At 45.8% G+C, this 144,179-nt stretch overlaps 1 protein-coding gene across 1 annotated transcript; it reads right to left on the reverse strand.

The window, feature by feature from the left end:
• Window positions 1-26,841: 26,841 nt before the first annotated feature.
• On the reverse strand, window positions 26,842-101,733 carry PREB (prolactin regulatory element binding). The gene is made up of 9 exons (XM_085613259.1): window positions 100,459-101,733; window positions 76,167-76,368; window positions 61,363-61,583; window positions 55,756-55,836; window positions 47,424-47,548; window positions 39,968-40,141; window positions 38,123-38,195; window positions 36,504-36,663; window positions 26,842-28,751 (listed from the first exon to the last, which is right to left on the reverse strand). Exons 1-9 carry the CDS (start codon window positions 100,591-100,593, stop codon window positions 28,657-28,659), a joined length of 1,266 nt encoding a protein of 421 aa, XP_085469385.1. The 5' UTR covers window positions 100,594-101,733; the 3' UTR covers window positions 26,842-28,656.
• Between the last annotated feature and the right edge of the window lie 42,446 nt (window positions 101,734-144,179).

A 144,179-nucleotide genomic window follows, 5' to 3' on the forward strand; every position in this document is an offset into this window, starting at 1 on the left:
GTACACGAGGCGATTGAAAAATATTTTGCTATCAATACGGGTTCTGTAGACTCTTGGGCAGTCCTGTGGGAAGGTTTTAAGGCACACATTAGGGAGGTATGCATAGCTAAACACGCCGGGGTTCTAAAGGGTCTCCGCTCCACATTATCTCGACTGGAGCGAGACTTACAGGACATAGATATTGACACAACTAGCAGCCCTACCGCAGACTCGACAAAACGCAGACTGGCCCTCATCGCTGAATTCAAAGACACTGTGGACCGGGAAATACTGTTCCTAGGCAAATACTCCACCGCACAGAAGTACGGTGAAGGAGAAAGACCAGGCCGAGCTCTGGCACAGTTGCTCCGCCCGCCATATAATAAAGCCTACATCGGGGGCGTGGCCAACCACCGAACATGACGGCAGCAACCTGAGAGAGCTCCGTATGACACCCCGACACTGATATTGGCAGATATAGGATCCCCAGCACTCCAAGAACGGCGCTTCAAGGACCGGAAGACCTGAGGGCTATTGTGGCCAAAGATTGGGCGGATCAAGAACTGCTTTCACCCTTGTAGAGCGGGCGGTGTCTGTGACCGGGCTGCCACCATCAGGAAAGTCGCAACGTGCTGCGGCAGAGGAACTGAGACCCAGCGTACAGCGGCAGAGCAGAGTGGCCGTGCAGAGCGTGACCGCCATTAACCCCCCCCTTCTATTGGGACAGCTACCGAGGCGGGAGGAGAACGGTAATCGATGAGACTGGACATTTGCGGACCTGCACCAGACCGGGACTGGGCCCAAAATGGCGGCAAAGCGGTAAGACTCTGATAACACTAGCTGCTGCCGACGAAAGGGAAAAGGAACACAACTGAGATCTGGCGGTCCCCTGTCGTGACTGTTGGATTGCTGGAAGAGTGTGAAGACAAGACTCACAGGGATGGGCTGGTCTGACAACTACCAGAGGGTGGACTACCCTGGGAGTTTGATGTGTGGAGAGCACAGGGCGGAACCGGGAAGGTGCATTGTTGTGCAGGGACCCCAGTGATTGCTGAAGGTGGGCTACACAAAGAGACTTGAGAAGTGTGCCGGATCCAGGACGCCAAGTGGGGAGAGTGTATGGTAACATGCTGGGAATGTTTAAGATAACGATCCGTATATCATGATCTGAACCAATAAGCGCGAGTAAAACCCACAGAGACGGCTGAAGGACAACGAGGGCGGACCAGCGGGATCTACATCCACAGGTATACACCAGCGACTACCTGGGTGTTGCTGTCCAAGGCTGTTCGTCCGCTTCTGTTTACGCGACAGGGGCACATAGTGGTGAAGTGAGGAGCCGGTCTGGGCGAAGCTGTGGCTTGGGTCCTGGCGGTGAATGGTGTGCCTGGGTCGGTTACCGAGGAAGGTGAAAGCAAAATACACCTATGTGAGAAGGGGACGGACCGCCAGCGATTGTGAAACGCTTTGCAGTGACGGAAGCGTGCTGAGCCCAATATTATAACACCGATTAACACGAGATACTACCTGGTGTCACTACTGTGGGTTAGCCACCACTATACTGCAGGTGGTGCTGGACAGTAAGAGCGGAGCCGTACACTGCTTCTAACCCCTCGGAGGATATGGGACATCCGAGGACCAAATAGTCGGAACCCCCACCCCCAGATGGCCCCTCGGGAACAGTACCGGACACACAGATGGGTGACCCAGACACGGATGTGGTCCCGCCCACAAAACCCACTAGCACTGAAGGAAAGCTAGATTTAATATTACGTGAAATACGTGAATCCAGGACAGTTATGGAAACACAAATAAACACGCTGACAACCAGTTTTAATCTGCTGAAAGCCGACCACACAAAATTGGCAGACAAAGTGAAAAATAATAGGCTGGCACTGGATGACCTCATACCTCAACAAATGGCACATTCATCTCAAATAGAACTACAGCGCCAACTGAGAGGACTACAGGACAGAGTGAATGACACAGAGGGACGCTCCAGGCGCAATAACGTGCGCATTTTGGGAATGCCAGAAAAAAGCGAAGGGGCCCACCCCACCAAATTTGTCGAGAGGTGGCTTTGGGAAAAGGGGGCTACAATGGGACCCACAGACCATTTTAGTGTTGAACGCGCTCATAGAGTGCCGCCTAGGCCTCCCCTCCCGAAAGCACCTCCTAGACCGCGAGGATAGCGAGGATTCTGAATTACAAAGACGGAGACACGATTTTGAGTCTGGCAAGGGAGAAGGCTCCGATAACATTTGAAAACAAAACTATTTCTCTTTACCCAGATTTTACATTGGCAGTACAAAGAGCGAGGGCTACTTTCCAAGACATTAAGAAGAAACTTCGACTGCACCAATTGAAATATGCCTTATTGTTACCGGCTCGCCTCAAGGTTCTCCATTATCAAAAGGCCCTGTTCTTCGGTAGCCCGGAAGAAGCTGCGGACTGGCTGTAAATTACTTTGTCGCCGCCGGGTTTGCAGCGCTCCTCCAAGTCTCACCACAGACAGCAACCGAAGTCACAGCGGATGAGGAGAGACAGACAAGATAAAAGAAAACAAATTGACACTGGCAAAGGAGGACAACCGTCGCAAGAACAGATAACGGACAGCCTAACAGCAGCGATCTTCACTGCGGTAGCACTGGCGGCACATGATGCACGATCAACGGCGAACACTGTGAACTCTCCAGAGGATGTGGATGCACACTCTGACTCTGAGTCTAGCATGACACTGTTCCCCCTCGTCACTCCGCAAATGGTTAATGACTATTTGGGATGATAAAAGTGGTTACCTCCTGCTGTGGAAGTGCGATGTCAGATGAGTATATAGTTTTGTATACGAACTCTAATACATATGCTATTTATGTGTTTATTTGTGTACTGGGATTGTGCTGGTTAATTTGAGATGTATATAATACTGCTACATATTTGAAAAATAGGGTGTTAACAGGGGTTATGGGGTCCTTGACCTAGTGTGCCACGTAAAAGGAGCTATGTTTCGTGTGGTGGCTGCTACCCCTGTGGAAACTGCACTTAGTTATGGAAACTATGGAACTGTTATTGAGTTTGTTTTACTGGTTTGGTTCTCTTTTGTTGTTTGGGGGAACCTAGTATTGGGGTGTTTAATGGGGTTTACTGGCTCGGCTATGTGGATTGCGAGGAATACACAGTGTATGAGGGGAACTATATGATGATCAGTTTGTATCTGGAAACCTGATGACACAACCTAATAGATATACATATACATCCTGGAATGTACGAGGTATGGGGTCCATACATAAACGACATAGAATCCTGGCTCAATTAAATCGTAGAAAAACGCAGATTGTCTTTTTACAAGAAACACACCTAATGCAGGCGGAACCTCCTAAGCTACTTAGGAAATGGGGGGGAGAGCTGTTTTCTACTTCTTATTCAGCGTTCGCCAGGGGGGCAGCGGTATGGATCAGGAATGGCATTCCCTTCAAGCTGTTAGAACAAAGGACAGATGTGAATGGGCGATATGTGCTGTTACATGGCCTGTTGGATGGAGAACAAATCGTACTAGGAAGTATTTTAATTATGCTCCGAACACGGACCAGGACAAATTGTTTGCCATTCTCAGTACGGCGTTTGTCGGGTGGGAAGGGAAGGGTACCCCTGGATACTGGGAGGTGATTTTAATTCAGTGCTGGACCGGGAACTGGACAGATCACACCCTTCCTTGCAAGGGGCGGGATGCAGGAAACAAACAGATGTACTTCAGGCAAGGGCGAGAGGATGGGGAGTGAGAGATATCTGGAGGGAGAAACATCCCACAGACAGGGAATACTCCTTCTTCTCCGCACCACACAACTTACAGACACGTATAGATAGGATATTCTGCTCACAGCGACTATTGGGTACTGTTATGGAAACTACACACTTGGGCAAAACCTATTCAGACCATAACCCAGTAGAGGGCATATTACATTGGGGAAAGATCCCAATACCAATCCCATCATGGAGACTAAATCCAGCACTGCTGGAAGACTCCGTGTTCCACAATGCTCTTTCTACGGTCATAACCCAATATTTTACTGAGAACATAGCAAGCACTCAGATTGAATGGGATGCATTTAAAACGGTGATACGGGGAGTGGCGATCAGCACAAAAGTAGGGGTACGTGCGGCACTCCTTGACAAACTCACGGACGTGGAGAATAGGATGGGCAGGCTGGAAAAGGATGCGGTTACAAATAACACAAGCAAGTCAGAATTGCAAGATCTATATATAACGCACACAGAACTCCTGGAAGACCTTCGAGTCCTAGACTATAGGTTATATATATGTAGAGAATACACAGAAACAACATGTGAATGCAGATAGGACAGGCCCCCTGCTGGCTAAGATTATTAAAGATGCACCCCTGTGTCGCCCATTCTTGAAATAGATGCCCCTGGAGGCGAGGTGAAGAACACTCAGCTGGAAATTAACGCTGCTTTTCGGCAGTACTATGAACAATTGTATATGTCCCCGGACAGGGTAGAGGACAGAGTATATGAGGAGTTTTTCGAGGGATTGCTGGTCCCCACGCTAAGTGACGAACAGGCAGAAGAATTAAAGGGACCAATCACGCATATGGAGATAAGAACAGCGATAAATACTCTACCTCGTAATAAATCGCCAGGCAATGATGGATTTCGTATAGAATTTTATGCAATGAACTCTGAGTTGTAGATTCCCCACGGTGCAGGTGACGGTGATCTTGTTGAAACCAGGTAGAGACAGCAGAGACATGGCAAGTTATAGACCCCTATCGCTCCTTAATTCGGATTACAAATCCTAAGTAAGATATTAGCAAATAGATTACTGCAATATTCTCCTAGTTTGATTCACACTGACCAGTGTGGATTTGTACCAAACAGGAGTATGGCGCTCAACATTCGGAGGCTTCACATGGTGATGTCAGAGGTGCCTACGGATGCTGATCCGCGAGGCTGCATCTCTCTGGCTTTGCGGCAAGCGTTTGATTCGCTACACTGGGAGTACATGCTGAATGCACTACCTAGCTTTGGTATTCTGCCAGATTATATAAAATGGGTGAAATTGTTATACACATTGGCAAGGACTCGCACAGGACCTCATATTTCAAGCCAATATCAAGTAGAGAGGGGTACTAGATAGGGTTGCCCGCTCTCGCCCTTATTGTTTATTCTAGCGCTAGAACCTCTTCTGCAAAATCTACGTACAACGGCAGGCCATAGGGGAACATGTACAAATGGGGAGATACATGTAGTTTCGGCATATGCAGATGATATTATTTTATTTATTAACAATCTGGACGAGGTCTATGACCCTCTGCCCAAGCTTTTTTCGATGTTCCAAAAAATTTCCGGACTTGCGATAAATGGGAACAAATCATACGCCTACTTTTTTAATGACGTAGCCAGGACTGAACCAATTCAATTTGGTCAATGGGAATTCCAGACCGCGCCAGTTACCTTTAAATATTTAGACATTCAAATTTGCAGAGACGTGGAGATATTTTAGATGGTAATTTAACACGCTCTATAACATCACTCCAGAAGCAGATAAAGTTTTGGACTTCCCTGCCGCTATCGGTGGCTGGATGAATAGCTATAGCTAAAATGGTGATGTTACCGAGACTGTTTTGTTAATCTGCCCATTCTGATATCACTATCTACATTTAAATTGTTGGACACCCTACTAGTTGTATTAATATGGGGCTCAGGACGTAGGCGTATAGGGCTAGCTAAACTACAATTAGCCACAAAGCAAGGGGGAATGGGAGTCCCTGACATGAGAGCTTATTGCTATGCAGGCCAGCTGCAGTGGTTGGCATATTGGATAAAAGGCCGTAACTTGAGGGAAATATCCATGACCACACAAGCATGGGAAAGTGGAGAATTGCATGCACTACTGCTACCAGGCAGTAAAGTTTCGCCGACAGCGTCCCCACTTCTACGCACAGCCTTAAGTTATTGGAAGGGGGCTACGCGCTATACCAAAATTTCTGCGCCTTACGCCCCGAATATACCCCTACTGGGACTTCCACTTTAATCGGGCGGGTGACACTCAGACATATAGGGTTATGGACAGAGATGGGAGTTTCCACGATAGGCGATCTCTTCACCGATGGCACATTAATGTGCCATGATAACTTTGTGCGGAAAATGAGGGTAACAGATAGGTTGTTTCTGCTACATGCACACATTTCCCGCTATATCAAAAGAGTGTGGGCCCCTAGAGGGGATGAGCCACAGACTCATGCACTGACAAATATGCAATACTTGATGGGTGATGGGGGTCATTTGACAAAATGGCTGTATCAGGGTATCCGCACACATACGTCCGTGTCACTACAAGTGACTCGCAATAGATGGGACGTGGATATCGGCTGCACACTCACGGATAAAGAATGGGGGTTACGATTAGAACAGACATGTAAGATCTCTAGAAACCCAAAGTTTAAATTTATCCAGCTCATGATAATGCACTGTGCGTATTTAACCCCACACAAACTCAGCAAAATGTTTCCAGAGGCATCAGGAGATTGTTCCCGCTGCTGTTCTCCAAATGCGGGCTTATTGCACATGTCATGGGACTGCCCAAGACTACTGCATTATTGGTCGACTGTGCAGGAACTAGTGAATATCAGGTCACTGGACTGTTGCATATTAGGGCTAGGTCCCAAAGGGAAGAAGGTAACTCCCACGCGCAGGTTTGTGAACCTTGCAATGACATTGGCAAAAAGAAATATAACCATGAGATGGAAAGCAACCAGACCACCTAAAGTGTTAGACTGGTACAACGAGGTAGTGCGATGGGGGAGGGCGGAAGGAGCGGATCTGCATAGAGAAGAGCAGAAAGGGATGCGAAGGATACCAATATCACTTGACTGGAATGCAATACTGGAGGAATTTGTGGATAAGACCTACAAGAATAGTACTGGAATTTATAGATCGGGATTGTAAATAATGTCAAGTGGTGTGGTCAGCATACGAAGTATGTATACAGTGAATTGTATATGTGATGTTAATACTCTGCAACTGATCTACATAATATGTATAGCTGAATTCACACGTATAATATATTACTGTCATGCATACAAATGTTAGTTTGAGCGAGAAATGGGGGGTTGGGTGAATGAGTGGGATTTGTCGATTGTCTTGTTCATATATGACAAAAACGGTCAAGATACACCTTGTAGACCAAGATGATTGTGTTTTTTGTAAAACAAATTCAATAAAAATAAGTTTGAAAAAAATAATAGAGCCTACATCACCGAGCTGACCTCTTCCACTGGTCAGATGCTTACATCCACATCCCAGATCCGAGACGAATTTCTTGATTATTACACCTCATTATACACCTCGAGGCTTGGACATGACCCCATAGCGTAAGTAGCTTACCTCTCCAAAATCGCTTTGGTGTACTTAGAGAAACACATGCAGGATTTCCTCGCTGAACCAATCTCCATTGATGACGTCAATAACGCTATTGAAGCCCTTCGTGGGTCCTCGGCCCCAGGCCTGGACGGCTTCACTGGGAATTTTTACACAGCGTTCAAAGACCTGGGCCCCCCTGCTAATCGAGGTATATGCCGAAGCCCTTGAGAGGCAAGTCCTATCCCCCACCTTCTGCGAGGCTGTCATCATCCTCCTCCTCAAAACGGGCAGGGATCCGGCCTTATGTGGATCTTACCACCCCCTGTCCTTATTCAACATACACTATAAAATTCTGCCCAAAATCCTCGCAATGAGCTTATCTAATATAATGTATATAATACTGCTACATATTTGAAAAATAGGGTGTTAACAGGGGTTATGGGGTCCTTGACCTAGTGTGCCACGTAAAAGGAGCTATGTTTCGTGTGGTGGCTGCTCCCCCTGTGGAAACTGCACTTAGTTATGGAAACTATGGAACTGTTATTGAGTTTGTTTTACTGGTTTGGTTCTCTTTTATTGTTTGGGGGAACCTAGTATTGGGGTGTTTAATGGGGTTTACTGGCTCGGCTATGTGGATTGCGAGGAATACACAGTGTATGAGGGGAACTATATGATGATCAGTTTGTATCTGGAAACCTGATGACACAACCTAATAGATATACATATACATCCTGGAATGTACGAGGTATGGGGTCCATACATAAACGACATAGAATCCTGGCTCAATTAAATCGTAGAAAAACGCAGATTGTCTTTTTACAAGAAACACACCTAATGCAGGCGGAACCTCCTAAGCTACTTAGGAAATGGGGGGGAGAGCTGTTTTCTACTTCTTATTCAGCGTTCGCCAGGGGGGCAGCGGTATGGATCAGGAATGGCATTCCCTTCAAGTTGTTAGAACAAAGGACAGATGTGAATGGGCGATATGTGCTGTTACATGGCCTGTTGGATGGAGAACAAATCGTACTAGGAAGTATTTTATTTATGCTCCGAACACGGACCAGGACAAATTTTTTGCCATTCTCAGTACGGCGTTTGTCGGGTGGGAAGGGAAGGGTACCCCTGGATACTGGGAGGTGATTTTAATTCAGTGCTGGACCGGGAACTGGACAGATCACACCCTTCCTTGCAAGGGGCGGGATGCAGGAAACAAACAGATGTACTTCAGGCAAGGGCGAGAGGATGGGGAGTGAGAGATATCTGGAGGGAGAAACATCCCACAGACAGGGAATACTCCTTCTTCTCCGCACCACACAACTTACAGACACGTATAGATAGGATATTCTGCTCACAGCGACTATTGGGTACTGTTATGGAAACTACACACTTGGGCAAAACCTATTCAGACCATAACCCAGTAGAGGGCATATTACATTGGGGAAAGATCCCAATACCAATCCCATCATGGAGACTAAATCCAGCACTGCTGGAAGACTCCGTGTTCCACAATGCTCTTTCTACGGTCATAACCCAATATTTTACTGAGAACACAGCAAGCACTCAGATTGAATGGGATGCATTTAAAACGGTGATACGGGGAGTGGCGATCAGCACAAAAGTGGGGGTACGTGCGGCACTCCTTGACAAACTCACGGACGTGGAGAATAGGATGGGCAGGCTGGAAAAGGATGCGGTTACAAATAACACAAGCAAGTCAGAATTGCAAGATCTATATATAACGCACACAGAACTCCTGGAAGACCTTCGAGTCCTAGACTATAGGTTATATATATATGTAGAGAATACACAGAAACAACATGTGAATGCAGATAGGACAGGCCCCCTGCTGGCTAAGATTATTAAAGATGCACCCCTGTGTCGCCCATTCTTGAAATAGATGCCCCTGGAGGCGAGGTGAAGAACACTCAGCTGGAAATTAACGCTGCTTTTCGGCAGTACTATGAACAATTGTATATGTCCCCGGACAGGGTAGAGGACAGAGTATATGAGGAGTTTTTCGAGGGATTGCTGGTCCCCACGCTAAGTGACGAACAGGCAGAAGAATTAAAGGGACCAATCACGCATATGGAGATAAGAACAGCGATAAATACTCTACCTCGTAATAAATCGCCAGGCAATGATGGATTACGTATAGAATTTTATGCAATGAACTCTGAGTTGTAGATTCCCCACGGTGCAGGCGACGGTGATCTTGTTGAAACCAGGTAGAGACAGCAGAGACATGGCAAGTTATAGACCCCTATCGCTCCTTAATTCGGATTACAAATCCTAAGTAAGATATTAGCAAATAGATTACTGCAATATTCTCCTAGTTTGATTCACACTGACCAGTGTGGATTTGTACCAAACAGGAGTATGGCGCTCAACATTCGGAGGCTTCACATGGTGATGTCAGAGGTGCCTACGGATGCTGATCCGCGAGGCTGCATCTCTCTGGCTTTGCGGCAAGCGTTTGATTCGCTACACTGGGAGTACATGCTGAATGCACTACCTAGCTTTGGTATTCTGCCAGATTATATAAAATGGGTGAAATTGTTATACACATTGGCAAGGACTCGCACAGGACCTCATATTTCAAGCCAATATCAAGTAGAGAGGGGTACTAGATAGGGTTGCCCGCTCTCGCCCTTATTGTTTATTCTAGCGCTAGAACCTCTTCTGCAAAATCTACGTACAACGGCAGGCCATAGGGGAACATGTACAAATGGGGAGATACATGTAGTTTCGGCATATGCAGATGATATTATTTTATTTATTAACAATCTGGACGAGGTCTATGACCCTCTGCCCGAGCTTTTTTCGATGTTCCAAAAAATTTCCGGACTTGCGATAAATGGGAACAAATCATACGCCTACTTTTTTAATGACGTAGCCAGGACTGAACCAATTCAATTTGGTCAATGGGAATTCCAGACCGCGCCAGTTACCTTTAAATATTTAGACATTCAAATTTGCAGAGACGTGGAGATATTTTAGATGGTAATTTAACACGCTCTATAACATCACTCCAGAAGCAGATAAAGTTTTGGACTTCCCTGCCGCTATCGGTGGCTGGATGAATAGCTATAGCTAAAATGGTGATGTTACCGAGACTGTTTTGTTAATCTGCCCATTCTGATATCACTATCTACATTTAAATTGTTGGACACCCTACTAGTTGTATTAATATGGGGCTCAGGACGTAGGCGTATAGGGCTAGCTAAACTACAATTAGCCACAAAGCAAGGGGGAATGGGAGTCCCTGACATGAGAGCTTATTGCTATGCAGGCCAGCTGCAGTGGTTGGCATATTGGATAAAAGGCCGTAACTTGAGGGAAATATCCATGACCACACAAGCATGGGAAAGTGGAGAATTGCATGCACTACTGCTACCAGGCAGTAAAGTTTCGCCGACAGCGTCCCCACTTCTACGCACAGCCTTAAGTTATTGGAAGGGGGCTACACGCTATACCAAAATTTCTGCGCCTTACGCCCCGAATATACCCCTACTGGGACTTCCACTTTAATCGGGCGGGTGACACTCAGACATATAGGGTTATGGACAGAGATGGGAGTTTCCACGATAGGCGATCTCTTCACCGATGGCACATTAATGTGCCATGATAACTTTGTGCGGAAAATGAGGGTAACAGATAGGTTGTTTCTGCTACATGCACACATTTCCCGCTATATCAAAACAGTGTGGGCCCCTAGAGGGGATGAGCCACAGACTCATGCACTGACAAATATGCAATACTTGATGGGTGATGGGGGTCATTTGACAAAATGGCTGTATCAGGGTATCCGCACACATACGTCCGTGTCACTACAAGTGACTCGCAATAGATGGGACGTGGATATCGGCCGCACACTCACGGATAAAGAATGGGGGTTACGATTAGAACAGACATGTAAGATCTCTAGAAACCCAAAGTTTAAATTTATCCAGCTCATGATAATGCACTGTGCGTATTTAACCCCACACAAACTCAGCAAAATGTTTCCAGAGGCATCAGGAGATTGTTCCCGCTGCTGTTCTCCAAATGCGGGCTTATTGCACATGTCATGGGACTGCCCAAGACTACTGCATTATTGGTCGACTGTGCAGGAACTAGTGAATATCAGGTCACTGGACTGTTGCATATTAGGGCTAGGTCCCAAAGGGAAGAAGGTAACTCCCACGCGCAGGTTTGTGAACCTTGCAATGACATTGGCAAAAAGAAATATAACCATGAGATGGAAAGCAACCAGACCACCTAAAGTGTTAGACTGGTACAACGAGGTAGTGCGATGGGGGAGGGCGGAAGGAGCGGATCTGCATAGAGAAGAGCAGAAAGGGATGCGAAGGATACCAATATCACTTGACTGGAATGCAATACTGGAGGAATTTGTGGATAAGACCTACAAGAATAGTACTGGAATTTATAGATCGGGATTGTAAATAATGTCAAGTGGTGTGGTCAGCATACGAAGTATGTATACAGTGAATTGTATATGTGATGTTAATACTCTGCAACTGATCTACATAATATGTATAGCTGAATTCACACGTATAATATATTACTGTCATGCATACAAATGTTAGTTTGAGCCAGAAATGGGGGGTTGGGTGAATGAGTGGGATTTGTCGATTGTCTTGTTCATATATGACAAAAACGGTCAAGATACACCTTGTAGACCAAGATGATTGTGTTTTTTGTAAAACAAATTCAATAAAAATAAGTTTGAAAAAAATAATAGAGCCTACATCACCGAGCTGACCTCTTCCACTGGTCAGATGCTTACATCCACATCCCAGATCCGAGACGAATTTCTTGATTATTACACCTCATTATACACCTCGAGGCTTGGACATGACCCCATAGCGTAAGTAGCTTACCTCTCCAAAATCGCTTTGGTGTACTTAGAGAAACACATGCAGGATTTCCTCGCTGAACCAATCTCCATTGATGACGTCAATAACGCTATTGAAGCCCTTCGTGGGTCCTCGGCCCCAGGCCTGGACGGCTTCACTGGGAATTTTTACACAGCGTTCAAAGACCTGGGCCCCCCTGCTAATCGAGGTATATGCCGAAGCCCTTGAGAGGCAAGTCCTATCCCCCACCTTCTGCGAGGCTGTCATCATCCTCCTCCTCAAAACGGGCAGGGATCCGGCCTTATGTGGATCTTACCACCCCCTGTCCTTATTCAACATACACTTTAAAATTCTGCCCAAAATCCTCGCAATGAGCTTATCACTCTTGATGGAATTCTTTATTTTCCCAGCCCAATCTGGCTTTTTCCCTCAACGTTTCACCTCCCTGAATCTTAGAACGCTGTTCTCGGTGCTTCACAGGATCAATCCTGAGGTCCCAGCAGCAGCCATTTTATTAGACACGGAGAAAGCGTTCGATTCTCCTTAAGTGTCCCTTTTTTGTGTCAATCATGCGTCGAATGGGGATGACAATGGGATTAATTGCCACCACAGAATTACTGTAGAGGCGCCCCACAGCGAGACACCGCCTCAACGGCACCCTCTCCCAGCCCTTTTCTCTATCCCACGGTACTCGTCAAGGCTGCCCCGTCCCCACTGTTGTTTAAACTTGCAATGGACCCTCTAATCCGACACTTCCAGGAGAAGCATTTGCAAAGGGGCCTTCAATTCAACACCGGCCCCTTATTGGTTTCCCTATATGCAGCTGACACTATACTTTATGTTGGGGAACCGAGCATTAACTTGGATCCCCTTATCAGGGAAATAACTTGGTTCGGACAGCACTCTGGCTTGGGCATCAACTGGCACAAATCAGTCATTTTCCCTTTCACCCCTAGCACATTGCGATGGGACTGTGAGTTTCCCCTCTAGTGGTGCGTGGACTCCGTTAAATATCTGGGCATCCATATACATCTTGACACAACGCACATTATCCGTCTAAATTATGGTCAAGCGATCAACGCCCTGGAGGCACAGGTGGAGCGCTGGTTGCGCTTGCCACTCTCGATCGCCGTCAGGGTGGCTCTCATCAAGATGCTTGTGCTCCGTAAATTTTTATACCTCTTCCACAACATCCCCATTCCCCTCCCTAATAGTTTCTTTATTACGTTACGCTCGCGTCTCATAAAGCTTGTCTGGGGAGGCAAGCGGCCCCGGGTGCACTGGCAGAGTATGGTCATTCCGTATGGGAGAGGGGGGCTCGCGTTGCCTGACCTTCAGTTGTATTATTTAGTGGCCCAATGAAGTTATTCTTTCGCCTGGTACCACCCTGACACCATGATCCCATATCTTCGCCCTGAGGCAGATCTGGTGCTGCCTGACACGCTCTCAGCAGTATTACCCATGGGCCTGCCCAGAGACCCCAATGACATACAAATGGTTTCCACCACCAGTTGGGCATGGGAGAAACTGAAACGGATCACCGGTACATCTACACTCTATTCCTTGACACCACCGCTTCCCAATGCCCGCTGGCTTCCGATCACGGGAGAGAGGTTGGTACAGCGTACCTTGGCGAAATTTTCCATTACCAAAATGGGCGACTTATACCCCGATGGACATGCCTTTCGTGTCATGGACGAAGGCTGCTTCCATGATGCCGCCTTCATGGATCGCTTTGTTTTGGGGCGAGTCCGATCGGCGCTACGGGCATCCCTGCCTGGTATTCCCATTGAACTAGATTTGTTACCCCCTTTGTTCATAATCATTGACAGCCCAGGAGAGATGCATCTCATATCCAAGCTGTACAAGACCTGTTCCGAGATTATTCCAGTACAGGATGACAACATTCGAAGAGACTGGGAAGCTGACTGTTACGTGGGAGGTCTCTTTGAATAGTTAGCATAAGCTGCTACATTTTAAGCTCTTGCGCAGAATGTACATCACCCTGGCCAGATCTCATAGACTTGACCCCTCCAGACCGCATAACTGCCGCAAGTGCAACGCCCCATATGTTGACTTCGCCCACCTTTCTTGGACGTGTTCCAAACTATAACCTTTCTGGGAGGTGGTGCACAAAACACTGGGAGATATGATTGAGCTGACCCTCATCAACACTCCGGAAATTGCATTATTGGGCTATGTAGCAAACTTTCCCGAGCGCACACGTAGATTCGCTGCCCTTAGTTTGCTGCTCCCTAAAAGGGAAATTGCTCTACATTGGGGTCGGAAAACAGCTCCCACATTGCAGGGATGGCTTCTAAGCCTAGCCTTTTGCAACACCAATAGCGAACTCTACTCCACCACATTGCCTCGATCCTCCCGGCCCAAAGACATTTGGGGGCCATTCAGGGCCTACACGCAGGCTAACCGCCCGACTGCTGACTCTCAAATAACACAGGGCATTGTTCCGACTGGTGTGGGATAGTTGATTTGCACAGCACACTCACTTGTTTCACTTCAGCCTCCAGGGGTTCACTCGAGACTTCTTCACATATAGACATGTATGTGTATGCACGGGATCAGTGGACGGGAGGGATAGACTGCGGGCAGAGGGGGATAACTTCTGCGTGATGCTTGCCTGCTAGCTGTACCGCACCGCAATGCTTTGACGATGTTGCTAGTCTATCAAAGCCTTGATGGTCTGGCCTTTGGAACCTTGCACCTTTGTATTACTATGCCAATGTAACGAAGACAGTGAGCACTCATGTTTGTATATCAGAACTATAATAAAACAGTAAATAAAGTAAAAATACAAAAAAAAAAAATCTGGATGTGTAAGCATCTAAATGTGCAGGGTGCCCAGAGGGTGTCCGGTAGACAAGCAGCAGGTTGGGGGTGTTGCGATTTACCAGGAATACGCACGTCTTTGCACAGTTAACCGAAGGCCTGAGTTAGATCCAAACTGCTCGAGGTGCTACAATGCATGGACAATGTCCTCCTCTCCATTCTGTAGGCACATTAGCAAATTGTCTGCGTAAAGGGATACAACATGTTCCCTCCAATCGACCATGATTCCCATGCCTATGCCCACTGCCAGGAACCATTTCCCCAGAGGTTTAATCGTGAAGGTGAAAAGAAGGGGTGACAGTGGGAACACCTGCCTCGTGCCCCAAAATACGTTTGTACCGTTAAGTGATCGTATGCCGTTTTGACCGTTTCTGTGAGGGTTGCATGCAGCAGCCACACCCACTTAATCCACCTCTCTTCTATCCCCATATGGAGCATGGCCCCCTCCAGAAAATCCCACAAACAGTATCAAAGGCCTTCTCAAGGTCCACCGACATGACCACAGCACTCGGATTGGCTATTGCCTCGGGCTGTAGATGATATTGTATAGCCAGAGGAGGTTGAGAGACGTACTGCTCGTTAGGATGAGCCCGTTTTGGTCAGTATGTATCAGCTCTTGCATGAAGGGCAATAGCCGTGAGGATAGCATTTTGCTAAGGATCTTAAAATCTGTGTACGGATAAGGGTCGGAAGGCAGAGGTAGTACTCCCAGGGAGCCAGACAAACCACTACCTCTCTGGTGGAGTCTGGGAGCCGCCTGACGCGAGTACCTTGGCATACAGCTTCTACAATCTCAAGAGCCAGCACTCCGGCATATGTCGCATTAAACTCAATTGGCAGACCGTAGGGGCCCGGCGACTCGTAGCCATGGTTGTAATGCAGGTTTTATTTCCTAGACCGTGATCGGGCCCCCCAGGTCCTCCATCCTCACCCACCCTTGGGAAGGAATTGAAGCGCCAGCCGATCTTGAATGCTGTCATGGTCTAAAGTAGATCTGAGTCAATTGGTCGATATAGGTAGATGTAATAATCCTGGAACGCTGAATTAATGTCTTTGGGAGAGTAGAGAGTTGAGCTTCCCAGGGTTAGCAATCTGGTGATGGAGTGCCCCTGCCCTCCGGGTGAATGAGCCAGGCTAGAAGTATCCCTGGCATCCCCTCCTCCTCATGTACCCGATTAATATACTCCTTATAATTATGGCATCGAAGATGCTCAATGGCTACATTATATTGCTCCCTGACTTCCAGTAGCCTTGGGAGAGCATCCGAGTATGCACCTAAGCAATTGTCTAGCCGATGGAGAATGGTATCAAGCCACATGAGCTCTTGTTCAAGCTCACAGCGGATCCCCACTGGCTCAGGCAGTGGCCCCTAACCACTACCTTGAAGGCCTCCCATTCTACAAGGCAATTCGAGACCGTTCCTTGGTTCGTAGCAAATTATTGCACTAGTTCATGTAGTGTGTCCAGGAAGTGGGGGTCAGCCAGGGTCCTTGAGTGGAGCCGCCACATTGGGATCACGGGATGGTCATCAATCAAACGTCAAGAGGAGTGGGTTATGATCTGAGAGTGCAGCCGAGATACGCTGTATGGCTGACATAAAGGCACAGCCCCCTGAAGCATATGTAGCGCTCCAACCTGGTGTGGACCAAGTACATGCTAGAATAGTATGAATGGTCTCTGTACGAGCCACTTTGTGTGTGCCAGACATCCTCGAGGTCCCTGTGTGACATCCAGTCTCTCATGCCATCTGCAGCCCTGTGGGCAATTGAGGGCTCCTAAGTGTTGTCCAGTATGCAGTAAAAGTCACCACTAAGTAGCAGGGCCCCCTCAGCCATGTGGCCTATCTGGGTCGAGAGTGAGCTCAGGAATGGAGTGTGGCCTCGATTGGGTGCATCGTGCTACCCAACCCCATTTGTCCGTCACATAGTCGACCCTCCACCAGGATGTACTGACCCTCCTTATCTATCTTGGCCGTCATGGTTTCGAAGGGGACTCCAGCCCTTACACATATTAGCATAGTGAGAACATGCCTTCGCCAATGGCACTGTAAGCGCTCTGCCTGTACTCATGAGATGGGTCTCCTGAAGCTTAGCGATGTGTATTTTATGTTGTTTGGCTGCTGCCCTAACCCAAGAATATTCCACATCATTAATTTAAATTCATGGTGTGTGGAGGCCATAGTAGGCATCATAATGTGAACTGCACAGCACCAGCCCCGAAACACCTAGCAGGTGAACTCTTCAACTCTGAGACAGTAAAGCAGAAAACCATTTGACCGCCATATGGCCGCCCAAACTTTTAATGTTCATAATTGCAACTAGCACTGATCATCACCATTCTAGCTCCTAGTGAATGGCGTGGGGGGTGGGGGTGGGGGGAGGGTCAGGGACAGGTCAAGCAAACAATCCACAACGGCCTTTGTGAGTACCTCGCCACGCCAGGAAGCAGCAGGGATGAATTGTCTAGGTGGCGGGCCTTTGCAACACAGGAAATGCAAATCTATGCCGACCACGGCTGGGTCCTCCATAGTTATGTCAATGGAGGCTAATAGGCATTATATAAGGTGATCTGCAGCTTGAGGGTCACCTCCGGGAAGCAATGGTTCTCGGGCTCCAGCGCTTCTGAGTCAAAGCCTCCAGGCAGCATCCGAAAGCAGAGCTGTCCTCAGCATCAGATGGTTTGGCAATTTTGATCACCGCTGTTGCCAGGAGGGCCATCACTCTGTTCCTGCCTGATTGCTATCTTGTTGATTTTAAAAGTGTCTTTTGCAAGGAGGCCTCGCGACAGCGGCGCTGGTGCTCACACTGACTCCCCCTGGCCTGTGGCACTCTGCCCCGGCACTTCGCTTGATACACATCCAGCCAGGACCAGCCTTCGTCTGGGTCTTGGCAAAACTAGGTGTTGCCGTCTAAAAGGATCTTTAGCTTAGCATGGAAAAGGAGGGAATTCAAGAGTTCTTCTTCTCGTAGTGCCCCTTTGATCTCCAGAAAGGAAGCTTGCTTGGCCTGAATGGCTGCGGTAAAATCAGGAAACAGGGACACTGGGCCATTTTCCACCCTAAATGGGCCTCATTCCGGGGCATGGTGAAGTAGGGTGTCTCTGTCCTTGTAGAATAGTAGATTTGCAACTAGTAGGGGGTGGGCTCCCGGGGCCAGGCCAGTACAGTGTGCGCCCTCTTCAAGAGAGAAGAAGAGTGTAAGCAGGGATGTGGCCACATATGAGGGCATCCTAGTACGTCACTATGTCCGTGCCCTCAGGAAGGCCTACTATGTGCACATTGTTGCACCGGTTACGCCCCTCAATGTCCTCCACCCTGTGTTCAAGTTTGCGCAGTCATTCAGTCAAGTCTGAATTGAAGTTGCGCTTTCATTGACTGATGTGCTGGCTGCAAATCGAATATGGCCCCCTCCGATTCCTTAACCCTATTGACTAACTGTGATGGTAAGCGCGCAGCAAGTCAAGATCAGCTGACACCGCCCCAATCTCCCGCTGGAGGGTGGTCTATGAGTCTTCAATGGCTTATAGGATTTTGTCATGGGTAAATCGGAGGGGCAGCGGGTCCAGGGCTATCGTTTAGGGTCCTTGTTGTGGCTCATTCACCCTGTATGGCACCCCCTGTGTTCTGGCCTTTAGCCTGTCCATCTCCAATCCCAGGTGCACAGATTCAGCCAACGTCAAGAGTCCTCCAGGTCCCCAACTGGTGACACAGCTCTATCTGCGTCTGCCTGCAGAGTCACAGAGCCCGCCCGGCGGTCTCTCTGGGCATAAGGGTGTCCGGGACTAGACCGCAGAGTGCATCAGTTTAGCGAACCCCCGCCACCGTGTGCGCTGCTCACCTGTGTTGGCAGTCAATCTGCTGCATGCCCCAGGGGCAGTTCTCTGGTGCGTTCCGCCCAGGCCTTATCTGTCACAAACGCATTGTGTGCTGCTGGGAATCCACTGCAGGTGTAGAGGGCAGCCCTGGGGCCATGGTAAGCCTGAAGCTGCGCAGTGCAGTAGGGACACTTCACACCAAAGCTATGCTGCTCGGCAAGTGATCACATGCAATCACCGCCCGTTTATTTATCCCCTTGGACCAAACCCAGTCATGAGGCGTGTGTAATGATACAAAGTAGGGGAGATGCTGGGTGGCTCTCTACATCCCTCCCATCTTTTAGTCAAAGCATATATATATATATACATATATAGATTATAACCAATAAATTCACACAGACTTGCAAACAAAAGTATCTTAGCTTCTGGCTGGGCGTCGGGTTTGGGCGCAGTTGATATCGCTGACTTCTCTGAGCCACACTCTGCACTTGTCCGCTAGCACGCTCTTCTTCCAATGTATTTCCGGACTGTGTTGTCTGACTCTTCCGCACTTGACTGCCAGGCCCAACACCTCCAGACGTCTCTCCAGTTGCCCGTTGAGGTGTGAGCGGCGCACTGGCTCCGTCGGCCGCATCAGGTGGGTATTCCTCATCTTCCAGGTTGCTTTCTGCCCACCTCGGGACGCTTGCAGGTGCGGTGTTTGGGGAAACTTCCTCGAACCAAGCCACATTCCTCACAACCGTATTTCAGCCTCACCTGGCATTTATCATGGTTCTGTCCACCTACACCACTGTCCATACTTCTGGTTCGTAGGGTGTACATAACTTACACCCTGGGTGGCGGTCTTTGATCACTACTTGCAATCAGACTTATAGACAAGGAATCCTCGCGTTACGACCTTGGGAAGCCTTCTCATTCGTTGTTCACCGCTTCTGCTGTACTTTTTCCACGTCTAGACTTGAGGGCACCCACTCTGAGTCCTCAGGAATGACGTCCCTGGGCGGTGGTCAGAATAGGAGGGTTGCCAGGGCACACCCCATAATGGAGTAAGGGGTCTGCCGGGAGGCCAAGAGGAGCTGGTGAAAGCATACATAGGCGGCTTGGTTCAGGTGTACTCTGATTCAGAGAGCTCTATTCAGTGTCCTCATGAATCTTTCCACCTCCCTGTTTGCCTGTGGCCATTGGGGTGTGATCCTCCGGTAATGAATGGCCTTTTGTGTCAGAAAGTCCTGAAACTCTTGCCCTTGGAAGGTGGGGGGGGGGGCAATTGTCAGACTTTACTTGTTCCGGCATACCAAAGATCGCGAAGGTCTTCTCCATCGCGGGTCGTATATGGACAAATGCGGTGGAGGGTATGAGTTCCATCACTGGAAACTTGGAGAATGAGTCTATTATCACCAAGGTGTTCCATCCATTGGGAAAACTCCCGAAGTCGACGCTGAGCTTTTCCCACGGAGTGAGGTACGGAGCTTCCATCAGCACGGCCGCTGGAGCCGGGTTCCTTCCGGTAATGGTGCATGGGGGGCAGCGCCGGAGTTCTCCACAAGCTCATCCATGCCTGGGAACCACACTTTTGCTCGGAGCCTCGCCTTGGTCTTGGCAGCCCCTTGGTGGCCTTAATGGGCAAGCGTGACCATCCAACTCTGGAGGCTCTTGGGGATGACCATCCTTTTTCTGCGCAGCACCAAACTGGACCCACTCTTGTTCGGATCGTGCCCTCCAGAGATGGTGGTGTGTGTGGTCTGCTCATCCGCCAATATCAGCTTGGATCCTTCCAGGAATTTGTGCCATTGTCCTTTCTCCAGGGTTACTTTCACCTTCTGTAGCGTCCGTGGCTTCCTTTATGTCTTCCTGGGTGACGGCCACCGGCCAGGCGTGATATTCCACCATGTTCATGAAACATTCAGTGCGTTCTTCATCTAGGGCCTGTTCTCTCGGGGTGCTTGTTGACTGGTGGTGCGATAGAAAATCAGCTGAGTTGTTGACACTGTGCCCGTAGACCAACTGAAACGAGTAGGCATGGAGCTGTATTGCCCACCATTCTATTATTGGGGGGCCAGGCGAGATGATCCACTGAACAGCGACAGTAGTGGCTTGTGATCCGTCACCACCATGAACTGGTGACCGCAGCAGTAGAGATGGAAGTGATGGAAGGTCCATCTGATGGCTAGCATCTCGCGTTCTATTTTGGCGTGTCTTGTTCCTGTCTGAAACAGTGCCCGGCTCGCTCAGGCCAATAGGACGTTCTCCCCTCAAGCATCCTCCTGCAGGAGGATGGCTCCCAGCCCCACCAGACTGACGTTCACAACCAGCTCAGTTTTCTTCAGTGGGTGGAAGTAGGCCATCGTGGTCTGATCCAGCAGTACTTTCTTGATGTCCTGAAACGCGACCTCTTCCTTAGGACCACACGACCAAGGTACGCTCATCTTCGTGCGTAGGCGCATTGGATCAGACAGCGTGGCCTAGCTCGGTATGTATCTTCCGCAGTACATTACCATGCCGGGGAAACTGCTCACTGTGGTCAGGTTTTGCAGCACACGGGCACTCTGGAAGGCTTCTGCTCTCCTGGGGTCAACTTGGAGACCCTCGCGGGAGAATATGTATCCAAAGAAGTCAATAGAATTCTGAATGAGCACTTTTTCCAGTGTAGGGTGAGGCGCTGTAGCGTGGCGCGCAGTTGCTCATGGTGTTCCTCCAGACTCTGGGAATATATGAGAATGTCATCACTCAGGTTTATGACGCCCACCAGCCCTGAGAGTCTCTCTGATAGAATTCTGAAACACCTCCACTGCTGATGAGATGCCAAAACTGAGTCTGGTGTATCGCTGAAGTACCACATGCGTGGAAAAAGTCGTGATGTATCAACTTTCAGGCACCAGCTCTAGCTGGTGGTATCCAGAGTTCAGATCAAGCTTGGAGAACCACTGTGCCCCGTTTAGATCTGCCACAATGTCGTCCATAGTGGGGGGTCACGTCTTTCCGTCCGGACGGCCTGGTTGGGAAGCCTCCGTCTACACAGAGCAGGATGGCTCCAGGATGCTTGGCTATCGGCGCGATGACCAGGGGCAAAACCCATGGGGTAGGGCCTGACACCTTCTCGATTATCCCTTGGCGTTCCAGGTCCTGCAACTCCTTCTCAACCAGGGAGCAGAGGTGGAACGGGACACGCCTATGCCTGAGTACAGTGGGCTTTATGGTCTTGTCGATTTGTAGAGTTACCTTGTGGTCCTTCAGTTTCCCCAGCCCTTGGAATAGTCGAGGGAACTAGCGGAGTAGGTTTTCAGCATCTGAGTCGTGTATTTGCTTTGTGAAGAATACAAGCTCCAAGTATTTGGCGGTCTGGCAACTGAGCAGCGTGCCTTTGTGGCCTTCTGTTATGTGAAACTTGGCCCTGACGATGTAGTCGGTACAGGCGACATCAACTTCCATCATGCCCAACAGCAGTAGGGGCTCCGTACCCCCGTAGGTGAAAATTCTGACCGAGCTGGGGGTGAGGTGAGGACGGGGATCCAACCTTTCGTAGTTACTCAAATCCATTACGTTTACTGATGCCCCGGTGCCCATTGTATCTTGAATCGGGTCAATGACGCGCACTGTGCCCACAGGTGGGGGAACGCCTCTTGCGACCAGAGCGTCCAGTGAAAGAGATCACAAAGGTATTGTCCTCATCATCTTCGAAGTGTGCTGCGGCCCCTTGGGTGGGGAATGTCCATGGGTTGACAGGGTCTTCGAGTGGCAAATGGCGGAGGGTCTTGGCATGCCCCCTGTCCTGCCTCCTCTCGGCCGCCCTCTTCAGCCACGGCAAACACTGGTGTAGTGGTTGATCTTGCCGCACCTGGAGCATGTTTGCCCTCTCACCGGGCAGTGGTCTGCTGGCTCGTGGTGGTAATCGCAGTATCTGCATTTTTCAGGGCGTTTCCCCCCCGGGAGCTCTGTGGTTAAACTGGGCCTGGGTACCGTTGTATGGCATCTACTGTTGCCTCTTTAATGAAGTTGGCATTGTGGCCAGTGATGTGTTTGTGAACGTGTGAGGATCAAAATTTCAGACAACGACATCCCTGGTTATTGGAGTATTTGGCATCAGAGCGTGAGGGACTTACATCCCTGAATGATCTGTGCTCGGATCTCATCATGTTGGTCAATGTTCACTCACATGCGCGTGCGCAAGCTTCCGCAGCCTGGCCTAGAACACGTCTACTGACTCTGCGTCTGTCTGTTTGGTTTGGCGCAGCTTGAAACGCTCATAGTCGGGATTCATCTGCAGGTAGAAGTGTCTATTCAGGCATCGTAGTCACCATCTTCACCAGTGTTGGGTAATGTCGCGAAGAGTTCGTATAGCTCATCGTCCCCAAAATGCATCAGTAGCAATAGTTTCACAGCCCCATCAGTTTCTCGCGTGCCACGAAAGTAGTGATTGAGGCAGCCTAGCCATAGTTTCCATTGAGGTGCAGCTGTTGCGGGGCCAGCTAGCTGGTTGAAAGGTGGCAGCGGGTGGACAGAGGAATGCGTGTATGGCACGGGTGGTACTTGGGCCATTGCTGGTGGTTGACGAGGTGGTGGGTCCTCCATGAATGTTGAGGCTCTGGCAGCTGGTTTGCATCAGATGGTGTGCAGTGAGGTGCACACTATGCTGAAATGCAGAGCTTGCTACGTTGGGTATGTGGAACAGCAGTGTCTTTTCCCTGTGTCCCTTCTTCCTTCCACTACCCTTTTCACCCCCTGGAGCAAGATCCCAAATTTGAAGGGCCACAGGCAGAGGAGGCATGCCAAACAGTCCCACCACGAACTGTTTCTCTGTCTTCTTTTTTTGAAAAGCTCTGTTCCCGGAGTCAGTGTGATCTTCTTTGAACCTGTGCTGACCCTCACAGGAACTCCGTAGGAGAGCCTCAAGTACCTCTTGCCTCACCTTCACCAGGAGGCGAGGAAGCATGCACACAGCCTTTCCAGGCAGCGCTGTAGGCAGGGGATGGTGCAGCCATTGAGGGAGAGCCACGCCCCCTGTGAAGCAGCGTTTCCAAAGGCCACAGGCAGCCGGCAAGCACTGCGGGTCAGCTCTGAGAGTGCCTCTTCGTAACCGTTGGCAACATCTGGTGGAGCCGCTGGGAGGGCAGACGATGTCGCCAGCAGCTATCGACGCAGGAAAGAGGCAGCACGGCGGGTTGGCAGCAAGGAGTCAACACTCACTCGTCGCCCGTGTAGCGGGCAGCCCTGGGGCCAAGGTAGGCCTGAAGCAGCAAAGCGCAGCCAGGACACTTCACACCACTGCTATGCTGCTCAGCAAGTGATCATGTATGATCACTGCCCGTTTACTTACCCCCTTGGTCCGAGCCCAGTCACAAGGGGTGTGTAATGATACAAATGACGGGAGAGGCCGGGTGGATCTCTACAGCAGGGAAAGAAAGCCTTCTCCGCCGGTGTGCTAAATCTCTGTGCCAAACTATGTGCTCCGGTAAGGATATGCAAAGTGTTTGGTGGACTCGTTTCAAGCGTCCAGCTCGCAGGCTCACATCGAAGGTGCCACACAGCTCCCTGGAGGTTGAGAAGGGCTGCGTTGAGGGGCGGGAGGGTGGCCACACTTTTCTCTTTGTGGTCCCTGTGCCAAGCAGTGAGGGGCCTCAAGTAACCTCAGGGAACATGGGGAGGCACCGGGCCGCAGGCGTCTCCTCTGGCCTCCTGCCAGTGATCGCCAGGTGAAATCCCTTACCAGACCCTCAGCAGCAGCAATCATTGCAGGGGGAGTTTTCAACAGCCTGCGTGTCCCTACCACCTGTGTCGCACCAGACAACTGCGGGTCTTCGGGGGGGGGGGGGGGGGGTCTTCCCACCGTCGGTCCCCTCTCCGATGCTTGTTCCTCCATAACATCTTGGGTCGGTGGCCCAGGTGTAGAGGCTCGGTAGGTCCGTATGTTTTCCAGGCACCCTCCGTCGTCCTCCAGGCTCACGAGGGTCATCGCCACTCCAAGGGGACCTCCACTTTCACGAGGGCCCCCACCTGTAAGCCCAGCAACGGCAAATCCGGCGGCCCCGTGCCAAGCGATGTGTGCCGCGGCCCTCCGAAGCACGCTCGTCCATCAACCGGTTTCCAGCCACTCGAGGACGAGTCGCCCCTCACTCTCCTTCCCAAGGGCAGTTGACTTTCCCCAGGGGCCTCGTTAGTGGCAATGGTCCCCAGCAGTGTGCATCAGAAGCAGGATTGTTACGAGCGGGCGCAGAGCTCTAGGATCAGGCTTATTATCACAACTTGAACATTTTTATTTGAAGGGTTGTTGCGGCTCTAGTGGAGTCTGAATTGAGAAAAACTGAAGAAGAAAAAAACTCCATTAGCTGGAAATTATGGATGGACACTGCTTAGTCTCTAAATATCACAGACGTTATGTTAATTTACCAATCACCCCGGGAGGTGCTAAGCAAGCATAAGAAAAAGAACAAAAGAACAGTAAGTTAAAACAGCACCGTCAAACAGTTTTCTGAATTTTCTATGTTCAGTGCACACTCTGATGTGATATGACAGTTTATTCCAGTAATAGGGCCCCAGATATCAAAAGACCCCTCCCCTCCTGCTCCCCCAGCTCTTGACCTTCTAATATGCAGGACTCTGAGCAGAGCTGTCTACCTAGATTTCAGGAGCCTGACTGGACAGTAGTCCTTAAGCTTCTATTTTAGGCAATTGCGGCCTCTCCCCATCAACACATTGTGAGTAAGGCAGCAGGTTTTGAAGGTTATTCTTTATGTATTGCTGCAGTGCTTCAATGAAGGTGTTCAACTCTACTGCATCACTTGTCAAGACATAATAAAATGTATGAATGTAATCTACAGGTATCACTATGGAGAACTGTCTCAGAGTGACAGCATGACAATATGCCCCACGGTCTGGTGATTTGTATTAGCCAGTGTGTACCCCCCCTCTCCCCCATGTGTTAAACTCAATCTCCTTGATATTCAATCATGTTTCATAGTGTGTAATCTTCTTGGAGAACGTTCTCTCCTGGGAGTCTGAGGATGTCTCGGGATGCCAGCGCCCCAGGGTGCTTTGTGTTCAGATCCAAAATATCCTATATGTAGGAACCCTGGAACTGCACTTCTTATAACTGCTTTCCTTGGAGTCAGAGACTTCAACTGAAGCAATACAATATCCAGTACTCTTTTCTCTTTCTGGAAGTGAAAGCCACCAGGGAGGGCTCTGAAGGAAGATCTGTAATGCGAGCGATTGGAATCTTATTCTTAGGTGGACAGAATTCCTCTAAATAGTGTGACTACAATGATGGTCTTGTCAATATTGAATGCCTCGTTAATAAAGGAGGCCTCAAAGATCAAGACATTTTCGACAATGACTGAGAAGTCTTATTCGAGGATTTGCTGGCTTTCAATTGGAACACGGTTCAAAACGTTGAGTAACTTATTGACAGGAGCACTGATGTTTTTGGCACTGTGCCTAGATCTGGTTCCACCCTGTGGTGGCTTTAGAAGGAATAGAGAAGGTGAAGGGTGAAGAAGCACCTTCCCCTGCCAAGTCCAGAATGCCACAACTCTGCTTCAGCAATCTCCTTCAATTTTCTGGCATCTTCAACTCTCCTCAGTGGTTTTGCCTTTCAATCCTTTTAGGCATATTTTGACCGAAATTACATTTCTGTGCAGAGTCTGGGAGACAGATCATACAAACTGTATGGTGGTTTACAGCTACCACAAGAGGAATATTTCACAAACAGAAAGACATACCTGTGAGAATCTACATCAACTGTGTGGAGAAAAAGAAAACATTTCCAAACAGAAAATACTATCACTTCTCTACTAAAATCATGATTGCAGGTGCCAGGTGCCAATTGATCATTTCTCAGTAACAATTTTGAGTTAGTTCCTCAACTTTGTGTTGAGGTATGATTAAAAAACAGAAAACACATGTAAGAGAATCCACACTTTACAGAGATACGCATTACAGTAAATACCTAATAAGCTGTAATTACACTTTGCAGTTATATTTGAATGTTTATTGTAAACATGTAACATAGCAGTAAATGTTGATATCTTTCCCATTGGGAAATTCACCATGATGTCATCACTATCTCAGTGTCAGTGAGACTTTCAAAATACTGTTGATTCCTGCTTAGTCCTAAAAACTCCAGCAAGACGGCCTCAACAGCATAGTTTCAAAGCACCAGATTACAGTTACGGCTATTCTCAACTAGGGAAATGCTGCAAGATGATAACATATCTGTAGAGAATACACTTTGCAATACAAAGTATTTTAACCTTCAAATATATGAAGGCTCCAGAGGAGAACAGATGGAAAATCTCTCTCCCAGGAAAACATCTGGGATGGGACAGGTCTGTTTTAACTTATTAAGGCTCTAAAGAGGCACCAAAAACTCAATTTTAAGACAATATTGTAAGACTCTATATTAATGCTTCTTGATACCTTGACTTTTAAATCAGTGATTTGCATATTAGTTAATGATAAAACGATTTTGAAATGTTCAATACTTGGTTCCCACATTGACTGCAGACCTTTAAAAATTGTAGGTGAGACAGGGAAGAAAACCCAGTAAGAGAACGGCAATTGGACAAACAAGCTACAATATGTAGAGATGTATTTCAAAAAGCAGGAAATGGCAGTGTGACACTAGGAAGCATAGTTTTAAACAGCTTCCAATTTCCATGAATTTGGAGCGAACTCTATTTGATTTGTGAGGGCAGACATATTCCATGGCAGTGTGAGGCTTATTCTTGGTAAGGAGGCATGTTTCTCAAAACATGTAAGAAAGGATACCCGAGGATGTAGAAATGTAGTTGTACATATAGAGCAAAAGTGACAAACATATCAGTGAGACTTGGCTCCATAAGCAACAAGAAACAAATGTTAAAGGAATATTCGGTACAAATTCACAGAGCAAAAGTAGAAATTTCACTGCATAGCCTGTAAAATGAAATCTCAAGTAAATGTTGGGTTGTGTCACTAGAAAACAAGCTTTCATAAGTCTCTCTCAAGCTTTTTATGCAAATGCACAATTTTAAACTATTGATCAAATATCTAAAATTAATTACTGAAATTATTTGCTGAAAAGATTACTTAAAAACTTGTATGATGTAAAATCTATATATAACTTGTCTTGTCAAGTACAGCTGAAGCAATGCCCGACATCCTGGGTGGAGCTACTTCCTCCTGGGGGGTGGGGGGGGTAAATAGTGTTAAATCCTCTGATAGTGGTGGCAAGGTCTTCAACAGCATCAAGACCACTGACTGCTTTACACTCTTTTTTGAGGAGAAAGTTGGCCGATCAGAGATGCATGAATACTGCACGGAATGGTGAGGTGTATTGATACAGGAGATGATGATTACTTTGGGCAATAGAAATATCAGTTGTCCCCGTGCCCGTTCCATTTCAAACATCAGGTTGGGATAAGTCCTTCACCAGTTGGTGTCTGGCTCCTTCTCAGTCCGGGTTTCACAATTATTTTTGAATGTCACTCCTCTAGATGGCAATACGCAACAAAAACTTGCTGTGTCAATGAGGAATGTAAGATACAGTGAAGAAATTCCTGATAACAAGCAGTAACTCAACTGATCCAGCAGCAAAGCGAACATGAGCTCAGGTCTGGCTAAACAACATCATTTCTATGTGAGGTCACCAGAACTTTCATTGCAACACGTTTCTGCTCCACTGCTCACAAACGTCTCTCCGTTTTGTCTCTATACCTTAATTGCTATGGTCGGTTAGACTTCGGAGAAAGTACTGCCAATTCTGGGTGCAAAGCAAGCGATGCAGAACTCTTCCTGAAGGCTCCTCTAACTATAGAAACCCGGGGAATAAGTACTGCAGTAGAAGAATAATGAAGATCACCAGCAGGGCACACAGCACCAAAACCAACCAGAGGGGAAACATTCCTAGAAAGAAAGAAAGAAAATGATTTTGAGGTGTAGCACATTCAGGTCTGAAAGGTTTTTCCCAAGATGCAGACAATCATTCTTTTACATATTTAAATCAATCATATTATCATTATACATTCAAACACATTGACAAAACCATCAACCTCTCATGGAGCATTCTTTTCTATTCCTGCCTGGGGAGAAAAAAGGGTGGGGTCAAGAACAGAGAAGGATCACAAAGCTACATTTTGCAGAAGGGCGTTTAGCTAGCCCATATCACACCACCAAAAAAATCACATCTGTTCTAACCTGAGAATTGGCTGCTGTGGCCTAGTATGAGAAAGAATAGGTCAATCAAGACCTGTTGTGGCATTATACTCAGCAGACAAGTCACTAACACACAGAAGAGAAGTGAAAAGTGAACCGTCCCTTCAGACAGCAACCACTCATCTCAGGACTGCAGTCTATGTATAGCCAAGCTGGTGAGGAGATATCTCTGCCCCACCATCTTTCTCCACCTAATGGAACGTGCTGCATTCGCCTTCAATTATTTTGAATATAGGGCTGAAGAATCTAGGGAATGTGAATTTATGAAAATTACAATACTCCAGTAGATAAGAAAATAAAGTGGATAAGGTTACCTGCCAGAAACTATAGTAATGCAATCTTTCATAGATTCACATGTGTGAATTATGCCCTTTAAGGCTAGGGATACTTTGAACAATTTAAACAATAGTGTTAACATGAACTTGTGCTTTTTAAAAACTTTATGTTTCTATGTCATAAACAGTACACACAATCAACAGTATGCGGTCTCTACCCATAAGTTTATCTTTGCCTTCATATCATTTAGCAATCACAGAACTATGAGAAGCCCATCTAACCTGTTAAGATATGAACTGCTGGAGCAGGAGGTGTTTCAAGGCCACCAGCCTTCAGATTTTCAATGCATCAGTAAGTATTCTCAAGGACCTAGAGATGGGAATTGGTGGAGGGCTTACATACAACTCTATTAAACGATACCATCGCTGGAGAAACGAGGTGTTCCATTAAAGAGCCTCATTTCCATGTCTTCAAGCAATAGTGAGGTCAAACTTAACTGTATCCCAGAAGTACCAATGGAGTTTCATTTAAATTAACCTGTTATTTTTTTTACTTTCTTCCTGGTGCCAAAGACAAATACCTCTGCATTCACTGGACATCAAGCGTGATTAACATTTTATCGACCAAAACAATATCTTTGAATGAGAGACTAGCTGTGGCTTCTGGACACTACAATAAAGATCACACTGTCTCTAAGTAGGACAAGGCAGGATGAATAGCTACGTACATTAATCTTAACTATTTCTAAGGAGGCAAAGAATAATCACATATATGGATTCAGGAGGGATTTAGGGCTTGGGTGGGACATTACACCGCAGCCCTGCAGTTTGCAGTTTCAGCAACATTTATTTATAGATTTTTAATAGCAAGTAAGCCTGCGGTCCTTTTTAATAATGAGGCAGCTTGTGTGGCCAGACTACTACAAGATACCAGACACCAGGTTTTCGCTTTCCTAGAAGTACATATTATTTAATACTAAGAAACAGGTGCTACTTATCGCACTAGGCCAAAACGGGAAAAACGTCCTGGTGGCCCCACTTTAAGTTTCGGCCCGAGGCCTCGTACTAACATCTGAATAGGTTGAGGAGGAAAATGGCTACATAAGAGTGATGACAACAGTGCTATTCACAGTACTGCTAGTCCTGGCTATTCGTTAAGCAGTTACATGAAGGAGTCACTACTAGAAAATAAAATTCTACTTTATTTTAACTACAGATTTCCCTCAACCACCCAATTGACATGATCAGAAGTAGTAGATGTATTTTGCAAGTAAGGAACTGTATATCTACTTTGTATATCTACTTTAGGTAGGAGTGAGAAATCATAAGTTTCAATAGCACACCACAGGTGGCTTTGCCACTGGTGAAAGTGAACGGAGAAGTATGTAGATAAGCCAGTGAGAGAACTGAGATTAATGTTTGGCTGCCTCCTATATCACGTAATGACTGACAGCTGAACACATATCCATCTTAACCGGAGATGTGACAGTCTCAAGAGCTAAATGCATAATGTGCATAACTACTTTCAGCTAAGCAGTCAGGTGTAGCAGTTTTGAATCATGATCAAGGCCTAGTCTTGATTCTTCGTTAATGAGTACACTTTGGCTTGATTACGGACGGTCAAAGAAGACCTGTGCGCCAACACTGTAGAGCTCAGGCACAGCATTTCATATTATCTGGCGGCTTGTCCAGCCCACCTGTAAAGAGGAAAAATGGTGGAAAGGTATAGTGATAAATACTTAACCACTACACTGAAAATGAAACTCCGTGCCCATTTCTGATGGTGTACTACTGGCCTTTCCTGTTAGATGCAAGTTCCAAAAAGGTTGATCCCTGGGATGTCTAGCCTGCAGAACTTGAAATGCAACTATGGGTCACTGAATCTGTATTGAATAGGTCAGATCATTGTTTTTTTAAGATAAGCGTTCTATGTAGATGGAAGCCTCATGTTTGAATTGGTCAATAGCACAGACACTTCTACCAACAGTAGATGTAGCCTACGGTCTCCTTGTTTTCTAATGTAGCACATGGAGGGGTACTGTCTTACAGTATTTTGATGTTTGGGTCTGTTATAGGGGTTAGGAAGCTTGAAGGGTGAGAGCCATTACCCTCAACATAAACATAGTTCTGTGAAAGACTCTATGTGGGTGAACCCATATCTCTTTGATTTGATCCACTGGAAGTCAAGCTGGATGGATCTCATAAGTGGATTACTGTGAGATGTAAGGGGGATAAAAATGGTTAAGTACCCCAAGAGCACTCTGTACAGTCCAACCACAATGGAGGGTGACCGGTTTCTCCATCATATTAACCAGTGAAGAAAACTTTCCAATTAGGGCGTTGACACATAATACTAGGAAATGTTAAAGAGAAATGCTCTTTGCTGAAGGGGTGTGACTGAATTAAGTGTCAAGTGCCTTGGGTTGATGAGCTTTTATTTCTTTAGAAAACAGCAATCCCAATAGGGTAAGACATAGCAACCATACATCCGGAGGTGCAGCACAATTTAATTCACATATTTGGAGTAAATCCTGGGGACTGATTCAAGCCGAACAGTAGCATCTGGGATTTGGCAATGCTTTCTGTTGACAAAGATTCTTCAAAATTTGCAATGTTTTGGATGCAGAAATTGGTAATAGTAGGCATCCCGAAAATCACTTGGGCAAGCAATTCCTTTTTGATCACAAATGAAGTGATTTCCGAGGGCTTCCATCATGATTGACTGCTTCTGGGTGTTTATTCTGTTATTGTAAGATCAACCCAGGCATCCACCCCTTATGTCTTCCTAATGAGGAAAGACCTTGAATAGAAGCTTCTGGCTGTCTGACACACTGGTACTTTTCTTTATGGGACCTTTCAGGAGCATATGATTAAGCTCATCCTCGGAACTGAGAAGACGAGGACTGATGCCTCAATGGAGTCATGCTCTTTAAATAAAACCTGGATCTAGCACTAAGCAGACCATCGCTTATAGCTACCAGGCCACATATATTGTCCATTTGTGTCTGGTCTGTTGGAGCAGCTACCAAAAGGAGTGTTATCTATATTGTCTAGTTCTAGTTCTGATGATACTGATAATATATGTAGGAAAAATGTGTTCTTGAGGCTTGAAAGAAAAATCCCATACGTACTCATTACTACCTCAATGACTGAGATGTTGAAGTGTCCGCTCTGCTGATTTGAATGGCATCAATAACATGCTGGCAAAATAGAGTGAGTCAGTTGTAAGCAACGTTAAGAATATTGCATTGAACTTCTTCTGTTTGGAACAAGGTACTTTTCAGTCATCTTTGCTTCCGAAGGGCTGTAGAATCAATGGTGTAAATGACCACTCTGATCACCTCTGCGGAGGCAATCTATCGCTCACTTAGGATGTTTTGCTCCTTTGCGTCTGTTCCAAAGAGCTCATTTTCAAAAATGCAACGACCTGCCACATTTGGGAAATAGAACAACAGGACTGCTTACGAGTTAGGGACGATGATAATGGTGCCATGGAATTAATCTTTGACATCTTAGTTCTTTCCATCAGCTTGCACCTATCAGCATATGTACACTCAGCTGACAATAATACCATTTGTGAATTCGTTTTTGTACTGCTCACAGTATTAAGAGAGCCCTACCATTATTGCACATTTAAATGTATTTTAAATATACTGCCATCTTGATATTCCATGTTACACATTTCACCTTTCGCCTGAATATCCAAGTAAGCAATGTCTTGTTCTGAAGTTGGCATAAAAAAAAGTTATAACTGTAGATTTAGTGAAGTCAGCCATTTTACAGTAGATTATTGTATCTTTATGCAAAGCGGTTTCCCAATCCTCTCACAAGAAGAGCCAGGCACCTGCTCGCTGGTGTCTATCTGAAGTTTCTATTTGATTACATGTTCTATCCTCTGTTTAGTGCACTGAATTTTTTTTTTTTTTTTAATCAAGGGAGAATTAAAATGTAAAGAAATTTAACATTATTTACCCAACAGAGAATGGTTCCTTGCTAATTGCACTGGAGTATTTTTCATGCATGCCTGCTATTTTTCCATTTAACGTATATTAGACTTCAATGAGCTTTCCCAGAGTGTCTGATTTCTTTCACAGGCACCACTGCGTTCTTCCAGCACTTCTGTGCAGATGAAAGAATGACTAATTCAAGCTTTGTCTGTCTTATTAGGTATGCAAGGACCATATTCAGCAGTATTGCCTTGGAGTCAATATAATAGAGTGTGGGTTTTCATTGAAATTAAAAATGAAGCACTGCTTCTTCACGGTGTGCAGGAGATGGTACCAGCAATGTTCTCGGGTGAAGGGAGATTCTCTCTGTGTCAACGTCCTGTTAGCCATCCTCTTTGTCCACAGGAGTACTGTATGGGTGTGATGTAGAAGGTGGCAGGGATCTTGGAAAATGCAGTGGCGAAGCAGAGATAACATACTTCAGGCATAGAACTACTAAGTCTGTATAGACTGCCAATTTGGATGCCTATGAAAACAAAGAGGCTGCTGGTGTGTGTGCTTGAAGAAAATATCCACAGTTCCCTCCTCTTAAAAGTCCTTTACTTCTTCCTTGAGATTAGTATCTCGAAAGAAATGCTTGCTCTGCTGAACATTATCTTCAAGTTTTAAGTGAAAATCCAGTTGGGCATAATCGAAGTGCTCAGATTTAGTGCAATACATGACCACCACATCTTCATCCACTATATTAAACAGTACATTTGCCAGGATGTTAATAGGTGATGTTTGGGTGAGCAGAATAGTAGACATTGTTGAGTGCAGGGCAAATTGAGTAGGTGCCACTCGTGTCATCAATGAAGCTGGGGTTGACAAAGTGTGTAGTCAACATGGACAGCGTCTTGGTGGACGAGGGCCTCTTGGTCACTACTAAAGCTGTCTGACAAGTTGGCAATTGACAATGTCGGTCATTGATGGTGGACTAAGTGACGGAGCTGTGGTGGATGATTCTATCTCTAATAGAGACTATGGCCAATGTGGCCTTTGTTAATGGATGGGTCATTGATGAGTAAGTTGTCGATAACGAACAAGCATGCTGATTGCATTCTTCTTGGCACTAAAGGTGATTATATGACCTTTGTGAAGGAGTGATGTAGCTGCCTATGCTGTAAACATGTCAACTGTGGCAACCAAGTTAAACTAGGTTGTGTGTTTTGTTAGAGAGTGAGTCGTCGCAACTGACATTTGAAGAGAAAGGCATTCTATCAAAAGAGGGTGCCAGGGTATTCTTTGCAATTTCTCTTTTATCGCCAGTACTAGATTCCTCAACGATTTTCTTTTACTGCCTGTAGTAAAACAGGAGGCATCAAACAGATTTTTCTCCTGAAGCACAGGCTCCAGTATGGCAAAGACAATGATCTTCATCCATGTGGTGTCATATTGAGGTACATGGCTTTGGCAACGACAATATTCATGAAGGTGATCATGAAGGCTTAGGGGAATTATGGTCTGAAGAGAGACTTCTTCTCTTAAGAAAGAGTTCTTGCTATAATGAAAGAAATTAAATAGCTCTTCTAGACCAAATCCTCAGGACAAAAAAGTTAAAAGGAACGCAGAATACCACAGCTGCAGCTAGATTTAGCTTGAAAATTCTGAGGAGCAAAAACATAAAAAACAAAAGCCATATATTTGATCAGGAAATATCTGTAGTCCGAATCCATCTTCTGAACACATTATTTGTTTTCTGAGTGGAAATATCCATAGACAGAGCAGAACTCTTCGGGGATGAGGTGCACACAATGTGCAGTAACAAATGTGAAGTACGGTGGCCTCTGGATGAGCCTTCTAACCTGGGCTCTACCACTCAAAGTGCGGTAGCATCTGCTTTCTAAAATGGCAACACATTGGACTGAAAGGGGTTTTTGGGTGTAAGAGTAAGACATCTTGCCCTATCCAGTGACTAACTGAAATTCAACAGAAGAATGTTGTGCTGTAAATGTGGAGTACAAACTGCCACCATGTTGCTTTTGAGACAGCATCCAGAGCTATATATCCCTTGACGTGGTCTCCTTTTACATTTGAAACTGCTTTCTCACACCTTTTTGGGTTTTATCTATGCATTTCAAGTGATAGAAGGCATTAAATATGCATCGGAAACGGTGGCAAGTTTTAGCTGCGAACTGTTGCCCTAAGGAAAAAGTCAATTGCAGGCTAGGACTACAACAATCTTTAATTATGTTATGTTAGTCAACGCAGACCTCAAACATCACCACTTGGTTCAGAGATCTATAAACTATAGTTCACTTGGTTCAGAAATCTATAAACTACAGTTCACAGGTTTGAATTCCTGTGGGTCAGCTAAGCCCTTCTCAGATTGTTAAAACTACCATCAAACTAACTACTGGTATAAGCAGTCCAATTAGGCTGGGAATGACAGAAAGGGAATTGCTTAGGAGTGATTTTTAGATAATTTGCAATCGTACCTTTACCTTTCCCATCAGGTCAGAGGAGCACAAAAATGATCAACCCAGCCATAGCCGACTTTGCCAGCAGCGTTCCGAAACACGTGGCGCTTGCTTTCTTACCATAAGCTCCTCTTTCTTAAGAGTGTATTTAACTTCTGTTAACACATGGTCCAGCAGAACCAGAGTATGAGAGATCTGCTATTGCTCCCTGCCCCCAAGTCTACCACTTATGGTGAATATGAATCGAGGAAAATCACATGGTCCACTGCCAGTATTAAGTGACTACGAGATATAGCTCTTTATTCAGGGCAGCCAGAAAACATCGTGTTCTGGCAAAATACATTGAAACCGCAGCATTTTGTAGTGCCAGAGCATGCACAAAACAATGTTTGAATTCCAATAAAAAAAGGCCCAACATTGTGCATACCATTCTCTTGCTAGTGATGTTTATGGTGACACCTGAACACCACAGTTTATCAGGTTTAAGGAAATGCTCCTAATACATTTCTAGACATGATTATAAAGATAGTTCAAGCTGACTTTAAGCTTGAAGGCCACCGTTTTGGAGATAAATGTCAATTTCTTGTATTATAGGGGAGTGAGGGGTCAAGAACCCAAGCAACTATAAGGCACAATAATCCCATTTCCCGGCTCACTCCAAAATCACAATCACTCTCACCCAGTGAGTACAGATATTACAGCTAGGTGATGTTCACAAACTGCAAGAGAGCTCTGTCTACCAAACTCTTGGGGTGAACGTACGTCTGTTACTTATTAGGTGCAGTTTACATCGGCTATCCACGGCCACACTGAGCAGAGCTGTCTCGTTGTCCCCTCGGAGCGCGCGTCCACAGCGCGTTTCGGGCAGGAAGGCGAGGTCAGTAACCACGATGCCATGGGCTTCCTCCACGTAATACAGCTTCTATAGGAAGACAAGAGAATGGAAAATTGACAAATGCAAGTAAGATAACTTAAGAATAAGTAGGGACTTTTGTTCTTTGATGAATCATCTTAGAGATAAGAAAAGAAACACTCGGAATAGCATTATCTCTGAAAGTCGCTTGATAAAAAGCTGTGCAAAACCGGTTAAAACAGCTAAGGGATATTGGTTGTAAGCAAACATCTGGGTTTTCTTAACTGAAGTTAAGCCTGATACAGTGCAACACAAAACAGAAGGCACAATCACACTGGTTGGTGGGAAAAGAGCTACATTCTACACAGCAATAACAAAACTGCTTATATCACAAGATTTTTCAAAAACTCGCTTGTAGGAGGGAAGACTTCTTTGATTCTCCACAGTATAAATATGCTCAGTAAAAATATGTCCACAGGAGGAGTTCTTGCTTTCTTTGAAAGAATAGCTAATGACTGTGTTGCTTTTAATGGGCACACATTGATCGTTGGAAGTTGGACCAAAAACCCATTTAGCTGAAGATAAGATTTTACTCCTTTCTCTTACGAAGGAAGTTAAAGCACACACAAAAACAGGTCTTAAACTTCCATCTGAATGGTATTAGACTTATGCGGTAAGTACCATTTTACATTTTCGGGAATGGCTTCTTGATGGTTTACTATCTCTCACATTCAAACTACCATCAAATAATGTAATATCTTTTAAAAAACAAGAAATAGCTCTAAATTGCTGAAACTGTCTGCTGCCGAGAAGCAGCAATGTCCAAGACCAACAGACTGAGAACTTCTGGTATCCACAAAAATCGTGGTGACCATTACTGAAGGTCTAGGGAAACGTGATACATGTCACCGTGAATAAAGGGAACAAATGCTGTGACCTACTCCTGGTTCGCACTGACCTAAAAGCCAATCAAGCAGTGTTTGATGGGCTGGTAAGACAGATCAGAGTGTGAGCCGGATTTTTGGCTCTTTGTGGTCTTGTTTTGCGATCATCTGGGCCAGATTCGACTATCAATTTTCTGATATTAAAACAAACATTGCCAACAGCAAGCACAAATCCATGAAGTCTTCCATACCTCATAAAGACAGTTTATAAAAGTTCCAAACTGCCCCAATTTGCAAACATGTGCCACTTTTCGAGCCATTTAATTCACTAATGAGGGCTACTGTTATTTTGACGTCTGGTCTATTTTCTGTCCCAGTCCTACCCTGACCTAATCCTGCTTGACAGAGTCCGAGCCCCCTCTTTCACATCCACAAATCAATACAAACAAAACCTACTTTTTATAACATTTAGAATTTGTGGAGCAAACATGCAAGATTCAGAAAAAGGGGTTGTTGGTAGACTGCAGTGGTTAAAGCACAGCAAACACATATTTAAAAGGTTGTAACTGATGATATTACAGGAGAAGCACGGCTAGGCAGAAAGAACAGAATTTGATTGGAAAATGTGAGAACTGGTACTATACCTGAAGTGAAAAAGAAATGTATATTGCAACAGATCCTGTCACTGTCCCCAAACCAAGGAATGTCCCAGTGTCACTAGGAAGGAAGGAACACACTCTTAGATATGAACATCATATGGTGCCAGATCAACATCACTCACATTGATGGAGATGTTGTACATGTCAAACATCTATTTTCAGCTCCAATCACACATAAGCAGAGCATGTCAATGTTAAAATGCAAGCCTCTAAAAGGGAAGTGTGACTGCACAATTAATGTGGTATGAGTCTCTGTCCTTCTCAGTTGTAGTAGTACAAGTGTATGTACCTGCACGCTCAAATGTATGCAGGTCTGTACAAACAAGTGCTGTAATACTTGCTTTTTAATAGGCATACACAATTAAGTGAGGTCAATTCAAGTAACCAGTGCTTAATTTGAGCTGGTGGTTTTGGGTATACAGCACTGGCACTTAATTCTCAAAACCGGCACTAATGACAGTCTACCACATGGTCGTGCTTCAATTTTGAGATGAGCACAACAGCAGTGTGTAATAATTCAATATACATTAAAAATGAAAATTCAGACTATTCGGCACAATTCTTATAGCTTTTGGGAACCTGGAATAGTCGAGTGTGATGTGTGGTTGTTGTGTTGGTACTGTTATTGGCAGTACTGGCAGGGGCAATGGGTGGTGCATGCTGCAGAGGCTTCCTGAGAAGGGCGCTTTCACTTTATTTTTTCATTTTTTTTTTTTTAACTTTACAATTAAGCACTCCTAGTAACCATGCTAAACTGAGGGATCCGGGGTCCCTGTTATCACTATTTACCTTAAATACTTATATCAGCCATACATGTGAGGTCACGCACAACAGGAGCATTTCATTTCTCCTATTCACTATCTGTGCGAGCTGTGGTGGTGGAAGCCCCAACCAACCCCAGGCAGGATCACACAAATACCCTATATTTCGGAATTAATAAAGAACTGCTAAATTAACTGCAGGCTGAAAAAAATGCTGTACCCTTGGTGTGCAAAAATAGAACTGAATCTCAGATGCCAGAAGAAACATGCACTGGATTTAGTGGAAGACAGAGCCCACTTTTAAATGTCTTAACTTGCAGAAGAGAAGAATGCAGGATACTGCACAGTGCTATCTGAGGGAATGAAAATCTTAACTCCATCAGCAAGCAGATTATAGATCTATGACAGCTCCACCGACACCTTTTTGCCTCAATTTGATGAGGAGCACAACCTGTTCATGCTAGGATCAAATTATGGAACTCTTTCCAGAGACAGATCTGTTAGGAGCCAACTTTTAGTCAATTCAGACCGCCAGTCTAGTCTGCATTGTTTATTTAATCCTTCCTCAGGCCAGGCCAGTGTGGGCAAGAGTTGTGCCAGATTCACCGATGTGTAGAGTGAGCTTAACAGCGGTTTTTCACATTTTTTCATTAAAACCACACACGTGAGCCATGATGTAGCACCAAGCATTATGGCTTCCACAGATGTTATGGAGAACCTACATTGTGCTTCTCTGAGGTTTCTTTAAAATGAATTAGCTATATAAGAAAATGTGAAACTGGCAAAGGCAGCAAATGTATGGGACACAGAAACTCAAGCACTTGCACTTCTCAGACCCCATGTCACTGCAAGTGTTAAATATTAAACATTGAAAGAAATCTTACATCTACAAACTTAAACGTTTCCACATAAATTCACCAAGCCTGATAGCATTCCTGTGTGTTTCCCACTTGTGCTTCACCAAAGAATTAGCTAAACTTATTGTTCAAATGGATTCAATAAAACAGCACCCAGGTTCCAACAGGTGGGAACAGCACAGAAAATCCAAAAGCACAGAAGTTTTTAGTACCTGACTGAGAGGCAGGAAATTACTTCTTTTCCACACGGTTGTGTTAGCAGCGGTAAGAAGCTCTTTCCATCCCACTTGGTGATGTAGCACGGCGGGGGCTTGCGCTCCCTCTTGTATGGAATTTGAACAGTATACAGGCGGAGTGCATCCTTATCATCCTCCACCTTTCCAAATCTTTGGGTGAAAAATAAAGGACAATTACATTTTCTAAGTCGATAAACGTCAATTCAAGCACACACCATTGGGAAGATAATGGGGACATGTCCCACAAATAGGAGAAAGAGGTGTGGTACATTCACACAATTATTCACCCGTTGTAAATATTTCTGTACCCTTAAATGCAACCTCCGTTGAAGTGATGAAGGAACAGGAAATGGAGTAAAACAAAGTTATGAAGGGGCTAAAGACACATGCAGGTCCCACACCAAACTCCATACATTGCCTCCCAGTCAATTACAATGTAATACTGGCAAAGTCCATCTCAAATATTGCACCACTGTGACACTCGGAGGAATTCTGTGTCAATGGGAGGAGCTGACTGTGAAGAGAAATGGAATCCTCTATTTCAGAAAGTATAAATGAGTGAAAAGGATTTACAGCTGCAGAAGTACTAGTAACTGTGAATGAGTCAGAAGCACGTTATGGCTTTTTGGAATTCTGTCTCACCAATATACTAGCACCTTAATGATAACCATGGAATACTGCTTGCAGCAAATCAATGCTAGTGTCCCAATGAGACCACATGTTAATTAGCTTAATACAAAGGTCCATAGCTTGGTCTATACAACTGAAGATTAGAGTTCTCTCAGTCACTTGTCCTCTGTGTCAGACTTCTCTTAGTGCGACTGTGCCCTTTTGTGCGTAACAGAGTACTCAAAAAGAAATTATTCATGCATTCCTTCAAGCAGGCCTTTCCATTATGCTGCCATCGCCAATTTGAGACTATATGCTTTCTCAAGCTAAAGAAGAACTACTGGCAGCAATTTAGCTCTTGTTTTTCTGAATAAGCGATTCTTCCGATGATCAGCCATTGAAGAAACGCAGGTCTAAGAGCCATTGATGCAGATTTCAATTAAACCCCTTAAATTTTTTCAATATCTGTGTTACAGTGGGTTAATCCTGTACCATTGAATTGTGCTTGTATGGTCTACTGTCAGTTTAAACGCACCTTGTTTTTTGGCCTTTTCATTCATGTGGGATCATCTAAGCACCAGACAATTTCAGCTTTTCTTCTCTTTATAAGAACAATGGAATTAAAAACAGCAATGAATGTGGTCTAATTGTAGTTTTGATATTTTTCATATGGCTTATGCTTACATGAATGAAATTCATTTTCTATTTTTGAATATATTGTTTGCATTGAGAGTACTTAAACTGCAGGTAACTACTGTTGTATCACAGCACTTGCCTTCAGAAATGTATCTATTCATCCAGATATTTTACCTTTACTGAAGGGCCCTCATTTAGCCACAGCTCAAAATGTTTTGGTACTATATGAATAAATGCATGTTTTGGGTGCGTTTGTGAATTAAGGACACAACGTGTTTTTGAATAGCACAATGTGATTTATGTGAAGGAAGGAATACCTATGCTCAGTTTAAACTCTTGAAAAGACTTAAGCTAGACATCTTCTTAGGTAATTTCTTAGCCTCATCTTCCAGCAGTTCTCAACTTAGTTGTCCTGTCCACAATTATCAAAATAATATTGATTCCGCATTCCTTCTTGAGTTACGCTGAACAAGATTTCAATGTGACAAAGAAGTGATGCATCTCTTGGGACCGTAGACACCTCCCTGTGATGATTCCATTGATTTGCTCGGATGCTTTTCACTGCTGTCATCTACTCTGCTAAAGAAGTTGAGGCTGGCATTCATGTTCCCGCATGGATTGCTTGTTTTTATCATCAACCGTTCGCAGAAGGATGCTGGATGTTTTCTCTCAAGTTTTATGAATCATTCACTGTGATGCCCTTATCAGAGGTCTACATGCCCTTATTTAATGTTTATGTATTGGCCAGCTATTTCACCTCATCCCTGCAGCATATGCCTCTCTCAATTGTGTGGTGGTGCCCAGATGTATATGAATTCACCCTGTCACTCGGATTCATAGCACTCATCAGCAGGCTTCATTTTATTCAAGGAAAGCAAATGAGCTAGAAATAAAGATTTCCCGAAAAGTGTCTTTAATGAAGCCACACTTGGCATGGCTTCTCGTCCTAAAATTGGCCACTGTACAAACATGCAAGCAAAGCACCCCTTCCCCTCTGAGATGTCATTGGATTTCAGCAAAATCTGGGTTTTAAAAAATAGGTTGCTGTAAAACAATCTCTTAATTGAAGGGTATAGTATGGGTTAAAAGTGATGAAACAAAATGTGTTATAAAGGAAAAACACATGTTTTGACTAGTCTATAAAAAGCTACGCTTAGCCTTCATCTACATTTGGCAACCCAGAGCAACCCATTACAGTAGTGAAGCCTGAGTTACAAACAAGCAAGCCTGCAGAAAGGAGAGAAGCAGCTTTTTGATACTGCATGAATATGGGGTAACAAGCTCCAAATCGACTGTGACCATTCCTTACTGGTGCTACTGGCTTAGGACTACCCACTAGAAATGCAAGCCGTCAAAAATCCCAATTTGCTAAGAAGAAAAGTAGATTCAAGTTCTGACTATTGAGGCTCATCTATGTGTTAGCAACAGCCTCAGAGGAAAGCAGATGCATCCATGTGGAGGATCCACCGGGTTTCAATAAGAATATGCAGCGAGTCGATTAGGCAAGATAATGGCCTTCAATTAACATGGAAAATAAATGAGCAAGAGTTCACCTCTGGGAGGTCTGTATGGAATAGCATATATTGGTTAGGGAAATGGTAGCACAGCCCGTGACTGTATCATGCTAGCCAAGATGGAACCAACCTACTTGAGATCACAATCCCGAACCCCAGCTCAGTGCATCCAGCCAAACACAAACCCTGGTTAATGGTGTTGAATGCAGCAGACATATCCGCCCATGAGACTGCAAATATTCATCAATCTCCTAATGCTGTTCATAAGCAGGATATATTGTGTTGCCCCTTTGAGGGTGAAATTCACCCAAAACTTGAATTTAATTAATTTATTTTACAGTTTTACATAGTACGAGATCTCTCAATGTTCTATGAAAGCTGAAAAGATGTCCACCACTCACTCTGCAAAGCTTCTTACTAGAAAGCAGGCGTTGAGAAAGAGGGAATATCGGCATATTTACTGTTTCGCAATGTTAACCTTTACGCCACTGGCAACACTAGTGCTCTGCTTTCACTGCCTCACAAACACAAAAGACTCAAAGGGTAACTCAATGGTTTGATAGAAATCTTAAGTAACTTGACGACTTCGAGACTTATTTTCAGGCTTTTTTGGGAACCAAGGTGTAGGAAGGTGGATATCTGACTATGGTTACCCCCAAATTTTTGCCTAGTGTCTAGCTGGTTTTTCGACTTAGTAGGCCTGAGATCCTGCCATTCAGGGTCTCAGCCTGTCTGCTCTCACTCTAAAATGGACTCCATGCACCCTAGGTGCATAACCCATTGGAATTAGATCACCCTGTGAGCCCCTGTACCAGTGTACACTAGGTACCTAGGGCATTGGTGTATCTAAGGCCTACCAGGGGCTGAAGCATGTATTATGCCACCCCTGGCCTGGCCTAACAAATTTGACACAACTGGCTGATCACTCAGCTGGGGTAAGTTGGTGTAACCACCTCTTACTTAGGTGTAGTATACCTATACCTAACCTTAAATGGAACACATGGTAACCTATCAGCCACTCCTATAGCAGGCCTTGACAATCCTGAAGGCAGAGTGCTTGGTTCCATGTGAGATGGTGCTCTGGCATGAGCTGAGCCTGTCAGCAGTGGTCGGAACAACTTCCTTCTACTGTTTCCAGATATCGTCATACCATATACTCTTAAGTGCATTATGAACCTCGCGGTTAAATGCTATCTTTGGTTTGGCTTTATCAAAACATGTCGAGTAAGGTGTCATACGAATTGGAATACTAACCCCTCGCCAATTCTGGCGACGGGGTTAGCATTCCACCCTTCTAGAGGGACACGACATGTACAGTACCTGAAACCCGGGTAAAATCAGACATAGCCTCAGCTCCACAAAATGGATGCTGCCACCACAGACACAAGTCTGCCCTCCTGCTGCTGGGAGTCCTTCCAGCTTGGGAGGTGTGGACAAAGGGTTTCCTGCCAGGGGAGGTGCGTGCACCACCACAGACAGGATTTTGTGTATTGGTCAGGTAGGGCTTGAAAGGAACCAGACATGCCTGAGGCTCACAAGGAGCCTCGGTGCATATGCCAGTTCAAACCGGTCCTGGGGCACACCAGCCCTGGACCTGGGGCGAGCTGGACAAAGGATTGGGGGTGTAACCACCCCCCTTCCTGGTCCCACCCTTAGGGAGGGACCTAGCAGGTAGTCCGGCCCCTAGAATCCGAATAAAGGTAGGAGCTGTGTCCTAAGACTTTAGACATCCTGGAATCAACTTAACTACAAGAAGAAGACGGGAACTTCGACGCTCTGCCGCACAGAGGACTGAAGCCAATCTCCCCTGTGGTCAGGGAGAGACCACCTTGCTAACGCAAGCACCATCCAGCGAATCAACGTCTGCTTTGCCGCCGCCTCCCGCCGGAGCCCGAGCCCAGAGACTGACAAGACCTGGACCTCCAGACCTCTCACCGCCCGATCCACAGTCCCTGAAAAGAAGGAACCCGTGGAGGCACCGAGACACGTGGAGCCAGCCATCTTGAAAAGACCATGACAAGCTGCAAGCGCGACAACCGAGGCTCCCTCCAAGTTGTGCTTTGGGTCCTGAGAAGCCCAACACCCGAGCAGCATCTGCACCAAAGGTGAGCCCTCCAGCATCTCCACGATCTGCGTGGGGCCCCTCTGCATTTTGCCACTCGACGCGCCTAACCGGTTGCTGGCCCGTTGGCTAGTGGCCATCTTGGCGACGAACTTCAAGAACTACACCGCTGGTCTGGTTGCTCCAGACTGGCCCTTGCTCCCCTCCAAAGGAGCAGTCCCTCTGACCTTGCTGGTCAGAACCATCAGCTTATTTCGTTTTCCACAACAATTGCTTTTGCCAAGGCTTGTTTGCTTCGATCAAGTCGCCGACAGCGAGAGCCTGCGTGTGACAGCTCGTGAACCGACTCCTGGACGTCGTCGACCTTCAGGGACCACGTGGCTGCAGAGACAAGCTGCACCTTTCCTCCTGTTTGCACCCGACATCGCCTGGTACCCACCTGGTGCCACGCTGGTCACTGGCTAGTGACTGTGAACACTGTCCCCTCTGCTTACAGGTCTTCTACAACTCCGATCCACTCTTGGATCCACCGCATCTCTTCCGGACCGACCGCCTGCAGCATCTTTGTCTTCAGGCTCCATTGAACAGATAGAAGAAACCCGACGCACTTCGAGACCTATGCACCCGCTTCCTGTGGGTGAGGTAAAGCTGGCCCTCCGGTGCCCAAGTGTAGAGTATCATCTCTAGTGTCTGTGTTTCCAATCTGGAGTTCCTAGTCCATCCGGAAGATCCTTTTTGCAGTAACTTTGTAACTTTTACGCACCCATTGAAAACCTATGGGAGCCCGCGTGTGACTATTTGCTCTGCACACGCAACCCGTGGACCTCCTGGTCACTAACTAAAGTTAGCTCCTTGTAGGCCCAGCGATTCTAGAGGCCCTAGGCCTTTCCCCTTTTCTGATCGTGGTAGTTATACCACTATTTTAGTATATGGTTCGAGTGGCCACCAGGGCCTATCCATATAAAGTGCAACTTCTGTGTATTCTAACATATTCTTGTTTAACGATTTGTGCTCCTGTGCTCATAAAAAGTCTAGGGGATACTTTGAGAAATAAATACATATATATTTTCAATATATATCTGTGTGGTGTCCTTTCATTGGTATAAAGGGGGGTTACATTTGGTAAAACAGCCTGCTTAACACGTTTCACGAGTTTAGCCTCAAAGACTGCTTAGCCTACGCTACCACTAGGGCAGCTGGTCCGAAAAGGTTGACTTACAACCACACCATAAGGGTTGCTTGGCATGGTACAAGGTGGTCACTTTAACTAGTGAACATCATATACCAGGCCAACTTCTCACACAAGGGCACTAAACGAGGCAACTAATGCACTAATATTGATTTCAGTCAATGGATTGAAGTTGCAGTAACTAGCTGAAGGTACACATTTTTGCCCTTGTAGCTCTAGGTTGACATGCAGTGACTGTGCAAGGACATTTCAATTCCCTTTACTCTTGCATGAAAAGGAACAGGATTGTTAATTACACAACTATGGTGAGCATAGAACTTTAGCACACGTGAAGATTAGAGTTAGCCTGGAACAGAAAACATTAATTTATCATAATAAGCAATTATTGGCTGTGGCCTCCTGAGCACTCTCCAGATCAATGTCCTTTCAATGCAGCTAGTCCGCAACAGAGGAACCTTGCTATTTCATATTTGGAACATTGTTGTTGATCCACCTGTTCTGAATTGTTTTCGCTGTGTAGTAGTAGTGGTTTTTACTGTCATGAATTTAGAAAGCAAGTATCTTTAAGTAGGTCTTATAAACCATAGCACTTTTTGCTGTAACACATTTTCCTATTACTTTTGAAAACCTAGAAATAATAATCCATGTTGTATCACATTGAATAGAAAAACGTGGATTAACAAAGTGAAATTATAAATAATAAATGAACAGATATTCTTGTTACACCAATTTAAAGCTGTTCTATAATGTGTTCGCAAGTGGAGATCCAAGTGACACATTACTTATTACGTGACAGTTCTTCATAGGGCGTTAATGCAGATTGCTCACACTGTAAAAGGAAGCTTACAAAGTACAGGCGCGTGAGGCTCACCCAATGATTAATGATGAATACAAGAGAGGGCGAACATCAGCTATGGATCAAGGCTGTCAACTGATGGATTATAAAGCTAATAATGGATGTCAACATTAAATAAAAGGCCTGCATAAAGATGGTAAGTGTCTGAAGGTGGAATAAGACAGTGGTAGGTATCATGCCCTGTTTGAAAAACTGTAAAACATGCTTACTATACCAATCTTTACATTAGACCATATACCAGACTTCCTACAGGTTCTTAAATAAATGAAAAATCAGAATAACTACAGACAAATGTGTCTGCTTCGTATTCGTTGATAGAGCAATTAACATACGTCAGGTAAGTATTTGCATTTGTTATTTCCAACATGAAAGACATTGGTCTGCTTATTAAAACGAAAGCTTTCGAAGCCATGCACTGTCTCAGGCGCAATGAGGCCCGCAACGCAATCCTGGCTAATCTTACAATGTGCATCATTATGGCCAATCAATCACAATGGACATTTACTATGGCAGTGAAACGGTGAATTAGGTCTGACCCGCTTTGATATCAAATATGAGATGATTACCTGCATGCTTGGTACCGGTAGGCTTTGTCTGGAACTGCAGGAAGGTTCTCATTCCATTGAAGAGCGGTTACGAGCTGATCCTGTTTCCACACACAGCACTGGAAGTCATGTCCTACAGACACTATCTGTGGGAATATCAAACATTGCTTGATAAAGACCTCCCAGATGGAAGCTCACACATAGTACTGATTGGCAGTGAAAGCACTAGTACGTGGATGCATTCATTGAGATCGAATGGTGTGTTAATTGCAAAAGAACAAAATAGAAAGGCATTTCGGAGACAACAGGCTTGACAGTGACACTCGAGCAGGCAAATGAATAAAAAAAAACTGCTGCAGCAGTGCAAAACAATAAAAAACACTTGCTTTGTGCATATAAAATATGGATGAGATAAAGAATTAAAAGTGTGATGAAAGAGTGTACTTGTGAGGTGTAAAATAGCCCCTCAAGCATTTCACCAGACAAAGAAGGATCCACCAAACAACCAACTGAAAGATGAAACTAAAATAATCCTATTGATTGATCCAAGACTTAATTGACAATTTCTCAGGCAACAGACTAAAGGATCCTAGCGCCAGAGAAGCCAATGGCTGATGGGGGTGGTATCCGATCCTTTAGAGTACTGTATAATACCCTATGCTTGCTGTGAATGGCACCAGCCCATTACGGGTCAAACCAAAAAAACAATAAAACCTTACGTGTAATTCCAAAATTATGTATAAAACCTACCAATGCTTTCTAATGGTCTCAAACAACAAATGGTTTGTATGTGTAACCTACAGTATGTTGCGTTCCAGGTTGGAATTCCAAAATTGAGATTCACAGAATTAGTATTTAATAAATCCATCAATACCTGGAATTTTCTGCAGTAGCAAGTTAAGGTTAGGCATAGGAGATACAGGTTAACAGAGGAGAGGGAAGCAGCCAGGATACTTACAGCTGTTCTACAGAGCATACTCTACTAAGAATGCTATATGCCCATCACTAGCCAGGTCCTACCTATAAAGGCCAACACATCTATAACCCTCGTAAAAGGTCAGGCTGAGCCAAAGAGTATTCATTGTTCTCCATAAAACACTAATGGACCATGTAATTTCTTGCATGCATCTGCCTGGCACCTAGCACCAGGAACTTCTCTTCTACGGGCCAACATTCGGTCCAGATTACTTATTACAGAACCAAACTCCTGAACTTAAAATCTCCAGGTGAGCAATGGAAATCTCCTCTTCCACTCTAGCCACTTCTTCTAGAGCTCTATCCTGCAATAAATGCAAGTATGCTATCTCCCTCCCCCATGTCATTTGTACCACCCTCCCCGCCAACCCTTCTGCTGCTCACTCCACTCACATTATTTGTACAAACCCCTCCATTACCAAAAATAACTGCTTTCTGATAAACACGCGGTAGCTCCCTAAAAATCAAATAAACCTGCACGATTTTATAATGGAACACATACCTGACACCCTGTTTCTTACAGAGACTTGGCTTTGCAAGAGCTCCACACCCACTCTGGCACTAGCCCTTTCTTAATGCGACTCCATTATTTGAAGAAACTGCTTGCACGGCTGTGCAGGACAGCTCAAAATAGTCTTTTGCTCCACCTTCTCTTGCCTACTGTCCGAGGTCAATTAGGTCCCTATGTGTGGTGGCCTTATATCTAATCTCCAATTCAGTGCCTCCTGCACTTCATTTCAGAATGCTTATTTGCAGGCCCCTAGGCACCACAGCCAACTTGAGGTCACTTTTAATGGACTATTTTGCACCTTTAGCTCTTAGGGCTTCTCATTTTTCTTTGCTACACAAGCTTAGCTTCCACCTGGACGCTATGTCCTCCTGCAACGCCATCATGCTTTTTAACTCGGTCAGGCCTTGGCCTTCCTCAAAAAGTCACTGCCCCACCCATGTGGCAGGCCATTTGTTAGACCCTATTTTCATTGATGTGGCATGCTTCACCACTGGCCACCTCATCTCATCCTGGTAAAACAGTACTACCAAGGCGGACGCAACCTTCTTTATGAGGGAGTTCTTAAGATATGCTAATGCCTGGGTAAGGCAGGGATCCAGTTTGAGTTATGAAAACCTTAAGGAATACCACTGCAGTGCCCCTTATTAGGTGGTACCTTAGGTATGATTAAAAAAGGTAAAAAGATTTATGTACAGATGCTTAAAGATACAATACTCTAACATCCTCTTAATGTGCCGACAGGTTTCTGCCTAATCATGTGCCATAGAATTGCTACACTAATGTGACAAACAATTTTCTGGGTATTGGTAACACTATGCTGTTTTTATTAGGATTCATGTTGTGTATATATTTTTGCCTATGTACATTTGTATGTCTTTATATATTGAATGTTATTTTGATCTGAAGACCGGTTCCATCGTGTATGTGTGCCCTATATCAAATTAGGTGATACATGTCCAATAGGATTGAAGGACTAAGGTAAGGGTAATTGATTCTTCCCTACACTTGAATAAAAGTAACACATCAATTCCTCCGTATCATTGTTCGCTTATATATGATAGAATTGGTATGGGGCATTCATCTGGACTGTAAAGGGATCCCGACTGCCAGATATACGAGAATAAATCACACCAGGTGGGACAGAGACTTCCTACTGTCACCAATGTTTAGAGCCATACCCACTCAGGGATGACATTCACTTCACTGTCTGGCCAGGGGTCGCGGCGCCTGTAGTCACACAGTCATCAAAGAGGTGCGCTAGGTCCTACACTTAAGTCCTCCCCATAAGTCAGCCAAACCTGTCCTGCGGTAAAAGGCGCAATAGTGTCCTCATTCTCTCACAGTCTTCCAGCCCCTTACTGATGAAGACATATCTTTCTACTGTAACACCCATCAAGTCTGGCTTCCTCTCGGACGCCTACCACTAACACATTCTTTACACATATTTCCACTGCTATCAAGCACGCTGTAATTTGTGATTTCTCCCTTTGCACAGCTACCGTCCCTTAAGGTTGGAAATAGTCATGCCATTCCACTCTTGAAGACACCTAATGCCAAACCCAAACAACTGAGCAACTATCGCTACCTCCATTCCCCTCCAATGTTCTAGAGAAACGAGTCAATAAACAACTATCCAATTTCCTTGAATCTAACACCCTGCAAGAACATTTTCAATCAGGTTTCCATGCCCTGCACAACACCTCCCCAGGCAGCCATCGATAACATCAGAATGATCCTGAATAAGGGTGGCCCCTTCACCCTGAACTTCATGGGTCTATCGGCTGCATTTGATATGGTATCACACTCCAGAATCCTCTCCATGCTCTTGAACCTAGGTATCAGCATATGGCTCTTCAATGGTTTTGCTCTTTGATGGAAAAAAACGCCACCCTACTTCTCAGATCCCACCCATCTTGCCAGTGAGGTGCCACAGAGCTCCTCCCGGAGACCAACTTTATTAAACATTTATGTCTCACCCTGGATTTATCTGTGCGTAGCTTTGGCTTCAACACTGTATCAAATGCCAATGACACACAATGTTGTGGAATCCTCTGTTCACTCAAGTTCACTTCTCCAGTTGCAGGTCAACACCCAAGTGGTTGAAAGAAAACTGCTTAAAGCTCAAAGCCAGCAAAACAGAGGTATTAGTCTTCAGCCAGTCATGCTTGCATTAGTCTCCTCTATGGTGGAAATCAGAATAAGGTCCAACCAGTCAGATCTACCCAAAATCTTGCCTTTTTCATTGATGATTATTGCTCCTTTATCAAACAAATCACGTCCCTATCAGCCAGCTTTTTCACAATCTTGCTGACCCGGAGATAGATTTTCTCTCTACATTGGACTACTTTAACTCCTTCTAACTTGGATTGCTGGATTACCTGGTACAACGGCTTCAAACTATCCACAATGGGGCTGCCCGTCTTATCCTTAATCTATCTCACAAATCTCCACTCCAGATATGGCGGGAAAAAGGTTAAACTGACACATTCTCCCTCCCCAGATTAGACTCTCACAATGGCCACTCATATTTTGCAAAAAAGCTGAAGAACTGGTTTTTCAAACAATAATCTTTTAATAAGTTCCAGTCGCTAGAGATACTGAGAGACTGTCACAGCCATGCTGGTCCAACACCACAAGGCCATTTATGGATATTTGCCACTCTACCAATTTTGTTTTTTAAATAACATCTGGTAGTTGTATACTGTCTCCATTACCAACTGTAGTAAGTTTCCCTTCTGCCTTTATTTCAATGCTACATTTAGTTTTTCTTCTACCGAAGCTACAATACCCCTATCTGAAATATGGATATTGCTCTGACAAAGTTTATTCCTCCAGCAGTGCACATGTTCACTCTATTTAAATGTGGAATGGACCCAAGACCAATAATTTTCACAAGATGGGTTTAAAACTGCACTCTGTCTGGGTGCAAATAGTACAAAGATCTTGTTGCTCATCCTCCTCTTTCCATACTTTGAAAGTGATAGACATGAATATGTCTTTACCTCTCTGTGTGTATTCCTAACACGACAGACAGACAGACAGACAGACAGACACACACACACACACACACACACGACCTGTGGGTGGAGGAGGTACCACCCGAAGCAGCTTGCAGGACTTGGAGATGAGTAAGGGGAGTACACTAAATGCTGCATGTTGAAAGGTGCAGGACCATGGACACCTACGTTTTTGTTGTCTACAAAATATCAAATGGTTCTGGATACCTGCAGGATGCGAAACACCACTGACTTGTGGAATTTAACAAACTGTAGCAGGAGAGTAAAACAGCCGCTGTCCGAGCGTTGGACCTGGTGACTGGTACACATCGCTTCACATGTTGTTTAATGTTCACCATAACACGCAACACAGTGAGTGTGGTGGGAATTAGCATGAGGGTATCAGTGCAGCTTCAGTAAGGACTATTATTTCACAAAGACCATAAAACTGCATTAGTTTGGATATCTCTGTGTAATTTTTATTTAATCAGTTGGATATGCATTATAAGGCACTACAAAATAGTGAGATGGCACAGTTGGTAGCAATGCTCTGAATGCAAGCTTTTTCTCCTTCAATATGGGATTCTCCAAATACTTTGGTCAGATGCCTTGGACTCTAAACACCAATGAGTGGGCTAGAAGGAATAAACCCCAAATTGCTGGAAGGTCTTAAAAGAGTTCTTAAGGGGCAGGACTGAGCTCCTTAATTAACACCACATTTTGTTAGCTGACATGGAGTGTTGTATGCATGAGGAAGTGCTCAGGGGCAAGATCTGCCTGCATCCTTCCCTGGCCAGGGACTATAACAGCTCTGGAGTATCGGGTCATCTGCTTTTGTTGAAGCAAAAGCTTATTTGAGCAGCTGGCTACCCAGCTCAGAAGAGTGCTTATTCTTGGCTATTGTAGCCTTCGACCCCTCCAGACTTGAGTAACCCTATATAGCCATCGATACGGAGTGGTTCTATTCCCCAAGATGAGATGAATTGAAGGGCTTCCCAGAACAGAATGCATACTCTATAAATGAATCACTGTGATGAAAAAGAACATGAGGACATTAGAAAAGATAAAACCACTGAATATTAATCCAATAACATTAGAGATGGTTAAACCCCTCCTGGATGAGCTGTTGAACAAATTGACAAACAAAGGTGATATATCTGTTAATTCGAGTATATAAATAAAAAGTTACCAAGGGCGTCAAAGCTTCTTTGAAAGATGGTGATTCTATCACAGTTACCAACAGCCAGAGTCATTGCTCTATAGCTGCGGACAAGCACACAATCCTTCTGGACATAGAAGCTTGTTGGGGGACAGGTCTGCAACATACAGAAGGCGCCTTGGTTAATTATGGTAAGTGGACCTCCCACTCCGTTGCACCAATAACTTTGGGTGTATTAAACCTGGTCCTTGTGCCACTGGTAAAACTGGATTATAAGTAGCTATTTTGTATTTGGAGAGTTACTGTAGACGCACCGAGTCTACTACTAACAACAATATAGCGACACTGACTGCATCATCTTTCACAAGTAATAAAGCTGTTTGAGTCAGGGAGAACAGGGGTCATGAGGCACATGAAAAGAATACTCATAATGCAAGCAACCCAATGTCTTTATTATCCCTCTCCCTAAGACTCAAGTAAGTAATGCTTGTTTTCAAGGCCGTTGTTCCACCCGTATCTGTAGAAAGACAACCTTGTTGATCTAGCTTAGCTGTAAATCCAAATTCTAACATACCACATTTGTGATAAGCCAGATGATCTCTCTATACTGTCTGCAACTAATGTGCAGTTTTCTTGTTTTCCATCTATTTTGGCAAAATCTGATGTGTGCTATTCATTAATTGGACCAAATTGTTAAAAATGATCAGTCATGTTCCCAGTTTAACGTGATTAACTTAGCCAACATTGTGTAAGTTGGTTTGGTCCTCCGCCCCACAAACCTCAGAACTACAAAGAGTGGAATGCAAAGCAGTGTTTCTGCCGTTCATGTAATGGGGTAGGACACCTTGTCTGTAAATCAGAATACAAAGGACAAACGCTCATGGGTGATCACATTACAAGATGACAGGTGGAGACACAAAGACACACTGGAACCAATCTATTGATGACAAGGCATTAGAAGAATCCCAAATGGAGGGTGTGACCAGCATGATAATCTCTCTAAATCATCCAGAGAAGCAACACACACCCAACGTCAATGTGTACAGTGAGCGCTTAAACATTTGGCTGTAGACAGGATGACAAAATGAAACTAGCTGTCCATCTAAAAAACAGAAATAAGCAAGATATGGCAAATACTTTAACGTGATTCCATCATACAGCCTTTTTTCAACCCTCCCCCCTTACCATTCTTTACTTCGAGAATGAGATTGTTGCTGAGGGACATCTCAGTAAAATGTTGCACTCCTGATAAATATACAAAATATGTGAAAAAACGTGCAGTTGTCCCTTAAAACTTTAATATTAAAAGTGCTACAATTGGTCCAGCTCCAATAATCGGACTGTGGAGAAAATGTTTGCAGTCAGAACACTACCAAGAATCATCAAATAAGGGGTACTATTTACTATGAAATTAAACATGTCAAAAACATTAAAGTGCCAACATATTCACTCTCACATTGGTGAAACCAAATGGAACATGAAAACACATTTATCAGACCACAAAATTGGGAAAAACTTGGGAGTGGGAATGGGAGAGATCAAGTCTTCCCCAACTTCTAGGCACTGTTGTGACTTTTAAGCATTATGTGTCAGAGTATTGAAGATGTGAAGGCAGACAGATGTGGTGGTCACAGGGAGAAAACCTTACTGCAAAGGGTAATGGTAAAGAAATTGAGGACCCCCTACAGCCAGGAGTCTCTAGAATAAAGGTGGGTTGTTTTTATTTACCTTCCGTTCAAGCTGAAAAACTGGTTGGTACAGCTATCTGATCCCCTACGCTAATTTGTGAAGTTGTTTACTCTTTATTTTTAATTAACCGTGATAAGTTGGTAACCCTTTATTCTCCAACACACTTCTGCAGCCTCATGTGAGGTCTACCACCAAACTAGCATCTGTTGCCCAACTTCACAAGAGAACGGTCATCGAGATACTAATTGGGAATACCTACCAACAGGTCTGCAACAAGGAACTCTACACCCACTGAACAAGGTTTGCAAAAATGAAATTCTATCTTTGGACCTCTAGTAGCAAATTTCAACCACTGATGTGCAAACTCAATTTCACAACTTTCATCTCTAAAAAATATTCCCAGAATTCTCCTTCTGTCAAAAGTCCCAAAGATGCTAGACTTTCTAGGGTGAAATGTTAAATCTGAGTGCAATTTGCCTTTTGACAGGAATATTTAATATTAGCATTATTATAAAAAAATTAACAATGCCTCCATTTGAACATAAGCAGGTATATTATATTAGCTATGAATGTGAAAAGAACATACCATCATGGAGAATCGCTGTTCTGCAACCTCAACCAAGAGCAGCGAGTGGTACAGCAGCCTGTCGCTTTAGGGGATTCCCAACAAGTCATTTTATGGAAGTGGTCTTCAAACTTTTTAATGCTGCACACCTCCCCCCCCCCACCCCAATATAAAAAAAAAATCCTCTGCCCCCCCCTCCATTTTTTAACAATTATTCTTCTAAATTGGCAATGTTTAAATATGTCCAAACATATTTCAACATTGCAGCTAAGCTCTGTTAGCCCTTTTTACACATACTCCCAGTCAGAATATAATGACAAGAGTTGTTAGTGATGGCCCATCACAAAGTGGCTTACTGCCGCTCATGTTTTTAACACTTAAAACCAAGGTGGCCTGCTCCCCAGTTTGACGACCTCTGCTTTATGGGAACTGTGGAGTAGTCATTAAAGCGGTTGTACCTTATTTCCTGGATCTACAGCAAGATCTTCAATTTCCCCATTATGCGCTTTGAAATCCAGCATTTTCTTCATACTGGGATACTGAATGGAAAAACACAAAATGAGAAGCTGATAAGGAATACTAGGCACAGAGATGACACAGCCATTTGCTCCAAGTATTCATGAACTCACAAGGTTAATTCAGGTTCTATGGAAAAGGAAACATACAATATCTTTTCTGTTTCAATGGCCTCCACTTGGTGTAGTCATATGGTTTTCAGTCAAAAGACACATCATGTGCTTTTTAAGAAGTTCCTGGCAGAACACATTTAATCATACTAAAATACTAGTATTGAAATGCAAAGACATGAAAGCAACTAGTTTAGATCCTCAATTAAAACTATGTGAATATGTGACAAACTAGGAAATAAAGATACACAAAATAATAATTCAATATAAATCAATATATGTGCATCTTTTTAGGCTCATTCTAACTCAGCTAGACGTAACAGAATATTACATGGTTACATTGACAGACTATCTCACCAACTAATGCTAACTTGGTAGCATTACACAGGCCTTGAGCAACATTTAGTATTAGCCTAGCTCGAATACTGGATACATTACATAAGTAACCAATCAGGACTCTGTCCTCCATCTTTGTCCTTCACAACACATTCAGTCATCTTGGTTATTTGCATGAAAAGAGAATCACTTAACTATGGTCTGAATCTTTGAAAAATCTGTTAAGCAAATAACAATGCTGTTACAATAATACATTCCACCTACTAATCACTACAGGTAACCCTGCTGTGCCCAACTGTCACCGTGCACAATCCTGGGATTGAGGGGAAATGGAATGCAGTGAAAGGAAGCCCTCGTTTTGAGGCACCATAGGCCCACTGTCAAGCCTTATCAGAACTGTCCTTCCCAGTATCTTGGCTAGATGTTCACTTCTGCAGAAATGAACCCAGATACTCTCGAGAGATACATTGGCAACTAGTCCACAAATGTTACTATACGAACATCAATTTTATTTCATATTGGTTCCTCGATTTATAAACATGTGCAACATCACATCTGAGTTTCTACTTCCACATATTTGGGTATTATACTATTATTGGTTGTGAAAATGGAATAGAAACCCCACGCAATTCCACAGTATATAGAGCCAGAAGTTCACTCATCTTTCATGCCGAGGCTGTAAGTAAATCACTGTACATAAAAAGTACTGGAGATCCTATGCCTAGGTTCAAACGGAGACCCCATCAATTTTGATAGGACAATGCTAAAATCCAGGAATGGAGGGTCTCCTAACTAATGCAAATACTTTTTTCAGGCTCTCCAGGAAATGGTTAATCATTTGGGTTGTGTAAACCAAGTTGTCTGGTAATGACATTTTGGTATGCAGTAATGGCAGCCAGCTGTACTTTAATAGGTGTAGGTTTACCCAAAGATAAAAGATAAGACAATATCGGTTCTAAGGTCCACCTGCTTCCAGATATAAGGGATGCAAAGCCTCTTCCACTGGATGGCATAGGATGGTCTCATGAAAGGGTGCGCAGTGTACTACAGAATGGTCATGGGTTTGTGTGGGAGTATCCAGTGGTCAAATAATAGGTACTCAGGACCCAAATTGTTAAGCACAGTGAAGGCAGGATTGAATAAAGAAACTCTTCTGCAATCTTGGGAGAGAATATAAGTCTGCACCAAAGCCTCCTGTGTGGTCAGATGGGTAACTGGAGCAAATCCTGGTACCATGGCCGCTGAAGTCAGTTTGACGCAATAAGGATTGTGGTCCTTGAATAACTTTGGCAAACAGCAGGAGCAAATGTTTTTGATCCTGTGGAACTCCTGACAGTTTCTTTTACTGTCTTGGAGCGTTGCCGAAGGCTATGCGCTATTCAACTCTGTCTCACATCTTCCTCTCCTCAAACATCTTGAGCTTCTATGAGTCCCCATTCCTACCCTTCCAACACTATACATAGACTCAACTCCTCCCAACTGGCTCTTCTCTACTTGTGGTCTCACCCTTAATATCTCCCAACTTTTGCTCATAATCCTATTCTTTCCCCTCTTTAACCGTTATGTCACTCCTTGTAATATCCCCCCCTCTCTTTACTCAAGCTTAATTTCTGTTTTTATTATGTCCACTCCTATCAGGGAACTTGTACTGCTTTATTTCTTCTTCTTCACTTGCTGCCCCGCTGATTAGTGCCTGTTGAGATCATAATATTATATGAATTAATTCATTCAGTGCCTTATACTAGGAGTGTTGTTGAATCATTGGCGATGTTGTTTTGTTTCCATTGCCTTCCATAATTAAATAATGACTCTACGGGTTGTGCTTTATCATAAACAGAAATAAATATGCTCTGTGGAATATTACAAGATGTAATGTTATAGCCTAGGATACTCCTTTGTGGGGCATTTATTTTCAGATGCCTCCCCGTGGGTCTCTCTTACTTCAGTATCTGGTTCATCTGTTCCAATCTGTGATGCCCAAGTGTTTTGATGGTATGTGTTAAAACACGGTTCTCCGACCTTTTTCTTTAGTAAGAGCTGCTTCTGATCCAGGACAATCTTCCCGAGCTACTAGCACATTTTATCACAGTAAAATATGGAACACATATGTTAACATTACAATATGACCACCCTAAGCAGGATTCTCAGTAGTGATCACCCAACCATTTCAGGCGAGTTTACCAATAGAAATGGCAGGAAAAAAGCTTAGCAATATTAAATGCCTCCAGCTGACTAATAACATCCAGATAAGCCAGGTCTGTTGGCTTAGTGGACCACTGTAGGGGCCTGTGTTCGACCTCATGGTTACAGGTTCTAATCCCGGTGGGTCCAATTAGCCTCGGGGGTCGATAAAATGAGCACCATTAAGTTGTGTAACAACAAACATCTGTTATTCAGCACCAAGATACCCTTGGGTGAAAATGCACTTAACAAATAGACATTATGTTGTCACATTGTGCCATCTGGGATAAAGGACATAAGTCTAAACAACTCAGCTTGAATAATCATTCCACTCAACTAAATGTGTTGATCAGTTTCTGAAAACAATTTTTTTCAAATAATGCTTTTCATTTTGGGAAGACCATTCAATTTTCCAGAAAAAAAGCCTGTTCTGAAAAAAAGATTATTTTTGAATTCAAAATATGTTTTCATTTTTAGGAACTACGCAGTTCCCAAAAATTAGCTTGTCATTTTCACCATGCGCTCACATGTAAAAATGCCTCACACAGACAATTTCTGTTTCAAATGTCAAGGTATTCCAATCACAGGCCATGGATGCATGAAATATGCAAATGATGCCCGCCATTATACCCAAGCTACCACTGTGCTAAGGATGGACAGCATAATTGCCAGCATGAAGCCCATATAACAGTTATGGCCATTATTATGTGAGGCGTGGCCACAACTATATCATGGATGGATAACAGTAGGCCTGTATTGATATTAAAATGTCAATGAGTGCCAGTATTCTACAACCTGATCAAGAGTGTTCATACTGTCAAGGATGCCATTATTATGCCACTGCCACTATTGTGCTATTAACAGACGCAACTGTGCCAGAGATGAACCTCATATGATGGGTGTAGCAAATACATTTGGTGGTCCTGGACACCAGGCACAGCTTCCAAGAAGAAACACTGTTTATTAGGGAAGTACACAACATCACAGACACAAATAAAAGTGCACAAGGCTCTTAACGGTCGCATCTTTGGATCCATACCCTGCTTGTCTCAACTCTTGGGCCGATCATACAACCAACACATTTTCTCTATGGCTCCTGCAGTGCCACACTTTAGTGGTCAGAACTGGTTACTTCTGGGGTTCCTCTGACATTCTCCGTTCACAGGCCTTTGTTCACACACATGGTGTGACTGATAAGAGTAAGGCCTAATACAATGCCACTTCCTTGTGACTCAGCTAAATGGAGAGAGTGGAGGCACAAGTCAAGTGGCAGACCCCAAACGCAGACACTGTGTTTGAGCGTTCATTGGTTTCACTGGCGGTCGCTCTACGGTTGCTAAACTGAGTAAAGATGCCTTCTGTTCGATCCACAGAACCTCTGAATGAGGTACTAAGTATGGCTACACCTCTGAGATCTACTTTAAGGGTGCTGGTGAGCTACTAGTAGCTTCCGGGCAACTCGTTGGAGATTTATGTTTTTAAAACATTGCAAAGAAAGGAGTCACTGGCACATATTTAGGAGGCTACGTTTTTAGGATGCTAGACTCTGCATATACAACTGGGAAGGTGCAAGATCAGCCATTAAACTCAGGATTAAATTCTACAATTCAGCAGAGGACTTAGTAAGCACCAAAGATGTGAAAAGTTCGGATCCTTTTCCAGGACCGGATGCTCAACTTTATGTAATGCGTCCTCAATGTCACACATAACAATTGCATCACTCTGAGTGGTACAGAAGAACAGGACATCGAGCAAGATCTTGGTGGCAAGATAGTCTAACTGCTTTTAATACCCTCAATGCAGCACTGAAAGGGAGGTGGCACGGAACCAAAGGTACAAAATAGGGAACTAAGCAAGGCGTTAAATCAGGGCCCATCTTGTCACACAAATAGGTGTGAGGTTGGCCCATAAATACTTTGGAAGACCCCTCATATCATTTAGTCCCCAGCATGGTATTGCATGACAGACCTAGAAGGGTCGCTTGTCAAAGGGAGATAGCATGGTGTCTTAGCAGCATAAAGGCGAGAGACACCGCAACAGAAAAACACAAAAAAAAGTCAACTACCTTCCAAGAAAATGCTGAAAACAGTGACGGACAGTGGTAAGAAAGACTTCCTTACCTCAATACAAAGTCAAAAATAATCTAGGAAGAAGCCTGCTGCGTTCAGAAATTCTTGCACAGTAGGAGGAAAAAACACAAACTGTCTAGCTGGCCCTGCTGAGAATGAGAGGATAGTGTCATTTTTCAGTGGCAAGATTTACCTCTTCATCTTAAAATAATTTTCCTAGATGGCATTTTCTGAGAAATGTACTTTACTATGACGGAACTGGTGCAATTGGCAACATTAAAAATGTGCTGTTCCCTCCAGTAGGCATTTATCACCCCTTTCAGGTGGTAAAACAAGTGCCTCGTTGTCAGTGGGATACCAGCAGTGCTTTTATAAACCTTATACAGAACATAGTTTCTATAAGGCTGTAAGGGGTACTGTGCGCTTAAGGAAAGATAACATAACTGATCATTACTGGGTTTTTTCCTTTCAAATAATTTTCAAAATTCAAAATGTGTAATGGGATTCCACATACGACAGATATTTTGCTGTTTACGAATACCAGAGAAAATCCCATAATGGCTAAACAGTCTTTTCAGCCGCTCACAGTAAAGCATAATACAAAGTACAAGGTTTGAAGCACACCAAATAACTGGACCCAAGCATTACACAGCAGCAACATAGAAAGCAATGTGCCAGGAGAGCCTGGCACTTGCTGAAACTAAAGGAGGACAGCGAGGGTGTACAGGGCTTCTTATTGCAGAAAAAGCTCTATTCCCTCACTTCATGTATATGAATTACATAACACAGTGCACCTAGAGCCATAAATAATTCTAAGCCTATAAAATGTAATCAGTAACAACTAAACAGTTACCTCCCAGGCTCTAACGAAGCCATCCACTCCTCCAGTGACAATCATGGAACGGTCCGGGCTGAAACACACAGACTTCTGCAGGGAATCAGGGCTGAAATCCGTCTGCACCACTTGCAAGTCCTCCACTATCACCTCAGGAGTCTCATTCTTTGTGTCTCCTCCACCATCTTTGACAGTGCTATTTGATGGCTTTCTCTTCCGGGGCCCTTTCTCTTTTCCTCCTGCAAACAAAAGAATTGTATCCAAGTGGTCAATAGGAAACAAAGACAACTTTGAAATACAACTGTTTGATATGACGTGTAGGTAGTAATCTCTTTCCACTGTTGAGGTGATTTTATCCTGGTGCGGCCACATAATGCGGGCTTATTCCATACTGTATTCTTATGCTGTCTTGTCGACCAGCACACAGTACTATGCACGTTCACAACAACCAAGGACATATAGTCTTAGCCTACCTAGCACCTTCGCACACAAAGGTAGGCTGTAATGAAGCAAGCAGACTGGTCAAGGATAGCCAGGGATAAATAATATTATCCACAGAAAAGCAAAACATACACTCGCAATGAGAATTTACACGAGCTGTATATATTGTTCTCTAAGAAACAGGCAAGGACAAATCACAAAGGCAACATTTGTACATTATAAGTGACGGATCTTGAATGAGCTGCCATTCACCAACCAAGCTGATGAAAGTTGCTGGAGATCTGCAAAAGGTTTACTATTTCTAGTGTATGTGTGGATTGGTTTCTACATAGTGCAAACCTAGCTAGTGACCACGAAAATGCTGTACAACTCAAGGGAGAGAAGGAACGAGATTGTGAATAAGATGCTTGATAGCTGGTGCAGAGTAAATCTCATCTAAATAGTGCTGGGAAAACCCTAGTGATGCTCAATAAATGATCTTCGAAGGACTGTCTTCAGCTCTGTTCTGAACTGAAGAAACAAAGCAGTGGGCTTGAAGTGAGGGGGCTGCTCGTCCATATCTTTGGCATGTGGCTACAGAAAGTCTGTCGTTTACTTCTTTCTTTTAAGCACTTCTTCCCTTACAGTCTGCTGATGTTTTGACTACAAGAGATACTGGAGGCTGGTTGGAGGTTGAACTGTTTGCTACTGCTTTGTGTATGATGCAGCACGCTTTAAAGACACATTTGAAAAGATGGGTATTGGGGTACCAATGCAGATGGCTCATAATCATCATCTGCCACTTATAAAGCCCCTAAAAAGGGATACAGAGCACGCACGTGCTGAATAAAGTCAAATAGGGGGGGAATACGGTCCAAATTCCTGAGTACTTGGATGAGAAATGAAGCAACAAGGAAAACACTCTCTACAGGGCTCAGGGAGAAATCAGAAACTTACTAATGGCAAGCACACAATCATTTGGCTTGCTATCAGTTGTGGAGTGAATCCTTCCTCTTTCTCACCAGAGAACCAGATTTGGAGTTGTCCGATATAATTGATGATGAAGATACATTCAGTCTACACTGAATATAGATTTAATTAGGCACTTAATATCATTGGATGGTGAAAAAAATATTCCTTGGGGCGATTTTTTTTTTTTATTGAAATTTTTTATTAGGGTTTTGCATGCATTTTACCACATTGAACTTTCACAGGTATAAAAGTTAATCATTTTAGCACATCATCATGAACCTTTGCTTAGCCTGTAGTGGGTGGGTACCGTAGTCCATTAGCCACTGAATCCTCCTGTTATGACCCGAAAAACATGTCTCCCACAGGTGTGTTCTGACAGACCCCAGTGCATATCATCGCAGTAGTGCCTATATTTCCCATCTCGTTCGGGGTCAGCTCTGTCTCCCCAATTTTGTCTATGCATCGTTCCCTTCTCTCCCAATATAACCGTCAGGTCATGCAACTAGGACAACGGCGTGTGAACTGCCAACGGGAGCAACTGCCACCTTCGGGGTGGCTTGGGAAGGGTCCTAGGGAGGGGGGGGGGGGGGGGAGCCTGAAACTGGGAAGAAGGGGGAAGCAGGGAGTGAATCATGAAGGGGGGGGGGGGGAAGGGTGCGGGGCTGACGAACAGGAAGTTCCCGTGGTGGATTGTGCATGGACTGATGGTAAGTGCGTGTGGCGGGCTCTTCCTTGGGGCGGTTAGTGGGTTTGAAAAGTTTCAGGTACACATATGCATTGTCCGCATTTTGGTGACTTTATTGTACGATTAGGGAGGAAGCTTTAGAGTGGTTCCAAGTGTAGGTTGATGTTCAGTAGAAAGAGGGTGGATCCCAGTGGGACGCAACTCGTTCGCTGGTGGCAGATGAGATCTTGTGAGCCCACTTGGATGATTCTGGAGCAACTGAACCTATGTGGCATGTGATGATATTGTCTTGGGCTTAATTGTCAATGTTGTAAGGATGTTCATAAGTTACAAATAACAAGAAGGTAGGGATTGCCCCTGGGAGGAGATGAAGAAGTAGAAGGTGGGGGCTGTTTGGATACAAGGTTATAGGGTCCCTGGAGAGTGCAGCACCATGCTGTGGTGTAGATAAATTAGCCTTTTGTCCATGTTTGTGTTTCGATCACAATTGGATTGGGGTGGGGTGGATTGGAATGAGGTAGATTGGACTTGGGTGGGGTGGATTGAATTGGGGTAGATTGGATGTGGCTGGGATGAGGTGGATTGGAGTGGATTTTTTAGACTGGGTCATATTGGAGTGGAGTGGGTTGAGAGGATGGAGTGTGGTGGATTGGACTGGGGTTAGTCGTTTGAATTAGAGTGGGGGGGATTGGATTGGTTTTGGGGTGGATTGGATTGAGTGGTGCAGACTGGCGTGGATTGGAGTGGGGCAGATTGGAGTGGGATGGATTGGCGTGTACTGCACTATTATGTGTTAAAGCATTATTTCAGAAAGCACACATAAAGAAACAAATTTTGCGTGCAATAAAATAAACCTCATCTTTTGAGAACAGCGCCCACTAGCAAAAACAAAAGAAAACAGGAGTGCAAAGTGAGAAAAGAAGACTTGGCAACATAAAAGAAATGTAACTATTGGAAATAAAACTTAGCAATTTTGTTTGTCCTGTTGGGCACGTTTTTTCTAGTCACATGCCTTCTGTTTGCAGGGCACTAAAAGTTAAACAGACCAAAATAGTACCTTCTATCACGTCGGGAGCAGTAGACGGGCACCGATTACATTGAATCATTCAGTGCTTGGTCCTTGCTCCACAGACAGGAACAGAAATGTTAGGCCTGGCTTGACTAATTACGAGGCTGTAAAGTGTCACGAAAGACAACAAATGATAAGAAATGGGACGGGTTTAAAGCCCCTTTTGTTAACAACCAGGAAATGTGAAGTGAACTGAGAGAGAGCAAGAGCCTCTCACTTTTGCTGCCATCCTCGCTGTTGACAGGTTGCAAAAATGCAACTTCTTATCTTACGGCTACCATTCTTCGCAGAAGATTAAAAAAAAAAGCCAAGTCAGAAACTAGAAAGCAACAGTGCTGCTGGAAACTTGTAAAGCATACAAACTCTCCGTAAGGAGTACTGTGCACTTTATAAGAAAATATTACTATAGATGCTATTTACCAACACATTATCCCAGTTTAATTTAAATTTGCTTTGCTCCTCTCCTGAAACAGTATTGCAATTCAGAATAATTCTATGTCAGAAGCGAAGGCGAGGATTCTGCTATCTTTTCCTCACTTTAATAAACAGCAGCCATGTAAAAAAACATTAATTAACCACTAGTCCCATAAACATTAGGGATCAAGTTTATTGGAGTTCAGCAAAGGTCAACCAATCAGGATATCACAAGTTCATCATAGTCATCAGAGTCCTTTCTTCCTCTTTCTTCACTGCTCCTCGCAGTCACAAGATAAGTGCAGGCTCTGACCACTTATTCCGTATTTATTATACCAGTAGCAGTGATATTTGCCTAACATGCTTATTCCTTTCACAAGGTCATTATTTCTGCCCGTGGAAGCGCGTTTACTTCTACACAGTGCTTTCCATCTTACAAGACGTTCCGGGGCTGTGGAATGCGGTCCTCCAACCGGTGGGTGGCACCCATACGTCTCTTGGGGGCTAAGCATGGCCGCCAATCAGATCGCATTCCTCACAGGATTACGATTGGATCAGTCGCACGGCTGGTGTCTTCCCAGTGAGCCCCTCAGGCCTGGAATATGGGTCTGTATTCCATCGACGGGTGGCACAGTTTTTCATTGTTTCGCGCTAGTTGTGACCCAGTCCTCAAAAATGAATTCTACAAATGGAAAGGAGCGTCAATGTATCCGCTATGGTATCCAATCAATTATTGTTTTTCGAGAATCATATCCATAGGCAAACTCATTTCATAAGTGATAAGGAAAATCCTAGCTCCAAAATAGTACAGTATCCAATCGTCAGCTACGGCGGGATTTATTGGGCCAGGCCGTGGCAGGAAGACCAGAGTATAAGACACTCTGGTCAGAGGATAGTCTTTTCCACTTGTACGGGTTGCGCAAATGAAGACCTGAAGAACCGTAAGGATAAAAGCTTAGGAGATACATTAAAGCCCTGATGACTTCCAAGTGAGGACGAAACGCGTAGGCCGACGATTGGATATTGTTATATTTTGGAGCTATGATTTTCCTTTGAATTAATCAATGGAAAACACATATGAAGTGTGTTTGCCTATGGATTTGATTCTTGAAAAACAATAATTGATTGGATACCATAGCGGATACATGGACGCTCCTTTCCATTTGTAGAATTCAATACGACAAAAAGATATAGATCAGCTTGGTACAGATGGTTGGGTTGGTGTTGTCAAAAGCACTTAAGATTCCGTGGGGGCCATCAATGTCCATGACCTGAACTTCCTGGCCTCTCTGGCATCGGAGGACATGGCTTTCAGAACGATTAACACGATCTGTAAATTCCACTGGTCATCTCCCCCACTGATGGACTTTCTGTAGGTGAAAACCTGCTAACACTAAAGTGTCTTTGGGAAGTATGTCTCTCTAACCCCACCAGAACCAATGTATTCAGTCCTTTGGGAAGTGAATGTGCTTCTCAATCTTTTCCTCTCCTGGCTGAGTGACAAATACTTGTCTACGAAGTAGTTGTCTGCTAAGCTTGCTTCCCTCCTCTTTCTGGTCTCTTGTAGATGAGTTTCCGATGTCAGGGCTTTAGACATCACTGATCGATGTTTACCCCGGAGGGAGTGACTTTTCATGTTTCAAGTGTAACTAAGAATAATTCCAGGGTGATCTCATACCTGGCATTCCCACGTTTTCTACAAGTTATGCGTGGTTAGAGGTATTAAGTCTTAAGAGGCAATGATGAAGGATCTCCGCCCCCATGGAGAGTGGCAACGTCTTATTGCTCTCACAAAGCCGCAAAAGCCAATTTCATCCCCTACCATTGCTAGAGGGTTCATGCAAGAGGCAGGCATCAACACTCAGACTTTCGGAACCCATTCCACCAGAGGAGCTATGGCGTCTAATGCCTTCTCTTTATTATTAGATTATTAGATGATTAGAGAAAATCATGAACGAGGCAGGCTGGTTGTCAGACTCTGTTTTCAAGAGTTTTTTTTTTTAAGCTGCTTCATAGCATGGCATCCTTAGTGGTAGATAAGCTTTGAACTTTTATAATCCGCGCCTCCAGTCCGGACATAGAATATAACATTTCCTAGCTTTCGTAATGGAAAGTTTCAATTCTATTAAGGACACAGAGGCGAGGATTATCCCCCCTTCCACCTGGGGTGTGGAACAACTGTATCCCCCACAGTTATATGTGATGCTTTTTAATGAATACAAGTAACTAATTTCAATTTTATGTGAATTCCAATGTCAATAATGTTTATATCTGAATGCTTTGTACTGCCTTCAAGGCAAGTAGTTTATGTTATTATGTCTTATGGCTAATGCATTTCAAAATGCGTTCTCAAAGCTGTCCTCTTTTACAGGAAAGGATTCAGGCAAACAGAAGTAATGATTGATTTTGGCTTTTCATCAGTCGAAGAAAGGACACTGTTGTGGGACTATGATGGACTTGTGATATCCTGATTGGTTGAACTCCAATTAACTCGATCTCTAATGTTCATGGCACTTCTGGTTTATTAATGTTTTTTACATGACTGCTGTTTATTAAAGCAAAGAAAAGACTGTATAATCCTCGCATGTGTGTCCTTAATAGAACTGAAACTTTTCGTTATGAAAGCTAGGAAATGTTATATTATCTGTAAATAAACATACAGATGTTTGATGTGAAATAATGAGGAACGGCAGATACTTTTTGTGGTATCTTGGGAATAAGATGTGCCAAGAAAAGTTGTTTTTTTAAGAGTAATAAGCAATACTACATGCATTTTGTCCCTGGTTAGAAGCTTGATGACTTCATCTCTATGAATATTTCTCTTCTATATAATTTTATGTATATTTTGTGGCCACCTCAGTGGGCCTTGAGAGGTAGAACATGAAGTTTGGAGACACAAGAACAGCACTTACAATAAAGGTAGGAAAAATGATGTTCTTCAGTGTGAAAGCCAATCTCCAAGTGACCTTTGTGGATACGTAGGTAAAGTCTTGCGAAGGACAAAGAAAGGTATAAATAGGCCTCCGAGGCCTGCCTAGTGGATCTGGTTTTAGGTATCTGACCAGAAATTGATGAGTAAATAATAATGCAACGCCAATAGCTCAAACTTTCAGTAATTCGAGACATATTGTATTGCAAATGCATGTTGTAGTAGCATCTATGTTCCGTATGGCTGCTGATGGAGGGTAACTGCATATACATCCATAATCTTTTTTTAAAAACGATTATTTTCAGCACCTTATACATGAAAACCTACCCATTCGCCCACAAAATATAAAATGCGGACTGTGCTTGCCGTCCTCTACGAGCACACAGCGTTTCAATGCTGCAGCTCCTGCCCTCTGGGTCTGCGGCTCTGTGTGCATTGCTTGTTCCGAATGTTATACTCAATAAAGCTCTGTATGTTTCCTTCCCCTCCAGCCAGAGGCAGTTGCAATGTCAAAGAAGTAGCAGTGTAAAGAAACAAGGGGATAAATCAGATTTAGGACATGCTCCCCAGTACAGCAGCCTCCCCCCCATAAAAGAAGCTAGTTTAGTAAAGTTGCGTGTAGTGCTCTGACAAAGCGCTGACCAGATGTTTTCTCGCTCGAGGCAGGGGGCTTTTACTTGAGTCGAGCGCTATGAGATTACCGTGCTGTGCTCAAATACCCCATCAGAGAAGCTCTAGACGTGAGTGATGAATGTAGCGCAGCAGAGTTCAGCGCTGAATCCCGCAGTGACACCCTACAACCACCCGATAGTAGCTTTTATCCTGTGCTGCTGGAAGCCCGCGTGTGTTTGGAGATGGTGTTGAGAGCAGGGCATTGCTCACACCAGCTGCACCACGTAGCCGCACCACCGCCAGGCTGCTGCCAACACCCTGTGTGAATGTAAAGCCCCTGGTGGGAGTCACACAAGCAGGAAGTGGGATAAGGGAGGGGGTGGCAAATGGTGAGCACTTTCGCGGCCACTTTGATGTTCTCAGTGGCCGCGCGGCTCACTGAGAACATCAAAGCGGCCGCGCGAGGGATCAGGCAGGCTGACAAATGGTGCGCGCGCCCGGCGCACATGCACTGTATCTTCACAATAAACATCCTATAGTACCCCGCTGTGTCCCTTTCTTCTTCTGATGGGGGAGAGGAGTTGTTTGATGTTTCATGCGCGCAGCCTGTGGCGCGCTTTAAGGGACCCTTCCTATCTGGGCTGTGAATTACACTGGCTGGCAGGAAACTGTTTTCTTTACACATCCGAGGGATTGGAATTTCACAGCCCGCCTGCTTACCTGCGTGTGTCTAATTGCTGCTGCCAGATGGTGGACTGGGATTTCCCGGAGAGGCGCTTGTATTTGTCTCGCGTTTCAAGCTTTGACAGCGTTGGTGGAGCAGGCTTAGAAGTAGGGGATCCGAGGACGTTTATTCCCTGAAACTCCGCTTGTCTTTCCCACTGTAGCACGTTGTGACGTATCAAGGAGCATTCTGGTACCAGTAGTCTGTGGCGGGGGCTGTTCTGGTGCCTATGCATCAATGTGCTTCAGCTGGGCCCTTCATCACTTGGTAGGAGGAGCCTGTTATAAAGACTTTTGGGAATGCATGTGACGGACTGAGGCATTTTGAAGAAGGCTGAACGCCGAAACCGGTCATGCCGAACCTTCACAATAAACATCCTATAGTACCCCGCTGTGTCCCTTTCTTCTTCTGGTGGGCGAGAGGAATTGTTTGAGATATATATTGCAGTGATGGATCTGGTACTGACACTTAATTTCAAGTGGAAAGCCTTGGAAGCCATGCATATATTTATGTTCTTGTGTTCCTGGCTGCAAGGAAATTATGCATTTTAACAAAAATCCACCCTTAAACCAAAAAGTATACCTTCAATTGATTAAAAACTAATTTTAACATCTACTTTACAAAAATAAATGATGTTTCAAAACTAAAGTGGCCTTGGCATTTAAAGAGGGGAGAAATAAATAAGGTGTAATTCTATAGCAGAAGACGTGGAGGTCAATGCAGTTCTCTGGAATAGTTCTCTTCAATGAAGAACAAAACCAGCCATATCAAGATTTTCTAGCAAATTAAGACACTTGCAATATGATAAATTAGGTGGGCCCTGTTTCACATTTTCACTTTGGGAAATATGTTTTTAAAATCTGCCTTTCGTCAACTGCTAGTGACTACATTTCACCAAAACAGATCACAAAAATTCATTATTTTATATTAAAATGTGTTTTGCTGTCAATTGGGGGAAATATTCTCATTGGGGGAGGCAGGTCTACGAAAGTTCCCAGTATGCCTGTCCCATTTAACTATTTTTACGGAGAAGAGAATATTGAATGAAAAGTCCAGCTCGAGGATGGTGCTTTCGCTAAAAAGATGCCCTCTAGCCAAACAGTTCAACTGCATGCTTTCACTAACAATCACACTTTTTCTGGGTGCCTGAAGTAAGGTTGCAATACCGTAAAGTGTGCGCTAGACAGCGCAAGCCAGATCTTGCAGGAGCTACCACTAGACATAAACGTTAATGTAATTGGTTAACATTGATGTCATTTTTGCAATTTGTGGTACTTTGCTTGATGAAAAGTAGAAAACCAAAAGAATGCAGTACATATCTTCAATGGTTAAGAAAAGGCGTTTGACGTTTGTGTTATCTACCAAATTCCCAAGTAAGAGAGATCTTCACTGCAACTTTGGAAGGAATTTGGAATGTGCTTTCTGTGGCAATGCCCTTTCTGTGGCAAAACCCATCAATTTGATAATCTCATCCTCTCTTAGCATTTCCAGTATCTGACAATTTGCTACTGCTAACTCTGGCTGACTTATTTTTCGAAGAACTGTGACTCTATTTTTAGTATTTTGTCTAAAATTCTGGATTATGATAAATTGTTAGCTTTACACACCTACCAGATGCATCATCCAGCGAGCCCTGGTACAGGACCTGGAATTATCATCTCTGAGTTACCAATACCAAAAGAATCAGTAACTCCTTACTGGGCATTACTAGGTGTAATCTGAAGGTATGGCTAGATGTGAGGGTAACATCAGGGAACTACACCTTGTAATACCCACTAAATGTCCGGTAAAATGAACAGGATCTGCTGATTTAGGATGACACCTTTCATACTGAAACTGCTGATAACGAGCCTCATCGAATCTCCGGGCACATTGAATGAGGAACTATGTTTGAAGTCTATCACTTCCTCAGATTGCATTAAAATTATCCCCACTGTCTCTTTAAAGCACTACGACAACTTTTCTGTGGAAAGGTTCGAACTATATCAAGAACTAAGTAAAAAAAAAAAAAAAAATCTGTGTACGAGTCACAAAACTGCTTTCAGACAGTTTTGCTGGTTCACAATCTACAGTCATAGTCATTCACTTTTCATTAAAAGGAAGTTAGAGATCTAACATTACATGGAGCGAAGATGGATACTAAACGTAGACTGCAACAATACTAAAGAAATCCCCTTTATCTGGCCAGTTCTGATAGTCCCAAACGAACTCTAGTACAGATCTCACCTTTTTTTTCTTTTTACAAACTCCCAGATCCAGCCCTTCGTCACAACGTGGTCACTGCACTTTTGTTAAGAAGGGTGGACGAGGCAATAAACAACACAGCAGCTTTGAGGGCATCTGTTGATAGAGCTGTAAATGGGCCATAGCCAAGAAGTCATGTTCAACTGTAAGGGATAATGTTGCACCGTCCATGTGCGGCCTTAAAGGACTTCCTGTATACAAATGAGTCAGTTTACAGATTGTTTCTGTGACACAAATTGTATAGGAGACAGGCCTACCTTAACTTCAGAAGCCGATAGGGAAATACCAACCACCTAGAAGTGTGTGCTCCACTACACAGAGAAAACTGGCTACCCAACGCCATTCTAAAGTTAGACATGATATGACACTATAGCTACCCGATAGAATTCAATGGTTGCACCTTCATACAGAGAGGTTTAGGCGATAAGGAAGAATTGGATTTTGGAATGATAACACAGAATATAACAGGCTTTATTGACAATGTAGAGATACTCTTACAGCAAGTCTATAGCGTGCAAACAACACAAAGTCCTTTGCTAGTCCTTTTTTCATGTCTGGTTACAGACTGCTGTATCTAGCTTTAGGTCTCGCCTGAGCCAGCGCATGCGCTGCTCGGAGAGACATTTAGTATACGGGTTTCCAAAGTACTGACACAGCCAGCCTAGCGCTTGCGTTCACGCGAGCGTGCATGCGCGCAGCCGCCATCTGCCTCCCTTCCAGCGCGATCACTGCTGCGCGCGCACCACTCGCGTGATTACCACAGAGCGCATCCAATCACTTTCACGCCCCTCCCCTCCCCTGTCGCGCTGCTTTCACTTTTGCGCGCGGCCAAGCATGCCGTAATTATGGGAGTCCTTTCAGCACTGTTCGCGGCCAATGCTTGTTTTTTTAAGTGAAACACTTCCCCAACTCTCCATTGATGGGCACCGTTGCAGCTCTAGGGTGCATTCACCGGCTCCTTAAAAAGCTGTAGCCAATATTTTCAATCACTACATTTACACGCCCTTCATTTCACTGTAAACTTAAGAGAAATTAATCTGTCCTTCACTTGAGCTGTTGCGCACTCCAATCAAACACACTGCAGCTGCCTCACTTATGTGGAGAGTTTTATTTTTCTAGTGTCAGGCATCAGCACTAAGCAATGATCGGTTAGGGTAGTTGTATGATGCCCGAATGCTAACTGCAGACTGTTTAACACATGTAGCATGCTTTAAATTAAATTAAGAGAAAATAACAAGAACCCTTCATTTTTTTGGGTAATTGTATTGCTGTCCAGACAGGTGCATAACAAAAGTCCCTGCAGCCTCTATGACATACCTAGGGCGTGCCCCAACCGTTCTGCGGCCCCATTCAGAGCACGGCCTATTGATATCTGTGCGATGTGGGAGAGTCAGAGACCCTATATCACATTCTGTAGGGGCGGGTGCATCATTTCAAATTTTCCACTGCTACCAAAATACTTTTCTATTGTCCATTGTGTTCTCCTTGAAATCTCAAAGAATTTTCCAAAACCAGTACTTGAGCTAAATTCCGCGAAGTATATATAGTTACTAGTTTCATGTATTTTAATCATATCAGTATTGAGGTCTGCCGAGCCTCTTTCTACTGCAGATTTGTCATGATGACGCCCTTTCTGTACTCGCCATCCTTACACGTGTACGTGAATGAGCCCCAGATCAAACGATCGCTACTGACAGGATTAAAACACTCATCTGTCAATCTTCCGCGAGATGGTTAGCCGAGAAGGCTCGGGTGGGGATTCCTCCTTATCTGTTTTCAGTGAAACAGTTTTTAGTTTTATGTTCGAAAGAATCTTTATCTGTTTCCTTTGAAAAAACCCTACTTTCTCAAGCGCTGCTGTTCAAGGCTACTGTATTTCAAGCAGATCCTATTTTATCACTGAGGCTATATCTCCCCGCCTTTCATCGCACAGATAGATAGGTTCCTTTCAAGTGCCCCCTCTGCGTGAGTTCTTTATGGCGCATTGTGCTTCTGTCAGATATTGCCCTCTGGGTGTTACAGTAGTTTTGTGGAATTTTGCAACTTAACATGGTTACTGGTAGGATGAATTGAATGAGAAAAAACACTTCAGTGGTATTCACAAAATGCAACATTAAACACAGGTTGGCTGCGTAAACGAAGCCTGGCTGAAGCTCGCTTCTCTGGATTATCTGGGCATCCAAATACTCCCTGGCCAGTGCCAGGCTATCTCTCTCACGGTAGGCTGCATGCATTATGTTCCACTGCGAAAGAATCTATGGGATTCCAAACCACAGACATTCGAATGGCCAATGAACCACTGTTTCAGCTCCTGCCAGCAGCAGGACATAACAGAGACAGCCTAAACAAGCATTTGCAATGCAATAGGTCTCGCATTTGCTAGACTTTGACCAATTGGCATTGTAAATGACAATGCTACTTATTTATGCGTTTAAAAATACACCTGTAATTATAAAAGGCAGTGTCATTTACAATACCAATAGGTCAAAGCGAGAACTATTGCATTGCAAATGCTTGTATTATAGTGCTTTGAGAAATGGAATATTGACATAATGCAACGGAAGCTTAGATTAATACTACGTCTGTGCTTTCAAGTACTCTTCTTAAGGACAGACTACCAGTCAGGAAGAACGGAATTACCGTTAGAATTTTGCTGTATCCAATCACGAGTGGGGTGGTGTTGTCACATCTAGTTTTCCACGGTGTGGGAATACCGGAACTGATTTTACCAGGTGGCAATTACGTCCGGTAACACCACAGGAGGCTTTAGCTGCAAGAGCAGCCAAAGTTCTTGAAGGGTAGCATTTTTTGACCCCCACCAGGAGTATCTGCCTCTTCCCTCCCTTATTCTCTACTCCCCTCTCGCACTCACTTCACCCTCACCTCCAACAGAATCTGCCACACACCTGCACCACCTTCTCAGAGCAGCTGGTTAAAGGGTGCGTCAAACCCCAGGGAATCCGGAATTCCATGTGGTTTTATGCCTAATAATACCGGGTCCACAGTTATTCCCCAGCCTGTGGTTTAACTCATACCGGCACAGTGTCACTGCATGTGAGCACACATTTCACATGCAGAGTTTGCACTCCACCAGTACCAGCCAACTTATAATCAGGCCCTTGGAAAATTCGATTTTTGTTTTTAATCCTTTCTTCTCACATATGCCATTTATCAGAAAATATTTCAGCCTAATACTTCATATGTATATGCCATATTAATTTAAAGAGCGCAGCACCACCACTTCAGAGTGATTCTGCACAACCACAGCATCACTCAGCGCCACCTCAGCGTCACTCAGGGTTACCACAGCATCACTCAGGGTCACCACAGCATCACTCAGCGCCAGCGCCACCACAGCATCACTCAGCGCCAGCGCCACCACAGCATCACTCAGCGCCACCACAGCATCACTCAGCGCCACCACAGCATCACTCAGCGCCACCACAGCATCACTCAGCGCCACCACAGCATCACTCAGCGCCACCACAGCATCACTCGGCGCCACCACAGCATCACTCGGCGCCACCACAGCATCACTCGGCACCACCTCAGTCTGCCCTCGGAATCTGGCATCTGTTGGATCTCCCCTAGTGTCCGTCCGCTGCTCATGTTGCAATTCAGGTACTATTTCTGAACCTCCACTCTCCTGTTGTTTATGTCTCCCCCTCCCCCCCAAAAAAAGCAATAACAAACAAGCATTAGAACAGGCAGGAAGAAATTGCAGGGACAAAAAAAAATACATTTTGTATGTTAATTCTTTTTTTAATTGGGTCGTTCAGTTGTACATAATGTCTTTGTGGTTATATACAAGGTAGCAAAATGCTTATAATACTCTTTTATTACAACTTTTCAACATGCCGCACAGCAACCACACTGCTCTAAAACATAGCTTAAAGACATTGACAAAGCCTATAGCTCTGGCTAAACACTTATAAGGTCCCAAAGGCGAGACCTATTGCCTAGGCCAATGCTTGTTTTCCAGATGCTAATGAGTTGGCTACAGTAGAGGGCGTGGTAAATTGCAGAAAGATACAAGCTATTTATTGAACATTATGTTGGAAGTAACGACAGTTTTGTAACTTTCAGTTTAATACCTTAATGTGCATGCCATTCTGCTGTAGCCATGCCCACTGTTGGAAGTACAGCAACAAAGCACTGAATTTAAAAAAATGGGTGCCTTTTGGTGGACGCTTTCCCCGGATGAACAAACAAAAACACATACACTTGTCAGTTTATGTTTTTGGGTCGAGGCTTTGGAGTCCCTATACCTATAAGGATCAACACTTTACTGATTGAAAATTACCACTCTGAAGGCCAAAGCAAAGTTTTGATGTACACCAGTGTTGCACAATACCACAGATCTCACTTAAAAGGCCTTTGGAATTCACGCACAGTGGGGAACATAACTTAAAAGGGTGGAAATGACAGTTAGTGTTTGCCCTTATTCAGATCCGGGAAACCTAAGTGTGATGGTGCAGTCTGTGACAAAAAAGAAAACATAAAGGTGGCGATCGAGTCAGAAGTATGGATATCTTAGCTACAGATTAAACGGGCACTAGTTTGACCAGAGACATTCTCATGACCATGGACAGCAAGAGTCAGCAAAACCAAGAAATCATTGACATTACCGCTTTGGAAAATAAGATCCATTTGAGGACTTCTCATAATCAAAGAACATTTGTATAATAAGCCTTGATACTGCCGACTGCTTCCAATTCGGAAAGTTGCAAATCAAAAGATAAATCGGTCTTACCAGCCTTTTCTGGCCCGTTTTGAACTTTTTTCTCCTCTGTCTTCTGAATCGTGAACTTGAGGAGGTGACATCTGGCATCCTGTCCCACTGCCATGACATTATCAGCCAGGGACATGTTCATGGGAGCCCGAGTCTCTGTGTCATGCGAGTGGAGAAGGGAGGCACTCAGTTTGCCATTAATCTGCTCCAAACGCAGGAAGTGCTGAGGAGAAAGAGAAGACACCATAAAAACGAGGCAACTCCATGAATTACTGTAGCCTGTTCTTGGTCTGTCTCAAAGAAGGCTTCATCAGAGTACAAACACAATTTTTCAATGTGGCTCTACCTCAGGGCTCTTCAATGTTTTCTGCAGCAATGTCTATTTGTACTTAAGGAAAGTCCTCCTGAGCTACTACCAAATGTTATCAATTTAAACTAGTGACCACATATATTAACATTACACTAAGACCACCCTAAGCAGGAGTATAAATAGTCACCACCTAAGCATCTCAGATGAGGTTACCAGCAGAAATGCCAGGAAAATGATTATCAATATTAAATGCGTCCATCTGAAGAATTAAATACCAGCCAGAGCAGCATGTGACATCAGGTAACAAGCATTGGCATAGCCAATAGGTCTCGCTTTTGGGACCTTATAAGTATTTAGTTATGCAACTGTTGTGTGTGTGTGGTTGTGGGTGTGGTTGGTTGTGTGTGGGTGTGTGTGGGTGTGTGCTTGTGGCTGTGTGCTTGTGGTCTTGGGTGTGGTTGAGGGGGTGTGGTTGTGTGTGTTTGTGTGTTGTGTGTGTGGTTGTGTGCGTGATTGTGGTTGTGTGTGTGGGGAGGTGTGTGTGGGGGCACGTGTGTGGTTGGTGTGGTGTGTGCGTGATTGTGGGTGGGTGTGGTTGTGTGTGTGCTTGTGGTTGTGTGTGTGCTTGTGGGTGTAGGTGTGGTTGTGTGTGGTTGTGTGTGTAGTTGTGTGTGCTTGTGGTTGTGTGTGGTATTGTGTGTGGTTGTGGTTGTGTGTGTGGTTGTGCTTGTGGTTGTGTGTGCTTGTGGTTGTGTGTGCTTGTGGTTGTGTGCATGTGTGTGGTTGTGTGCATGTGTGTGGTTGTGTGTGGAGGGGTGGGGGGTGTGTTTGTGTGTGTGTGTGTGTGTGTGTGTGTGGTTGTGTGTGTAGTTGTGTGTGCTTGTGGTTGTGTGTGTAGTTGTGGTCGTGTATGTAGTTGTGTGTGCTTGTGGTTGCGTGTTTGTGTATGTGTGTGGTTGTGTGTATGTGGTTGTGTGTGGTTTTGTGTGTGTGGTTGTGTGTGTGTGGTTGTGGGTGTGTGTGCATGTGGTTGTGTGTGGTTGTGTGGTTCTGTGTGTGTGTGGTTGTGTGTAAGTGGTTGTGGTTGGTTTTGTGTGTGGTTGTGTGTAGTTGTGGTTGTGTGTGTAGTTGTGGTTGTGTGTGTGTGTTTGTGTGTGTGTGTGTGGTTGTGTGTGTGGGGGGGGCTGGGGGGTGTGTGTGTGTGGTTGTGTGTGTGTTTGTGGTTGTGTGTGGTTGTGTGTGTTTGTGTGTGCTTGTAGTTGTGTGTGTGGTTGTGTGTGTGGTTGTGTGTGTTGGTGTGTGTGTGTTTGTGGTTGTGTGTGTTTGTGGTTGTGTGTGTTTGTGGTTGTGTGTGTGTGTGTGGTTGTGTGTGTGTGTGGTTGTGTGTGTGGTTGTGTGTGGTCGTGGTTGTGGCTGTCCCCAGGCACTTGAAGTAGCCAAAGGATTAGGCGTTATAGATGAACGTTGCATAGTTAGGCTTTGATTGCGAGCCTCCAGGCCTGTGATATTTTATATATCTTTCATTAAGAAAAAGAGCAGCGGAGAGGCTTTTTTTTTTTTTATTTCTAATTTTTTTGTTGCTTATTTTGTGAATTGGCCACGGGGCTATCTCGGTAAGACCTGGCCCACCCTCTAGAACCGGGCAAGTCAATAGACTAATCCTGGGATGCCAGTGTAATGGAAAGAAGCAAAGGCACTCTAGCTTATTGTCACTTCATGTGCGTAAGAGAAACTATGGTTTGGAGGCTCATCTAATTTCTTTTTCTTAACCTGTGTACCAAGAGCTGTGAATACATATCTAGATCTGTTTTGTGAGAAGTTACACAATATAAATATCACTTACTATTGTTTTTATAGTGCTTGCTTTTCATCCCAGTGCAGGGTGTAAGAGTGTTTTATGCCAAATACACATTATACAGAGACAATGAATCAACCAGTTGTCCAAATGAATGTACAGAAATGTTGCACAACATGAAGATTAGAAGGAGCAGAGGCCTTGCTTGGACTGTCTGCCATATGGAGACTGATTCTAATTCACTGGAGGGCCCAGGCCAGTGCAATACTGTTGTGCAGGCAGCAGAGTTGGAGCTTGAGGTGCTGGACCCTCTCCCACCCCCACTTACTGGTGACGGGCCAGACTTTTAGGAGAGGGAGAAATTTCAGGGCGGGAAGCAGTAGGTGCCATGAAGTCCATCGCAGGCTGAAGGGCATGTAATAAAGCCCACACTATTGGTTGGCAGCATTGGAAGTGGGTCTGGGCCAGCCAGCCGGTCAAAGGACTGAATAATTGAGGCTTAGGCATTTCGGGAACAATAAGATGTTGGTTGGGGCACTGTCAGCCAACTTCAACAGAGGATGACTGGTGACAAACTGGGAGCAAGGAACACCAACCTACTGTGAGGCGCTGTGAGCGACCGCTGCGGGGGCACACAAGGAGCAGCAGGAAGAAGGAAGCGTACCTGGAGGATGCGTCAAGGAAAGACATAATGCCACAGAACAGTAGGGCTGGCATCTAGAATCCCTCAAGAAAAAGAAGGCGGTCATGACAGCGACTCAGCAGCACCAGAGACGTCACCGCAGGCTTCTCGTCTTGGGAGCAAAACTACCCCTAAAACTGCGAGCCACTGTACACCGTGATACCAGGAGCTCGCCATTGCAATCACATAGCAAGATTGATCTCATACTTACACTGCCTGATTACTAGGGCATGGAAGCCTGCAAGGAAGTGAAGAAGAGGAGGCACACTGCGAGCTTCAGATACTGGGCCCACCGAGCCTCCCACCTGGATTCAAGTTTGCCTGGCTGATGAGGGGTGTTACCCTAAAACCGGTCCTAGGATGCTTGTTTCTTGTCCAGGGAGGATCTGGCCTGGCAGTTGAGGCTGGACAGTTCCCATGAGGAATAGGATCAAGACTGATTTGCATATGGCTGAATCTGAACTGGGGTGGCGGAGTGAGCAGAAGAACAAAAATGTCTTTAACCCTGATCTAATAGTGACTGCGGGTGAGTGTCTGAAGTTTCAGCGCTCTGTCCATCATCTCTTTGTGTTTGCGGTGGTTGAGCTAGCCAGAGCAGAAGGAGACATCCATACCCAGGATTGGTTCATGAGATGGCTGCTGGGGATGACACCCTGTGGATACGTGGCAGAAAGGATCCGAAACAGCTCATGGCAAGCCAACAGGTTGTTTTCACAGTAGTACAGAAAGATAGGCAACAAAAGAAGAGGCAGAGGGCACTCAGTGCGGCGAACGCAAGGAAGGTTTTAAGCATGGAATCTGAAGCCATCACGATTTTGTCTAGTGGCTGCACTGCAGTCAATGCACAGCTGTTGCCATTGAATGATGAGAATGAACAGTGCTTAACTGCATGGTTCAGCGCAGCATGGGACTTGCAGCCAGGAGGAGGAGGGGTGTGCTAGGAGGGTGCCTGCAATAGCATTTAATTTTATGGCAAGACCGGAGGCTCCTATTATGCTTTCTTTTCTTGCATTTATTCCAATAGCAGCAAGATAAGAAAAAAACTACACTCCTCAGAAGGCTGTAGGAGAAAACTACTGGCCAATGGGGAGACCAATAACGTAAAATAAACCAATCCGGTCAGGCCAACCATATAAGGACCTATCTGACCGCAAGCAGTCCTTTTCTTGCTGCTTGCAGTCAAATAAGTCGAATTCTCTTATTCTCCTTTTCAAATTCTGTGTTTACAGTGTATTTGGGCATATTTATTGTGTATTTGTCGCTTTTATTCGCATTGTTTCATGCGCTAGGTTTCTATAGTTACGGCTTCGTAGTCGTCTGAGTGCGTGTGAATTTCCCCTCGGCTTTTGGATTCAGCGCGTCTGCTAGCGCGCGCGCTTTGTTTACATTTACCGGCTTTCGTCGCTCGCTCGCTCGCTGCCTCAGAACGCCTCGTTTCTGTGACGCTTGTCAGCGCTGCCTTTCCCTGCATTTTGGCTTCGTGTTTACGGTCTCCTCAGCGCTCGACTGAATGATTCTTGGTCACCCCTCCTTTTGAAGCTCATATTTTCACCGGCAAACTCATTTATACACGCCCCTTTGTTGTTCTGCCCAAATGGATGTTCCCAGCTCTCCTGAGCTTGACAATGAGGAAAATACTAATTTCAAATCAGATTTAAGCAACTTTCTTAATTCTTCTGTGGAGACTGCAGTTGAACACTCCATGCAGAGAGTGTCAAAGACCATGGAAAATTCTTTAATTCGTATAATGACCAAAGCTTTGGCCCAGTCTGCGGGGGAAAGCAGAAAACGTAAGCTGGTTCCTTCCACTATTTTACCCCAAAAAGTGTCACATGTGGTTAGCGAGGTTTCCTCGCGCAAGATTGAGGATGCTATTCCTCCCAGGCCTCAGTCAAAGGAGGGGACTACTTTGACATTTGGCAAAAGTAAAGCCAAGCTTAAGAATGTGGAGGTTCCTAAGAAGCTGGTCATAAATACCATCCAGGATACGGATGATGATGATTTGTGTGACACAGATGAAGACACCCTTTTTGATCTTTTTGGTGTTGGCGATTCTTCGCCTAAGAAGCAGAAGTTATCACCCTTTGAGTCCGAACCTATCCTGGACTCAGAGGGAATGCCCATGTTTGATCCTGCTTTGATTAGACATCCGAATTCTACGGAATGGTTTCCCATTCCCCATGTGGGAGAGTATATATCTTCCAAACTGCGTCAACCTCTGGATAAATCAGTCAGAGCAAAATTAAAATCTGAATGCCCCAAACCTTCTTTGGCCTCCAACATTACGGTCACTCCCGCTATTGACCAACCGCTCCTCACCTTCTTCTCGAAGTTCGGTAAGGACCCTCGTAAGGGGGTGGACAGAGCATGGTCCTCTTGTCAGGACAAACTCTTGGATATGGTGGGCCCCCTTGCCCGCATTCTGGATCTGGCAGAGTCGGCGCGCTCTGAAGAGTTGGTGCTAAATCCTGAAGAGGTTTCACTTTGGGCCCAACGTACTTTTTGTTTATTGGGCAATGCCAATGCCGCCATTACGCATGAAAGGCGCAAAGGTCTCCTAATTAAGTTAGACCCTAAGTTAGCCAATCTGGCTTCTCAGGATCCTGGACTCAAAGCGGACGGTTTACTCTTTGGTGATTCTTTGGACCTGTCTAAATTTGTTTCCACTTTCGCCTCTCTTGACAAGGCCCAACTTTCCATCAAAAAAGTTTTTGCACCTCGGGTTTTTGGCAGGGCCGGCAGAGGCAGGAGCCGCTCTTCCACCTACCAAGGTTCCAGAGGCGCCTCCAACGCCAGATTTCAAGAGTACAAGCCTCAGTTCTACCCCCAGGGTGGCCGTGGCTTCCGGGGTCGTGGACAGAGGGGCCACAGAGGCAACAACAACAACTCCAACTTCTCCCAACAAGGTAAGCCTGTCTTCTGGCCCTGCCTTGGGAGGGTGTTTAGCTCTTTTTCTAAGCAAATGGCAAACTTAAACCTCAGACCCTTGGGTTCTCAGTTCCGTCCAAGGCTATCTCAGAGTTTTACGCTCCTCCTTTCCAGGTTACTTTGCCTCCTCCTCTGGTTTTTTCCGCCGACGTGTCGCGCTTGATCTCTCAAGAGATTCTTTCCCTGTTGGCAAAGAAAGCTATCCAAAGACTCCCATTCGACCCCTCGGGTTTTTCTCAGCACCTTGTTTCTGGTTCGCAAAAAGAACAAAAAGATGCGTCCTGTTATCAATCTCAAAGTTTTTAATCAGTTTGTTGTTTACAGACATTTCAAAATGGAAACCATTATTCACTTGCGCAACACTCTGCGAACCAGCGATTGGTTGGTCCGGCTGGACCTTCAAGATGCATATCTGACAGTCCCTATCCATCCCTCGCATTCCAAGTTCCTCCAGTTTCAATGGCTGGGCGTCACTTATCGGTTTTGTTCGCTCCCCTTCGGGCTTTCTTCGGCCCCTTGGTGTTTCACCAAACTCATGAAACCTGTGGTGGCTTATCTTCGAGCTTTGGGAATTTGCCGGATCATCTATCTGGACGATATTCTTCTGATGAATGCGAGCAAACCAGGTCTCTTGCGGGACCTTCAGGTGACCCAATCCCTTTTGCTCGATCTCGGTTTTCTGATCAATCCAGAGAAATCTATGTTGATTCCCTCTCAAATTGTAGAGTTCCTGGGGTTTCGCGTGGAGTCTCCCTCAGCGTCTCTCTTTCTCCCTACCGAAAAGATCGCAGCTATCCGTTCAGAAATTTCTCAAGTTCTTTCTCTCTCCCAAATCTCCCTTCGCTCCCTCGCAAGGATCGTGGGGCTTCTCTCCGCCTCCATTCAAGCCATCTTCCCAGGTCCTCTTCATTATCGGGCCCTTCAGCGCCTAAAAATACGACATCTACGTCAGGGCTGGCTTACTCAGATCTTATCCTCCTAGACCGAGATTCGCGGTCCGAACTGCAATGGTGGATAGACCATTTAGATGCGTGGAACGGAAGGACTATCTTCGCCACGGCCCCAGATCTTGTATTAGAATCAGATGCCAGCCTGGCGGGTTGGGGCGCCCGTTGTGGACCAATCTCGACTGGAGGTACATGGTCTCTAGAGGAGTCGTCATTGCACATCAACTGTTTAGAGATGCTTGCCGGCTCCTTTGCAATCCGCAGTCTCGCAAAAAACAAGGTAAGTTGTTCTATTGTTCTCAGGATGGACAATGTTTCTGCGGTCCGTTACATCAACCATCTCGGTGGCACAAGATCCAAACCCCTTGCGGAACTCGCCAAGAGTCTATGGCATTACTGTCTCTCCCACAATCTCTCCCTCCAAGCCGAGTATCTCCCCGGCGATCTCAATTCCGTCGCGGATTGGCACTCTCGGTATCTCCGGGATTCCAGCGATTGGAGATTACTTCCCTCCGTGTTTCATTCTCTCTCTCTCAAGTGGGGTCCTTTCTTCATCGACCTGTTTGCATCCCGCCTCAATTCCCAGTTACCTCGTTTTTACAGCTGGCGCCCGGATCCGCTAGCTTTAGCGACCGATGCGTTCTTTCAGGATTGGTCACTTCATCTCAATTACCCTTTTCCTCCCTTTCTTATGATCAACAGGGTTCTTTCCCAGATTCGACGCCAGCAAACGTCTCTAGTCATGATAGTGCCCTTTTGGCAATCCCAGATATGGTTTCCTTCTCTCTTGGAACTAGCAGTGGACTTTCCGGTCCTTCTCCCTCATTCCACGGACCTTCTTATGGACCCTCGAGGTTCCCCTCACTCCCTCATTCTGGATCGGTCTCTGACTCTTTCGGCCTGGAAGCTCTCCGGCCTCTCTCTACTGACCAACTCCTTTCTCAGGAAGCTTCAATCTTTATCAGCCGGGCCTGGGCTCCCGGTACTTCCAGAGCATACAAATCCGCTTGGTCTCTTTGGTCAAGCTGGTGTCTGGAACGGTCTATCGATCCCTTTTCAGCTTCTGTGACTTTTGTGGTTAATTTTCTGGCCTCGGAGGCCAGCGCTGGCAAGTCCTATCGCACGGTGAACCTGTACAGATCAGCTATTTCACTTAATCATCGTCCCATTGACAATAAGCCGGTTGGCTCTCATCCGCTGGTTTGCCGTTTGTTAAGAGGAATCCGTTTTTCCAAACCTCCGTTGGCTAAGTATTCTTCCTTATGGGATGTTAATTTGGTTCTTAAATTGTTTATGGATTGGCCTGATAATGCTGCCCTATCCCTGAAAATGTTATCTGCAAAACTTACTATGTTGTTGTGTTTAGTCTCCATTAAACGTGTTTCTGATGTTAGGGCTTTAGACCTTTCTTCAAGGCAGTTTTCTCCTACTGGAGTGTTGTTTCAGGTGCAGAGACGCACAAAAACAAATTTACAGTCAGTGTTTTATCCTTACTTTCCAGCTCAACCGAAATTATGTGTGGGTCGCTGCTTAAAAGCCTATGAACAAAAATCTGCTGACTTTAGGACTTCTTCCCATACCCAACTGCTCATTTCTTTCCGCAAACCTCACCTTCCTGTTTCTGCTGCTACTCTGGCCCGTTGGGTCCGTTGGATCATGTCTCTTGCGGGCATTGATGCTTCGGTGTTTGGTGCTCATTCTACCAGGGGTGCCATGGCTTCTAAAGCCTTTTGGTCGGGCTCACGCCTAGAAGATATCCTTAAGTCAGCAGATTGGTCTAATGATAATGTTTTCAAGACCTTCTATTGTAAACCTGTGATTACTGCTTCTTTTCTGGTTGTTGATATGCTTTGAACTAGCATAATAGGAGCCTCCGGTCTTGCCATAAAATGTAGATTTTCCTAATAAGTTATGACGGAAAGTCTTAATTTTATTAAAGACACGGAGGCGAGTATTATCCCTCCACAACAGCTCTAATTTGTTCTGTTTCTCCCCCCCTAGGTACTCCAGCATTACCACCGCCTTCCTCGTGAGTCTGGTCCTACCTCACCGGAGTCCTTGACGTCGACATCCATCTGTCTGCCATATTGGTTTCCTCAGGATGTTTCGTCCATGGTGTTCCTCACTCAAGAACTGTTTACCTGGATATTGACTGTTTACCTACTGTTATTTTTAGTTCCTTTGTTTTCGTCTTCTTTCTAACTCGCACAAGAAAAGAGGACTGCTTGCGGTCAGATAGGTCCTTATATGGTTGGCCTGACCGGATTGGTTTATTTTACGTTATTGGTCTCCCCATTGGCCAGTAGTTTTCTCCTACAGCCTTCTGGGGAGTGTAGTTTTTTTCTTATCTTGCTGCTATTGGAATAAATGCAAGAAAAGAAAGCATAATACTCGCCTCCGTGTCTTTAATAAAATTAAGACTTTCCGTCATAACTTATTAGGAAAATCTACATTACACTTGGCATGTATATTGCCATTATAGTGGGGCAGCCAGGCTATGCACAATTGGCACAATATGCACAATTGGCGTAATTGGCAGAAGTCCTGTGAGTGATCTATTTGGAAAGTCCGAGTTTGCAAGCAGGCACAATCAACCAAGAGCCTCAGATGTAAGCACGGAACCCGGTGCAGACACACCATTGGCTGAGGTAGATGGGTTGTACAATAGGCCAGGAGCCAGCCAAAGTGTAGATGGAGCCACACAGGTGTAAGCATCTGTCTTGTCACGAGCAGCCCTTGAGGAGGGTCAGCGCTGCAAACACAAACTAGAGGGCACATGCATGCAAGGAGGGGCCTTTCCTGCACTGACTGTAGCAGTTTAACTACTGAAAGCAGTGAGATAATTTAGAAAACATCTTGCGTGAAATTCAGCCGAACGAGCATTAGCACGAGACCTATGGCCTGTTAATAACAAGCATTGGCCGCTCGGCAGTAAAAGTAATGCCGCGCTGCCATAAAAGCGAAAGGGATTGCGATCACTCTGAAAGCGAAAGTGATCGCGATGATGGCCACAGCTTGCAGTGCATGTGCGCGAGTGGTGCGCGCACAGCAGTAATGACGCCATATGGCGCCTCTGCTCAAGCGCGCGCACATGCATTGCAAGTTGTAGCCTGCGGTAGCATTTTTTGAAGCCCTCCTTACTTAAAGTCTCTGCCAGATCAGCGCAAGCACTGGGTCAGGTGAGACCTAAAAAGGACAATCTCTCCAACTGGACTGGAGTTATCATTCAATTATCAACTTTAAATGTAGTGTGGAATTGCTACCTTTTGTCTCCCATCAGTATTTTCAAAACTTTTATTTTTACCAAATACTCTTTTCCGTTTTGGGCAAACGGACTCAATTTTCGCCCAAATTTTTTTGTTGTTGGAAAAAAGATCATTTTTGTCTTCAAAATGTCAGTTTTCATTTCTAGATATACAAAAGCAGCTAGGTATGCACTCAATTAAACCAAACTCAAACTATTGCCTCAATCTTAATCAAGAATAATCAATAATTCAACTGATTTTGTGTGCACCTGAGAAGTGGCACTGCCAGCCACCTTTGTAGAACAACACGGCAAAAAGATCTAGACAGATGTCTAGAAAAACAAATGCACTACAAGTGCCCAAGTGGGCCGTAATCGTATTCAAACATGAAAGAATAACTTGAATGTGACGTTTGTATCAATAGAAAATGAACAATTGCTTACAAAGACAACACAATATAGAACATTGAATACATTTACATAGATAATTCTCCACACCAAAAACAAGTGTTCATCAATGGAACTGCGTCCATGTATCTTTTTAATTCGATCAATGAAGATAAAAAAGCTTGACAGAACGTTGCTTATTCTCAGCAAAAGTCTGTACTTCCGATTTCACATGTCAAATCCCAATGCATTTCGGGCTTTAAATTCAGCCCTTCATCAGGGGGATCTATAAGAACGGACAATATTTGTATCAATTAACACAAAAACATCAAGGATTATCATAATCAACACATGTACAATTAAGCTGCTCAAGGAAAGGCAGGGTTCTAGGGAATAGCATTATGGTTTTTGCAACAGAAGCGAAATACCACCACCACAGAAGTTGTGAAAAGGAACAGGAAAGCAAAAACACTATAATCCAAAATTGTGAACTGTTTGTAGAAAACAATATGTGCTCTAAAGAGGAACAAATCGTACCTTGATATACTACGATGAGTAAGACACAGTTAAAGAATCGAAAACGAAGGACTGAGTGTGTCTGTGCAACTCCTGAAGTTACGCTGCAAGAAATGAAAACGAAACCTCAAAACGTCGTCCCAAGTGGATAACCACCGACCAAACCAGTGTAAAACCACTTACCAGCACTATGTCTCAATATCGGGTAAAGTATCCGAGTAAGCCTCCATTTACTGCCACATGTAACAACACGCGACAAGTTTAGAACTGCGGTTGCAGTAATGATCAGCGTTCTAACTATAAAAATAACAAAACCCAAATATCAGGATTCTGGTCTCACAAAAACTCACTGAAGTTAAAGTTTTTCAAATAAATAAAAACCGCTTACCCAATCCAACTGTAGTCCACGCAAACCAACCACCAACACTGGCTTCTGAAAAGCTATCCGTGTTAGCGTGTTTAATACCGAACTGGTCATAGAAACAGGACTAGCGAATGAACTATTCTAATACAATGACAAGAAGCCGCCATCTTTGAAAATTCCACCAAAACTACAAGCAAATGCTATTAGAAATGCCATTAAAAACTCATTTCACCCAAAATAAAAGGAAGGAAAAAAGAAACGGAAGAGGAAAAACCACTGATGCAGCAAACCTATAATGCTTTACAAAAGTCAGGGTAATATTAAAAAATAAAATCAACACAATGCATGAATAATCATTGATAGATGTACAATACAGACTAGGGAATTTCTGTACACGAGATTTCCGCGTAGACCTTCTCTGTACATGCTACCCAAGATCCATAAGAATGTCAACGACCCCCCGTTGAGACCGATAGTCTCCGGGTGTGGGTCAATTCATGATCCACTAGGACGGTACCTAGACACTTTTTTTCAACCAATCGTGCAGTCCAGTCCATCATACTTGCAGGATACCACGCATTTATTGAACATCATTGCTGGTATTAGTTTACCGCATTCAGCTGAAGTTTTTTTGTGTACCATTGACGTTGTGTCATTGTACACTTCGATTCCTCACTGTGAGGGTATCGAAGCTGTTGAATGGTCCTTATTGAAGCAGGATTCCATCAGAGCCAACAAAGTGTTTTTACTCGAACTTTTACACTTTTGTTTATTCCACAGTTATTTTCAGTGGAAGGGCGATTTTTTTCTTCAAGCCAATGGCACGTCTATGGGCTTTTCTGGGGCACCTAGTTATGCCAACATTTTTATGCTTAAATTTGAGACAGAGCACATTCTATCCAACATATTGTGGTCATCTAAGCTTATTTTGGATCGTCGATACATTGATGATATTTTAGTTGTATGGCAGGGGTCCCAAAATGATTTGGTGTCATGTATACATCAGCTCAATGTGATTAACCCTAGAATTCAATTTACATATTCAATTGATCCTCAAAGCATTTCATATCTTGATGTCATTCTAACGAGGATGGGCACTAACATTAAGACTGCGGTGTATAAGAAACAAACTGACCGTAATAATGCATTGCATTATCAGAGTTTTCATCCTTGGTCTCTAAAAAGACATCTACCTTTTTCTCAACTGTTAAGAATCAGACGCATTTCTTCTGACCCTGAGTCAAGCGTGCAGACCATGCATGAATTCAAAAACAAATTTCTAGCCAGGGGTTACCCCCCCAAAGTGGTGAATGAGGCTGTAAGCCGAGCAATGATGAAGAGTCGTGAATCACTTCTACTTAAGCAAGACAAACCGGCTTCTCCTAGTCGAGAAGTATTTGTATCCACTTTCTCTAGTAACTCCAATTTCATTAAAAAAAGTATCCTACAACGATGGGACCTACTTCAAAACAAACCTGATTTCCAAAATCTCTTCACTGAGCCACCGCTATTTGCGTACAAAAGATCATACAACATAAAAGAGATCCTTAATCAGACCACAGTTAAACCCAACACGTTGTTCAAAGGCATGACAACTTGTATGAATTGTTCGCATTGTCACAACGCCATTACTGGCAGATATGTAACACATCCATGGACAGGCAAAAAGATCATTCTTAATTTTGATGCTAATTGCAATAGTCATCATGTTATTTATTTCATTAAGTGTCCATGCGAGCTTCACTATGTTGGGAAAACTGAAAGGTCAATACGTGTTCGAATTACCGAACATAAGAGCAGAATTCGTACAAAAACCACAAGTTCACCACTCGCAGTTCATTGGACAGAAAAAAAGCATTCCATAGCTCAACTACGTTTTGGTATTTTAGAGAAAGTAACAGTACGTCCTGACAGGGATACCACAAAGTTTTTGCTACAGCGTGAAGCTTACTGGATCTGGTTTATGCAAAGCCTCTTGCCTAAGGGGCTCAATGACAAGTTTGAATTGGCTTGTTTTCTCTAAAATTCCCCCTAGGGGGCTGTATTGTACATCTATCAATGATTATTCATGCATAGTGTTGATTTTATTTTTTAATATTACCCTGACTTTTGTAAAGCATTATAGGTTTGCTGCATCAGTGGTTTTTCCTCTTCCGTTTCTTTTTTCCTTCTTTTTTCCTTCCTTTTATTTTGGGTGAAATGAGTTTTTAATAGCATTTCTAATAGCATTTGCTTGTAGTTTTGGTGGAATTTTCAAAGATGGCGGCTTCTTGTCATTGTATTAGAATAGTTCATTCGCTAGTCCTGTTTCTATGACCAGTTCGGTATTAAACACGCTAACACGGATAGCTTTTCAGAAGCCAGTGTTGGTGGTTGGTTTGAGTGGACTACAGTTGGATTGGGTAAGCGGTTTTTATTTATTTGAAAAACTTTAACTTCAGTGAGTTTTTGTGAGACCAGAATCCTGATATTTGGGTTTTGTTATTTTTATAGTTAGAACGCTGATCATTACTGCAACCGCAGTTCTAAACTTGTCGCGTGTTGTTACATGTGGCAGTAAATGGAGGCTTACTCGGATACTTTACCCGATATTGAGACATAGTGCTGGTAAGTGGTTTTACACTGGTTTGGTCGGTGGTTATCCACTTGGGACGACGTTTTGAGGTTTCGTTTTCATTTCTTGCAGCGTAACTTCAGGAGTTGCACAGACACACTCAGTCCTTCGTTTTCGATTCTTTAACTGTGTCTTACTCATCGTAGTATATCAAGGTACGATTTGTTCCTCTTTAGAGCACATATTGTTTTCTACAAACAGTTCACAATTTTGGATTATAGTGTTTTTGCTTTCCTGTTCCTTTTCACAACTTCTGTGGTGGTGGTATTTCGCTTCTGTTGCAAAGACCATAATGCTATTCCCTAGAACCCTGCCTTTCCTTGAGCAGCTTAATTGTACATGTGTTGATTATGATAATCCTTGATGTTTTTGTGTTAATTGATACAAATATTGTCCGTTCTTATAGATTCCCCTGATGAAGGGCTGAATTTAAAGCCCGAAATGCATTGGGATTTGACATGTGAAATCGGAAGTACAGACTTTTGCTGAGAATAAGCAACGTTCTGTCAAGCTTTTTTATCTTCATTGATCGAATTAAAAAGATACATGGACGCAGTTCCATTGATGAACACTTGTTTTTGGTGTGGAGAATTATCTATGTCAATGTATTCAATGTTCTATATTGTGTTGTCTTTGTAAGCAATTGTTCATTTTCTATTGATACAAACGTCACATTCAAGTTATTCTTTCATGTTTGAATACGATTACGCCCCACTTGGGCACTTGTAGTGCATTTGTTTTTCTAGACATCTGTCTAGATCTTTTTGCCGAGTTTTCATTTCTAGGACATGTACAGTCCCCAAACTTCAACTTCATACATGCCCATGTACAAATACTTCACATGGACAGTTTTTTCCTCAAATACCAGGTAATACCCTCATTAGCCAAGGATGCTCACCAGAACATCAGAGATGCCTTTAAAATGCCAATGAGGCCCACCATTACACCAGAATAATCTCTATGACAAGGCTGGACACCACAATGGCCAGGATGTAAACCATATAGTAATCATGGTCATTATTAAGTAAGGGGCGGCCACTATTACGTCAAGGATAGTTAAAAGTAGTCGAGTAATGCTTTAAATATATGTCAATGTTGGCTGCTGGAATGCCCTAACTAGATCAAGAATGCCCAAAAGTCTCTGAAGGATAGCAATTATTATACCACTGCCAGATTATGCCATGAATGTACACAATTGAGCCAAAGATGAACATTGTGCGATGAGGGTAGCATATACTTTCTGTAGTCCTGGACACCAGGCACAGCTTCCAGGGAGTGACACTATTTATTAGAGAGTTGCACAATGTCACAGATGTACATAACTGTGCACGCATGCATACATAAGATGAATGCACACAAGGCTCTTAATTGCCTCAGCTATTGATCTAATCTTGCATCCAACCAGCATATTCTCACTCTGGTTCCTGCAGCCCCACACTTCAGGGAATCAGCCCAGGTTACTGTGCAGGCCACTGCTGGCATTCTTTCGTGTCTTACTGTTCACACACATGGTGTGAACGACAGAGCAGGGCCTACTGCATGCCTACTCTCCTTGTGACTTAGCTAGATGAAGAGTGGCGACAGATGGTCATGCAGTATACCCCACTGGCAGACAGTGTGTGTAAGAGTGTTATGAGCCCCTACCTTTAGTTTGGCTGGTTGTCAGTCTATGGTTCATGCACCGAGTAGTACTGCCTTCTTTAATATGCACAGAACCTCTGAATAAAGTACTGGGCTCGTCTTCACCTTTGAGTGTTAGTTCAAGAGTGCTTGCGAGCTACTAGTAACTCACAGGCTACTCGTTAGTTACTCCTGCTCTATCATAAACAGGGAACCCAACCTTGCAAATACAGGTTACAACAGACAAAGAAGCTCTCATTATAGAGACAGTTTAGCCAACCTGAAAATAAGGGTGAGCTCAAAGCACAGTAAGACGAATAAAAGAATGGCCACCAATTTAGGGGACTACATATATTAAAAGAAAATATGGGGCAGTCTGGCCAAAAGCTTCTACTATTAAGAGGATTCATTGGAAATGGCACTGATTTCAAACTATATGCAAGAGACCTGTCAAACAAAATATTCAAGTTGGTGATTTGGACAGGCTAGAGAGATGATCTGCAGAAATGCATGAAGAATTTGTTTTTCACTAATATCACATTCAGCAATATATTTTCCTCTAGTCTCAATTTATCACTAAGGCAATACAAAGGACCCTATATCTCTACATCTTCTGAAAGAGATCAATGAGCGTCATTCTTGTTTAGTGACTGTAGTGGAATGGATAAATCAATATCCTAAACGGGCTGATAATTAGTAAAAACAAAATGTGACCGTCATTTATAGGAATTTTATATGAAAGCATTTTGTGAGGGCTGACTGCAGAATTATTCAGGCTACATGGAGAAGAGAATGTAAGGTCTCAAAAGAGATGTGAAAACAAGCTTTAGGATTTATAATTCGCGTTTTGTGATTTGTACAAGTAGAAATATCAAAGTATAAACTGTGAACTGAACTACAGCTGAATGATAACACTTCAAATGAGAAATAAACCATAGAATAGAACTAAACATAAAAAAGTTATACAATGTTTATTTTAATAATGGGGAAAGGATCACATCAATGAAATGTGTATGCCTGCGTGAGCGTGTCTTTTCGGTTTAAAAATATGTAATGTTTTCCTGTCATAACTATGATTAAATATGTTAGCTGTATTTTCAAGAAAAAAGCAAAGTTCACTTTTCGGATTTTTAGGCTAGGAGAAATATGCATGAGAACAACTTACAACTATGGCGCTTGTATACCCTATCGGTTGATTAGCCGTGCTTTATAAATCCTGATTGATTGATGGAACTAAAGAAATTCGAAGCAGATTAGATTTTGGTGGTCATTCTGAAAACCAGTTGGATTTTTGGAATGTGGGGACATGGCGATTTGCCTCTAAAAAGAACTGTGTAAAGAAATAAACAGGAAGGTACCAGCATTTTACCATTGGTTTTATGTCTTGAATCCCATTTCCCATATCTAACTTGTATAGCACTAACAATGTTGTTCAGCAGCTAGACTGTGATCCATAAATCCCATATACCATTTCTAACTTGTATAGCACTAACAATGTTATTCAGCAGCTGGACTGTGATCCATGGATATTGTAAGAAAGTAAATTATTAATTGGGGTGGATAGCAGAACACCACTAGGAATAAAGTTACTAACGTTTTATGTCCAAGCAAAGGTTTCAGTAACCTAAATCTGAGCTCAGTCCCTGTCAGTTATGACACAGAGAATAAGGGCTTAACTTAAAGGAAATATTTAAAGCGTTTAGAAGTACCAAAACAGTTACAAAGTCAAAAAGATATCAATAAGCATCCCACTCCAATTTGTATAAATAAAGAAACAAAAAGACGAAACAAAAAGACAAAAATCTAATGAGAGGAACCAGCGACATGATGTTTTAAAGATTTAAGAACAAAAGCATCAAGAAAAAGTAAAACACCAATTCGTAATCATTGTTCGTGGGTGACTGCAAACTAGATGTGATTTCAGGACGACTGCAATTAAGCATAGATTGATTGCGCCATGCAGGTTCATTGCAGTCAAAGGTTTTACCTTAGTACATAGTCTCTGAAATGGAAATCAAAAGCATTCACCGGGCCAAGGTTGCAAACGGTATCCGGGGAAGTCCCAATTTTTCAGAGATTGTAGGAGCAGTCCATCTAGACACAGCCATTGGTCCCAGGGCCTCAGGGATAGCACTTAGGGTTTAGATTTCACTGTAGCAGAGGCCACCAGCAGGGTCCAGTGCTTTTCCAGTTGCAACTAGTCTCTGCTCACTCCAGGAAAAAAGCCTCTGGCAGCTTGTCTCTGCCTGCAGACACAAAGGAGATCAGAAAACTGACCCTTTGAGTCCACGTCTTTGCCCGGGTACAAGTGGGAGCAGGACCAGCTATTCAAATCTACTCACAGTTCTCAAACTGCAGGTGCAGTCCTTCTGTTCTTCCACAGACCCAGACAGTCTTCTGCGGAGGGTGCTTTGGGATGATGCCACATTTATGGTTGGCACAAGCTAGTGGGTGGGTTGACATCTTGCTCCTCTCTAACAAATGGGGTAAAAGTTCCCAGGAGCAACCTTACCCACTTTTTCAGCAGTTCCTGTTTACCTAATGTAAACAATAACACAGTGCACCTTGCTCTTAAAATACAAGATAGGGAAAACCTTTCTCTCGTCAAGAGCCCTTGTGCCCACTCTTAGGTGTGACCAGTGTAATGAGTAGATCCCTCATTCGTTGTCACTCAAGATTGGCCCTGGGGTAGCTTCCTCTGAAGGGTGTTAGACTAGCCTGGCTGAAGAACAAAGGTTTTCCTTACTAAGGTCTCACCTTACATTTACTTGTGAAAGGTCAGGCCCTTAAAAGTTAATGACGTTCCTATGTTCATCCTAAATGTCCTTCTGCCAAGTGGAAGAGAAAGACACCCCTCACACCTAGGCCACCGTTTCTGCTCTAGGATCAGTTTTCACACATCATTAAGGTAAAGTACTGACTGAGCAGATGCTAGAGAATTGATGTACATTAGCCTTCATTAACTTCTGGCAGGGAAATGGTAACTTTCAAAAATTTACTTTTGCTATTTATTAAAAATCTAACTTTACAATTACATTTGATTGTTTATACATATTAAAAATAGTGATTGAATGGTTTCTAACTTGCCACAAACCTGATATAGCAGAATTAATATTTTTAATCTCTACTCTAGTTTTCTCAAAGGCCAGTCAGACCCTTATATTGTGAAAATACCTTATGGGGGCTTGTCACTGCAGGGACATTGTAACACAAAATTTCTACATGCCCCACTTTTAAATACCATGTGCCCTCCCTGATGGGCTACAAGGTCGGCATAGTGGTGACTTATTCATATTTAAAAGGAAGGTTTTTCCTTGTCAAAGAGGTCATTTTCACAGGCCAGGCTGCAAGCTTAGAATGCATCAGTCAGGCTAAAATGCTACAAAAATGGACGATGGAACACTCCCCGTCAACAGGAGCAACGCAGAAGAAAACACGTGGGAATTTTACATATGCAAAACGTTCTGTCAGCATACACAAAATAAAACAAGACAAATTAATTTCTGTGGAGGTCTTGTTTTAAGGCATATAGTAATGAGTTTAAGGGAACCCACTTAATATGGAATACAATATACAAATATGGACTATGTTAAAAAGCATCAAGGCCTGTAATGCACACTAACACTATACAGACGAGTTACGCACATGACACATTTTCAGTGAAAAAACAGCTTCCACTACTCTCTTGCCAATTTTGAAGTTTTTTAATTCCCATTCCCACCTTGAAAACAGATGTACACCTGTTCTTAGGGTAAATCTTCGACAACTACAGGCTGGGAATCTATTCTCCTTCTTCTGACCCAAGACCACAGGCCCAATCCATCCCCACCGCCAATCTCACTGCCAATCCCCTGGACTCCGACCCCCTCCTGACCTTTGCTCACTCTCTTCCCTCACATCCTCCTTACAGCAAGACTGGAAACATCATTGATCCAATATAAAGGGGGGACCCCTGAAAGATAGATTAATAGACAGATGGTGCAGGGGAGCAATTGGACAAAAAGCTACTAGGAAAAACCACCTGCCTACAAAATTAAGATATATATGAGCCCAAAATGGGTAGGAACAATATGAACAAAACAACACCAGAGCTGACAATGGAACAATAATCACAACAAAATTACAAATAAACACTTAATAACAAAATACCAATTTATTTTAATGTAATAATTCAAGATAGTAAAGCAATTAATATCAAAAGTCTCATAATAATTGAATAAATACACAATGCAGAAAATATATATATAGGTCCCACACTGAACAATCCAAAAAAATCAATTATACCATCATTCATTCTCACAACATACTCATTTACTCCTCATAAACTCAACATAATCATACATAGTAATTCATAAACGAATTTAAAATAATCAGAATCCAGAGAGAATAGCAAATCATAGAATCTCGTGTTTCCTCCCAGTCATCGATGGAAGCACGGTTTCAAAATGAACACAAGGGAATAAACGCCAATGAGCGTTTCGGTGTCAGGCCCAAAGAGGGCTACACCTTCATCAGGGCAATGGATGTAAAGATCGTGCGGGACACACAAAAGCACCTTAGCTGGGTAAGTCGCGTCAGTTTAAGTCTTTTGATAGAGCAAATATCGGGGCCGCGTTCGGCTCGAAAGGATAATATTCCAAAGGGTTCAAAATGCTGTAAACTCCCAAGAGATTCTGGGCATAGAAGGCTGGACAGACAACGCTGGGGGAGGGAGAGTTCTCCAGTAGGTAAGTTCAAAAGGTGAACACACAGGTTCATCCGCTTGATAAATCAAGAATTTCGGGGATAGTTATGAGCCGTATCGGCAGATATGAAAACCAAAGCGCGGTATTAGGCACTCCACTTCGGTATGCCTGTCTTTGGGGCTGACACCGAAACGTGCGCTGGTGTTTATTTCCTCGTGTTCATTTGGAAACCGTGCTTCCATTTTCGGCATTGTGTATTTATTCAATTATTATGTGAATCTTGATATTAATTGATTTACTATCTTGAATTATTACATTAAAATAAATTGGTATTTTGTTATTAATGGCATTTCTCACAGAATCCTGGCTCAACGACCATACTAACCCCATTCTAGACCTACTCTCCCCGCCAGGTTACAACGTCATTAGGCAAGACAGACCGCTCAAAACAGGTGGAGGGCTAGCGATCTTCCACAAAGAAGGCATTCAGATTACCACATTAAAATCTGCAGAATACCTGATTCTGGAGTACCTTGGTGTTGAACTTGCAGTCAAAGGCACCACACCCATCAAATTTCACACCATCTACCATCCTCCTGGGGAGCGCGCCCTCTTCGCCGAAGAACTAACTGACCTAATAACTCGCTTCTCCCGAACAGACACTAAAGACATGTTCTTGGGTGACTTCAATATCAACTGGAACAACACAGAAGACACCACTGTCCAGAACCTCTACAACCTGCTTGAAATAAAAAGCCTCAAACAAATCTGCAATGAACCAACACACATCAAAGGAGCAATTCTGGATGCGATCATCACCAAAAACGAACTGATTTCTCTGAGATCAATCTCGCCCATTGACTGGTCTGACCACCACCTCATTTTGTTTAATATTGACTCACCTGTCAGATACCAACCAATAAGACCCGACAAATCAGGATCAGGAACATCAATGAAGTCCCGATCTCCGAACTTGAATCCAAGATCCATGCCCATCTACAGTTCCAGTCCACCACTACGTCGGCCGATGACCTCACATCTCACTTTAACTCAATTACGACTGAGGTGTTAGATCAAGTAGCGCCACTCAAACTTAAACAATTGAGATCTATCAAATCTAAAACATGGTTCAATGTGGATCTCAATACCGAAACACAACAACTCAGACTCGCTGAAAGGACTTGGAGACAAAACCCATCAACAAGGCACCTTGCGCTACTTAGGTCGGCTCGGTCGGAATATAAAAAGCACATCTTTAGAGAAAAGGCCTCATTATTCCGCAGCCAACTTGACCAGGCTAAGAATAGACCTAGAGAACTCTTCAATATTGTCGAAAGGCAAACGAACGGCGCTCCTCCTCATGAAATTAAAGCGACCAAGAATCGATGCGAAGAAATTGCCAGCTTCTTCACAAAGTCACTAAAATTGAGCAATCCTTCATCCAAACCTCCAATACACCTTTAAACTTAACCTGCCCCCCAATACTCACCCTCGAACAAGCAGATCTTAATCATTCCAAGGACAACCAGGTCCACTGCCAACTCAAAAATGATGCAAATTGGTCGGACTTCGAACTCGTGTCGGAAAATGAGGTTTTCAATATAATTGCGAACTTAAAGCCTACCTCCCACACTACGGACCCTCTCCCATCCACTATAGTACAAAAACTCAACCACATCATTACCCCTTTCTGGACTAAAATCATCAACTTTTCTCTCACATCAGGCTGTATCTCAGACTCCCTTCAACTAGGACAAATCACACCCCTACTCAAAAAACCAGGGGCCGACCCTAAGGACCTCAACAACCTCAGACCTATCTCCAACCTCCCATTCCTAGCCAAAACCTTGGAGAAGTGCGTTCTCCATCAACTTAGCAAGCATATTGAGGATTTCAACCTGCTCGACACCTTTCAATCGGGATTCAGGAAAGGGTGTAGCACAGAAACAGCCATGCTCAATATCGTAGATGATATCCACAGAGCCTTAGATGAAGGTGAAGCCTGTCTCCTCATCCTTATTGACCTATCTGCGGCTTTCGACACAATTAATCACCGAGCTTTACTAGTGACCTCGAAGGGCCGCTCTGGCATTAATGGCATTGTACTAAAATGGTTCACTTCCTACCTCCAGCACCATTTGCAACAAATTAAAATCAACTCCTGTTTCTTTAAACCAACACGAGTCCCACTTGGGGTCCCTTAAGGCTCGATCCTCTCCCCTGCTCTCTTCAATCTCTTCATGGAACCCCTTACAATCCATCTGAAACCAGCAGGAGTTAAAGATCACCTATATGCAGACGACACTCAACTCTACAACAAAATCAAATCACCCAGCAACATCCGACACCTCAATGTCACACTAACCAAGATCCAATCCTGGTTTAACGCAAACCACTTAAAGCTGAACCCGGACAAAACAGATTTAATACTGTTCGCTACAAAAAGTAACCACCTTCCTATCCAAGACTGGTTCAAGAACATGGATGCCCTAAACTGCTTCCTCGCCCTAACCGACTCGGTTAAGTCACTAGGCATTACCCTGGACAAGAACTTATCGATGAAGGACCACATCAAAATCTCTACTAAAAGTGTGCTTTACGCACTAAAACACCTGAAAAAAATTAGACCTTTAATTCCCCAGGACAATTTCAAGACTGTTGTTCAAACCCTAGTCCTATCCAAACTGGACTACGGGAACGCCATCCTTACAGGGACGCCAAAAGCTCACCTAGCTCCACTAAGGTCAGTCCTTAACATGGCAGCTCGACTCATAACTGGGGTAAAAAGGTTTGATCACATCACACCATCTCTCCACTCCCTCAACTGGCTACCCATTGAAGGTAGCTGTATCTACAAAATTGGCCTGCATCACACACAAAACCCTTCAATTAGATTCCCCCAACTACCTAAACAGCAAACTGGTTAAAGCTGGAAGATCTAGATCCGTAAGAGGCTCAAACTCACTTCTTCTCATCCCGCCGAAAATGAAAAAGAAAACCACTCAGTCCCAATCCTTTTCTGGTAACGTACCCAAGATATGGAACTCACTCCCGACTGAACTCAGATGCAACCCCTCCTTCCCATGCTTCAAAAGGGACCTGAAGCTCCTTCTCCTCAAGAAATACTTTACCGTCCAACTCAACGAACCTAGATTCCAATAACCTAGCAGACCCCCTGCTCACTTGTCCATCATGGATAGGCGGATATTGGACTAGCTCAAACCTCTTCAGCTTCCCCCCTACCCTTCACTGTATGCCTAATTGTAATGTGTTGCTTATATCCCCATGCACCCTTATGTCCTGCTATGTAATGTATGCCTAATTATGTTTGGCTTATATCTTTACATATTCCCTATGTCATGCTATGTAATGCAACTGTGTATGTAAAGCGCTCCGATACCCCCGGGTCTAGCTAGCGCTATATAAAACTTATAAAAAATTTGTGAAATGTTTGTGAATACTCCCAAAATAGTGAATTTCTGCATGTTCACCACATTGTGCAGCTTTCCTGACTCTTGAATGTCCAGAAAGATCAACCACACTGTGGGCAAATTTGTCAACCAAGACAATGTAACTACAGTGGCATAATGTTATGTTACAACTCCTAATGTCACGAATAATTTAAAAACTCCTCAGTTTGTGTACAGACAGACTGTTTCAGTGGCCAATTATAGGACTTTTTGTGCTGCAAGTGGAGAGATACCCCATGACAATGTAAGCCCTGATGACGCATAACTGGTCTGCATGACTGTTTCCAAGGCAAGAACCACTTCAGACCATTTCTGCAGGATAGCTCTTGGCTCACTTAGGTAAGGAGTAGAAAAAAACATTTCCATTTTCAAACGTGCTCTTTAAAGCAGGCCTCACATCTCTAAAAGAATCAAAAACCTACGAAACCAAACCTTGAAATATGGAACAAATCTTTGAAAGGGTTTGTTCTTACACACTTTGTATGTATAACTGCAAGCTTCAACTTGGGCATGCAGTGGTGAACTTGAAAGCAGGGAGAATTATCATGACGAAAGAGAACATGGAGTACTATATCACAAATATAGTTACCGACACAGGAATCAAGATACCAACCTACACATTACCACTGAAGACCAGAATACACAATTTTTCTTATTCCACAGCACTGCGCTCTACTCGTTGGACAAGCATATTGGGTCTAGCTTCACTGCCCCTTTTACCACAGACCCCAGATGTACCAGGCTCACTTACCACTCCATTCTTTACACCTGTCCGAGCAGCTCCTCCTCCACCTGCTGTGATAACCAGGCCACTTTCAGGGTCTATTTGAATGGTGTACAAAGGAAAAGGAGCCCGGTAAAGGTCTGGATGGCTGCGGCGACCCATTATGTCCGCTTGGCCACTGCTTCCTGTCACAGGACCAGAAAAGGAACTGTTCTTCCAAGAGTGCTGCTACATTTACAGAAGGAGCTACCAGCAGATGATGAGCTAGTGAACCTTTCAAAACTGATGTACTGAATACCAAACGGTCAAGCAATCTGGACACGAGCAGCGGTGTATCTGGAAAAACCTGCTCCTACTTCAGGCAGCATTCAACCTGTTTTAGATGTCCACTCGCACTATTCACCCTAGTGCAGCTGCAAAATCTCACAGGTACCGGGTCACAATCACCTAATCATTGTCACTTCCAACCAAGGCGAAAGTTTGTGTTATATATTACCGCAGAACATGTGTGCATCAGCTCTCAAGCTACAATACTGGGGCAAGTTGTAACTCCAGTAAGGCCTCCTGCCATAAAGGTCAGCTTACCACAGTCTATCACAAGCACAGTTAATATTCACAGGAGTAAAAAGTAAAACATCTCAAACAGAAGCAGTCACCCTAACACTTGCAGGCGCCCTGGTATGAATGCACACTCTTGCCAGCATAGATGCAATTATCCCAGTACTCGGAATCAATGCTTACAATACAGGTGCAGATGCACCCTAGAATAAGCACAGTAAATTCCGTACACGCAGGTGCAAGCACGCTTTCACACTACAATAATGTCACACACTCAGCACAGAAGGCATAAAGTCATCCAAACACAGGCAGTCACCCCACAGGAGGAAAAGTGCCAACCCAGGGCTGGCACAGTCTCACCAGTACAGTGCCACACACATACTCCAGTACAGAAACTCTCAGTACGTCCAATGCTGCCCCGGAGCACCGTTCCCTGATATCGCCCCGGTACCGTGCGGTGGCCACGTACTCCACAGACAGCACAATAACAAGCTCAGATCGCTGCCAGCGACCGCCTGTCCTCTCCCCAGCCCTTAATCCCCTGGCTCCTGCCGCGCCCCATCCTTGGTCTCATGACTGAGTTAGTGTTCCCTCCTAAACGCTCCTTGGGGGGCCTCGTCAACACTACTTCCGGTCCCCAACCCCGGTGAAGATCTCTGCTCAGATATGACAGCTCCGTCAGACCCGGACACTGAGCCGGTAGACTCGCACATGCGCAGAAGGGACTTGTCACTAGGACTATCCTGCGATAACACGTCAGCGGTGCCATTACTTCGGGTAACCCCGCCTCCAAGGGTCACGTGACACACAGTCCATTCACCCGTATCTTTGCCAGGTCAGGCGCCATACCTAGGGACTGTGCGAAACTAAAGACGGACAAGCCACCGGATATTTTGAGCTTCCGGTGCCGTGGCGACGTCCTGTTACCGTTAAAGTGAACTAAGTAACGCCCGACGCCCCGCGCCTATGGCGATTGAATTGGGGGTTGTTTTCATCCTACATAGCTGACACGTTTTCAGATTGCGTATGTGTGACATTTCCATGGTTTCAGTGCACTTAAGAGTGACATTGAACAGCCAAATGTGTGACACTTTCGCGCGAGTAAATGCCAGCAATACGGTGCACGGAAATGAGATAAATTTCAGAAATTACACCATTTTGACTCCTGAGAAGCTCTAACAATATTTTGAAATTGCCTGAAATGTAAAGTTGTTGTGTTTCCCGGGCCGGCGCGAAAGGGCAGCCTGCACCAGAGAGGCCGATGGCAGTGACTAGGGGCTGGGGCCTGAATAAACAAACGGGAGCCAAGTGTATAGTTATGGTGGTCTCGCCGTCGTAGCCCTAGTAGCGTACGTACGCGCGCAACCCCTTTTATTGCACTTAGGTCACCTGACCTTTACGCCGCACGCCTGTTGCGTCACAGGCGCAACATTACATTCCTCCCCAACAAACATCAAAACAACAATAATAAATAACTTTCGGGGTCGCCTCTCAGCTTGGCCTACAGTCCATCAGCGACGTTCGGCCATAATAAAAATGAAACAATCTTACGTGAGGTAGTCTTTCAGACGGCAGGAGGGTTCAGGGTTACACCGCAGATTATGTTGTGACATACCCCGGCTTTGAGAGCCCCGGCCTTCAACGTCCATTGAGGCTTCACTAGCCACCGTTCCAGGAAAGTGACCGCTTGTCCAGCGCAATTCCAGCAGCTCCTCGACACGGACTGGACGCAGGGCTTGCTGACTCCCCGGCATCCTCTATGACCGGCCCAGCCTCCACTCCACTCAGACCGTCTTCTTCCACTGACCTGGTGTTTAGGCTATTATCCAAACGGACCGGGGACTGCCCGGGCACTCCGGGGTGATACTTCTTGAGTGTGACACATTTCTTTTTATTCTTTCTCTCCCCCGGGTGGCAATGATGCGGGTTCCCTTGACCGATACTACTGTCCATGGTTCTTTCTCATACGTCAGACGGAATTTGCCACTGGTGACTCGATTTTTTTAGCAACACTACGTCCCCTCTCTGAATATGGGGCACGGTGGCCCTCTGCCGGAGGCTGACGTGAGCATGTGCCTTTCGGCGTCGGGCATCAATTAGGCTGTCCTTAGGGGTTTGCGGCTGCCACTCCTGGTGGTGGGGAATCGAATCGGTGATCACTCGCCCCATTAGAAGATGAGCCGGGGCTATGCCAGTGGTGGTGTGTGGCGTTTGGCGGTAGCTCCTTAGAAATGTGAATATGGCTAGCTCTAGGGATTGGGCCTTGTCATGCGCAATCCGGATTACTTTGTTAAGGGACCGCATGAATCTCTCCACTTCCCCATTTGCCTGTGGCCACCAGGGCGTGATCCTCCGATGGTGAATACCTAGTGACTGCAGATAGGAGGCAAATTCTTGACTTTGGAAGGGCGATCCATTGTCCGTCCTCACCTCTTGTATGAGTCCATGGGTGGCCATGATTTTCTCGAGTTTTGGTATGACTTCAGCGGCGCTGGGCACCGGTATTATTGCCACCTCGGGGTACTTAGAGTGATAGTCAATAACCACAAGGGTGTGGCGACCGTCAGGAAGGCTACCGAAGTCTAGGCTGACTCGTGACCACGGGGCTCTTGGTCTGGGTTCCACAATGGTGGGAGCCGGTCGGGGTGTTTCCCCGGTTACCTGGCAGGCCACGCAGGCTCGGACCATGGACTCCACGAGGTCATCCATCAGCGGGAACCACACCTTGGTTCGAAGTCGTGACTTTGTTTTGACCATGCCTTGATGCCCAATGTGTGCAAGATCAACGACTCGTTGGGTTAGTGACGTCGGGATTACCAGCCTGTGTCCTCTCAGCAAACACCCCGTGTCATCTTCAGTGAGCTCGTCTCTGACATGATAGAGGCTGTCCATGATTCGTTGTGCGCTAGCCATCAGGACTCTCCACTCCTCCTTGGCCTTGTGCCAGTTGCTGCTCTGCAGGGCTGCCTTGGCTCGTTGCAGACATTCGTCTTGTCCCGTTGCTTCACGGAGGCTCTCCATGGAAAGCGGTATGGGACAGGAGCGAGCGGTGACACACCGGACGTACTCTTCCGTGTCAACCGCATCTTCCATCTCCTGAACAGTGGCTGCCCGGAGATGTCGAGACAGGTAGCCGGCCAGGTTCCGAGAGCCAGGTTGGTACTCCACTTTGCAGTTATAGTTCTGGAGCTGGAGCATCCACTTCTCGATCCGTGGCGGTGGCTTGGTCGAGGTTCCCGAGAAGAGAGCTACCAGCGGCTTATGGTCCGTTGCTACCACAAAGGGTTTTCCATAGACATACAGGTGAAAATGACGGCACCCCCAATGAATTGCAATGGCTTCTTTTTCGATTTGGGAGTATCGTTGCTCTGTTTTGGTGAGAGAGCGGCTGGCAAACGCCACCGGGGCCCAATCCTCATTCGGGTTCCGTCCCTGCAACAGCATGGCCCCTAATCCTACGGGGCCCGCGTCCACGGTGACTAGTGTCAGTTTTCTGGGGTCGAAGAAGGCAAGCGTGGTGGCCTCCGAGAGAGCGTCCTTGATTTTTTCAAATGCCTGGGTCAAGTCCGGGCCCCACTTCCAGGTGGTGGATTCCTTGGTGAGCTCCCTCAGTGGCAGAGTCAGATTGGCTAGATCCCGAATGAATTTCCCGCAATAGTTCAACATACCGAGGAAGCTGCGGACCTCGGTGACATTGGTGGGAGCGACGGCGTCCTTTATGTCTCGGACCTTTTCCGGGTCTGGATTGACCCCCTCCGTGGAGAACGTGTACCGAAGAATTGTAACTTCCTGCGTAAGAACTCACACTTTTCCCGATGCAGGGTGAGGCCAGCATCACGCAGGCGGCGAAGTACTTGAACGAGGCGTTCGTTATGTTCTGGGATGTATCATAATGTCGTCACTGACATTGATGACGCCGGGTATGTCCGCAGTCAGCTCCTGTATGATGTTCTGAAAGACTTCAGCCGCGCTGGACACCTCAAAGCTCAACCGCGTGTACCTCCGGAGCCCCACATGTGTTGAGAAGGTAGTGATATTGCGGGCCGCCTCGTCTAGCACCAGCTGGTGGTATCCGGACCTCAGATCTAGCTTAGAGAACCAACAGGCTCCGGCCATCTCCCCAATTAGGTCATCTATCGTGGGGGTGATGTGGCGCTCCCGCTTGATCGCGACGTTGGGCAGCCGCATGTCGACACAGATCCTCACCGCACCCGGCTGTTTGGGTTTCCGCGTGATGACGATCGGGGATACCCACGGGGTGGAACCGGATACTTTCTCGATTATCCCAGCGGCCTCCAATTTCTTGAGCTCCTCTTCGACCAGGGGGCGCAGATGGAATGCTATTCGCCGATGCCATAAGGCCACAGGTTGGACGGTGGGGTCAATGTGCAGGTGTATCTCTTTTCCTTTGAATCTTCCGATCCCCTGGAATACTTCCGCGAATTCGGTGAGAAGGTGCTGAATAGATTCCTGGTGCACCCCGAAAGCAAATGTCACCACTCCCAAGTCCTCGGCCACCCGGCACCCCAAGAGCATCCCTTGGCCGTCTTCGGTAACATAGACGTTGGTGGTGATGGAATGGTCACGATGGGAGATAGACGTTCGGAAGCGGCCTCATATCTTCAGAGGAGAGTCTTGACCATATGCAAATATGGTTATGGCCGAGGGGTGAAGGACTGGCATTGGATTCATGGTGCTGTGGAGGACTGACGCCATGATGTTGATGGTGGCACCTGTATCAACAACTGCCATGACCTCCTGGGATCCCACTCGAATGCTGCACTGGGGTAGACGCCTCACTTTTCGGGCTGTAGTGCCAATCATGTGGACTTTGTGCACTACCCTCTCTTCCTCCTCATCGTCGTCCATGTTTCTGGGCCCTCTTTCTTCTTCTGTCAGGGCATTCGCCACTTGGCTGGGCTTGCGGTACCTCTTGGACCTGCACACCTTCTCGAAGTAATTAAAACGTCCGCACCCCGAGCATCTCTTGCCTTTCGCGGGGCACTTGGCCGCCGGATGTGGTGATCCTCCACAGTATCCGCAGGATTTGGATTGTCCCGAGGTGGAGGTTCTCGGTCCTTTCTTGCCCCATCTCGTTGAAGGTTTGGTCGTTACGGCGTTCACTGGCTCAGTTTTTACCGGTGATTGGAGGGCTGCCTCCATGTGCGCCGCTCGCGCTTTTGACAGTTCTTTGGTCTGTCCCAGGGTTAGTATGTCTGGGAGGGACTTTCCGGACTCTTCTAGTATACGTTCGCGGAGCTTGGCCGATGCATATCCTTGGATGATCTGCCCACGTATCTCTTCTGTTTAGTCGCGGAACCCACACGTGGACGCCAGGTTTTTAAGTCGGGCATGATATGTGTCCAATGACTCCTCAGGGAGCTGACGCGCTTGTCTGAATATAAACCTCTCGTAGTCTTGATTGGCCATCGGTTCGAAGTGTTCATTGAGAGCGTCTATCAGGGTATGGTGGTTCTTGGGTGTAGCCTCTGCCAGTGTTTTGGCAATATTGTGGATATCCTTGCCTCCCAAATGTAGCAGCATCGCACGTTTCTGGTCCTTATGGACCTTGGTAGCCTCAAAGAATGTGAGTAGGCGGTCCACCCAGTCCTTTCATTTGGGCGCTAGCGAGGAGGGCTCTCCCTCCACTATAAAAGGCTCTGTGGGTGGTATTGTGGCCATGTTCACTGCCTTGACTCGTGTCTGTGTCTCTCCTGGCTGCTGTGCTTCTTTGGGACGTGTGTGGTGTTCACTGCGTATGGGCCTTTCCCCTCCCAGGGGTTCTCACCACTCCACACTATCCAACTGGGGCAGAAAAGTCCTGTTATGTGTGAAGACTGTCCCTCCTCCTGGCAGTGGGCCCCTTGTCAGTGTTGTATCACCCTGGCTCGCTGTTGTGTTATCCTCACATCTCTCCCCTCTCACGCAACTGTGGGTATGCTAGTACTCACACTATGCTCTGGTGGCAGCTCCAGCTGCAGATCAGTGTCCTGGGCTGAGTGAAGACAGGATACATTATCCTGATGCACGGGCCATCCACCTTTATTAGCAGGGAGCAGTGGCCAGAGTACACACCTGCAGGCAAGGCCTGACCCACGTGGCTGGTAGGCCGACACTTCGTGCCTCACTCGCGTCGAGTTGGGGGAGGGACAGCGCCACGTCTCCTCACCTCACAGGGCAGTGGTTGAGGAGCGACGCTCTTGTGTTGCCAATCGGGCGCTCCGCTGGTCATGGTAGCGTCAGGATTACAGGCGCCGCACACCGGGGCACGAGCGCCGCGAGCCAATGGAAGTGCTCGCGGCCACCACACCGATGCGCAGCACGTCCGCGAGGGCACGCCCGCCCTCGTCGCCAATTGTTGTGTTTCCCGGGCCGGCGCGAAGGGGCAGCCGGCACCAGAGAGGCCGATGACAGTGACTAGGGGCTGGGGCCTGAATAAACACACGGGAGCCAAGTGTATAGTTATGGTGGTCTCGCCGTCGTAGCCCTAGTGGCGTACGTACGCACGCGACCCCTTTTATTGCACTTAGGTCACCTGACCTTTACGACGCACGCCTGTTGCGTCACAGGCGCAACATTACAGAAGGTTAACCCTTGCTGTATAATGAACACTAAATCTCTGCACATTTTGCCAGTGGCGGCGTGGCCCCACTGCTTTTTAGCAGTGACATAATGGAAAAATAAAATGATAATAACTCGAGGTTATTCTCATTTTATTTGTTCCTGCTGAGGAGTCTTTGCGGGGCTCGGCGGCTACTCTGCTCTCTGAGCAGGGGAAGGAGTGGTGAGCACACTCTGTAAATGCACGTGAAAGTCTGGCCGGCCATCTCGGGCTGGCCAAACATTCATGCAAACTTTGCATGTTACAGCCTGGGTGAAGAACATGCTCAGGCTCCCGCTGCCTGCCTGAGCGCCGAACTACAGCGCTCAGACCAAACACAACGCATCCGCTTCCCTACCGGCGAAGACACACACAGGTTATCTGCTTGTGGTCTCCAAACTGACCACGCCCATTTATCACTGGCTATTTATTCTCAGTCTGATGCAAGTGTTGGAACAAACCAAAAACAATTACGCCCTCTGGGTGGAATCCCAAAAACCCATCCCTCGGACACGCCTCATTGTTTTGTCTAGAACATCGCAACACTACATTCCTCCTTTACCATGGACTTGAAAATTCAGTTATCAAATAGTGTAAACGTGTAATTAAAATCAACAAAAGAATATTTATTGGGTCTATCAGAACTGTTTACCGTCCAAAGTCACAGGTCTGTACCACATCAATCAGTCAGCAATTCAGCATACCGCTGGGATAGCTCAGGGTTGGGCCGCAGGTGATGCCAACTTCTACCACTCCGGCAGAGGCCGCCGGAGAGGAACTCCCTGTGTCCAGAATACTTAATGCTGTTTGACTGAGCACACCAGAGGCCGGGACAGTACTTGGGAAAGAGGTGGTCAGTGGAGGCAGAGGCGTACTCGGTGGACTGACACATTCTCGAGGGGCACAACCAAACTCTTCCTCAGTATTGGTCATGCCATCCGCTGATCCTCCCTCCAGTGGATCATACTCATCCAGCCCTGGAACTGGAGATGGAGAGGCCCTATAAAACTGAGACATATTTCTGGTAACACTCTCTGCTCCTCTCAGGGCACTCACCATAGTGCCCTTGATCTCAGTGACAGTGACAGTCTAAGGGTCCATCTCTGCGGTCTCTCACTAGGACTTTTTCTCCAAGTTGAAAGGTGGTTCGTTTGACATGCAGTTTTTGCGAAGCATACTGATTGTTGTGGGCTCATTTGGACTCAGAGCGATTTGGGAGAATTCAGTTGATCTGCTCATGCAGGATGATGGGGAATAGTATCTGTTAATGTCCACCCGAAGCACAGCTTACTTGGGGCGATGCCGGTTGTAGAGTGTGGCGTGAGACGGTATTCCTGTAGGAATATATGGATCACTCAGTGTTGGTGTTCTCAGCCACCACAATGCAAATTACCTTTGTTATGGTCCTCACCAGGCCCTCTACCTCTCCATTTGCCTGGGGCCACCGGTACATGATACAAAGGTGGCTCTGGACCGAAGGTATTCAGCCCATTCACAGCCACTGCAGGGGGGACTTTTACCTGTGCGGAGCTCACTAAACAAACCATGGGTCGTCATGAGCGTCTCCATTTTAGGGATGACTTATGAGGCAGCAGTAGTTGAAACAATCTTCTTTTCAAGATACCTGGAATAGTCATCCACAACAATAAGCATGTGGGAGTCATCAGGGAGTCTCCTGAAGTCTGCACTGACACGCTGCTAAGGAGCGGTGGGACTTTCCTCCTTAATGACGGGAGCAGGGGGATCGGGTTGGCTGGTGGCCTGGCAGGCTGGCCATTTCCATACGACCTCTTCCACTTTCTGGTCTTGACCTGGAAACCGGACTGTGGGAGCCGGCCTCGTGGCGTGGTCCTGTTTCCCCGCGCTAAGCCGCACGAGGTCCCATGCACCTCGGGGCTCCTCCATTTTGGATTATACGTCACTCCACGTGACCACCTGCGTGACCCCGCTTCACCCGGCCTCTGTCCCAGCGAGGCCCGACATCAAGACGCCAACCCCTGGCCCGGGGGATACTACGGGAACCCCTCCCACTCCCGGCGGAGGGCAGTATCGATGGGACCCCCAACCGTCCTTCCACACCTAGGTGCGATCGCCCCACAGCTCTCTGGGGCCTGGCGCCTCTCCTGCTGGGCGTCTGGCCGCTCCCTACTCGGCCTCTCCGCCCCCTCCGGGCGCAAGGGTCCGGACATCAAAGGGCTCCAGTCCTATATCTGGGGCGACCCGACAACAGGACAGCTGTTGTATCCTGGAGTCAAGAGCCCTGCTGATCGGATCGCGGCTGACCCTACGGAAGAAGACTCACCTTGAACCCACCCTCTGAGCCCTGCTGACGACGTCGCGGCTCCACCGGGCTTAAAGACCTTCACGAACCTTTGGGGCCCTGCTGACGCTGTCGCGGCCCAACCTTGTTGAACATTACCATCAGAGCCCAGCTGACCTCGTCGCGGCTCGACCGAAGCGGACCTACCACCGGAGCCCTGCTGACTGTGTCGCGGCTCAACCTAAGCGGAACTACCACCCGAGCCCTGCAGACGCCGTCGCGGCTCCCCCCATCCGAGCCGCTCTGAGACCAGCACTCAAGGTCTGGCGCAGAGCCCTCCCGTACCTGGTTGGTACTCAGACTGTCCCGCTACCCTATCCCTCTAACAGACATTGAGACTCTTATAGGATCCCTCGATCCCACTGTAAATATTGAACGTACTACTGCTGATAAAGAACCAAGTCACGCAACTGATATTGAGTCCTGTGTGGTGGTGTTACTGGGCCTAGTACGATCCTAGGAGAAGGACCTCCCCGAGGGGGCTTCTCAGCGGCGCTCGGCTATAACTTTGCGGTAGGAAGGTGCCCCGGAATAGTCCCTCCGACTACCCGGTGGTCCTCCCTCCAACATTTGGTGGCCAGCGACGGGATCCGAGCCAGACGCAATCGTACAGGCAAGTAACGCACCCACTACCTGACCAGACGGAAAAAGAAAAAGGGAACCATGGACGGCCAAGAAGCAACCGTGGCCGCAACCTTCCAGTTGGAAAAACTGGAAGAATACACCCACAAAGAACTCAAACAATTCTGCAAGGACAAAGGGATCCCAACCACAGGATTGGGCACCAAGGAGGAAATGCAGAAAGCCCTGAAAGCCTGGGCAGAACCCGAGACCACTCCACCCCGAGCCGAAGGGACCTCGGCCCGGGACGGAAACCTGCCGACCCCAACCCCGACAGATGGGGAGCGAACCGTCCCAGAAACCAGCCTTTCCCACGAAGAAATACGAGAACGGGAAAGGGTCCGGACACACGAAATGGACCTCGCCCGACTCCGGCTGGACGGTGAGCTCCTACTGGCAGAGAAGAAGATAGCCTTGGAGCAACTACGGCTGCAAGAGGAAATCGAGGAAAAGAAACGGCATCGGGAACTAGAGGAGAGACGGCTAACCCTCGAGCACGAGAGGAGCCTTAAGGAACTTGAACTAAAAGCCAAAACAGGGGAGACCGGCAACCCCGGAGCCCGGGACGCTCTGCCCCTGACCGAGCCAAAGGTTCACATCCCCAAGGATGTCGTCAAGGAGTACTATAAAAATGACGACATCCAGCAATGGTTCCGAGCGTACGAAGTAGCAATGACCTCCCATCGGGTACCCCGGAAGGATTGGGGTGCCGGCCTGTGGGGGAGGTTCCTCAGCGAGGGCCGGGATACCCTGCTGCAACTCCCCGACGCGGTGATGACCTCATACGACCACATGAAAGAAGCCCTACTCACACGCTACGGACTATCAGCCGAGATGTACCGGCAACGCTTCCGGGACTGCAAGAAGCTCCCCGGTACCACATGGGTAGAATACGTGGACTTCTTCAGCCGAGCGTTGGAAGGATGGATAAAAGGAAGCAAGGTCACCTCATATAATGAACTGTTCGACCTCATTGTCTGGGAGCACCTCGCCAACAACTGCTTTGTTGAACTAAGGCAACACCTCCTGGACAGTAAACTGACCGAGCCCCGGAAGCTCGCCGCTGAAGTGGACCGATGGGTCAACACCCGGGTCCCCCGGAACCCCGTGGGGGACTACACACGGAGTACCACGGGACCTCCCCGCCAGCGAGGCGGCGGAGGGGGGTCCCACCGCAGTCGAGAATTCCCGGCCGGGCCACCCAGAAGCCCGCCACGAGGCCAAGCCACCAACCACACTTCCCCGACCCAGGGCCGAAGGGGGACCCCTATCGCACGGCCTGGACCACGACCGACAGTGACCTGCTTCGGCTGTCAGCAGACCGGCCACTATGCGAATGACCCGGCCTGCCCCGTGAACCGACGGAACGGGACCGCTGGGCCCTCTCCCCGACAAATAGCCGCCGCAGCCCTGGGGGAGGGAGAAGACGAGGAGGAAAACCACGACGACGGGTCCCCCAAGTGGGAACCAGCTGCCATGTCGCTTGTATGCCTGGGCTCCTGAGAAATGGTGCCCCGAGCCGCCATCCCAAGCAACACCCAGAAGTACCAACAGTGGGTCACCATCAATGGGCGACGGGCCGAGGCCCTCCGGGACACTGGGGCCAGTGTGACCGCTGTCCGCTGCCACCTGGTGACCCCCGAACAAATCCTGCCGCATGTCCTATGCCCTGTCCGGACCGCGGACAACACCAAGAGCATGTGCTGGATGGCCAGGATCCCCTTCGAGTGGGGAGGAGTGTCCGGCAACCTAAAAGTAACTGTACGCGACGACGCCCCGGTGGACTGCCTCCTGGGGAACGACCTAGAGAGCTCACCCTGGGCACAGGTGGAACGCCGAGAGCATCTGGGGATGCTAGGACTACCCGAGTGGGCCTGCGCCACCACTCGGTCCATGACCGCCCAACCAGCCGCTGCCACGGCCCCCGACCAGCCGACTGGCCCGAACTATCACCCTCCTCCGGCACGGAGGAACCTGACGAGGAGGCCGGGCCATCCGAACTTTCTCCCAACGGGGCCGCCCCCCTCAGCGAGATCCCCGAGCTGGCCCAGTGGCGCCACGACGGGGGACCCACCCGCGAACAATTCCAGCAAGAGCAGAAGGCCTGCCCGTCCCTCGAGGGGGCCCGACAGCAAGCGGCCGCCCAGGCTGCGGGGGACCCCACGGGAACCCACTGGGTCTATTGGGACAATGACTTATTGTATAGCGAGCAGAAAGTCGCCGAACTAGGGGCCGGCCGGGTGCTGGTGGTCCCCCTCCGATTTCGAGAGTTCCTCCTGAACCTGGCACATGACGTGCCCCTCGCCGGACACCTCGGGCGGGACAAGACTTACAGCCGCCTGGTGACCCATTTCTATTGGCCCCGAATGAGAAGAGACGTGGACCAGCACTGCCGGTCCTGCCCGACCTGCCAAGCTAGCGGGAAGACTGGGGGACGAGTGAAAGCCCCCCTCCAACCATTTCCAGCCGTTCACACCCCGTTCGAACGGGTGGGAGTCGACATCGTGGGGCCCCTCGACCCCCGAACTGCCCTGGGGCACCGCTTCATCCTGGTACTGGTCGACCACGCCACCCGGTACCCAGAGGCCGTCCTCCTCCGAACTGTGACAGCTCCAGTGGTGGGCCGGGCCCTGATGGGCATCTTCTCCAGGGTGGGGTTCCCCCGAGAAGTGGTGAGCGACAGGGGTACGAACTTTATTTTGAAGTACATGAGATCCCTCTGGCAACAATGTGGGGTCACCTATAAATTCACCACCCCTTACCACCCCCAGGGGAACGGACTGGTCGAGCGGTTCAACAGAACCCTGAAGGGGATGATCAAGGGCCTGGAAGAGCCCCTGAGGAGGAGATGGGATGTCCTGCTGCCCTGCCTCCTGTTCGCCTATCGGGAGGTACCACAGAAATTCCTGGGCTTCAGCCCCTTCGAACTGTTGTATGGGCACCCCGTCCGAGGGCCCCTCAGCCTGGTCAAGGAGGGCTGGGAGGCGAACGTCCAAGATGCCCCCCCGACGTCTACCGGTACCTCCTGACCCTGCGGAACCAGACTCGGAAGTTCCAGGCCCTGGCAGAAGCCAACATCGAAGCCAGCCAAGAAGACATGAAACGCTGGTATGACGAAAATGCCTCAGCCATCGAGTTCGAGCCGGGCCAGCAAGTCTGGGTCATGTCACCCGTGGACCCCTGCGCCCTGCAGGACAAGTGGACCGGGCCCTTCAAGGTAGTTGAGAGGAAGAGCCCCGTCACCTACCTGGTCGACATGGAGTCCCCGAGGAACCCCCTCCGGGTCCTGCACGCCAACCGGCTCAAGCCCCACTTTGCCCGAACTGAACTAAGCCTACTGCTGGCTACCGACGATGGGGGCGAAAGTGACTCCGAGCCCCTACCAGACCTCCTGGGGTCCTCGGGCCAAGACGGCTCCTTGGAGGGCGTCCGCCTCTCCGCCACCCTGACACCCGAACAGCGCCATGATTGCCAGAAGCTGCTGCAACCTTTCGCTGCCCTCTTCTCTCTCACGCCCGGGGTGACCCCCTGGTGCGTCCACGACATGGACACGGGGGACAGCCCCCCTGTACGACACCGTGCTTATAGAGTACCTGACCGAGTCCGAGCCTGCATACAGACCGAGGTCGTCAAGATGCTCGCCCTCGGAGTCATTGAGCCTTCTGACAGCCCGTGGGCCAGCCCGGTAGTCTTGGTGCCGAAGGCCGCCGCCCCCGGCACTGCCCCCGAACTCAGATTTTGTGTCGACTACCGGGGCCTGAACGCAGTCACCAAGACCGATGCCCACCCCTTGCCACGAGCAGACGAGCTGATCGATCGCTTAGGGGCCGCCCGCTACCTAAGCACCTTTGATCTCACCGCTGGGTACTGGCAGATCAAGCTCACTCCCGGCGCCCAAGAACGATCAGCCTTTTCCACCCCCGATGGGCACTACCACTTTCGGGTAATGCCCTTCGGTATGAAGAACGCCCCAGCGACCTTTCAGAGGCTAGTAAACAAGGTCCTGGCCGGACTAGAAGCCTTCAGCGCGGCCTACCTCGACGACATTGCTGTCTTCAGCGAGCACTGGGCCGCGCACCTAGGGCACCTTGGGGAAGTCCTGGCCGCTCTCCAAAGAGCCGGGCTCACCATTAAGGCCAGTAAATGCCAGATCGGTCAAGGATCTGTGACCTATCTGGGCCACCAGGTGGGGAGTGGCCAGGTGGCGCCCCTCCAGTTAAAAGTCGACGCCATCCAGGCGTGGGAGCCCCCCGCAACCCAAACCGCTGTCCGGGCCTTCCTAGGCCTCACAGGCTACTACCGCCGATCCATCAAGGATTATGGCAGCATTGTGGGCCCCCTTACGGAACTCACTTCAAAGAAACAGCCCACGGCGGTGCACTGGACGCCCCGCTGTCAGACCGCGTTTGATGCTCTCAAGGCGGCCATGTGCGCTGCCCCTGTGCTACAGGCCCCCGACTAAAGCAAGGAATTTGTAGTCCAGACCGATGCCTCGGAGTACGGGGTCGGGGCGGTCCTCTCCCAGCTGGACGCCAAGGGCCTCGACCGACCGGTGGCCTTTATCAGCCGCCGACTGCTGCCGCGAGAACAGAGATGGAGCACCATCGAGCGGGAGGCCTTCGCTGTGGTATGGGCTCTCAAGAAGCTCCGGCCCTACCTTTTCGGCACCCACTTCAGGGTCCAGACTGACCACCGGCCCTTGCGGTGGCTCATGCAAATGCGGGGCGAGAACCCCAAGCTGTTGCGCTGGTCCATCTCGCTGCAAGGGATGGACTTCACTGTGGAACACCGGCCCGGCAACGACCACGCCAATGCTGACGGCCTGTCCCGATTCTTCCGCCTCGGCGAGGAGAACCCCCAAGGAGATGGGTGACTCTCCCTGCCTTCAGCTGGGGGGGACGCATGTGGGAGCCGGCCTCGTGGCGTGGTCCTGTTTCCCCGCGCTAAGCCGCACGAGGTCCCATGCACCTCGGGGCTCCTCCATTTTGGATTATACGTCACTCCACGTGACCACCTGCGTGACCCCGCTTCACCCGGCCTCTGTCCCAGCGAGGTGCGACATCAAGACGCCAACCCCTGGCCCGGGGGATACTACGGGAACCCTTCCCACTCCCGGCGGAGGGCAGTATCGATGGGACCCCCAACCGTCCTTCCACACCTAGGTGCGATCGCCCCACAGCTCTCTGGGCCTGGCGCCTCTCCTGCTGGGCGTCTGGCCGCTCCCTACTCGGCCTCTCCGCCCCCTCCGGGCGCAAGGGTCCGGACATCAAAGGGCTCCAGTCCTATATCTGGGGCGACCCGACAAAAGGACAGCAGTTGTATCCTGGAGTCAAGAGCCCTGCTGATCGGATCGCGGCTGACCCTACGGAAGAAGACTCACCTTGAACCCACCCTCTGAGCCCTGCTGACGACGTCGCGGCTCCACCGGGCTTAAAGACCTTCACGAACCTTTGGGGCCCTGCTGACGCTGTCGCGGCCCGACCTTGTTGAACATTACCATCAGAGCCCAGCTGACCTCGTCGCGGCTCGACCGAAGCGGACCTACCACCGGAGCCCTGCTGACTGTGTCGCGGCTCAACCTAAGCGGAACTACCACCCGAGCCCTGCAGACGCCGTCGCGGCTCCCCCCGTCCGAGCCGCTCTGAGACCAGCACTCAAGGTCTGGCGCAGAGCCCTCCCGTACCTGGTTGGTACTCAGACTGTCCCGCTACCCTATCCCTCTAACAGACATTGAGACTCTTATAGGATCCCTCGATCCCACTGTAAATATTGAACGTACTACTGCTGATAAAGAACCAAGTCACGCAACTGATATTGAGTCCTGTGTGGTGGTGTTACTGGGCCTAGTATGATCCTAGGAGAAGGACCTCCCCGAGGGGGCTTCTCAGCGGCGCTCGGCTATAACTTTGCGGTAGGAAGGTGCCCCGGAATAGTCCCTCCGACTACCCGGTGGTCCTCCCTCCAACACGGACTCTCCTCTGCAGCCTGTTCTTTGTCTGGACAATGCCTTGGTGCGCCCCATGAGCTAGAAGTACAGACTTTTGTCGTAGGCTGTCGGGGGCACTAGCTGTGGGCCTCTCATCAGGCAGTCTTCATCAGTGACCAGTAGTTCTTGGTGAATGTTATGCAGTGATAGCAGTGTTGACTTTGCTTCTGCGGTGCGGTATGGTGCCGGACATCGAAGGGGTTGCCAATCCCCTGATAAGGTTGCCCGGATCGCAAGTTGTAAACACTAGTGGCTTCAACTACTTCCTCAAGCGGCATGGGAAATGGTCTGAAATGTTTTACCAACAGGTGAACGTACTCATCGGTTTCCAGGGCTACTGCTTACTCCAATGGTGTGGTGATGCATGCATGGCGGTACAGTAAATACACTGGATTGTGAATGCCTGGTGAGTACTTCACCTTGAAAATGAAGTCCTGAGCTGAAGGATCCACTTCTCTATGCATGGCAGGGGCTTGGATGCGGATCCCTCAGATTAGAGGACTCAGGGGCTTGTGATCCATGATCACCGTGAAGGGGTGCCCATATAGGTAGATATATAAGTGCCATCACCTCCAAAGGATAGTGATCGCCTCTTGCTCGATCTGGGAGTAGCGCTGCTCAGTTGGCATGAGTGTCTGTCGGGCGTAAGTGATGGGCGCCTACTCACCACACTCTTGACGCTGGGCTAGCACGGCTCCTAGCCAAATGGGGATGTCATCCAGAAGCAATTGGGTGTTTTTCTTGTGATCAAAATATGCCAGTGTTGTGTCAGCGGATAGAGCAGCTGTGGTTTGTTTGAATGCTTCTTCTTGCTCTTCATCCAAGACCCACGGGTTGATGGATTTGGTGAGTGGCCCAGTGATGTCAGAGAGCTTCCGCATGAAGCGTTTGCAGTATGTGACCATACCAAGAAAACTGTGAATATCTGGCACCGGGGAGGGGGCCGGTACATTCTGAATGTCTCTCACTTTGTTGGTGTCTATCCCTTGATGAGAGAACTAGTACCGAAAGAAACTCATATCGTTCCTTAGGAAGTCATATTTTTCCTTTTGACGTGTTAGGCCGCGTTCTGTGTGCCAGCTTTGAGGCGAGTGAGAGGTTCTTCAAGGGTTGAAGCATGTACCAGAATGTCATTACTCACATCTAGCACTCCTCTGAGGCCATGCAGAACCTCCTTGACGATGTGCTGAAAGACCTCGGCTGTGGTGGAGATCCCGAAGTTCAGACATGTATATTTCCAGACGACAGCATGCGTGGGGAACCTGGTGATTGGACACGATTCTGGGTGTAATGGTATCTGGTGATAACAGGATCCAAGATCCATTTTGAAAAAACATTTTGACCCTGAAAGTTCACCAATAATATCAACAATGGTCGGTGTTTGATGGTGCTCCAGTTTGAGTGCTATATTGGGTATTCTCACATCTGCTGCTTAGGTTTACTCATCATCAAGTTGGGGGAGACCCATGAGGTGGCCTCTCACTTTCTTGATGATGCCTTCCTTTTTTAACAGTTTCAGTTCTTTTTCCACCTCGAGGCAGAGGTGGAAAGCAATTGTGCTGTGCAGAGTGCCAATGGAGCTACTGTGCCGTCAATGTGCAGGTGGAGTACTCATCCTTCCAGGTAGCCAATGCCATTAAATTAAAGAGGAGAGTGAAGTCAGTTAGTAGCTGTCAAGGCCATTGCATGTACACTGTAAGAAGCTGACTCTGTATATACTAAACCAAAATGAGTCCAGTGGAACCCCAAAGGTAGGCAGAGGTAACATTAGATAGCACTTTACTCTCTATTTGTGGTAGTGTGGGTGAGCAATAAGGCTTTATCAGAGGGTAGTGTGAAGCATTTGTTGTACACACTCAATCAGCAAATGATGTCACACACTCAAAGACTGAACTCAGACCAATTTTGTAAAAAATATTATGAAGTTATTTTAGTTCTAGAACCAAGCCAAGCCTGGCACAGGTAAGTGAAATAAATGCTTTGCAAAATCTTATGCAAAGTTTTGCAATTGAATGCCAGTTAAAATGCAATGGATTGAAACACAGGTAAGTCAATATGTTGAAACTACTGTTCAGTTACTTTTTTTTTCTACTAAGTGTGATATGCCTAGATATCACACTGGGAAATTTCGTAGAAAAAGGTAAGTAAAATCAGTTTTGCACAGTTGTAGTTTTTCAGGTTTTCATACAAATCAACTCAACACTTAGAACATTTTTCAAGGAAAAACAGTCAATGTATTCCTATGGAGAGAAATGAAGTTATCCGTTAACAGGTAAGTACTCTGTCTTTGCGGTTGAGTTTCTGGGGTTAGAACAAGGGTTCCCCCAGGGTCGAGGATGCACTCTAAAAGCACACTCAGCGGCACTAGGGTGGCCGGGTGCAGAGTACTGAGGCCCAATGTTATCAAATGGGGGATAGGGGCCTCCGGTTGGTGGCTGCTCATGAGCAGGCCACAAGGTTGTTAGAGCAAAGCTCCTGGTGTTAGGCTCAGGGCAAAGGGGGTCCGGTTTAGCACACAAAGTGCACTTGCAGTGGCGCAGGGGCGGCTGGGTGCAGGGTGCTGTTTTGGTGTTGAGTGCCCTTTTGTTTTCAATCTGGATTTTCGTTTTTGGTTTTTAGCTGCAGGCTCGGTCCAGGAAGATTTCCGTGAGCAACCAACAGCTGGGAAGGTAAGTCGGAGGGCTCGGGGACGTAGGTGCACCTCAGGTTCTTTTCTATAGGGCACAGGGCAGCTGGATGCAGGGGTGTCTTTTGAGGTCAGATTTTACCTTACTGGGCCACTGGCGGTTGGGGGGGGTCTCCATGCAGAGGCTGTAGGTGATGTCGGGGAGTCCTGCAGGGGTCAACCCACGGTGGACTCGGACTCTGGAGCGCTGGGAGACCTCGCTGGGACCGGTGGGCCACTCGAACTCTGGCCGTAGGCGACGGGTGCAGTGGTGGTTCCAGGCATCGGGTTCATTGTCCTCAGCAGGCTCGGAGTCTTTCTTGGCTGTTTCTTTTGAAAAGAGCTGCTGTTCATAGGGAATTTGGTCTTTGTTGAAGACAGTCAGTCCTCCCAGGGTTCTGGAGGTCACTGACTGCAGGACAGGGCGACTTCTGGCGCAGGATCTCTAGAAACTGCAGACGGGCCGGTAGGGCTAGGGCCAAGTCAGTTTTTCTCTGCAGTCTCCTCTGCTAGGCTTCTTCTTTTGTCCTTCTTCGTCGTAGGTTGCAGGAATCTGTCTTCTTTGTTTAGGCCTGCCCCTAAACACTGTATTTAGGGGGCGTTTTAGGGGCCTCGAGGTCAGTAGCAAATGGGCTACTAACATTAGAGTGACTACACCCCATGTGGAGGAGTGAGCACAATCCCTAATCCTGATTAGATGGCGGGCACTGAAGAGTGGGCTTCACCTTGCCTCCCTCACCTGAGGGTGGGGTTGGCAGAGGTGGGCACACCTTCTGGGCTGGGTAATTTTTCCCACCGAAAAGGAGGGGAGACAGGAAGGGGGCCTGCTCCTGATAGCAGGAGAGGATGGGGGTTCCATTACAAAGGCTGCAAGGCCTTTGAAGCTCCCCAGGCTCTTCCTGGCCTGGGGGAGGTGTGAACACCTTCGCCCGGGAAAGGCCTTGTTTCTGGGCTCAGGGAGCGAAGGCTCCCACCCCATGGGTCCAGAAACATGTCTCGTGGTGGCAGGCTGGTGTGTACCAGTCAGGGAAGCCACCAGAGGCTGGTCGTTTCTTCACGCACGAGGTCAAGAGCAGCAACAGGATATAAGCTTGGAGACTTTTATGTAATATCAAAGTGTACTGAATTTATTGCGGTATAACTGTTCACAATCTATTCCAATGCTATCTCTTACCTCACACTTTTTGGACCGTTAAAATCAAAATTCAATCGAGGAAACAATGTTGTATGATTTTCCCGATGTATGATACATATCTGGTTTCTCTAAACTTTAGGTCCAAAAAGATGTCAAGAATTTGTGTACATTTCACTATTTATGTATCAATTATGAATTAATAATGTTGCTTGTGGCGTTTTAATTTTTGTAATAACGAAAATGATATTTTCTTAAAAAGAAATAAAAAAGTGACAATGGTTATGAATAATTGAATTAAAAATAACCTTTTGGATAAAATCTTAGTGGTGATGGTAATAAGTTTATGTATACCTAGACTTACAGTTGTAAAAATAGATTTTCTTGATGCAATGATGTTCTGTAGTGGAACTTAAGTGTAAGCAACGTACTGTGTCTAGACTCAAAGTGAATATTTTTCTATTTATGGTCTCAGGGGTACTCTTGGTTGTGCTTGCGGTCGTTTTTCAGGGGGCATGTCTAAGACGCCCTCTGAGTGCATTTTTCATTAAATCCCACACTGGCATCAGAGTGGGTTTAATGTGCTGAGAAGTTTGATACCAAACTTCCCAGTTTTCAGTAAAGCCATTATGGTGCTGTGCAGTTCGTAATGACAAACTCCCAGCACTATATACTCTTAGTGGCAGTACTGTACTTACAATGTCTAAGAATTGGCTTAGACACTGTAGGGGTACAGGGTTCGCGCACCTGTACCCTCACCACTGGTATAGTGCACCCAGCTAGAAGGGTGGCTGATCTAGGCTAGGGCAGTGGGTTGTAGGCATGGCACACAGGGATGTTTGCCATGTCGACTCTTCACTTTGTTCTGCACCATAACATGCAGCCTGCAATGGAGTGTGTGTGTGTAAAGGTACAGGGCTTCTAAGGGTGGCACAATAAATGCTGCAGCCCTTAGAGGCCTTCCCTGGCCACAGAGCCCTTGGTACCCATGGTACCTTTTACAAGGGACTGACACGTGGGTTACAAGGTACAGTTTTTGGAAAAGAACACAGGCCCTGGGAACCTGATTGGCAGGGACCCAGGGCACATCCAGTCAAAGTGCATCAGTAGTCTGGCAAAAAGTGGGGTGGGGAGGGGTTTACTGCAAAAGAAACCGAGCTTCCTACATACGCTGAAAGTGAATTGTACCAAATTGAGTTATTGGGGTGTCTTACAGATGAGGAGGAATCCAGTCCCTTCGCGGGACACATATACTGTGGCTCGTTGACAGGTGGAGTCATGAGTGAGGTCAGCCTGGCACACGCCTTAAAGCTGCAACGGTGATCAGCCGCCGAAGGATACACTTGTACTCTAGCGCGGCACACAGTAGGAGGGCCATACAGGTTACTGTACACTTCTGCGGCCAACAAGTTTATAGAGGTGCTGGTGTCTATAAGGGCTGAGACCGGTTGACTTTGCACGTTGGTGATACATTTAAGGGCCTCCTGGCGTGTGGGTTGGAGCATGTTGATCGCCCTCACTACGTGGACGGTTTCAGTAACATCATCATCATCCATATCGCTTTCTGTCAGTGTAGCTGGGTGCAATTCAACAGCACTGACTGGCTTCTTTGGGGGCAGTGAACATCAATTCACAGAGGAGCAGCACACCTTAGAGAAGTGGTTGAGCTTGCAACAAGCACTGCAGGATGTCCCTTTGGCAGGGCAATCACCTGAGTGGGGCTAGGAGCCGCGCATCACTTACATGTGCGGGCAGGTGTCTTCTGCTTGGCAGACTTCGACTTTGATTTATGCTTTTCGAAGTGCGTTCACCGGTTCCTTTTTAATTGGTGTGGGTTGGTTCAGATCCATGTGGGCAGCACGGGCCTTGGAGAGATCTTTGGAGTGCCCATGATTTAGGATGTCCTGCATGGACATGTTGGGCTCCTGTAGGATCCTCTCCTGGAGTTTGGAGTAAAAGCACCCTGGGATGAACTGTGCTCTCAATTCATCCTCTTCGTCAGGAAACTCCTTCAGTCAGGTTGAAGAACACATCAACGGACTTGTCTAGTTTTTGCCGTGCTTGCAGAGAAGAAAGCGTTCATAATCAGGATTGGCGTAGGGCTCAAAAGACACTGCGATGGCATTCTTTAGAATGGTGAAATTGCACAGGAACCAGCTTCAACAGCAGGTTTTGAACTGCAGCTCCATCCGGGTGGAGAAGCGTGGCTCATTTCCTGTCAGCATAGATCTTCACTACCTCGAAGTACTTCTTTGGGTGTTCCACCCAAGCTTTCCAGCGCGTGGCCTGCGACCATGGGGGCCCAGTGATTGTGAAAGGCTCCAAGGCAGGTATGGAGGACATTGTGAGGTGATCAAAAATGCGAAAGATTTCGTTCCAACTCTTATGCTGTGGAGCGTTGAAACTGTAGATGTGGCACCTAAGTACACTTTGGGCATGTGCAACCTGAGATGGGGATGCTGGGCAGCAGGCAACAGCAGGGGAGCACCTGCAGTGAGCTGGTGAAGAATGGATTAACACTGTCCTGTTTGTTATTCCTTAGGACTGCGCAGCTGAGTCATAAGGGTGGCAAACGAGGTTATGAGCCAGGGTTGGGGTTCCCCCAAAACAAAATGTAAGGACTCATATTAGCAGATGGCAGCCAGTGCTATGCGGGTATTCAGTTCATCACACCGCTTCTCCAGGTGAAGTTGGGTTCTCCTTCCATTCTCTGGACGTCTGGAATTTCTGTACATCAAGAGAATGGAAGGAACTTTGTGGTGCCGTGGTTCCGGGGACAGTTGAAAGGAGTTTGCCTTGAAGACGGATCGTTTTCTTCTGTCTTGTTGACAACCAAATAAATACTTGAAACCTTCATACCTGCATTTGCACATCTTTACCAGTCAACAGGACCTCCACGCATGTAAAGTCTTGCCGCCAGCGTTTCGTCTTTGCATACATTTTGTTCCTGTGGTTCCGGAGCATTCCTGCCTTCGTTCCTGTTGGTATTGTGGACGGACAACTGCCTCATCTCTGGTAAGGCGTATCCATATGGAAAGTCACCCTGAGCTCTTTGCTATTCCACCAGGGGTTTGACATTTGCTGCAAACCGCCATCGCTGCAGTGCACGAGCGCTCCTTCTTGTTGAATGAGAGCGTTCTGTTGCCATCTTCATTTCATTTCCAAGTGCGGTTCACGGTGATCCGCACACCACGTCATACGCGTAACGTCATCATGCATACGCTCCGCGGCCATCTTTAAATCAGGCCCTACTCCTTAGCCTGTAACGTATTTCAGAAATTTTTTAGTCACGCATACTGATCGTTTTTGCCGATCTCAGTGATCTGAACACCATTTTCCTATTTTAATACCTACAAGTGCTGATCTTGGTGAGCTGCACACCATTCATTTTAATTTTATTGAATTTCAATCCACCATTTTCCTATTTAAATATCTACAAGTACTGATCTCGGTGATCTGCACACCATTCATTTTTTATTTTATTGAAATTTAATTAATTAATTTCCTTCAGTACACATCAATTTGAATTATACTTTTATATTTTTATTGTACACATTCAATAATTATTATTTAATTAATGTTCTGAAGAATATACAATTTTACAGCTTTGCATAGCATTATTTTACTTCATGATAGTAATGTTCCAAGCTATTTCTCCCCCTGCACCTTTTCTACCCAATCCTGCTTCTCCAGAAATAGATAGGGAAGAATGGAAAGAAGGATTTGAAGCGTATCTCGAAGCCCTTGATGGAGAGTCTTTTACTTGTAAAAAGAAATATGCTGTTCTCAGACATTGTTTCGGACAGAAGGCTGCAACATATTAAAACATGTTCCTAAAGACATTGTAATCGTTGGTAATGGTGAAGGTGACAATGTAGTAGATGAATATGCTACTGCCATCAAGGCATTAAACAATCGTTTCAAAGCTTGTAAAAATGTAACATTGGAAAGACATACATTTTACAAGAGAATTCAGTTGCAGGGTGAATCAGCTTAAACTTACATTGACGCTTTGCACATTCTTCCTTCTTCCTGCGAATACAAAGAATTTGAAGAGTAGATGATTAAATATTAATTAGTTGAAAAGACCAATAACAAAAAGGTTCAAGAGGCACTTCTATATAAGCCTGACCTGAATTTACAATAAGCATTAAATATTGCTACAAGGATTGAAAGCACTTGCTCGTATATGGAGCAAATGTCTTTAACTGACACCAAAAATCAAAATGTGTGTGCGATCAAATCTAAATATAAAAGATCTAATGACTTAAAGGCTAAACCAGATAAAAAAAATACTAACACCGCATCTTGGAAAGTACCGGTGTGTTACAGATGTGGCAGTACCATTCATCTTGCCAATGCTGTGCTGTGCTCTGCCATTGACAAAATATGTGTCAAGTGTTCCAAAAAAGGTCATTTTGCCACAGTTTGCAAATCTAAAAGAAATGGACCATTCAAGAATGTACACAAAGTTGAGTCTTTAACGGAAGAAAGCTTTTCATCCAGTGAAGAAGATTAAATTCTCACTATTGTGGACATGGATTGTTCCAATGGTGTTTAGGGTGTCAATCCTCAAGGACTGAAGAGACCTCCATGTACAATTATTGTGAATGGTGTTAATGTACAAATGTTGGCAGATTCTGGGTCTCCTTTCACTTTGATAAGCGAATCACTCTGGAAACAATCCTTTCCAAAGCAAACTCTGTATAAGTCTTGTGTACATTCCATTAGTTATGGTGGAAACATCATTGATGTTGTTGGTGAATTTAATGCTGATTTCTAATTTGGGGATGGGATAGGAAATCCAAGGGTATCATATACGTAGCAAGGGATGAGGCATATCTTCTCGGGTGGGGAGACCAAGGTAATCTTGGTATCATCCTTGATCCCAACAAGTGATGTTGAAGAAAGATTTCTTCCAAGTTCAAAATGTCCAACTAAGCTCTTGGAATGTGTTATATCCAGAAGTGTTTAAAAAAGAGTTGGGTCTTTTTAAGGGTTTCAAACACATGATTAAATTAACAAATGGCGCTCAACCTGTCATACACAAGGTCAGAAGGGTGCCCCTAGCCTTACAATCTGACTTAAAGAAAGAATTAGCTAGATTGTGTTTAAGTCATGTAATCAAACCTATTGAATCTTCTGATTGGGTGTCTCCTGTAGTTCTGGCTAAAAAGACTAATGCAATCTGTGCATGTGTGTAGATTTTCGTGATTTGAATAAGAACATATGGATTGATCAGTATCCTCTTCCTAACATTACGCAGATGACATATACTCTCAAAGGTGCCAAATTCTTCAGTTTATTAGATATGTCATCTGCATATCATCAAATTGAATTACACACTGAGTCAAGGCATCTAACTACTTTCATCACTTCTGAGGGCCTTTTCCAATTTAAGCGCATGTCCCTTGGTCTGGCCTCTGCGCCTGCCATCTTTCAGAGAGTGGTTGAAAGTATGTTCAAAGGTATGCCTGGAGTCATGGTCTTTCAAGATGATGTTTTGGTGTATGGTGAGGATCAAAGTCACCACAATAATAGATTGTGCCAGGTTTTGTCTTTGTTAAAATTAAAGGGTGTCACCCTTGGCATTGACAAATGTAAACTTAATTGCACTACTGTGGACTACTTAGGGTATATGTTATCTGCTGATGGTGTACAACCCAAACACAGCCTGGTCAAAGCCATTGAAGATTTCAGAATTCCATGAGACAAGGATCAATTAAGATCTTTTATGGACCTCATTGAATTTTATTCCCGTTTTATTCCCAATTGTGCATCCAAAACTTACAACATTAGAGGTCTTGGAATGATGCATGAACTAAGGAATTTAATTTAATCAAACATGAAGTAGCTCATGCTATTCCCCTTAAAGCGTTTGATCCGTGTGCCAAAACCATAATTATAACTAGGGCTCCCGGTTTTATGGTATTTATTTTTTTAACATTTCTGTCTGTATTTATCCATATTTATTTTTTGCCCATTTTACCTGTATTTATCCATATTTATTTTGTGTTTTTCGTAAAAATTAAGTTGTAAAACTGTACATTTCCATATTTATTTAACTGTTCGACACGCACTCATTCTTTGCTGTTGGTCATGTTTTTGCTATTCAAGCTACCAAATATTACATACCAATACATCCACTGGTAAATTTTAGCATTATACCATAGATGCATGTTGACATATGCAATTATTGAAAGAGATTTCATCCTGTTTTTTCATTTTCCATGCTGTCCATCTGCTCAGCTGTTGGGCTATAATTCATGAAAGACAGCATGGAGGTTCACTTAAAGAAGCACAATTTTCTGTATTTATCCGCCTTTAAAAATAAATGCAGACAAAAAACACATTGTTTTCTGTCTGTATTTATCCGTAAAAATCCATAAAAACGGAAAACAGGGAGCCTTAATTATAACTGACGCCAGTCAAAAAGGTTTAGGTGCCGTTCTTTTGCAAAATAGAGATGACAAAGATGAGGTAGTTGCTTTTGCCTTGAGGAGTTTTCATGGAGCTGAATCTTCTTAATCCGTGATTGAGCGCGAAGCTCTCGCATGTTGGTGGGGCATCACTCATTTTAAGCATTACTTGAATGGTTCAAACTTTGTGGTACGTGTTGATCATAAACCACTTATCGACCTGTTTACTACTAAAGGGGGAGGGAAAGCTACCGCTAGAATTGGAAGATGGCAATTTAGACGTATGGAACACAACTTTAAGATTGCATATGTACCAGGCAAAAGAAATCTCCTTGCTGATTATTTATCTAGGTTACCTTCAGACAACAACAAGTTTGTTGAAGCAAAGAATGCTCATGATGATTTTGAATTGGTGTGTTGTGTTATTGGTTAATTTGAGGATGTCACTTCAGAGAGAGAGTGGAGAGAAGCTTCTGAATGTAAATTTTGAAAATGTTATGTCAAGGCTGGTCTCACAATATTGATGAACATAATTGTGCCTACAAGTACAAGCATGTTTTCGATGAGTTATCCACAGTGAACGGTCTGTTGTACAGATCATCACTATTAGTTGTTCCTGAAGCCATGAGGAACAAGGTTCTTACGATAGCTCATGAAGGCCACATAGGTATGTGGCCCATGAAAAGAAGGGTAAGGTTAGAGAACATTTTTGGTGGCCAGCCCTAGACAGACAGGTGGAGCATTTTGTTAGGGATTGCATGGAGTGTGCCATCAGAAACAAATCGCAAGTAACCTGTCCTTCTCCTGTTGAAGCCATAGAAGTTCCTGACAAACCATGGTTTCAGATTGCTATTGACATTATTGGCCCTTTGTATTTGTCTGCCAATTTACCTGAGTATGGCATTGATTTTATGGATTTTCATAGTCGTTGGCCAGAAATCAAGTGCGTAAGAACTGCTGATTCCACCCCAGTCATTAAATTTCTCAAATCACTTTTTGCTAGAGAAGGTGTTCCCAAGGAACTCCTCACTGATAACGGCCCCCAATTTGTTTCTATTCAGTTTGAAAATGTTCTACGTTCTGTTGGAATTAAGCATGTTAAAACCTCTCTTTATCATCCTAGAAGCAATGGCCTTGTAGAATGTTTTAACAGGGTCATTAAATAGAATGCGCAGATAGCAAAAGCTAGTGGTTTGTATTGCAAGGCAGAAATTGAAAAACTTCTATGGGCCGTTCTCACCACTGCCAATTCTGATACTAGCATGTCTCCATTTGTCTTATTGAGAGGTCGTATACCTACCTCCAAACTTTTGAGAAGATGGATGAGCGACAAAGAGTTTGTTTTGCCCAAGGAAAAGATTGATGATGTTGGCAGAAAGCATGTTGAGGCACAAAATAGATATGATCAGACACAGTTCAAACCTGTTCCCAAGCAATTGAATGTTTGTGTGGGGGACATGGTGAGAGTGAAGTGTTCTAGGATTTTACCCAAAAGGGAATCCAAATATTCTGTTCCTAAGAAGGTGGTAAAGGTTAACAAGGAAGCTGTCAAATTGGATGATGGTAGGTGGTGGAACAAAGAGAAGATTGCTGGGGCCGATTCACAGAACTAACTTAAGACAAAATCCTAAACTTACTGCTTTTGGTATTCACAGAAGGCATTCAGTAGTAGTAAAGTTAGGATTTTGTCTTAAGTTTGACTTAAGACAAACTTAAGACAGACTTAAGACAGACTTAAGACAGACTTAAGACAAACTTAAGACAGACTTAAGACAGACTTAAAACAGACTTAAGACAGACTTAAGACAAACTTAAGACAAAATCCTAACTTAAGTCTGTCTTAAGTCTGTCTCAAGTCTGTCTTAAGTTTGTCTTAAGTCTGTCTTAAGTCTGTCTTAAGTTTGTCTTAAGTCAAACTTAAGACAAAATCCTAACTTTACTACTACTAAATGCCTTCCGTGAATACCAAAAGTAGTAAGTTTAGGATTTTGTCTTAAGTTAGTTCTGTGAATCGGGCCCGCTGTGTCTAAAACAGGTTTGGGTGTTCACTCAAACAAAACCTCGTGCTGATATTAATAATGACACCAATTCCACTTTCCGTTCCCCATCTTCTAGGATCATCAAGTTTCCTTCCAAGTTTCATGATTATATTTTGCAATGACTTTTAAGATCCATTTGCTATGTAAATTTTTATCTTTACTCTTTGTACATATTTGTTCTTTATTTTCAAGTTGGGTTTTTTCTCTTAGTTAAGGGGAAAGATGTGTTGGGTTCTTCTACCATTCTCTGGACGTCTGGAATTTCTGTACGTCAAGAGCATGGAAGGAACTTTGTGGTGCTGTGGTTCGGGGGGCAGTATAAAGGGGTTTGCTTTGAAGACGGATCGTTTTCTTCTGCCTTGTTGACAACCAAATAAATACTTGAAATCTTCATACCTGCATTTGCACATCTTTACAGGTGACAGGACCGATGGTTGCCTGCAGAGCGTGGCAGTCGCTAGACCTGAGCATGTGGAGGGGCCTGGCAACAACGTATGAAACGCCTCTTTGGATGAAGGTCAAACAGAGATGGTGAGGGGCATGGTAGCCGCTGGGCCAGGGAGCACCAGCCTCATGGAAGCTCAGGATGCAGGTGGGTTGAAGTTGCATGCGTTGCGCTCACAGGGGGAGCGGACGAACGACCAGGAGTGGCTGCCCTGGGCGGGTGAGCTCAGCGGGGGCACAGCCAACAGGCATGCTGGGTAAGCGGAGAGTGCGGCAGCCGATTGGGAGCCAGGGCCGCAGCTCGTGGTGAAGCAGTAAGGCTCTTAGAGAGGCATCCAGCAGCCAGGAGGAGGCCGAGAGCGCAGGAGCATGCTGGGGCAATGCAGCCTCCTCGTTGCCAGTGTAGTAGCGTGGCAGCGCAGCAACTTTAATGAATGGAGACACACACAGAGGTTATCTGCTCGTGGTCTCCAAACTACGCTAGTTTATCATGGGCTATTTATTCTCAGTCTGATGCGAGCGCCAGACCAAATCAATGACAATTACACCCTCGGGGTGGAGTCCAATAATCCCCCTCCATCGGGCACCCCACATGGTGTTGTCTAGAACATCGCAACACAATAGCCTGGTCTGCCAGGTCAGTGTGTGTGCTGGTTGTTTGGATGTTTGTGGCCCTGTTTTGTGGTCTGCTGGGCCGGTTTTCACTGTTGATTTGCCATTTATTAAAACAAACGGGCTCAAATTCATATAGACTTCCATTCCTAGCAAAACACTTGTATAACGTGTCTTTATAAGGAGAAACCTGGCACAATTTGAAACATGGGTCTGGTCACTTTTTCATCCAAAATAATCAGTAATAGAGGGCACTTTTATTTTGGTGCCCAGTTCTATTTTCTATCCCAGTCTGACCCTGGTCGGAACGGACAGAGAATCTCGGGCAGCATGATCTTTCCTCGCTGTGAAGTGTTAATTATTCGGTTTTTGCGGGCAGGAACAAACAGTACAGAGTAGTGACCATGTGTGTCCTCCAAAACACCCACTCGCTGCAGCACGGTCTTATCCAAGACACCGTTATACCCCTGGCAGGTTAAGCTCCACTATAGCAAATGTGCTGAACACGCAGAAGGAGGCATGATCCGGATATGGCAGGGGGTTACTGTCAAACAGATAGGCACTTTCATAAAAAAAGAATCCAATCTACGAACCACAAGGTTAGAAACAGGTCAGCAGAAATTATGCCGGTGGCTCTGTGAACGGAGACCGTGAGGGCGTCGCACTCACCCAGCTCTTCTTGCTCGCTTTTTTGATAGTTCTCTCTGCAAGACTGGCTGTTGTCTCCGTTGTACTCCGTAGATTTTTTTTTTTTTAAAACAATTTTTATTATTTCCTTTCAACACAGTACAATACAGCAATTGTCGATCATTTAGTCGTTTTCCAGCATAGAACAAAATCTTAAGCGGCTCAGCCCCCCACCTCCCAACAACCCCCCCACACATGCGCTCATCCCCAGTACTCCGTAGATTTTTGTCCTGCTCAAGTCTGACTTATGCAGTCAGATGAGAGGGAAAGGGCCCATTAGTCCTGCAAAGAGTCAGACTGCCAGATGGCTGCGGCTGTGAAGCGAAGCAGCCATGACTTTGCCTGTACCTCCCAATCACTAGCCTCTCCCTGACCCCAGTAAACAACATCCTGTGCCTTCTGGTGCTGCTTTCTCTGGCCACCTGCATCATCAGTCAGCAACTTAATGCACAATCCCTGTAGCGGCATGGTGCCACTTTTCTGGGCAGGTGCAGCACGTTTGAGGGGAAAACACAATCTCTCACTAGTGCATATTGCTGCTGCCGCCCGCATCAGTGACGTACAGTGGCGAGCTGGGCCTGGAAAACAGCAGAAGGCGCCAAGTCCATGTGAGGCTCGACCGGGTGCTGCTGTTTGTTAATTTTACTCCCCCTGACCTTATCTCCTGCAGAATGACCCCAGCAGTGCCAAACGTTCATGTATTCAACCCGAGACGCTGGGCCCCATCAGAGAGAAACAATGTCATTAGCGCGTGGTGGAGAAACAATGTATTCATTCTAAGAAGCTGCGGCAGGATCACCATAGCAACGAGTATGTATCCCGGTTAACTGTAATTTGCTTGAGCAGGCAGAGTGCCATAGCACTATGCACAGGCTGCTTTTATTCAGTGGAGCGCCTCATAATCTCTACAGTGTGGAGGATCTCTATAAATGCATGACTAATACATTTTAGTGTGGTGATGCGGCACCCGGCACTAAACTGCCTTAGTCTAACCTCTGATGCGTGGCACTTGGCAGGGCTAATCCTACGTGTCTCTTGTTTAGCTCGCTGGCTAAACGGTTTGGCGTGTTATGACTGGAGTTGCCACCGAGCCCTGTTTTTACTTTTTGACCAGTATTCTAATATCTCAGCCGGTACAAAAATCAGGAAAACTACTGAAAGCCAGTATTTTTCCTTTAACAGTACCTATTTTTACTCACTGTAAACATAAGAAAAAAGCATTTTCAAATGTGTACTAGAGATGCTTTAATGACCTCCGACTTCAATTTGAAGTAAACAAGACAGAAAGGCCATTTAAAAATTAACGGAAGCTAATTGTTTCAAAGTTCTTTCTAAGAATCATACCTAGGCCTTTGCAGAATCTTACAGCGTGAACTAATGGTCCGTATTTTTCTCTGGAAAAGGTGGCAAACCCTAGTGGTGGCCTAGGTATCATTGCTTTGTTCTTGAATTGTAACTGCGCTTATATAGCACAACATATATGCCAAAGGACCTAATCAGATGGGAGACTACCAATTCTTGAAGCCAAAAATGGCTTTAATTTAGCAGTCTCCCGACTGAAATCGGCTCTGCTTCAATAGAAGTCAATAGGGAAAATACATTCCACCCAATTTGTTTTCAAAATCTCCCACTTTCCTGTTCTTAAATGTTGGCATGCACGCTTACAATCCTTGCCGAGGTGTTGAAGGCTTTTACAACGAGTAGCAGTCTAATCCGGAACCCAATGTTAGTATTTAATCCAATGGTTATTAGGTTTATAGCATGTATAGTAGAGGTTATGTAAGTTCATACAAAAGATTGGAAAGATGAGCAGATGGACTAGAAATATTAGGTACTGTTAGGTTAGATTAGGGATATGGTTAACTTGTTTTAAAAGAAAGTATAGGTTGTGATCTCTAGAATGAGGTGTGGGCAAAAGCAGAAGAACTTCATAGAAATAACTTACAAGCTGGCGTGCAACTTTGAGTAGGATATGAGCTGGGAGAGTAGGAGATGCCATAGATGGTGGGTAAGGAGAGGCATCACTCAATAGTAGAAGTGGAGGTGGAGCATGCAATAGTTATAACTCAAAGTCATCTAGGACAGGTACTCAGTTCGGATACCAGTTAAGGCCATTGTACGCTTCAACATTATTACTCTAATGCCTGACTTTTACCTTTAGAGTCCCTTTCTTTGATGAAGTGCCTTTCATACTACATATAAATAATTTGGCTAAACTTAATTCTTTCATCTGCACCTTTACTGTTGGATCTTGCCTCTGATGCCACATTCCCCTCCCCCACACACAAAATAATCCTCTCCAGTCCATCACCATTTTTAGTTTTTTAAATGCGAACCTTTGATTTGCTTGCATAAATTACAGAATTTTAAAGCAAAACTAGGACACACAGTTGCCTGTCGCAATAAGCGAGTGACCAAAGCGTGTCCTTCTCATAGGCCAGCCATTTTTGTGAATAAAACAGAAGTGTTGATAGAGCTTTAAATGGGGAATAAAAGACTTCATTAACAACTCTAGAACAGCAGACCAAAACCATAATTCCCGTGCACCATGACCAGCAAGTACATTCACATGCTCAAGGGAAAAATATGCTCAACCTTACCCTCATTTGGTGAGTATTGATCACTTTTTGCTGATATTCACTCTTCAATAAGATGTGTGATAAAAGTTTATAAAGGGCACTAAAACCCTCGGGTACCAAAGTGCTCTTCCGAGACAGACGAATCAACACAGAGTCAGACCAACCAAGAAACAGGAAACTAAAGTGAATAAAGCCAGGTTTTCACATGTTTTTTAAAGGACTTCAGGGAGACTGCTTCAGAAATATGAGTAGGCAAGGTGTTCTACAGCTTAGCAGCAGCGACTGAAAAGGAAGGAACACCCTCCCCATCTTTCCGTCCTGGATCTGGGAGTCATAATTTTTTTTAAGGTGAGTGGGTCCAAGAGACCTTCTAGGTGTGTACCAGTGAAATAGTGCATTCAGTTGGCCAGGGCTCTTCTTATGCAGAGCCAAGAAAACAGTTCAAAGAGCCTTGAAGGAAATTCGCTTTCAACTAGAAGCGAATGAAGAGAGCGGATACCGTCTCTGTGAAGAGTCAAAGAGAGTACACAAACAGGACAAATAAAAAAAACAAAAACATGAGAGACACAGTGACTCTCGGAATACGACACCCAAAACAATAATTTCTGAAATTGCAACATCAGTATAGCTTCCCTGCTTGCTCCACTCAGAAGTCCATATCCGCCGGACACACCGGCGGTGTAACCATACACTTTACAAATCGATACAACTAAAACTAAGGCTAAACCACTTCTCACCCACATACAGAGGCCAATTTGTTCATTTCCTGGTGCATGTGCCGGGAAGCACAAGGAAGTGGAGAGGATCACCTTGGATGCTGAGAGGCATGATTAAGCTCAGCAGAGCTTGCGTCCGATCATCTGAAAGGCACACGGATAATGTTTGTACATAATTTGTGTTTGTCTTAAATAAAGCATGTGGCTATGAAGCTGAGCCCATGTGAGTATTATTTAGACAGCACACTGGCAACAAAGTGACCCTTTTCCCCATGCTTGTGCCAGTGACCATTCGGTTACTGTCAGTGCGCCTACTCTTCAGTGGTCAGTGTACAGCCACCCTGCACAATATCCTTGTCAAACATGTCTCTGTTCAGAGCAGAGAGGATGCCATCGGCTTCCACAAGCTTGAGTGCCGCCAGTGCTGTCCCACCGCTGTGGCTCTTGCATTAGCACCCTCTTCCTCCTTCTTACTCGGGTGAGTCACACAACCTATAGCATTACTGGAGCAGTGGTGTTGAAGAATTTGAAAATACCACTTTTGGTATAGGTAATAGAAACGAGGAACGTAAAGGAGGGAACGCTAATGCACCGCGTGGAGCCCAGCACAACATACATGCCCATTCAATGGTCAAAGACAGTCTGTTGTAGTATTTACATCGGATGAAAATGTTGACCATGAACTCCGCATCTATTATTCTTCTCACCAGAAGCATGGTGAGACAATGGGTTCCTCTGTCACAGTCATGAAGGCATCAGTGAAATATTGCCAATTCAAGGCAGCTCTCAATCCGCAGTGTATTGTTGAATGCAAGTCTTAATCTTTCATGAACATGGTGTTGCAGCAGCTTTGCAAGCAGGAGGACTTTATGGTAAGTAATGGCAAAGCTTGCAGACTCTGCAGGTGTTCAGTTGGAGGTGAGGATCGCGACACGTCTAGTGAGAGTGTGCGTGGCACCATACACCGCATCAAGGGTGCTCAGGCCCCAACCATGCATCAACCAAGAAATGCTTCTGGAGTGGCCTTGATTCTCTACATGCAGGAACATGTCCAGCACGTGGAGGCGTAAAAGAAAACACAGCAGTCTGGATAGTATATAGACGTCTAACATGCGTTTAATGCAAAATAGCCAGCAAGCATTCGACAATTAAGCAAGGCAATGACAGTTTCAATGGATCAGCTGGAATATGTAAGGCTGAAACCAATACATTCTGTTTTCAAGTGCACATAAACAAATACAAATGAATGGAAGAAGGAACATATGACAGAAATGAAACCAACTGATAGGCACCAAGGAGCAGGTGCCAGGATCTTCTTCAACGTTAAGGAATGTGAGAGGACTTTGGAAGAGAGATGCAGTTAACACGAATAGAAGTTGACTCTAGAACCTTCTACTGCTATCTGAAAGCCTCGCTTTGTTGTACAAGCTTCAGAACGAGGCTACACTTTGCTAGCATGGTTCAGCAGGAATGTGCGGGTAGGACCTAGAGTACCATAGCTATTGTTCATTTAAAATGCATCCAAAGTGCAATGGTACTAATTATTTTGTGATCTTCACGGAGGTGCAAAAACAACAGTGCAGGTTAATTATTACAATTTAATAAAATGTAACAGAGCAGGTTAATTATTACAATTTGATAAAATGTAACAGTGCAGGTTAATTATTACAATTTAATAAAATGTAACAGAGCAGGTTAATTATTACAATTTGATAAAATGTAACAGTGCAGGTTAATTATTGTTTGGTAAACAAATAAAATGGAAGGCATATATGAAAGTCAGTTTATTTCCTCAGGTCCTCATTTTTCGCTAAGAGGCAAAAGCCCTACAAACAATTCAACAGCACAGCATTCTCTACCACTGATGTTGTCTACCTCAATATACAATCGTTTCCTCGGCTAGGACAGCACGAGTGAGTGTGATGAGTTCAACAACTTGAGCACATTTAACAACGGGTAATTAGCATCTTTCATCAATTTGATATACAGTAAATTCAGAGCAACCTGTGAACAGGACACTTTCATAATGTCTGAGACCATGCAGTGGGTTTTGGTGGTGAGGAGAAGTGCAACAACAGCATGGGGCACAGCAACAAACAGAGTGGTACTCAATAGAACATTTTTAGAGGCTTCACCAAGATGAGCACCAGCGGTTACAGAGCGGAGACATGGTCGCAGGGCGGGATTGGGTTCACAAACCAGCCCTGGCAATTACATCGGACCTGCCCCGGAGAGGGTGAGGGCGTGCTGGTGGGAACACTGCTGCTGTGCTTTTGTTACACGGACACGGTCCCAGGTAACAAAGCTGGCCCCCACCAGTCCAAAACTGGCTCCCACCCTTACGGCCCACTGGTTGCCCGCTACGTCCAGTCCGGCCCTGCATGGTGGGAACCAGCCGCCTTGATCTGGGCTCATATCCGAGGAGTAATAAGCAACAGGCCTTTTCTGGTACCTGTGATCTTGGACCAGTACCATAATGGCAAACCATTGCGTTTCTATCAATAAAGATTAAACGGGTTAGCATAATCATGGCGCCTTAAAGCAGGTGCAGACATCAGTGCTTGTTTTATCCACAAACAAGCATTTTCAGACTCTTTAGACCACTAGAAGGGTTCCTGGGTGTCCTTTTTCACATAATCATGTAGCAGCTATGGAATAGCGCCATAACCCAGGGTCCATTGTCTGCAATACCCATCCATACCTATGAAAGTTTGTACCTGGGAGAAGGTCACTGGATGGAACAACTTACGAATGGCTTCAATGTGGTTGTGTGGGCGGTAGCGTTCACCTGCTGAGACTTCATGACAAACGTATCCCACACAACTGCAGTTTCTTTTTCAAAGCCTTGTGCCGTTTTTTATCCAATTCATTGAGAAGGTAGAGTGCATCTACTTTGCAGTGCTCTAAAGTAACCAATGCCAAAAGCAGGTCTTCAACGTACTGAACCAAGGTAGGTCCCCGGGGGAAGACCAGAGTGTCCAGATCTTTCTGTAAGTTTGGAAAAAGATTGTTGTGACTCTGTAAATCCATGAGGGACAGGGAACTTTCTCTCAGAAAGTTGAGACCCACTGAATGAGAACTTAAAGAGGAACTGCCTCTCTTTGTGTATGGGGATGCAAAAGAAGTGAGAACAGAGGTCCATCATGTTACACTGTTTGGCGTTTGCGGGGATGAAGAAAGGATGGCGGCAGAGTTGGGGACTTCAGGGAGGCTGGGGGATCACCACATTCTTGATGGCGCACAGTTCCTGCACAAATCTGTACACGTCGGCCTTTCCGCCACGTTAATAGGCAAAATCCAGGTATTGCATTTTTTTTGTTGCAGTTTTATATAGTGTGGACTCGACCGAAGGTATTGGAGCACTTTACACAGGCATCAGTTACATTACAGAAGGACACATTTATTTATTTGTAGGCACAGGGAGATTAAGTGATTAGCCCAGGATCACAGACTGCTGAGCAGATGCCGAGACTCGTACCAGATTCCCCAGATCCAAAGTTGACAGAGCTGGCTGTTACGCCACATCCTCTCTTGACCATAGGTACCAAAACCCCCTGCTTAATCAAATCCACTATTAAAGGGCCTTCCTCTGGTTAGAAGGGATACTGGGGGATTAGACGCAGCTTCTTTTGTGGGTTGATCTTGATCTTCACGTTTCATAGAACCTATGAATCCCACATCATTGGGTTCTCTGGAGCACAATGCGGAAGGTACCTAAGAAAGCAATTCAGTGAGGTCAGAGGCAACTCACTGTTCTTCACTGCAGGTGAACAGTTTGTACTCTCAAAGAGTGGGGCCAGACCCTCATTCTCGCGGGAGCTGAGTATACTCTGATACCATCAGTGGCAGAGAATGCTGTGCAGTTTAGCTTGCACAAGGTCCCATTAGATCAGCTGATGAGTAAGGGAAGAGCAAGAAAGCATGCTTATAGATAATGGGACCAAGAGAGATAGAGCTGAGGTCAGAGATGTGATTGAGAACACTCTGGTTAGAAATATCGACTGCTTCTATGGACAACCCCGAGAGAGTTAATGATGGAAACTCATACATATTCAATGCAGAGTGGCAAGCACCAGGGTCCATAAGATGGGTGTTATATAGGATACCACAGTAGCAACACACGGATCACAATTGGATGGGGGTTTCAATGTATTAAAGCGACAGGGTCCAACAAGGTATCATTAAGTTTGCATATCTGACAATGCAAGATAGTTAATATCTATTGCGCTTGAATCAGTACAAAAAGGTAATTACGAGAAGAGACCATTTACGCAAAAGTAGTTATATATTTCAAACAACATTAAACATGAGACATGGGCTTGCTTATAAATCTTTATTTGTCTGTACAGCCATAAAAGCACAGAAAAAACATCATAATATAAAATCAATATAATAATTTTGATTCTAATACAATAAAATAAGTTTAAAAGTATTTAATCCATTCAGTCACAGTTCAATGTGCAAAACAAAAGCAAAATTCCAGATGCGAAGATAGTATTCCACTGCACCTCTAGTGCCTCATAATGGATCCTCGGGGTTCGCCGGGCGAGTCCCAAAGGGAAAATAAGTAGGGAGGAACGTTGAAGATGTTACAATACTTTATCCCCATAGGGCCCTAATCCCTCAGCAAATATCTACTGTAAATACTTTCCTGAAAGCAGTGTGATCTTATAGAACATAAAGAGTCAAATTCTGACATACTGAAAAGATGTCTTACTCTACTGCAATCTTATTTCTCTAAGCCTCCAGATATGTAACAAAAAGCGAGAAACCGCAAACACAGGTACCCTTACAAGAAAGAGGCTGCAAGGGTACCTATCATAGATTGCCCTAGAAAAGATTCATATATGTGCTGACAGTATGAACCCCTTAACAATGCTTTGGATACTCACAATGCTTGGGATTCCCACACCCAATTTGAAGATGGGGTTGTTTTATGAACCTAAGCCAAGGATCTTAGATACCCAAAGTAGCCCCAGTACATCCTCCAGACCCGGCCGGTAAAAAAATGAATTCTGGTGTCATCCAGTCTATGCCAATTCAATATAGGTCTCAGTCACGATTTATCGACAGTCGAACTAAGGCATAGATCTAATAGTAAAGGGCTTAAACGGTACTAGCAGGGATATTGATTATGAGTCGTATAAAGTGGTTTTCTACTTCCCCCAAGGATCTTACATCTTTGTGGCCTCATAACTCTACACCATATAGGGTTGCCCCAAGAGCTTTGAGGTTGTACATTTGAAGGGCTGGTGATATTGGGCGAATTATGGAACCCTGCTGCGACCTCATAGTTCCCCCTGAATATTGTTCTAATTTTAGCCTACACTTCAAAATATGGGGAAGCCAGGCAAACTGCTCAGTGAGTGTAGCCACTAGATAATCGAACACATGGACTCTCTCCAAACGGGCCAGTTAAGTGGGGTTGGTTCTAATGGGATTAAAAACCATATACTTGGTTTTCCCAATGTTAAATTCTAGGCCGCTCTGTTTGCAGAAGAATTCAAACTGGTCTAGAAACTTTGTAGCCCCATAGATGATTTCGAGATCATAAGATATGGCCAATAATCAAGGAAAAAAATGCACAAGTAGTTAAGCGTGAGGGTGCTAACGGGGTGCTAGTGAGAAGAAGCATATAGCTCAAATACAATGATCAACTAAGAGCAATGGTGGGAAATAAAATATGTAAATAAAGCAAATTAAAAGAGCATCATAAGATAACTTGGTCAAGTGTAATCCATATGTATTTGTGCCTGTACATGTCGACGGTGGTTTCAACCCAGAAAGAGTCACCGGGTTATCATCATGATGAGCGAAATGAAAGAGCACTATAAGCACAATATGTGGGCCTATTTTAAAAAAAACACTCCTACAATAGCAGATAGAGGGTAGGGGTCCAGGAGCTTGATTTGTGGTGCAGTAGGGAGATTCCGTTGAGCATGGAAAAGGATCAGGGTGTGGAGTTGTCATCCTGTGGCTGTGCAGTGTTGTAAATGGTTAATCTGTAATCATCATACTGTTCCTACCTTCCAGAATACGCGTGTGTGTTCTATCGTCATGTTCCAAGAATGCCAGTTAGGAGTTTGGTCAGCTGGTGTTGAGTTGTGTTCCTGCTGTGTCCTGTATTAAAGTACATATGAATCTAACCCAGCTTGTTCTGAGCATCTTTAACATGCAGCTAAATAAATGATCTGTAAACCGCCGGCATAGTGGTCAAGGGAAAGAGTGGCCTGTATGCGATTGCGTGAGTGTCCTGGGAGATCAGGTACAATTATGGAAGAGAGAAGAAAGGAATGGCATGTGACAGGAAATATCCATGAATGAAGCTGTAAGGATGGGCAATGAGTGGAGGACACAAAATGGATGCTTTAGCGTGTTTTTATTTTACTTTATACTCTTTGTATCATGCGCCAGTCTGTTACTGTTGGATAATGCCTCTTATCCTCCTGGGTGTAAGCAAAGAACACATTGGCGAGTGGAAACAATGTCGGGATAATATGTCTTATCTCCTCTGTGTCTCTGGTAACGTCTATTTGGCCTCCCTTATCGGCTCTCCACTCTCGAATGGCCGTCCTCTCTCGATGGTCTCGTGAGGCGATATAGGGAAAGAGAGATAGAGTTGCTGTGAGACACGTTACGCTTTGCTAGTGAAGGGAAAAGGAGTGAGGGACCACCGGTGTGAGCTCACACAGCTAACGAGTGATTCAGTGAGTGGGTTAAAGGGCCAGTAATGGGATATCGGGAGTTCCTTATTCCACAGGCTTCCTCCCTACCCACCCCGCGACCCTGTCCCGTACCTGCTGAAGCCACGCTCCTACTGGAGCGTGGCTGGGCGCATCGCCTTCTCGGAGGCCTCCTGGCTCTGCCGTCGGCACCACTTTCACGGGGGATCTTGTCCACGAGCTTCTGTTGCGTCCTTTCTCGGTCCTCTGCTCCCTCGGCTCCTCGGGTCTCCACTGGATTCTATTACAGGACCGGAGGCTTCGGATTATGCTATCTCCTTCTTTACTGCGTAAAATCACAGCAGCCAATAAACATACAATTTAGTATAAACAAACTACATTGTCCATGTTACTTAGCGTCAGCCACGCCTCCTTAGCCCTCCATAAGAGCCCTGGTCACTGTCCCAGCCTCCTCTTTCTTTGCTGCTCACAGCAAGAGATAAGTACCCCTCAGACTACCTTTTGAATACGATTTTATTGGGTTGTTCAGATTAGAAAGAGCGCGCTGCGCTTGGTGCTATAGTTGTGGTTAGCGATAATCGTTTATTGTATTTACAGTGTTACTCACAATTTTCAGACGGCAGCGTTCGATTCGGGGCTTCCCGTCGCATGCGGGAGCTCTGCTCCGATTGCAGGTTCCGTGCTTGTGCATGATTGTAGCGCGCCCTCGGCGCGATGTACCACGCCGCTCAGCGGTAAATCAGCGGGACCGTCTTCGGTCTAAGCGCATTAAGCGCAGTGTCAGGGCTTCCCTTATCGCCCGTAAACACCGCAAGAGCCGGGTGGTTACCAGCCGACGTGTGCAGCTCACGCGACGCCCATTGGGCTATATTTGGACGTCTTTTGGGCTCGCGTTGGGCTGCATACGCCGGCTTCGGCTCCCTTATAGTTTTGGAGTGTGTTTTCGCTCCGTGTTCCATCTCAGCAAGACGCCTGACTGGTGGCAATAGGAGTCGCCCTGGGAGTGAGCACACGCTCCTAATAATTCTTTCTTTCGGCTCTGACGCCTTCTGAGGCTGCAATAATACTGAATACAGCTTTTGCTGAGGGGGCTTGGTACAAATTAAACTTATGTGCACGTGGGCTGGCCCCCCCCCCATTACTCCTCCATTATATATATATCTTCTAGCAGCTGGGTGAATTTGAGGCAGTTGCTCCACCATTGTAATCATGGATGAGTGGGTACGCTATGAAGATGAGGAGGATGTCTATTATGAGGGACAGCAGGAGACTGTCCTTGAAGATAATATAGTAGAGGCTCTGGACGCCTCAGTCCAATCCTCTATGAACAGGGCCCTGGAGACTACAGTACCTTCTACTGTACAACAAGCATTGGCAGCTGCACTGAAACCAATTACCAAGCAGCTGGAGAGTTTTGCCAACCGCCACGGTTTCACTAAGGACAAGCGCAATGTGCGTCCGGATACTGAGGTAGTCAAAGTGCGCCGCTGGCCGCATGCCATGACCCTGGATTCACTTCCTCCACCTGCGGGTGGCGACCACGAGTACTCCACTGGAGGCAAGGCCGAGAGCAAGTAAAAAATCTACGTGGACACTGATACCACTAATACCGATACCGACACTAATACCACGGACGAGGAGACCCCCCCCCAGGAAGAAGGCCAAGAAAGTGGCTTCACTCGGAAACTCCATCTAATACCCCTTTCACCTTCAATCCTAGCGAAATAGTCCACCCTAGATCTACGGACTGGGCTCCAGCCCCCGAAGTAATTGAATATCTGCATGAGAATATTCGTAAGGGGTTTGATAAGGAAGTCCGAAATCGACTCAGGTCGGAATGCCCTCGGCCAGATCTACCTGATAAAGTCGCGGAAACTCCCGAGATAGACGTAAGTTTGCTTACGTTTTTGAAGAAATTCGCCAGGGATCCCAAAAAAGGGATAGACCAAGCCTGGAGAGGGTGTCAAGATAAACTCCTTGACGTCGTGGGTCCCCTCGCAAAGATACTGGAAATGGCCTTAGTGGCCAAGGAATCAGCGACTCCAGTGGATCCTGACATCCTCGCCAGGTGGACACAGAGGGCAATTTGCCTGCTCGGCAATGCCAACTGTGCCATATCGACAGTAGAAGCAAGTCTCTGCTTATGTGTTTGGACACTAATCTTACCGATTTAGCAGCTGCTGAACCCGGGCCTCTTGCAGAGGGTATTATTTGTTTGGAGACTGGTTCGTGAAGGATGTGTTGAAGTACGTAGGGACTTTCACATCTCTTGATAAAGCTCAGTCTGGTATAAAAAGGGTGTTTACCTTTCGGTCGCGGAAGAGGTGAATGGGACTCTACCAGAGGGGGAACCTTGTATCCCACCCTTCGCCGCTTCAACAAGCGCAGATTCCAAGGAGGTGGAAACAGAGCAGGCTTCCAAGCACAGAGCTCAGCAGGTGAGTGTGCCAGACTTGTCGGTGGTTCGAGTATTTGGCCCTTCCTTTCGGGCTTTCCTCGGCTCCTTGGTGTTTCACCAAGGTGATGAAGCCGGTGGTCACGCATTTACGGGAGCAAGGGGTGCACATGGTTATTTACCTGGACAATATCCTAATCATGGCCCACAGTCCAGCTCTAGTATCGCAGCACCTTCAAATGACGATTTCTCTTTTGCAGAGCCTGGGGTTTGTAATCAATCAGGCCAAATCGGCTCTAATACCGTCGAGGACGACCGAGTTCCTGGGCTTTGTGATAGACTCCCAGAAGGCTCAATTGCATCTTCCCAAAGCGAAACTCAGGGATTTGAAGAAAGAGGTAGTGGCAATGTTGGCCAAGCAGAGGGTTTCACTCAGGGTCATCGCCAGAATAGTGGGGTTATTGGCATCATCCATTCAAGCGATATTTCCGGGCCCACTGCATTACAGGGCTTTGCAGAGACTCAAAATTCAGCACCTACAGAAGGGTCTGGCCTACTCAGACCTGGTCCCTCTCTCGCAGGAGGTAAGGGACGAGATGCAATGGTGGCCGGGCCACGTGGAAGCGTGGAACGGGAGAGCAATTTTCGGATCCCTGCCACAGGTTGTTATCGAGTCCGACGCCAGTCGTTGGGGTTGGGAAGCGCGTTGTGGCGACATTTCCACAGGCGGAAGATGGTCTCCCCAAGAGTTATCACTACACATAAATTGTCTGGAACTCCTAGCGGGTTCCTTTGCAATTCGAACTCTGTCACCCAAGCAGACAGCTTGCTGCATCCTTCTGAGGATGGACAATGTGTCGGCAGTGAGGTACATAAACAAGTTGGGAGGAACAAGGTCATCCCTGTTGGTGGAGATTGCCAAAGACTTCTGGCATTACTGCCTGAGCCACCAGATAACGGTGATAGCGGAATATATTCCAGGACAATCCAACCTCATAGCGGACTCGAATTCCAGACATCTCAGAGATTACAGCGATTGGAGATTGCTGCCGAGCATATTCCAATGGCTGCAGGAAGTTTGGGGCCCGTGTCAGACGGACCTATTTGCTTCCAAACTGAATCGGCAGCTTCCCAACTTCTTCAGTTGGAGGCCAGATCCAGTAGCGAAGGCAACGGATGCGTTCCTTCAGGATTGGTCGGGCCAGTGAATTATGCGTTCCCGCTGTTCCTTCTCATTCCGAGAGTGACCTCTCATATTCTCAGGCAGCAGGCGGAGGTGATCTTAGTGACG

Source organism: Triturus cristatus, chromosome 6 (assembly GCF_964204655.1).
Source record: "Triturus cristatus chromosome 6, aTriCri1.1, whole genome shotgun sequence".
In the NCBI taxonomy this organism is placed as follows: domain Eukaryota; kingdom Metazoa; phylum Chordata; class Amphibia; order Caudata; family Salamandridae; genus Triturus; species Triturus cristatus.

Excerpts from the sequence above, each read along its gene's own strand:
- PREB (XM_085613259.1), bottom strand. The coding sequence starts at position 100,593 with ATGGGTCGCCGCAGCCATCCAGACCTTTACCGGGCTCCTTTTCCTTTG. Across the intron at positions 47,549-55,755 it reads CTGTAGATCCAGGAAATAAG|ATAGTGTCTGTAGGACATGA; the intron begins GTACAACCGCTT and ends ATATTCCCACAG. Across the intron at positions 28,752-36,503 it reads GCACCTAATAAGTAACAGAC|GAATGTTTCCCCTCTGGTTG; the intron begins GTACGTTCACCC and ends CTTTCTTTCTAG.